Here is a 118,199-nt window from a genome sequence, read left to right as displayed (position 1 = left end):
TCATTTGTAATATTTTGTTTTTAAATGGACAAAATGCTATAGGAAAATGCATCTAACATTGAGTGAACTAGTATAGTCTGTTCCATCAAGAGCAGGAAAGGAGTTTAAGAAACCACTCATCGAGGGTCCAGCAGCATCAACTGCAGCCATTTCACAACACAAACTCATATTACATAAAAACATGTCTGGAAACTATTCTTTCTGTACTTTTTGTGAATTGTATAAATATTTAAGTAGTTGAAAGTTTTTTTTATTTTATATTATCCTTAATAACTCTTTGTGTTACTGCTCTTAAATACCTTCATACAATATGCTGTGTTTTTATTATTCACCATATTCAGTTACTACTGCTGTACATACATGATGTAACTTAGTGAAACTGTTTTGGAATATAATGCATTTACATCATAAAATGCCATGCCGCAAAATTGCCAAGAAATATACGTCAGTATGAAAAGTCTGATGCCTGATTATGTGTAAATTGTTTTTAATAAATGTTTTGACAATAACCAAACCGGTATGTTGTAATAAAACATTAAAATGTGCTTTGTGTCATACTGACATGTTAATTGTGATAATTATGACATACAGCTACAGATCAGTTTCATGGAATATAAGAATACAACATGAGACTAATGGCAAAAACGGATTTTTAAAACTGAAATGTTATGCTCGGTTTTTAGCAGTCATTGAGAGCCTCCACATAGAGGGTAGGGCTGTTTAAGATCATTGCTAAAATACCTGGGTGTTCAAAAGATGCTGTGTCTAAGCATTTAGTGGAAAGTTGAGTGGGAGAAAAAAACCGGATGGAAAAAGTTGCAAAAATAACAAAGGGATAATAAAAGACAGAGGATTGGGAAGCAAAGCTTATTCAAGAGATATTCAAGGAATAGGCTGGATTTAGTGCTGTAAGAGCCACCACACAGACAAATCCAGGACATGGGTGACATGGGGGAAAAGGGACTGTGTTGTTCAGTGGGTTAGTTTGATTATGGGATAAAAGTAAATTTGCATTTCATTTGGAAATGATGGTCCCATAGTCTGCAGGAAGAAAGGCGAAGCAAAGTATCCAAGCAGCTTTAGGTCCAGCGTGAACGTTCCACAGTTAGTGATGATTTGGGGAGCCATGTCATCTGCTGATGATGTCAAAAGGAAGATTAGACACCAAACCCAACAGGGCAGAAATGCTAAAAGCTGCAACTAAAACAATCTGGGCTTCCTTAACACCTCAGCAGGTCCATAGGCTAACTGCTTCCATGCCACCCCACACTGATGCAGCAATTCATGCAAAAGGTGCCCATACCAAGTATTGAGTACATATGCAGTTTTCAGTAGGCTGACATTTCTGTATTGAAACCCTTTTGTATTGCTTTTTTGTAATAATCTAATGCCTGAGAAACTATATTTTTGTTTTTTTATTAGCTATAAATCAAAAATGTACTGAAATAAACACAATGTAACACTATGTATAAAGGACCTAAATAGTACATGAGTTCCACTTTTTAAGATGAATTACTGAAATAAATTACTTTTAGTACTGTTAAAATAATAAAACTTGATGTTACTGAGATTCACCTGTAGGTTTTTTTGATTACTTTTCTTAAACACCACAAACACAAAAAGACATAAATAATGAGGTTTTTATTTTATTTTTACATCAACTGTCCTTACAACTTTTAAAGCTCAAATTTAATGAAGATACTCTGATGATGAACTCCCTGCAGATGAATCATTTGCTTGCATATGCCATGATCTGCTCCTGAAAAGTAAAAAAGGCAGAACATTAAAAACTACATGCATTAGAGAAGTGTGTTAAAAGAGACTGGCAGTGCCTAAACAAGACCTGTAAACTTGTGAACTTGCAGCATTTAATATGGAAAAATGTCACTTTTAACTTAGTGGCTCCATAGTGAAACGCCTTCCTGAGCAGTTACAGTTGTGTCGGTCTGAATCACTTAGTAGAAAATAAAGCCGTTTCACATGAGCGGTCAGTAATAAAAAGGAGTGTGAAAACGCAAGCCAACCCCACTGTCCGCTGCCCCGGGGCCAGCCGTGCACCCCACCCACACACTTTTGGTAACACTAAATTTGGGGCTAAACTTAGATGCCATAGTAGTAGGTTCAGAGCCCTTAAAATTATAGACACCGCTACAGTAAAGCTCCATGTAATCAGAAACGAGGGCGGAGGGTGGGGTCATGGTGTGGGCGGGGCTTTTGGCTTTACAGGTGGTTGATGTTCACAGAGCGAGGACCAAGTCCGCTCAGATGTGTGGACGCTTACTTTTAGAGTCGGCAGCATGTTGGTGGCCTGCAGACCGAAGGTGCGTAGGAGAACCACAGGAGCTGCGTTGGTGGAGTAAAGGCGCTTCATGAGGTCAATGGCAGTCATCATGGGCAAATTGTGTCGCTGACGCTCCGTCTCATATTCTAACAAGTACTGTATTGCTCCTGTGTGGAGAAAATTTTTAAGTTAAAGCACTTTGAAGAATAAAGCTAGTTATTTATTGGGATTTTCTAGTCTAACACGAGGTAATGCATAATTGCAAAGTGGAAAGAAAACCTGTACAGACTGATTCAATATTTTGTAGAACCACCTTTTGGTGCAATTTCAGTTGCAGGTCTTTTGAGGTAAGTCTCTATCAGCTTGGTACAAGGGACTGAACATTTTGCCAATTTCTCTTTGCAAAACAGCTCAAGATCAGTCAGTCTAGATGGAGAGCATCAGTGACCATTGTTTTGCCACAGAATGTTTTATTGGAGTGTGGACTTTGACTAGATCATTCTAAAACATGAATATGCTTTGATCTAAACCTTTCCATTGTAGTTCTGGCTCTGATTTGCAGAGTGAAACACTAATAGTTGTACTGTCAACAGATTCTCCCACCTGAGGTGTGAATCTTTGCAGTTCCTCCAGAGTTACCATGGGCCTACTTTATCCATATTTCATGATGATGGTATAAACAGAGGTTTATGAAATGTTCAAAGCTTAGGTTATCGTTCTGTAACCTAATCCTACTTTAAAATTATCTGTCACTTTATATTGAGATTAAATTACACACAGGTGGGCTGTATTTACCAGTCAGGTGACTTCTGAAGGTAATTCGATGCCCTGAAGTTTATTTAGGGGTATTGGAGTAAAGGAGGCTGATAAATGCATACCACACATTTCAGATCTTTATTTGCAATATAATTTTAGAACTGCATATCTTTTTCCTTCACAGGTATGCTCCACTTTGAGTTGGTCTATCTTGTAAATTCCCAATCCTATACACTAATGTTTGTGGACAAACTATAAAAAAGTTCAAGAGGTGTGAATACTTTCTCAAGGCACTGCCTTTGCAGTTTTCTAATGGTTTACTCTAAGAAAATGTATGTGATTACAGTAAATATTATCTAACCGACCCAAAACATTTTGAATAAAAAGTCAACTCAAATTCTCATTTTCATATTTGCATTAAAGTAACTGAGTAAAGTTCTTCTGCAAAAATCAATTGCCAGAAAACCTGCTGCTTTTTACAGATTAGAGCAACACAGTGTGTTTTTAGCTGCGGCCATAGAAACCTGCTCAGAGCAAACCACTTGTTGTGTCTTTAGAGATCTCACTGACCCAGGTCTTTCCCATTAAAAGCTGCCTGGCTCAGGAGCTGTGTGAGGCAAGCCACATCCCCGAAACCCAGGTTGGCTCCTTGACCTGCCAGTGGATGGACACGATGTGCTGCATCTCTTAAAACACAGACATACTGTCATGTACGTTATACTTTTCCATTGACAGTCAATATTTAATGCTTTCATGCAGGAAAGGAGCTAAAAACGGGAGCAAGCTTTAAAAAGCAAATATGAAATACAGATTGTTTTTTGCGGGTCTGAAGCTGTAATCTGCAGACTGTTCTCATCTTACCCGATAAGAGCCACTCTGTGCCTGATGTACTCTGATGCGTGACCTATTCCCAGCGGGAACATGACCCTGCTCTTTGGGCCGATTCCCGCCACGCTTGGTGGAAGCTGCCGCGGTGAACCAGCTGACGGCATGATGGCTGACAGCGCGCCCCGGAACAGAGCTCCGGCTGTCTCAATTAGGTCTGACTGATTCTCATTGCTCCACTGTCACAGACATGTTCACACAGAGACAGACAAGTTTGCAAGAGAGAGAAAACGCACATTATTTTCATGAGTGGACAGACAATCTAGCTGACACATGGAGTAAAGCAGAACTTCAGGCCAGTGAAAGTGCTCCCCACTCCCTCCTTCCTAACTAACTGGTTTGGCAGGGCCTCGGGAGCTGGGTTAATTAAAAGAATATGCTGGCCAGGCTATGCAGTTGAATTAGCTCTGTTTGAAAAACATTCCATGCAGTAATGGTCGACACTGGAAGACCACAGGTTTAATTAGCAAACCAGGCCTGAAACCAAACGTGACTCAACCGTGGTGACCCCATTCATCAGCAGGCCAAGTAAAAATAGCCAGCTTGGGAAAGCAGAGGTTCTCCAAACATAGAATAAAACAAACATAGGTATATCATTCCTGCAGGAAAATTATTATTTTATTTGGCCCAAACTCCAACCAAGATGTTTGTGTGAGTCAGTCAAAAACAGGTCAACATGCAGGTGTTTGGAGAATCCCTGCACACAAATACAGAGTTGTTGCTACATCTTACTGACAGACATGAAAACTGACTGTAAATAAAACCAAAGTCAGACTCACAAAGGCAGAGTTGACGGCATCGACAAAGCTCTCCTCATCCAGCTCCAGCAGCTCCTCTGCCAGGCGATGGCCAGTTGACCACACCAGTGAGCTCTCTGTGTCAGAAAGCTACAGAGGCACCCACAGAGGAAGGCATCATATGTAACACGTAGATACGTCACAAGAATTACTGCTACTGTAAAAATGAAAAAGATTACCGGTAACATCGCTATGGGTCCAGTTGGGAGAAACCTTTGCCATGCAACGTTGTTCTCTGTGGACTGCAACACATCAGCCAATGTATTCATTTTGCTGCAATGTATTTTAAAGTTACAATGCTTTGGAAAAATATTCATACCCCTTGAAGATTTACACATTTCAGGATGTTGCAACCACAAACAAAGTAGAAGGAAAATGAAACATTCTTAAAATTTGTTTTTGTGGCGTGCATTTCCTTTCAGCCCCCTGATGAAAATTAAAAAGAGAGATGATATTTCTCCTATTTTAGCTTCCCTTCATTGGCTCCCTGTAAAATCCAGAATAGAATTTAAAATTCTCCTCCTCACATATAAAGCCCTTAATGATCTAGCTCCATCATACATCAGAGATCTGATGGTTCCATACGTTCCTAACAGAGCACTTTGTTCTCAGACTGCAGATTTACTGGTGGTTCCAAGAGTCTCTAGAAGTAGAATGGGAGGCAGATCTTTTAGTTATCATGCTCTTCTCCTGTGGAACCAGCTCCCAGTTTTAGTCCATGAGGCAGACACCCTGTCTACTTTTAAGGCTAGGCTTACAACTTTCCTTTTTGATAAAGCTTATAGTTAGAGTGGCTTAGGTTATCCTGAACTATCTTCTTTATTTTTTACCTCTGTCGTCTTCCCTCCCTGTTGGTTGGAGTAAGGGGGGAGTCAGGTTTAGCCTAAACCGGCTCAGTTATGGTTGAGTTACAAACACACCCTCCATTTCTGCTACCTGTATGACCCCCTCTCTTTTCCAAAGGTTATAATCAGTCTGACAGAGAGAGGTATCCCAATCGTTGTGGTTTTTAGTATAACAATGACCATCAGTGGGCTCTAGATGGACAAACTGTCTACTTTTAAGGCTATGCTTAAAACTTTCCTTTTTGATAAAGCTTATAGTTAGAGTGGCTTAGGTTATCCTGAGCTATCTCTGTAGTTATGCTGCTATAGGCTTAGACTGCTGGAGAACATAATGACCACTTTCGCTCTTTCTGCTACATTCTCACACTACTCTCCAATTTTGTATTACTTGCTGTTATTTCAGCTTTTAACCTTGTTCTCTCTTTTCTCTTCCTAGAAGCTACACCTGGCCTGACTCTGTGTCTACCTGTGACACCTTTCTGGAGAGGGGAATCGTCCGAGTTTCTGCTGGCAACAACTTAATGCTCACCCTCTACCGATGATCCACATAGCCCTGTCTTTTAGAGTTTAACCCTTTGTCTCCCCTAGACATGGCGATTGACTGAGCTTAACTGTAACTAATTATGTGCTCTCTTTCACACTCTAACCTTGAAAATTGGCTCAGAGTTTATCTGTTCTTTCTTTCTAGGTGAAACAACTAAAGGAGCTACATCCATTAACATTTACTTTTCCTTCCCATAGAAAGTACTCCTGGATCACTACTTCTTTGTTCTCTTTGTGTCTCTGCTCTGTTCTTTCTCTCAAACCCCCAGTCGGTCGTGGCAGATGGCCGCTCACACTGAGCCTGATTCTGTTGGAGGTTTCTTCCTGTTAAAAGGGAGTTCTTTCTCTCCACTGTCGCTACATGCATGCTCAGTATGAGGGATTGCTGCAAAATCAACGCCAGTGACTGTCCACTGTCTCTACATGCTCATCCGGGAGGAGTGAATGCTGCAAGTCACTGACTGGATGCAATCTGCTGGGTTTCCTTAGATAGAAAAACCTTTTATCCAATTTGAATAAATAACTGAATCTGACTGCACTGTTCAATGGTTAGGATTAATTGGAATGTATGTACCTGATTTTTGTGAAATGCCTTGAGACAACATGTGTTGTGAGTTGGCGCTATATAAATAAACTGAATTGAATTGGACCCAATGCTTTGTAGAACCACCTTTTGCTGCTACTACAACTACCATCTTTGCACATCATTTTTAGCCTCTGCTGAAGAAAAGCATCCCCACACCATGATACTGCCACAACCATGTGTCACAGTGGGAATGGTGTGTTAAGTGTGGTGTGCAGTGTTGCCCACATGCAATAATTTAAACATAGGCCACAAAGTTACCTTTTTGTCTCATCCGACCAAAGGACCTTCTTCTAGCTGTGGAACAGTGCTCTGTGAGATGTTTATAGCTTAGGATATTGTGCTATAGCCTAACCCTGCATTAAATTCTTCACAGCTTCACCCCTGACCTGTCTGCTGTGCTCCTTGGTGTTATGTTGTGTTTTCACTAATGTTCTCTAACAAACCTTCACAAGGCTGCTGCAGAATGAACTGTCCACAGGTGGTTTTCATCTACTAATCAGATAGATAACCTCTGGATAGCACTGGATTTTATCTAGGAGTATTAGAATACAGGGGACTAAATGTATATGCACACCACAATTTTCAAACTTGTTTGGTTTTTTTTTGCTTTGGAAACCATGTATTATGCACAAGTGTATGTTGACCTATCACATAAAACCTTATTAAAATACACACGAAATACCTCTGATAGACGTAGCACTGCAACCAGAGCAGACTGGTCATAATTCCACTTGACTGTTGGTATTCCCAGTTTCTGCCTCACCATTGAGTTTGGCCCATCAGCACCGATCTGCAAAACACAAGAGGAGTAAAAAAACTAAACAGATAGGACAACAAGAAAAACAATTGTCTTTATGATTCTATTTAATTTACCAGCAGCTTTGTCTGAAGAGTTTCTCCATTAGCCAAAGTGACCTTCACCCACGGAACGGACTCCGCTGCGTGATGGGGCGTTGGCCATGTATACTTCACCACTTTAGACTTGTACTTCACTTGCACGTTTTCTGACAACAAGAACACAAAGCATGTGACTACTATAGATATATGTATAAATATAGATGCACGAGCACACACATACATAAGAAGCCAAAAGAAAACCGTTACTGAAAATAAAGCTACAAAATGTGTGAGTTTCTCACATCAAAAGCGGTAAAATTGGCTCTATGAAGGCATCATCTTACTAAATCACTAATTTGCTACTTTAAAAGAATGAAAGGAAAGGATGGCTAACTTGCAGCCAAAGTGGGGAAAGATCTATAAACTACCCCATAAAACACCACCGGTTTTCCTCGCTGGCACGTGTTGGCTGCCAAGCTTCGCATTTGACAATCTCCTTAATGGCCTTGGCCTGCCGCAATACACTGACTAATAGTGTTTATCTACAAGCACGTACCTCTGCACTTTGAAAATGCTGCCAGCTTCTTAGATTTTTACACTGAAGCTGCTGCTATTCCCAAAATATCAGCATCTGGACATCCCACACATCCGCAGAGCAGCTACTGGTTCCTGCCACACGTTTGTCAAATATGGGTTCTCTCTGATCAGAACGCAGGCTTACATTTTCCATGTAACTGCATCTTCAGCATAACATTGCGATGACTAAAATGAGAGTAGGGACACATGCGAGGCACATGAGGCGAAAAACGTGCCACGACCACATGCTGCTGTTTGGTGTGAAATGTTGAAAACTGTTTATAAATATGACATTTGAACTGTCAAGCACACAGCAGAGTACAGTTTTTATTTTCTCAGATGTCAACAGAACTACACACTGTCAGTGACTCTGTGTGCCGGGGGGGGGGCAGAGCTTCGAAGCACATGGCAACTTTAAATAGGTCACTGGACCAACGCACGTGTCCTCGGAGGGTGCCGAGATGCTGCACTTCCCAAAATGTGGGGTTTTCATTAAAGTTGCAGGAAAAACATGTATGGCTCCAGGAGTTTGGCTTTAAAAACATTCACAGGGAGAGAAGACAAATAAAACCTAACCTTAGGACAGAAGGGGATGCATGCCGTGCCAGAATCAACGCCCATTAGGCAAATTGGACAGAAAATCCTGCTTCAGTGTGGAACTTCATGTTTTATTCACATACAGCAAGGAAAATAAGTGCTAAACATGTTAATGTTTTTCTCAGTTAATATGTTTCTAGTTATTAAATACGTAGTAGGTAAACCTGGTAATGATACCTTCAAGGCATCTCCTACATGGAGAAACTGGCCCCATGCGTCACTCAGGTGGGATTTTAATGCATTCTTCTAAACAAAATGTCCTCAGAAATTGAACGTTCATAAGGAATCTTCTACAGTTCAGTTCTTCCAGTAGTTTTTTAACTGGGTTCAAATCCGGTCATTCTAGCAGATTTACTTTCTCTCTCTGAAACCAGTCAAGAGTCTCCTTGGATGTTGGTTTGGAGTCAGTGTCATGCTTCCACCTTTGTTTCATCTTCAGATTCTGATTAAAAATGTCTCCATTCATCTTTCCTCAAGTAAATGAAGTCTGTGAGTATCAATCTAAGAACACCATAATGTCCCCACCTCCAAGCCACTGGTGGTTGGTTTTTGTGGTGATGTACATTGTCGTTCCATCTCCAAACAATGTGTGCAGACTTCAGTTTTGATTCATGTGACCAGGTTAACCACCAAACACTGCACATCTCTTCTTTTTTATGTATATTTAATGTTGACCAGTCCTTGTCCGAATTTATCCTAGTAAAGTCTGTCAAAGGTTTTGACAAAGTTTTTTGTCCACAGGTCAGGTCCTCATTCAGCTGAAACAAAGCCATTGAAAGTCAACTTTATTTAGGCCATTGGATCAACTACAACCACCTTTCAACCTTATTTAGACATCAAAAGACATCTTTCTGTGGATGTCTTTTCCCAGTTACACATTGTAGACAGAAGGCATAGTAGTCTTTTCTTTGTGTATTGAACAAAAACGGATCAGGGGGTATATTCTACCAGTATTTCATCGGTTTGTCCAAATGTTCTGTAGCAAACTTTAATCGAGCTTCAACAGGGTTTTTCTTCAGCAGTGGAGTCTTGTGCTGCCATAATGGTTGAGTGCATTAGGGATTCTGTTCATGGAAAAACGTTTTCTGCCAATTCAATGTGTCCTTGAAGCTCTCTGTGAGTGACCCTTGGCTCCTTGGACAACTCTTCTGATTATCTTGAGAGGAGCACCCTGTCGTGGGTGGTTTAGAGTGAAATAGGGTTTTCAATTCTTGATTATGACCCAAATGGAGCTCACTGTATTAATATAGTTGTGAAGGTCATCATGACATGCCTCTTGTTATAACCCGGTATTGAAAAACCCATTTATAAGCCATCAGTTACATTTGAACCAGCCCTTATTAATTTGTACTGAGTTGGTATAGAATTGTTTTCTAAATACTGACAGCTTTCTTGAACTTTTTCCATCCTGTTTTCTTTATGTGTTCAATACTCATTCCCTGTGATATTCTACTTTTTCACACAGGACTTATTTTTTTATTTATTTGTGTTGTTTTCCTTTGCATGTATGGATTATGGGAATCGTTACAGACTTCTAATGTGAATGATAATGCTAATGTCAATATGCCAATTAGAAATATATCCACTGGAGAAAATGGTGATGTTTTCAATACATATTTTTTTTGCTGCTCCCTGTACTCACCAGGCAGTGCGTCCAGCTGTCTGGTGATTGCAGCCACAACAATGTCATTCTCCACAATGTATGCCATCTCGTCCAGCAGATCCTCCTTATCGAACGTGATCAAGGCATCAGAGCAGGCATCCCAAACCTAAATGAGAGACTCTTTACGCCTTCGGTATACAAGTCCATGTTTGAACACATCCCTTCTATTCTCTATTTATAGCTGGAGAGGGAGAAGTGGCGTTTCATTGAGCTAAACACATCAAAGCTGGAAGTCACAGTAAGTGGTTATCATAAAGATGGACAGCTGGCTTCACCTTAATGGAGCTCTGTGGGGCCAAGGACCGAAATTACATTTGTGATGTGGATATGTTTTTGTCAAACACTAACTGGGAAACACAAATAAAAAAATGACATGTTTGTTAACATTACAGAGTAAGTCAATATTTATTCACAACCCAAAAGTGGCATAATGAGATATAATTTTGAGCTAATGTCACTCCAACCCTGTTAGAGTCAAACACGAGGGCGTGAAAAGTGTTTGCACAAGGTTAATCCTCTCCTGGACGGTGACTATGGTGACAAAACCCATCATTCTGCAGTAATATGCTGCTGCGCTACTTTTTTCCCAACGTGCCATAAAGTAAGGGGATATACCCCACAGAAAAACCACTAATGGTTGTTGGTTTGCAACTTGTGATAAGTGGTTGGGAGGAAAGATTTACGGAGACCAGCCCAAAAATTGTTTTGCTTTTGTTAACTGCGGGTAAAATGATGCAGCTTTGGGGCTGAATAAGTTATTGCTTTTTGTGCAACATTTAGAGAATATTCTACCTTGGAACGTTATCGAACGAAATGTGGGAAAACTGCACTTGCATCCTGTACAAAGTTCTCAGAGCTTCATGGACATTTAAGGAAGACTTTAGTAGCTGGAAAAAGTACTATTTAAAGCTGACCTTCGGTGCATATTTTCCAGCTCTATGGTTGACATGTACATGACTGAAATTTGAGTGGCAAACAAGCCAAAATGGTGATAGAAGAGTGAAGGTATAATAGGAGAGGTACACTACCATAATCACTGTAAGGCACTGCATGATGACATCTAGGACCCAAAGAGAAACCCTGCGGTTAAATGTTTGGTACACAGCGACCACATCTGACAAGAGGCACCAAGGCTGTGCCCACAGCCGTAAAGTGGGTTAACTTTGCAGCAAACAACCACTCAGCTAATCTTTCATCTTCTCCCCGTTGTTCACATGAATCTTCATAATTAGAAGATGTGGAGAGGAGGTAGCAATTTGAAACATCAAAATGATTTACTCTTCATAGAAAACATGGGTTTAATAAATAAAACTTGCACACTCAGAAAGCCATCCAGCGCTTTGAATGTGCCCGATGATGGCCTTCTTTAAATATAACTCAGGTTGTTTGGGATTTAGGGTGCCACAGGCGCAGCAAAGCTCCTGAAAATGGGCATAAATTGCACAAGGGAATGAACGAAATGCATGCTCCACAAAACCACCTTTTGCTATTTTAATGCGAACAATTACATATCGTATGCATGATTATATGATGCAGCATTGTGTTGCCTGCTGATTAATCTGGATGAATGAGTACAAGCTGAATGTCATAGATTTTTCTCTCCACTAATTGTACGGTGCTACGTCTGATGGATGACAGAAGTACATATAGTATGCCAGTAAATCTGAAGGTCTGGAGAACACATTAGGAAAACTTTAAGCTGCGTAACAAGAGAATTTGTTGAGATATTTTGCATTACAGAGATATTTTTAACTGGAAAGGAACCTTTTCTAAATATCTGACTAAACAGCGGAATAATGTTATGTAAGTTGCCTTATAAATGTATTTATATCCAATATTTTGTAATGTTACAATCATAAACTTTTGGGGAATCTGGTGATAAACCAACCAAAGTAGTGTATAGTTGTGAAATGAAAGAAAAATGATACATGGTAGCTGTAAAGTTTTATAAACACCTACAATATAAAATATGCAACATGGGTATAGAACCATGATTTTATTTAGCTTTTTAAGTTTCAGAACAAAGCAAAATTTTTAACTTGTACAAAGAGATAATCAAGTTAACTTGATTAAAATATTCCATCTTTATCAGAAGAGATAATGGTCGTCCCCCTTCTCCTGACATTTCATGCAGATATTGAAAAGAATTCTTAGAAAATTGCTAAAATTACAATTTTTATTGCATTTAGATTTAAGAACATTGCTTAGTTCAATATCATTTTTGACCAAGGTAATTAAGAGCCACTCTCGAGGGCCTTAGAGCCACATGTGGCCTCTGAAAACCCTGGTCTATAGCAATGAAATACATTGAAGTATGTGGTTTTAATGTAATAAAAAGTGAAAACCTTCAAGGTAATAAGTACTTTCCAAGGCATTGTGCTTTAATATGATCTTGCATAAATAAAATCAACAACTGTTTGCCATAATTACGGTAGCATATCAATTTACCTGCATCCTTTTATAGGGTTTGTATCTCATCCTTGTGATGTGCTCCCATGCTCCAATACCTGCAAAATAATATCTTAACATTAAAAATATTCCTGGCAATAATCTGCAACTAAAAATATAAAATTTGTCAAAAAGAAATAAAACATGTAATGGAGGGTTCAATGGATAAAGCAAACTTTATAACAGTCATAAAGTTTTCTTTTGCCACACTATAAAGACATGGTGAAACAGAACATCTTAATTATCTTCAAACTGACTGTATGATGTTTGTTAGTAAGAAGCCAGAAGGATAGTGGCTCCATAAACAAGTTATTGGTGAAGCTTTTACATTTTGCGTAAATGCCAGTGGAGGGCATCGACGTCAGAGCTAAACACAGTTTTTCATACAGTGTTTCGCATTTATTCCTCCACATCCGGTGCTGTATTTATTTCAAATATTATAGTGACATCTCACAGTCCAAAGCAAATAAAATTTTATCCTAACCACCCTCGAAAGGATCTGTTTGAGAAAAAAAAAATCTTATGCTGCATTTGAACGTTTAACATAACAGAAAGACAAGCAGAGATTATTTAAGATTAGGCATTGGCTAGTATGAAATTCTTAAATTTTGGTAGAAATACCAACACAAACATTTATAACAAATGTATAACACAATCTAATAGTTTATATTTAAAACAGAAAAACCACAAGCATTCCTGCTGCTGCTAAAATATTCTATAATTTTACAATTATAACACAATGAGGTATTATTGTACCGATGGAAGGACACCCTAGGACACGCCAAAACGCAGTAGAGGAACTTTATATCCCGTTTTGCCTTGTATTGACTTGGGTTCCCCTAGAATGAGATAGAGAGTCTCACTGAGGAGAGAGATGTCTGGGTGTCCCTAATGCACCTGTGGCCCCCAGAACCCAATCTGGGATGAGCGGAAGACAATGGATGTATGGATGAATGGAAGGATAGATGGGCACCTACAACAGGGTTAACTATAACATCAAATTCTATTTATTTTGATGCTGATACATTTACTTCACCAAAAAATAGAGAGCAGCAAGCTGACATTAGCTGGTTAAGAGATATCAGCTTAGGTAGAGCCTGCAGTCAGCTGCTTAATAGACAAGTCGCTTGCCAAATTTAGGTTTAGTGATGAGTGGTGCCCATGCAGCTTCGATACCATGACTGTTCCTGTTATTGATGACTGGAAATTTTTCCACACAGTTGAATTTGCCTTTGTTGTAAGTGAGAGAAAAAGAAAGTAGCTTTCTCTCAGCCTGCTGACCAGCAGTGCACAGCAACAGGTTGAGTGGCAGCATTGTATTATTCTAAAGTCCATAAAGAAACTGAAAACACCAGTTTCACTGGTACATTCTCTGGCAGCTCATTAAAATTACTTTAACCTGTAGGAGAAGTACAATGGAAAAACATTTGCGGTTTTAAAACTTTAACTTTTTTAAGTAATGTTACAATGCTAACCAGCCTTTGGCTACTTAAGATAAATGCAACCTATGATGTGCACAGCAGTCCATTTAAAATATGCATGCATTTTTGAAATTTACGATAGTAAGTTTAAAAGACAATCAAGTCCTTTAAATCCTTCACTCTCACTTTCCCTGACTTTAACCTTTACAAATATCTTTAACAGTGTTCGGAAAAACCCCTTGGCTACTGGGACACCGATCCCTGCTTAGCCTGGGTAACTGAATGTCTGATACCTAACTTACCACGTGGGGCAATTTAAAGGTCACACACACACCAAAAACATAACCAATTTGGTAATTAAATAAGATCTAAAACATCATATCTTAAAACATGACTCCTTTGTTTCAAACTGTGGATCTTACCGCTGAGGAGAGCGGCCGATCCTGGACTGATGGAACTGACTCTGGTGCTGTAGGTACCAGGCACTCTATCCATTACTTTCTTGTGGCCTGCTTCAAGTAGCAGAATCTTCTTCCCTGCCAGGTTGGGATCCATGCCTATGAGAATTATAACATATAAATTATATATACTGCATCAAAATGACAGCCTGCACATATGCTTAAGCCTCAGTTACTGCAGCAGGATGTGCGATTCGAATGTGGTATAAACATAATTTCCAATGCTGCTTTATTCTTAGGGGGATGATCATCTTTAATGAGTCTTTATACGGCTTTCTTACAATATTTTTGAAAGCAAATTGCCCATATTAGTACAATAATAAGTCAGACTCACCCAGGGAGCAAGCCATTGCAGATCCAACCATCCCTCCCCCGGATATAACCACATCATATACCTCAGTTTTGGAGGAATCTCTCCCATTTTCTGAAAACACCAACCCTCTCCTGATGATATTTAAAGCATATAAGTGTTTCTCTGTTATAAAACATCGACCCAGTCCGTTTAGGGCCAGTGGCGCCTTTGTGAGCATTATTCTGTCTTCAGTCTGTTTTCACATAAACCTAAAAGCAATCAGTCCAGTTTGAAAGTCTGAACGCCGTCATATAGCAACGAGAGAGAAAGTCTCTCCTTGAATGTGTCCTAATAAAGGCAGCTGTGTCCTCTCTGTAATCCAGCCATGTTGTGTTGACAAGCAAGCGCTCCACAAGAAATACTTCCGGCTACCCGTCCAATCACAATCGACGTGACTTACGCTTCCAACGACTGACGTTTTAGCGTCTGTCCACAGGTAGTGCTAAAGCTGCCTAAACCCGCATTTGGTTCGCTTCAATCGCGTTAAAAATAACTTAATAATTTTTTGAGTTAAAAAATACATTTTTTACTCAACAGATAAGCCGTAGAATACCTACAGAAAGTTTGGATTACGCTTCGACACCGATAAACACTTCCTGGAAGTTGTCGGTTTCCAGGTTGGTAGCTCATATTTGTTTCTTGGTAAATGTTATCGACTCGTATTGCTTGTTACTTGCCTTTGAACGTTAAAACATATATAACAAGTGTGCATACTCGTATAAAAACAGAAACGTAGCTCTGCTTCCGTACATAGTGCCGAATCTATTTTCCAGTTCGCTGAGAGCGCTGCTGTGTTGTTGCCATGCGCTGTTGCCATGGTAGCACACGCAGAAATGGCGCCGCGCACTGGACTCTTCAGAGTTTTGACATGCCTTGTCACTCATTACCAGCGACTAATCAATTTGTTTTATGATTAAAAGTATTTAGACAGTTGTTAGTCATCAGTCTCCAACGAGAAGTCGTATTCCCTACATGGTTTGTGGCAAACAGAAAATGAAGCTTCTTATTGTTTTAATAATGGCTTTCTTCCTGCCACTCTTCCAAAACGGTAGGGAAAGAATATGCAGCTGTGCCACATTCTTTCCATTTTCAGGTTATGGATTAACCAGTACTCCCAAAAATATTTTTAATTTTATTGTATGTATAAACCTAACCCTTCTCTAAACATTTGCACAACTTTATTTCTGACCTGTGTGTTGTGTTCCTTGGTTTTTATGATGTTGTTTGTTTACTAATGTTGTTGAAGAGTAAATTATGCAAACATTTGTTCTATTTACTAATTTGTCCTCTTCTGAAGGCAGTTAGTTGCATGGATTTTATTAAAGAGTATCAGAGTGAAGGGGGTAAATATAAATAGGACTTAACTGAACACTCAAAGCATCTTTACACTAGAGCTGCATTTACAAACGCTCAGTAAAACACACTGAGGTTTCAATGTGACAAAAAGTGAAAATGTGTAAGGGTATGCATACTTTTATAAATTCCAACAAATCAATCTTCAAACATTTAACACAGACACGATTTGAAGATTGTCTTGACTAATGGTTAGGTGTGACACCTAAACCTATGAGCTAATTATTGCTGTGCTAATAGTTTTTTTTTTTAATCTCTGTTTATTGTCAGTCTTTTTGTTTGTCATTTCCATATTTTTTCCAGTAATGTCTGCATGTTGTCAGTAATTCAACTTTATTTTGGCTTTGTTTCACTATATTCTTTCTGTCTGTTTCTTTGTTTTTTGTTTGTTTTGTGAGACAGAAAAAGAAAAATGTCAAAATGTGACACTTTGCTGGAGGAAGGACTCCAAACAGAACTGATTTTCAAGGCTCACCTTAAGATTTTGAGAATGGCCCTTCAGCAGCAGCTGCAGGACACAAAGAGGAAACAGACAGAAGAGCTCGATAAAAGGATTAATCAGAACACTCTCTTTTCAACAGACACATCTCAAAAGTATGAAGAAGAAAGGTTAGTGTGTGTGAAGCCCACAATTTGCCCTTAGTTTTATGAAATTTATAGTTAATCTACTTAAAATGTGTTTACTGTTTTTCAGATTTGGAGCAAGGAGATCCACTCCTGCATCTTTTCTTATTTCAGACAAAAAGACCTCCCTCTGTTGTAAACAGAGGCCTAATCTGTTTTCTCTGTCACTGGTACCTTCAGCAAACTCAAAGCGCTGTTCTGTCAGCGCTCAGCAGTGTGAAAGGTGTGCTTCATCTAAAACAACACAGCAGATAAAAGAAGAGGAGGCTGAGGCTGAGTGCAAGAAAACGTTTAGCGCTGTCCCTGTCGCAGGCCATGTTATTCAGCCCATCTACCAGGAGATGATGGAGCTCAGAGAGAAGGAAAGGAAACAGGGCCATGAGCAGAGAAAAGAGTTCCTGCTCTCCATTCAGAAACCTTTTAGCTTTGAGCAGAGAAACAAGAACAAAAGGGAGAAGGAGACAGCAATAGTCTCAGAGGATCCAAAAAACAGTGTTCCTATTCGGAAAACGTCCCACAGAAACATGAAGGATTTAAGAGAAGATAAAGGTAGGTTTTCTTTTTCACTGGAATTATATTGTTTTCAGATACATACGGTTAATCAAATATTGCAAGTAGGTCAGATCAATTGAATGCATTGAACTAAATTGTATTCCATTCGATGAAGTTGAGTAACTAATAAAGATTTAGGAGGAAAACAGATTTAGATAAAGGGTGATAAATATCTAAAACTCTGGTTCTCCAAATTAAAATCCAATATTTTACACAGTTAAACCTGAGGAGCCAGGCAAAGGTGATCTCTGAAATATTCATAAGCTGCATCAAGGCTTCATGGGAGGCAAAAAGTATTCATCAAATTTGTAGTAGATCCATTTTGTGCTTTTTTTCTTAAATAGTTTATCTTCCTGAAAAAATGCCTGAAAAGTAAAGGTACACATTGATAAGAAACTTGTACCACAATAAATTTTTTAAACAAAACAAAACGAAAAAAAGCTTATATCTAATCTCTAACTAGTATTGAATGTTTTTCCCATTAGTAGGCCGGGACCACTTATCTTTATAGAAAGGTTTTAAAAAGTTTCTATTTAAAATCAGAAAATTTTCCATCATACTGATCCTACTGTTAAAGTTCCTTTTAATGAGAGGCAACAAAACGTGCCTGGCTGATTCAGGTTTTTTGGGCTGTATGGTGCATTCAGTTGCGCAACGGTACCCCTCCCCAACCTGCTGCTGTACACTGTCGGTCAAATGTTTAAACCATGACTCCTTCTCCGACTCTTACTATAAAAAGACAAATTTGGCTTTCAGAAAAATTTCCAGTCGCTAAAAACACAGAGTCATGGTGTGGAAACTGAATGAGCACGACTATTGCTGTTCAACATAATAATGATATACCATATAATTGGAAAATGTTGGCGGTGTGCTGCTGACTAAATGACTAAAACTCTTGCAATAAATGCACATTTTCCTGATTCAGGCCCCTGCCTCCAACACTCTCTGTGACTTTATGCATCTCTGAGACTGTCAGCTGTGTCCATCCTTCAGGCTTAATATCTTATAAGCATGCAATGAGTATTCATGACACTTCGAATGTAATAATGTCAAATGTTGTATTTACAGACAGCTCTTGACCATATTTTTACGATATATTGTGCAGCTCTAAAACCCACTATTACTCTTATTAAAGTGACGCTGTTTTAAAACAACTGTTGACAAGCTTCTAGCGGCACATCTGATTAGCAGCCAACTACAGGTTCTATTCTAGCATATATACTAATTCAGCAGCTAATAATAGTTTGTTTTGCCTCTGTTATTCTGAAAAGGGTACAAAACCAAAAAGGTATAATCTTCTTTGCAGGAAGCATGTTTTCCACTCAAGTTAATAACATAACTGTAATAATAAACGTGGTATATTATTTTGACTGTGACTATGTCTCAAAATAAAAGCAATTAAAAAATGTGTGCAGCACCTTTGATTGATGTTACACAGAGACATGGAGATGATGGTGCTCAAATCTCTGCGCAGGTCAGCAGGAAGTTTGCAGAAATATCCACACTCAAATTATTTTAAAACAACAGAATCTAGCTCAGGCTGGCTGCCAGAAACTTCGCAGCGCTGATCACACCAGGAGAAAAAAGCTGGGTTTCTTGGATCAGGAGCCAAGCTTCAAACCAAGAATCATCCCTCAGGTCCCAGATTTTAAAAAGCTGCACAAGGATTTGCAAACAGAAGCACTGGAGAAAAAGCAGAGTCAAGATGTGACAAAGTGTCAGCCCTTCTTCCTGAGGACATCTGCTCTACCAGAAAGGAAAAGTTTGAAGATCCCAGAAAGCTCACAGGTAAACCTCCTTTAAGAAGACGATGCATTTTCTGTAGTTTAAAATTAATGTTATAAATCAGAATCATTTTGTTTTCTTCACAGAAAACTATTTGGTGTGCGGTGCTTGCTGAAGGCATAAATATGCATTTTTAAAAAGATTATTTGAAATATGATATCAAATACAGTTTAAAGTAATTTATTCTAAAATAAATGTAAAAGATAAAGCTGGTCTTCTTGGGGTTTATGTTTAAAAAGAACTAGACAAGCAGAGGACATATAGACCTCCAACACACCAGATGGTTTCATGTTGTAGTTTTGCACCACATTTTTTAAGTCTCTCACACCTTCTCTGCTTGATGGATAGTTTGAAACATATCCACCCACTATGTTATCAAGCCTGCAACAGAAAGAGGGATGAAGAGAATACAAGATAACACCCTGCTTGCTTCTACACCTGCAGAAACGTTCATATTAACAGCTTTTTTACCGAAAAGTGCATGTTACTTATCAATGCAAGATGTATTTAGTGGTAAATGCGGCTCAATATTGAACATTTATGTATCTGTTAACACCTGAATCTAAACACCTGTGGGTCTGAGTATGAGCGCGCTTGTGTATACAAGTTTTCTCCATAAAAATGTGCAATAGTGAGTGTGAGGAGCCACAGACCTGCCCCCCTGGACCTTAGTCCTGGACAGATACGGAGGAGGTCCGAGCCAAAGACATCCAAAGGCCTCCCAGAGCACAGGAACCCCAGGAGAACCACGGCCGGGACTACCGTAACCCCCCCAGTGAAGAGCAGTTGAGAGTCCCAGAGGAACCACTCAGCAGCCACAGCGCAGAAGCCCCAGGGAGCTGCAGTGACGAGCCCACAGGCCCCGCCGGCAGCCGTCTATGTCCAAGCAGATCCAGCCATGGAACCAGAGACCCGAAACTCCAGGACATATCACACCCCAAGATGAGGCCTGACAGAGCCCAGTGGTCCAGGCCCCGGCAAGCAGCCACCGGGAGTGAGCCAGCACACACCAAAGCACCCAGCCCCGGATACCGAGAGCCACAAGTACAGGGGCGGGCAGTGACACCAACCAAGTGTGGCAAGGAGGGAATAGGCTGCACATTTGATGGGGGGCCTAAACTGATCCAGGATAGGGAGCAGCCCAAGACCCAACCAGACATAAAAAACAGGCACACACATTTACAATCACACATTCCCACCCTCATGCGTACACATAAAAACACTCACACCCACGCACCCATCATAAAGACAAACAACAATAGATGTCATACACTCAATCACACTCCACCTACATACTACAGGTCCTTCTCAAAATATTAGCATATTGTGATAAAGTTCATTATTTTCCATAATGTCATGATGAAAATTTAACATTCATATATATTAGATTCATTGCACACTAACTGAAATATTTCAGGTCTTTTATTGTCTTAATACGGATGATTGTGGCATACAGCTCATGAAAACCCAAAATTCCTATCTCACAAAATTAGCATATCATTAAAAGGGTCTCTAAACGAGTTATGAACCTAATCATCTGAATCAACGAGTTAACTCTAAACACCTGCAAAAGATTCCTGAGGCCTTTAAAACTCCCAGCCTGGTTCATCACTCAAAACCCCAATCATGGGTAAGACTGCCGACCTGACTGCTGTCCAGAAGGCCACTATTGACACCCTCAAGCAAGAGGGTAAGACACAGAAAGACATTTCTGAACGAATAGGCTGTTCCCAGAGTGCTGTATCAAGGCACCTCAGTGGAAAGTTTGTGGGCAGGAAAAAGTGTGGCAGAAAACGCTGCACAACGAGAAGAGGTGACCGGACCCTGAGGAAGATTGTGGAGAAGGGCCGATTCCAGACCTTGTGGGACCTGCGGAAGCAGTGGACTGAGTCTGGAGTAGAAACATCCAGAGCCACCGTGCACAGGCGTGTGCAGGAAATGGGCTACAGGTGCCGCATTCCCCAGTCCTGGGCTACAGAGAAGCAGCACTGGACTGTTGCTCAGTGGTCCAAAGTACTTTTTTCGGATGAAAGCAAATTCTGCATGTCATTTGGAAATCAAGGTGCCAGAGTCTGGAGGAAGACTGGGGAGAAGGAAATGCCAAAATGCCAGAAGTCCAGTGTCAAGTACCCACAGTCAGTGATGGTCTGGGGTGCCGTGTCAGCTGCTGGTGTTGGTCCACTGTGTTTTATCAAGGGCAGGGTCAATGCAGCTAGCTATCAGGAGATTTTGGAGCACTTCATGCTTCCATCTGCTGAAAAGCTTCATGGAGATGAAGATTTCATTTTTCAGCACGACCAGGCACCTGCTCACAGTGCCAAAACCACTGGTAAATGGTTTACTGACCATGGTATCACTGTGCTCAATTGGCCTGCCAACTCTCCTGACCTGAACCCCATAGAGAATCTGTGGGATATTGTGAAGAGAACGTTGAGAGACTCAAGACCCAACACTCTGGATGAGCTAAAGGCCGCTATCGAAGCATCCTGGGCCTCCATAAGACCTCAGCAGTGCCACAGGCTGATTGCCTCCATGCCACGCCGCATTGAAGCAGTCATTTCTGCCAAAGGATTCCCGACCAAGTATTGAGTGCATAACTGTACATGATTATTTGAAGGTTGACGTTTTTTGTATTAAAAACACTTTTCTTTTATTGGTCCGATGAAATATTCTAATTTTGTGAGATAGGAATTTTGGGTTTTCATGAGCTGTATGCCAAAATCATCCGTATTAAGACAATAAAAGACCTGAAATATTTCAGTTAGTGTGCAATGAATCTAAAATATATGAATGTTAAATTTTCATCATGACATTATGGAAAATAATGAACTTTATCACAATATGCTAATATTTTTAGAAGGACCTGTATATACTCCCAGGTCCAGGTGCTGATACCCCATAGGGACAACCAGCCCCCGGACCCAGGAGGTGGTCAAGGACTGGGCACCCCGTCAACCCCACACCCAAACCCCAGAGGTGCCCCAGGATGCCGGCTACTCGCCCTCCCGCACGGCACACCGAGCAGCCTGGCCAGCCCCTCCACCTAAGCGAAGCCACATCTCAATCGGCACTGCACACTGCCCAACCAAGACCCCCTCGTCGGAGCCCGGCGCCCCCCTCAGCCGACGGATTGGGCACCGAAGCCAGGGACCGAGATCCAAGGCAATCCAAACGATCCCGAGAGGATCGAAAAGCCAGCACCAGACAACCCCCAAGACCCGAACCCCGACCCCAGCCCAGATCCCATCCCTCTCCCGGCCTGCTCCCTCTCCCGGCCTCCGACCCCAGATGGCAAACAGCAAACGGGGGTGTGAAAAGACCCCAAGCCTACCTCCGCCCGCTCAGATGTGGTGTTGATGCGTGTTGTTCTAGTGTGCATTTAAAAAGAAAAACGGGTGGGGAAGAGGGTCTGCCACGGATTGTATTTTTAATTTCTGACCAGCTGATCACAGATCCTGGCTATTTCTAATTACCAGTAACATTTCTTTACTTCTGCAGGTTTCTAAAATTAATAATCCCAGAAACAGCAAGCCACTTGCAGCCCAAACACTGATATCTGCAGACACTCTTCCCACGTATATCACAGATGCTGTGAGGCAGCGCTGTGCAGCCATCAGGTTAGTTCGATTGTTAAGCATACACAGAGTTCCTAACGCTGTATTTATCCAACCTCAAATTTCTTGATTTTTTCTGGAGTTTTTATATTGGTAATTTAAGCACAAAAAAATGAGATTTTAAGTACTAGATTAGTAATAAGGTATTTTTTACTATATATCTTTTATCAATGTTGGAACCCCCGTTTATGACTAAAACAAATCAGCTTTATTTTAAAATGTGAGTCGTGGTCTTTTAAGGAAAATACTGGATTGACCTACATTAAATACAGGTTCTTTAAAGCACAGTTTTTGAAAATTAGTACCTGTATTTGTTTTTTTCATACTCCATGTTATAGTTGCCATATTTATCCAGAAACCAAATTTTAGGCTTCTCTGAACTTTTTAAGACTGTATGGGAAACCTGTATGCACAGTACATTTATTATCTGGTTGCCTAAACACAGAAAAACAAATTATATCCCATCTATTTATTGCTGTCTTTATAGAAAATCAATAGAGATGAGGGAAAATAAAAATCAAGAGAGTGCAGAGTGGTTAAAAAACTACCAGATGAGATCCCAAGCAATGAAGAAGACTGTAGTTCTTCATGCAAAGTTGCTGGACCCCCACAGTAGCCTGAAAGACGTGTGTAACGAAAATCGACTGCATCATCAGTGAGTTCTGCAACTTTCAACTTCTGCACCTTACATTGCAACAGCCACACATGCTGGGAACAGTAGTTAAAACTGTAATCTTTTCTAACTTAAAGGGAAGCTGATCTGCAAAGAACGAGAGATTACATGAAAGAATTACGAGACATGAAGGCCCGGGTTCGTGAGAGACCTTATTTGTTTGAACAGGTGAAACAGGTAAGTTACATAAAGCTGACATTTTACTACAAAATGCAACAGATATGCTTGTTCTGTAGTGTAACTTTGAGTTTTTCTGGCAGAAGAATGCAAAGGCCCATGCAGAGCAGACATACAGGAGAAAGCTGCAGAAAACTGGGATAAAAGAGCAGTTTGTTGAAGAAACTGGAGAATCATTCAGATTCGATTACGCTGCATCTTATACGAGTAGCCACGGCTCTGAAAAGAAAATTCAAAGCAGGTAAACTGAGTTTTGTGCAAGCTTTATTCCACTGCTGTGCAGTACAACTGCATCCTGTAACACACGAATAGCACTGGTGCCTGAGAGCCAAGGACTTCATGTGGTTTGGTCGTATTACATTACATAATTTTCTGAGCTCTGCCTGCAGTCGGCGGAGAACAAAAAAAAAAAACCAGAACCAAAAGTTCGATGTAATTACAATATAGGCATTTTCTAACCCAAAATGTCTGATTTAGGGAGGAAAATGTAGACGATGGGGAGAAAATTGAAGATGTGGAAGAGAAGAGCGTGAAGTCCAAAGGGGAAGAAATGCCATGATCAAAAAGGTTCAGGAAGTGCTGAGATTTTGTGGTCTCCACTAGAAAACAACACTGATTAAAAAAAATGATTCATGTCACAGCGAACACCAAGGACCTGATTGTTTTGGAAGTTCACCTATAAGTTATGAAAATACAAATCATGTGAAGTTTACACTTTAAAATGTTAAGAGCTAAATAAAAATAAAATGCTTTACAACTCTATATGTTCATGAGTAATTGATGTGTTACAAACCTGACTTTCTGAGATATTAACCATGCATTTATTGTTGTTTGGTTCTTTATTTGCTTTTTAGTTCTATCAATTAGGCTAAATTAATGGATTCACTGATCAGCCCCTGAAATACATCTAAACATTTCCATTCACACATAAAAACTGAGATGAACTTCACAAAAGATTTTTCTGGAAGATACTGCAGCCAGCAGATTTATGGGTGATACTTGAGGGTGTTAGGATTGGGTAGAAGAAGAGCATCTACCAAAGGCTCCGGGACAGATTTACTATCAGCAAAATTTAGTATCTGGTTGCAAATCGTAAATAGCGCCTGTGAGAGTGTCTATTCCAAAACTGAACAGATCTGCAAACAAAAACATCAACAGCCCAGTTCAGTAGTGATCAAAGCCATCTTAACAGCAGCTGTAAGAATTACCACAAAGCCACAGAAAAGCAGGCTTATTTATTATTAAGAAGCCACCATATACACCAAAAAAGCTAAAATCTTGTTTGAAAATAAAACTTAGTCATGTCACAATAAGGACTTACCTAACTGCGTCCTGTCCATCCCAGGATATCTGTAAACACCATCTGTGCCAGCGAGAAGTTTACATACGCTCACCATGTACACAGTCATATTAATCTGGGGCCTCTAATGATGCATTTGAACTCTTGTCAGGGTGGTGTGTTTACACAACATGCAACTTCAATGAGACAAATTGGGCTCAGTGCTGGTGGTGCAGGGGGTTAAGGGTGTGACCCTTGTACAGAGGCCTTAGTCCTTGAGTCAGGCTGTCGCAGGTTTGAATCCCAGCCAGTTGACGTGTATTGAAAAAAACATGTGAAAAATAAATGCCGCCAGTTTCTAAAAACAAGAAATGGGTGCACAGGTTTTTACTTCGAATGGATTTTGTCTAAACCACACAGGTTCACATGTATACATACAGGTTAAAATATTTACCTGCAAGTGTTCCCGAGCAAGCGGCAGAAAATATACGTGCTACTGTAGCCATCAACAAGGTTCTGGTGTAGTTCTGGCTGGATATTCGACCACTCTTTTTGTCAGAGCTAATTTAAATTTGTTGTTTTCCTGTTACAAACTCCACATTTAAGCATAGTTCATACATTGTCAATAGGCCTGTGGTCGGGACCACTCCCAAAGCTTAAATTCAGCTTTGTTATCTGTTCCAAAACTGTTAGAACACTCAGCTGTTGAACACCCATTACACCCACTTTTTGAAATGCACCCACTGGTAGCAAAACAGACCCCACAGCATGATGGTACGGCTACCATGCTTAACACTGGGGATGGTATTTCTCCTGCATTTTTCTTCCCACTGTGTGAATTGCTCTCAGTTTGTGTTAATATTAAACCTGCTTCACTGAAGACATAGAGACTGGTTCCACCATCTCCCAGTGGATGACAGGCAGGAGCATTGGTTGTTCAAACCAATTTCCAGTTTGAGTGGGATAGTTTGGGTCAGAAGGATTGAAGCTTGGACATTGATGAGTGTTCCACCAGGACCACCATAAGACAAATGCATCAAAAGTAGTTTTTCACTGGCCCTGACCTCAACCCTATTCAGAATTTGTGTACCACGCCTACAAAAGCGTGTGTTTTCTCTGCAATTTGCCATGGAACATTTATATGGATATTAGTGGAGCTGGGTTCATATATTTGAATCTATATGTTTAATTTTGAACCTGTGCGGAGTAGAGTCCATAATAAATTCAAACTTGTGCAACAAATTCTGGTTTTGAGAATTTATCAAAGGTGTTCATTACATTAACATCATCCCACACCAATAAAGGAATGGTTCAAATTAGTCCAAAATTAATATGAAATTCATGTTGATGATGAGTGCATGTGTAGGTGCATTATTTTGAGCAGAAATAAGGCAAAACCTCACTTTGTCCAGCTGATTCCAAGAGCTGCAAATGATCAGATGATTTTTTTGTTTTATCCGGGTGTCCCTGGTATCCCGCTTTTAATTCAAATGGAGGAAATGTTGTTTTTAGCATTATTGTACGTGGAAAAATCCACACCGCACACTGAACATGTGGAATGTAAATGGCTTTTGGTTTTTGAAAAGTTTGAAGCCTTTAATTTAGAGGATGATGGACATGATGGTACAAGAATAAATATTCAAAACAAAATGAGAATTTCATTTGTGTCCAAAATTAACAAGCTTCCAACAGCCAAGGAATTTACCTAACAGCATCCCGTGAGGCGATGTTTGGAATTAGTTTTTTATTGTTTAAGTGCCATAAAAACAACAACCGTCTGAAACTGATTGTTCTTCAATGGATGGTTTAAAATTCTCGGTTATTTCTAGAACCACACTGCCAGCTAAATAAACAGTCCTCGCAAAGACCAGTGGTGCTGTCTGCTCCAAGCCTGCAAATCCACATCAAATATTCTGGTGCGCTGGCCTCTGCTGTACTCTTGTGCTTTGACAGCTGGCTGCCAGAAATCTCAGAGATCATTTTACTTACAAACCACGCGGGGATGTCTGGATATGTTTGAAAACGCATGTAAAGGGTCGTCAGAGAGATCAGGACATGCCATAAACGATACTGATGTGGGTTAGTGTATAGTGCCTTTAAGCTGTTTAGGCTCTGATTTGATGCAATGCTAACAGACTAATCTCTGTAAAAATAGTGTAAAAAAGGACTGTGCATTGAAAGACTGCAGTGATCAGTTTAACATATCTAACAAGGACTAAAGGTATTTGCCTTATGTATTTATATAATATAAAGCAAAACACTTATTATAACAGATGTTTTACATATCAGAATGTTCAGCAAACTGTCAGCTTTTTCTTACCAGAGGTAAGTGTTTAGACTAGCCAAAGCGCTAAAAGATCATTTGGAGAGTATTCAGTTAAACCTAAAGGTGTTTTAATATAATTTGCACATTTCTTGTTTGAAACACCTTTACCAGAGGTGCCCCAAGAGTTTTGGTGCTTGAAACTGGGCTTAGCTTTATCTCAGCAAACGGGGTGGCAAATATAAAAAAATTAGCAAATTTAAAATAAAGGCCTAAAATGAACTTTAGTGACATATTTAGAAAAATTGTGACATACTGTTAAAATTGTAGGATTACATTTACACTGTGTGAAACTAAAGTCAGGCTTACCACAATGATTTCAATTTGCTACATAGAATAATGACAGAGAGAAAATGTTTAGAGCTTTTTTTTTTTTTTATTACTTTTGTCAAAGTCAAAAGTTTACAATAAGATTACCACGCCTTTAAATAAGTTGAGGAAAGGCCAGATGATGATCTTATGGGTTTTTAAATTTTTGACAGAATAAATAACAATGTTTGAGTTAAATGGAGGGGCTGCACGGTGGTGCAGTTGGTAGCACTGTTGCCTTGCAGCAAGAAGGTCCTGGCTTTGATTCCCGACCGGGGGTCTTTCTGCATGGAGTTTGCATGTTCTCCCTGTGCATGCGTGGGTTCTCATCGGGTACTCCGGCTTCCTCCCACAGTCCAAAGGCATAACTCTTAATTGGTCACTCTAAATTGCCCTTAGGTGTATGAATGAGTGTGTGCATGGTTGTTTGTGTGTTGCCCTGCGATAGACTGGCGACCTGTCCAGGGTGTACCCTGCCTCCTGCCCATAGACTGCTGGATATAGGCACCAGCTCCCTGGCGACCCACTAGGGAATAAGCGGTAGAAAATGACTGACTGACTGAGTTAAATGGAGGCACATCTATGGATGTATTTATAGCAACATCTCAGACACATACATTTCCTTGTATGAAATCATGGAGAATTCTCAATAATTCAGCCAAGAAATCCTTAGGTACAATTCCCAGATGCCTTAAGGAGCCACATTCATCTGTGCAAACAATTATATGCATGTAGGAACACCATGGGAATGTCCAACCACCATTCAAGAAAAGGTCTGTGTTCCAGAGATGACCGTGTCCTGGTGTGAAATGTGAACAAAAGCTAAATATTTTGTGACGATTCTCGCTGAAGCTGGTAAGAGTGTACTAAAATGGCACTCAGCGAGGAAGAAGCCATTATGCCAAAAGTAAAATAAAAAAGCCAGATTACAGTTTGCAAATGCACACCGGGACATAAATACATACATATATTTTGGAGACATGCCCTGTGGTCTGATGAAACTAAAACTGAATTCGGTCAGAATAATTTTGCTCAAGGAGCAAAGGTAGAGGTGTACCTCCAAAATATATGCCATGAAGATTAACGCCAGGCTAAAGAAACATTTTGAGGACATATTGAAGAAACATCTGAAGACATTAAAAAGGAAGTTAAAGCTTGGTTTTAAATTAGTTTTAAAATGGACAATGAACTAAAGCATAACACAAAATTAGCTACAAAGTGGCTTAAAGACAACAATACAGTGTTTTGGATTGATTGTCAAAAAACCCTGAGAAATGTGGGCAGAACTGAAAAGACGTGGGTGAGCAAAGTAGCCAACAAACCAGACTCAGTTACACCAGTTCTGTCAGGAGGAATGGGCCAAACCTGCAAAGAATTGTGAGAAGCTTATGGAAGGATATATTCCCAAGTCCCGAGTCACACTGTTTAACAAGGCAATTCTAGTAAATACTAAGGAAATCTATGTAAACACCTACATTTAAAAACAAAAAACCTATTTCTCCCTGTTTCAGTTTACCACTTCTATGCAGACTAAAATTGTTTACACAGACCAACATAAATTTCCATTTTCTATTCTGTATAAAAGCAGATTAGTTTTTACTGACGGCTCCATCAGAGTTAAAACGCACCAGAAAGAGGAACAACACAAAAATATCATCACATATAAATTAAATGTTGAAATAATCACAGCGTCCCTTCTTTGAAATCTCAAGTATCACATGATGAAGCTTCAAGGGCTCCATCCTGTCAGGTTGTCATGGGAACCCCGCATCCTTCCTCACTCTGCATTGTGGTCCCTCAGGGGATAGCTGTGCACCTCTAATTCCCTGATGCACAGCTAAAAAAAAGGCCTATTCCTCCCCAACCTGTTAGATAATACCTTACTAGGAATCTGCAACAGTCTAATATGTGCTGGAGTAGAGGGAGGGAAATTTATTTGAGCAAACTGTAGCCTTTAAACATGTGTATGGAGGCTGAGAGAGGAAACAAACACATCTCATTTAGATTAATGAGAGGCTGCACGCTTGGCCACTGACTGTTATGATCGTGCTGTTTGAGGAGTGGTTCTGTGTAGTAGATGAACAATATAATTTCACCAAGGTGGTGCGTTCAGGTCGTTTATTATTGTAGCCATTTAAATTCCCACACATTTCATTTTGTGAATGCATGGGTGGCAAATGTAGGCAGGCAGCTGAGAATACATCTCAGAATAGAAAATGAAGGCCTCAAATAGATTTCACCATCTCCAAACCAGCAATTGTCAAGTAAAAAAGGTCAACGCTGTGTTTTTCTGGTTATTTTGCTTTTCTTCATAATTTCTTGTTTAATGTATTCTCTTGATTACAATGTAAAAATCAAGTGGGAAAGTTCTTTTGCGTGTAGACTGTCTGTGTACTTTAGACCTCAGTTCACCTGCAGGAGGAGCTGTGGTTTGCTGCAGCCTCTCTGGAGCTGAAGAGAGAGATGCCTCTTTTTCTCCTTCAGTGGCATGAATAACATCCCCAGTGCTGGAGAGAAAGCATATCAGGAGGCAAACGACGAGGGGAGAGAGATAGCAGGCGGTGTGACAGATAAGAGTGTGGCAGAACTTGCCTTCTTGACTGCACCGTGGGCCGGGGAAAGAGAAAACAAGTGGACCTCAGTGTCAGACTGCAGCTTGCACCACAATCACTCACTCACAGTCACAGAAACAATCATTCCCCAAAGCCCGGCTGCACCAGAACTTCAGAGAGACGACTGACCTCAAAAAGGTACAGTATTGTCATTTCTCCTGCTGCAGGTTCCTTATGTCCAACAAGATCAGCAGGTTGCTGCTCGTGTTTCCAGGTGGGATAGCAGAAGTTTTTTTTTGTTGATTCTTCCTAAGATTAGGTCTTTTATTTATTAATTTTTTTGGAAGAGTTATATGTTTGCCCCCTCAGAAAAGATTGTATATTGTCTTTGCAGGGATGATGGGAGAGCTGTCAGTGAAAGACAAGGAGCTGATACGAGGCAGCTGGGAGAGCCTGGGGAAGAACAAAGTTCCTCATGGTGTCATCATGTTCTCCAGGTAATGTTCTGCAAAATCAGCATCTGAGCAGATTACAGTGATAACAGCTCAGAGGGAAAGTATCTGTGGTTGTTTTTGGAGAGATCCTTCTGGTACTGTGATGCAGGTTAATCCTTTAAATGTTGTTTCCTGATAGCTGTGCTACTAGAATATGTAATACAGGTATAGAGAAAGAGTGAGAGAAGATTTGCTGCTCTCTTTCCCATGCAGACTGGGACCAGAGGCTTGACTTGTTGCTTGGCGACAGACTGCAATAATCCACAGTTTACTTTGAGACAGCTGCAGCTAAATCAGACGCTAACTGGAGGAACTCATTTTCTGTCTGCATATATTTCTGAACTGATGCCATGTGACTGAGTGCACCTATAGAACAGTGTGGTATTTGTCTGTGGTAGACTGTTTGAGCTGGACCCGGCGCTGCTGGGTCTTTTCCGCTACAGCACAAACTGTGGATCCACACAAGACTGCCTCTCCAGCCCCGAGTTCCTGGATCATGTCACCAAGGTGAGCCCACCCCCACATGATCCACAAACGTGCAGACACATTTCCAACTACTGTGTGCAGTTTGGAAGGTAGCCTTGCATGCTTGTTTTCCCCAGGTGATGCTTGTGATTGATGCAGCAGTGAACCACCTGGATGATCTCCACTCCTTGGAGGACTTTTTGCTTAATCTTGGGAGGAAGCATCAGGCTGTGGGAGTCAGCACGCAGTCCTTTACCGTAAGACCAACATCTGCGCAGATCACAAAAAGCTGTAACCTGCTTGAACAAGATCCGTTTTCATAAGTTTGTTTTCTTCTCAGGAACTATTGATAAGAAAACTTCACAAAAACTCCAAATTACTGGTTACTGATTTGATTTTGGTTTAAAAATACAAATGATTTAATTGAAATACAAGCTGTAATTTAAAATTAGTTGAGTTCTTTTCCATGTTTTATATATAAATTGGCCACATTTCTCATATTTTGTCCTCCTTCACTCCTTAACCGCCGTTAGCAATGTACATGCCTCACCACATAATACACACAGATAAATAAATACATGGTAAATAAGTTTTTTTCCATGTCGAAATTACATGCAAAAAAAAGGTTCACATTTTGTTTTATGCTTGACCTTGTAGAAACTCATTAAAATTGTAGGTATGTTAATAGTGTTATTATTTGATACGTACTTGTTCATCTATATTTACTTTGTGGTGAAACTAATACTTGAGACAACACCTTTGAGTTTTCTGGAAGAAACAGCCCCTCCCACAGTCACAGTATATAGTCCAGTTTTTCACTTGTATTTTTTAAATTATTTTAAACTTGATAAGGAACCAAACCAACTTTAAGTTCCTCTCATCTGTTTTGACTTTAAAAGTGTAAAGCAGCTTGTGTTTGATTTACTAATAACCTTGTTGTTTATCCTGAAACTGAAAGAAAATCATATTTTGGTTTTAATTGTTGGTTTCTGATGAGTACATCAAATTACCCAAGATATCTACATTTTTTATTAATACCGACTACTTAAGTTTAATTTAATTTCCAAGATGTTGCTTTTTTTTTTTTGGCTTAATAAGCCCAATGTTGCAAACACTCCCCCCACTTTATTCAATTAGTACAAGTTGAGGTGTTGCGGTATCAGAATATTTGAAACTGGAGAATTTTTCATTTCTCTTTGCGATTATTTGAAATTCCTATTCATCGGTTTTTTACCTTGAAAATGAAAAACAGCATGTATTTCAGTTTGTTTTTTCGTTTTGAAAGCGAAAGACAAATAACAACTTGCTTTTTGTTTTTCATTTCTTGTTTCTGATGAGGGAAAAAAAATAACAGTGATGTGAAAAAGTATGTGCACCCCTCACCTATTTCTTTCATTAATGCTTTATTGTCACACTCTGAATTTATATACCAGACGAAGATAACCTGAGCAAATGCAAAATGCAGTTTTTGAATGAGAATTTAATTTATCAAGGGAAAACATCTATGTAAACTAACCTGGTAGTATGTAAAAAAAATGTACTTCTAGCAAAAGCTAATTACTGCTTGTGCCACCCTTGGCTGCAATGCAGTCTCCAGGTTTTGTGCATCACAGTGAAGAAATCTTGGCTTGCATCTCTTTCCGGGCTGATGGTTGCTTAAAAACTCTGCTTCTTTTCATCAGAGCATAATATGTTGTTTTTTGAGATCTTTTAGCTTACTTCATGTTGCCAGACAGGTTATATTTAAGTCATTTCTTAGTTTTACAGTTTTGACATTACTCAAGTCTGGGCTTTGCTAATGAAAGTGAATCCAAGAAAATATTTGATTAATCCCGGGTAATTTATTAGGTAACAAGGGGGAGAATTATAGTTTTACATATGGTTGATTTAGATAATCTTTTTCCCTTTATAAACAAAATCATAATTTTAAGACAGTGTTTTTTATTTACTCTGGGTATTTTGTTAATAAAAGATTGACATTTAAGTGTTTTTTTTCTACTTCTGCAGGCGGTCGGAGAGTCCCTTCTCTACATGCTGCAGTGCAGCCTGGGCCAGGCGTACACCGCCCCGCTGCGCCAAGCCTGGCTCAACATGTACAGCATCGTGGTAGGGGTAATGAGCCGGGGGTGGGCCAAGAACGGCGAGGACAAGGCCGACTGAGGCGCACAGCGGGAGCTGCTGAGCAGTTGCTGTCAAACCATCAACACAGTTGCCATGAAGCAAGGTTGTGTAACTGTGCAGCATCGTGTTTTTGGCTGCTGTACATGTGCTCTGTGAGCTGGTTTGTATATCATGGCGAATGTATGGTGTAGTTACACTTTAAAATTAGACCGACCGATTGCAGAGTTTATTTTCTTTGCTGTGGATGTTTAGCTTCCAGTCGATGCTGCTGTACAGCTGTGAGAGTCAGAGGGCGTGGGTCCTCTAAGTCTGGACCTGTAAGCTGAAAGCATTGGGGATCACTGTTAGGTCTCTTTGTATATAATGGCTTTGATATATTTACTAAATAACAGTGACTATAGTGGTCTTTATGTTGTATCTTGACAGAGTTGCACACTTGTGAAATATATATAAATATATCTAGGCATTGCACACTACTCAAACTGTGACTCTTACTGTGGCCAGCAAAGGCAGCTCTGTGTCCATCTGGAACACATTGATACTTAAAATGTGATTTAACAGAAGATCTAATCACTCTGTGTGTGTGTGTGTGTCAGCGTGTTTGTGAGGTTTTTTTTTATCATACGTGGCCATTTTGGTTTAGGATAGTTTTAGCAACTTAAGCGAATCAAGTTTACTAAACGTTTATCAGTGGCAACAAACGAGAACTGTTTACCTTACTCAAAGCTTTCTTCAGTAATCAATGACTGTTAGGGTGTCAGTGCACACCTTACTCAACGTACGTTGTGATGCTCTCCTCAGATGGAGGTTTTGAGTGTTTCAGTAGGCGTCGAATGACTGTTAAACTCTATATTATAGACTGTTATGTGACCTTTAGTGTTTAGCAGTAAAGGGAATATTTGAGCAATTGAAACATCTTTGTTTTCTTTGTGGTTTTTTGTCAAAGTAAGTGTTGCAGTTGCTTTTCTTACTAGTGCTTATTAATTGTGTTGTTGTGACAACAAATTAAGTATTACCATGTTATTCAAGTGTAACGTTTCTGTATGGAAGGGAAACCCAACTAAGCATGAGTCAGCATGAGATTTTCATTGTATGAAAACCTGTTAAAATTAAAAGAGCGCAGGTTTACATAATCACAAATATGTATTACGTGATCAAATTGTTTTTTTATTAAAACAGAAAAACAACAATGTATCCTCCTGCTGATAATATAGTCTAACATATTGATAATTACAGCTTAAACATTACTTTAGTGGTATTTTGAGAAATATAAATTCATCATCTGCTAAATTCTTAAAACAGCATTACCTTAATAGGAGCAATGGGTGGTGTCCCATTAGCTGCCACACCCATAAATGTAGGTATGCGCCGGTTTGATAAACCTAAGTGATAATAGCACAATTGCAACGTATCATGGTATTTACATAATATTTTAAAATAAAATCATATAACATGATCTAATTGTGTTTATTTAAGACTGAAAAAAAAAAAACAACCAAAAATTAACCCTAAATATAGTCTGATTTAGACTTAGTTTGTTTCTCATTGGAAAAGAGATGGGCATTTCCTATAAGATAATAAGACAGTATAAAAGTGGAATCATATCTGGAAAGAAAAAAATTATTTTAACGTACATTTAAATAAAAAAAAATAGCTTGTCAAATGTTTTTAGAGCCTTGTTTATAATAATCAAGAAGCCTTTATTGACATTACAGCAATCAAGTGCTTCTTTCAATTACTCCCTTCAGAGGTAGAAAAAACATGGTGGTAAAATTACTTTAAGTTTAAAAAGAATTTTGTAGAAGCCCTTTATTACCCTGCTGACCAGCAGTGTGCAGCAACAAGTTATGGGAGGGCGTTGCTGCATTACTCAATGCTCCATACAACCTAAGAAAACTGTGGCACTTCTCATGAAGGGACATTACACCACAGGACAGAATATATTAGCGGTTTTAAAGCAGTAACATTTTAAAATCTTGGTATAACTGCTAACCAGCCCATGCGTGGTCCTAACTAAATAGGATTTTCATGTTACGGTATTATCACAAAACACAATAACGCAGATAAACTGTGTACTCACAGTTATCCAACATATGTATATCACTGCATTTTCAGCTCTGACACTGTATGTATCATCCACAGCTGCTGTTTACCATTATGATGAGATTGCCAAGCAAGCTAACCAGTGAGCATAGTATTAAAAAATAATACCACCATTCAACTGTAAATCCAAGGTGCTGATATGTGGTTATTATTGCTTGAGTCTGACTTTATATTTAAAAAGTTTATTTTTATATTCTGAAATATAATGGTTGTGAAAGAGCATTATTTTTATTTTCCAGAATGTCATGCACTGTTTATTCTTTAGATATGTTATTCTTCTGTTTATAGTTAATGATCCCTACACTGAAAAAGAAAAATCTAATTGGTGGCAAATTCACAGTTTTGATGTGGTTTCTTTTAGTCAAAATAAGAAAAACAAAACAAAAATGTGCAATTATATTTGCAAACAGAAATGAGGGTTTCTAGTTGAACAGTCTAAACCATACATAATCTGTTCAGTTTATATTTCTCCTGCCCACAGTTGTAATGTTTATAAGCTGGCTGTGAAGGTGTTGTATTTATAGTAACTCTTTTCTTAGTAGGCTGTCCTTTTTTTTTACTTTAAGCATTTTTAGCTGACGTTGTGAGACATGTTACCTGTTTTGTTAACTTTCTAACATGTAGGTATGCGTATATATTGGGTGTGTCACTGTCTACCTCATCATAATCAGCTGCTATTGAACTGTGATGACTTCACCTAGTTATCCTTTGACCAAAAACACACATTGTTATTATTATCAGAGTTAAAAAAGGCACGCACTCTTTGTAAAGTGGATTCCATCCTGTAGCTTACAGGAGAACATGTTATGTGTTTACTTACACCTAAATAAAGTGATCTGTGGGTATTTCGCATCTTAATGTCAGTGTGTTTTTCTTCTTGATCTGAGCCCGAATCTTTAGCTTTTCATATCAGTCACACAGTGCTTAATTTCCTTCCCACCAACAGCCCATCTGATAGTTACATAAGATCCAAGCACCAATTGGTTCTTCACCCTTGACTGCAGAGATAAGGGCGACTTCGGCATATCAGCGGACTTACTCATGCAGCTGCACAATGACATGTCAAGAATATTTTCAGAATATCAGTTTATGTGTAAGTAAGTCATGCCATGGTAAAGCAGAGAAGGGATGGCAAGTTATCCTACTACACGGGATCATTTCTGTCTTGCGCGATTTGCTCGGACCTCTGTAAAACTCACATCCATGAGTTGGCTGTCCGTTCTGCTGTTGAAGGAGCATTTGACATGGCCTTAATCTGTCTCCTTGCAGTGAACACAACATCTCCCTGTCCCAGTGAGCCTCTGCTGGATTCCTCTTGCCTCAGTTCAAACCACGTAAGAAACACAGAGGTTGACTTTGTTTTGTGCTTGACACATATTTGATCCTTAGATTGCAAATTAAATAGGTTAACATCCGACATTTCTTTAGCCCTACCTTGTGTATCAAGGTCTGTCATCTGAAGAAGAGTGTGAGAGCCAACACAGATTATTTTTAGAAAGTCTCAAATGGGTTTTAGAATAAAGGGGCAATGGACGTTGTCATGGCAACTGTAAGTGTGATGGCTCTATATATGTGTTAGTGTGAGGAAGAAAGCAAATTAATACTCACTTAATCACTCAGACTAAATCATATCGGGATAAGGATGGTGACTTAGCATGCTGCTTTGAGTTGATGTGCCTTCTCTGATGCTTCCCTGAACTTTGGTAATGCAACACAAGCCTGCCAGGCAGGAGACACAACAGTTGGTTACTGGCTCTACGGCTCCTAAACAGCCACTTAAATCATGATGTACAACCCGTTTAACTAAGAAAGGTTTCTTTTGTAGGATGTGTGTGGTTCTTTGTCGTCAAAACTCTTTCTATGTACCTTATTTTACTCTTCATGCTGCTTAATATAATTATATAATATATTATTTGAATAATACAATACATGAAAACTGCTACAGAACAAGATGCAGTTTTATACTATATTTCTATCCTTTGAACTTTATTGACGCCTGCTGCTGCCATAGTTACGAAATACAAAAAACTAACCCATTAACTCATAATGAGAAACTACCTCATCTTTTTGACATAAACTTATCTGGTTATGATAGTCGATATGATAATCTTTAATTATGACTTATATTCAATATTATCACTTTTTTATGAGTTAACTTCCTATAATTATAACTTACTATTAATATATTTATGACCTAGCTGCCATATCTATTAAATTTTATTGTACTTTGTCATTAGATGAAGCAACTCAAATATATCTTCCAGAGGAATGTCATTATGCTGTTGGAGCACATGTGTGCAATCTTAAACATGCTTTCCCTTGTGTGTTTTCTGGTTCAAATGCAGAAGCTAACTCATATGGGCGTGAGAGTATGTTTGCAGCAGGAGGCAAAGACATTTTCTATTCTGAGCATCTGGACTGGGGAGAGGTGGGCAACAGGCCACACTCCCAGAGGAATTCACCTTTCACTGAGTGCTATGCTCTCAGCAGTTGCCACGGGTGACAGGGGAAATGTCAGGGACTTTTCTTCTTTCATAACCTAGTGCAGTGAATAAACCCTGTGTATAATGAGAGACATGCATATGGTGATATTTCCATATTCCTCCTCAAAACCCACTTTTTACTGCAGGGAGATTTCTCCACATCATTTAGTGTTCAGCATTTTGACAGAATAAACATCAATAGCAGTCCAGTGCAGTGCAGATACAAGCAGTGGCTGTTAGCTTTCCTGTCCAAACTCTGATGTGGTTTCAGGCTCCAGTGATTTGGCCTGTACAGAAGAATGTCCCAAGGGTAGTTTGTATGCAGACACACACCTTGCAGCAAACAAAAAGCTAACATGTGCCTGCATTCATTAGCGCTCCCTGTTATTACTTGCTGTGCCTGGTTATAACGGTAAATTTATCAAATTAGACAACCTGTTTTTCTCTATTATCTCTCACACTGTGGTAAAAGTCACACTTTTGGTACCCTGGCTGGGTTCACAGATATTTAGAAAACATGCTGGTATTAATTATTTACAAGATAACAAAGGCAATTAAGAAGAAAAGCACAGATGAGAACATTTCAAGAAGCACCAATAGGAACTGAAGTGGATGACAAATTAAGAACAAATATTTTTGGCCAGATCTCCATTTTAATCTGAAATCAGGACTTTATTCCAGGAATGGCATAGAACCAAACCTAAGTATGGTCCAGTTCCAGATTCAAAAACAAGTAGGATTCGCTAATTGATATTGTCAATGACCAGGCTAACTACTTCTAGCAAAGCAAACTAATGTTTCTCTGCATTTGCACTTTTAAACAGTAACATACTCACCAAATTAGATGGTAGTATTGTGATAGTATTTGTAGTTTTGTGAATGACAAAGATTTAGTTGTATGGAAATATATTCGGTATTTTCTACTGTTGCACTCATTAAGTTTTGAATGTAGGACAGTCATGTTGGATTTTGAAGTCAAGGCTGGTGAGAAACCTCTGATTTTCTCTCTCAGGGTTTTAACTCAGGGGACCACATACTTTAACAAATCAAGCAGTTCCATGGAATAAGAGAATTTTTTTTTTGTCTTCATGACATAAAAATTACCGCTGCAGCTCTGTCTAATAATGTACTCTTGATACATGTAACGCCAAAACAGAATAGAAATGTCTGGAACACTATTAAACCTTGAAGAGTTTAGCTCACATAAACTGCCATTTAAGAATTTAAAGAAGCTAGTTAAGCATGAAAATAGACAATCTCCTCATAGAGACTAAGAATATCCTGATGTATTTTACTTAGCTTTGCAAATAGAGAGGAGGTTTAATGATTGGTGAAACTGTGTTTTAAATGAAAACCCACAAGGCTTTGGAGCCAAAAATTTAAAGATGTGCTCTTTGATGTTGTCTCCAAACTGGCTTCATCATTCTTTGCTGATTTGACTGTCAGCTTTAATGTTCCCCTATGAAGCATTTGAGGAGCCATAAGAAGATTCCTCATAAACCAGAGTGGAATGGATTTTATTTTATGGTAATAATATATTATCATTTTACTACAGCTTTAACCTACATTATAAAGTTGCCGGGCAACTGAGCAGATGGCAAATGTATTTAAATCTACTCAGCCAAACTGATCAACAATAGTTCTGCCAAATATATCAAATATGTAGGAATATTCTGACAAAGCAGCCACTACATAAAAAATCTGCAAACAGGGGAACGCGACAGTCCTCGAAGTGGCTGTCCCGGGTTTGTGTCCCAGACCCGGCGACATTTACCGAATGTCTCCCCCCTCTCTCTACCCCCTTTCCTGTCTACCTACTGTCAAAAATAAAGGCCACTAGTGCCAAACAAATATCTTAAAAAAAAAAAAAAGCTGCAAACAGTGCCTCTCAAAAATAATCATGTTCTTAGAACTTTTTCACATTGTGCCACTTTACAATCACAACCTTTGACGAATGCTGGGATTTTATGTGATAGATCAGCAAAAAGTGGTGCATAATTGTGAAAAGGGCAACAATAATATATAATTTTCATATGTTTTTTTTACAAAAGAAAATCGAAAAATTGTGATGTGCATTTGTGTTCAGCTCTGTTTACCCGGATGCCTCTAAATACAATCAAGTTAAACCAATTGTCCTCAGCACTCATCTAATTAGCAAACAAAGTCCACCTGAGGGTAACTTAATCTCAGTATACATCTGGCTGTTCTGTGAAGGCCTTAGAGATTTGTTAGAGAACAATTGTGAACAAAGAGCATCATGAAGACCAAGGAACACAACAGACAGCAGTTAAAAGCTGGATTAGGACAAAAATTAAAAAAGGCCTACATGGAAAACACTTTTGCAGAAAACTAACCCCTAATGAAACTTAGCAGTGGCAAATTCATGCTGTAAAGATTATTTTCCTCAGCATAGACAGGAAAGCTGGTCAGGGTTGATCAGAAGATGGATGGAGCTAAAAACAGGGCAGTCAAGAAAGAAAAGATGTTAGAGACTGCAAAAGACTTGAGACTGTTTCACCTTTCACCTTGCAGCCGAATGACAACCTACAGCCAAAGTTACAATGGAATTGTTTACATCACAGCATATAGTTTTGTGTTGGTATGGCCTAGTCAAAGTTCAAACCTAAATCTTTAGCAAGACTTGCAAATTTTAAGTTAACACAGTCTCTCCATTTTCTCTCCAGCTATTTTGGGAAACAACTGTGGGCAAAATCTGTAGTCTCTAGATGTACAAAGCTGGTAGAGACATAAATCAAAATACTGGCAGCTGTAATTGCTTCAAAAAGTGGTTCTAGAAGTAATAGGCGCCGATTCAAATGTTCGCCAAAGTTTTCAGGTTTTCACTTGTATAAAAGTTTGAAAACCACTTCACAGTTATGCATCACTTTCTGTTGTTCTATCACATAAAATCTCACTAAAATATGTTCAAGTGTGTGGTTGTAACATGACAAAATAAGAAAAAGTTCAAGGGGTATAAATACACTTACAGTACTGCATCTGCAAAAGATGGACTTAAGGTGTTATGATCCCGATGATAAAAAATACATCAAGTTAGAACTAAAAAGATAAATCAAAAAGGCACCATAAGAACATTGAAAAAAGTGATCACTTCAGTGATTTAAAGAAACATTTAGCAGTCTCTGTTAACTTCAACCCAAGAGTTCAGGTTCACTCTAGACTTTTTGATAGATTTTGATCCTAATTTTGTAACACTGTATCAATTAGCAGGAGAGAAGAAAAGCTAAACATATTTTGGCCAATTACAACTGAGCAATTAATTTGGGGATAAGGACAATGTCATGTAAACTGGACCCAATAAAAATGTCTGTGTACTGAATCAAAGTTTTTGTGCTCCTAATTTTTGTTTTTTGTTTTTCAGTCCATTAAGCATTATCTAGGCCATGCTAGATCGTCACATACAGTAAAAATGGGAATTCCTTGAAGTCACAGCAGAAGAAGAGAACAGCCGACTGAAATCAGCTGACATCCAGTAAAACGCGCCAAAGAGAAACACAAAGCCTGGAAACGTTCACATATGTTTGAAGACATAAACACGTACAGCAATAAACAACAGAATGCAGATGTTTGACAGAAAATCAGTGCAAATGAAACCATACAACAGGATAGTTGATTGTAATTGTACTGTTTGTATTTGGAACATGTTACAAAGTAATTGTTGCAGAGGAGTATTGAAGAAACAGGATTATACAAACAAATTGATCTGAGATCTTCAGTGGTGATGAAATCTATTTCTTCTTAAAACCTTTGCAGATGGCATTTGTAAACATCATATGTCACACAAGGTAGGATTCAAACATTTCAGATGATAAAATTGTTCTGGAGTTTTGCAGTTTTTGCATGTGCTTATATGTTCTCTTTATTCATACAACTTAATGGAGTTGGTCAGCAGTTCATGAACAGCTGTCCTAAAATGCAGGAAAAACAGTTAAAGTGTCAGCTAAATCCTATACCCTCCACATTTACTGCCACCCCAGGTTAGGATGTGTAAAATTCCTTAAAAGGAAATAAATCACTGATTATAGAAACATGATCTCAAACATTCAGAAAATTCAACCGTTGAGTACCATTTTTCATTTAGAACAGTCGTTTTTTATGTCAATACTATGGCTCCCTGCCCAGGGCACCATGTCCTACAGGGCGCCGCCAGCCCTGTAGGACATAAATGTGCATGCTGACAGGTTTATGTTTGTGATGGTAGGACAGTTAAGGTTTTTTTTCTTGGCATGCCTCCCAAACAAGCTTTATAATTTATTTATATCTATTTTTTGTCATATGCCCCATTACTAAATACAAATGGTTAATTATACATTCACTGAAATAGTTTTAAAGTTTATTTTGAACAGAAAATGCTTCTGTTACATTTATTTACAGGGGGATTCCTAGGTTGATACGGATTTTATTAACAGAATAGCAAAAAAAGATTTTTTAATGTTGGAGTTTTTTCAGCACTGTATAGATGTGCTGAAATAAAGGTTAGTTAAAAAAACTTCTGTTTAAGATTACGCTGAAAGGAGGAAATAACTTTAAAGCTTTGTAAAGGTCTTTACCTGGGGTGCCAGTTAATACTATCTCAAATTTAGGAAATATTCCTGTTCTACACATTGGCTCTTTTGTGGATAAGTGCCGGTCTTTTTTTCTTGATTGTCTCTCTGTCTGACAAGGCCACATAAAATATACAGAGCCACGTTTCATGCCTCATGATGAATTAAAGCTATGTAAGGGAAAAAACAACAAGCAAAAAAGAAAAAAAAAAAAACATTTGGATTTATTTATTTGAAAATGTGAGCCAGAACATTTGACTTGATTGAACTAAAAGACAGGAGAGCTTTGACCAGATTGCGGGGGATAGAGTCCGAGTGGACCATGTTCTCCGCATCTATTGTCGATGCTGCTGCCTGTAGCTGCGGCCGCAAGGTCTGCGGTGCCTGTCGCGGCGGCAATCCCCGAACCTGGTGGCGGACACCGGCAGTAAGGGATGCTGTCAAGCTGAAGAAGGAGTCCTATTGGCTGTGGTTGGCTTGTGGGACTCCTGAGGCGGCTGACGGGTACCGTGAGGCCAAGCGTGCTGCGGCCCGGGATGTGGCAGAGGCAAAAACTCGGGCCTGGGAGGAGTTCGCTGAGGCCATGGAGAGGGACTACCGGTTGGCCTCAAAGCGATTCTGGCAAACCGTCCGGCGCCTCAAGAGGGGGAAGCAGTGCTTCACCAACACTGTTTATAGTGGGGGTGGGAGGCTGCTGACCTCGACTGAGGACATTATCGGCCAGCATTCCGTGGTGGAAACAGAGGCTGGGGACTCGGGGTTGGACTCTTTCATCGCCCAGGCTGAAGTCACCGAGGTGGTTAAAAAGCTCCGCGGTGGCAAGGCTTCGGGGGTGGATGAGATCCGCCCTGAGTACCTCAAATCTCTGGATGTTGTCGGGCTGTCATGGTTGACATGCCTCTTCAACATTGCGTGGCAGTCGGGGACAGTGCCTCTGTACTGGCAGACTGGGGTGGTGGTCCCCTTTCATAAGAAGGGTGACCGGAGGGTGTGTTCCAACTACAGGCAGATCACACTCCTCAGCCTCCCTGGTAAGGCCTACGCCAGGGTATTGGAGAGGAGAGTCCGGCCGATAGTCGAACCTCGGCTTCAGGAGGAGCAGTGTGGTTTTCGTCCCGGCCATGGAACACTGGACCACCTCTATACCCTCTACAGGGTGCTTGAGGGTTCATGGGAGTTTGCCCAACCGGTTCACATGTGTTTTGTGGACCTGGAGAAGGCATTCGACTGTGTCCCTCGTGATGTCCTGTGGGGGATGCTCCAGGAGTATGGAATCGGGGGCCCTTTATTAGGGGCCATCCGGTCCCTGTACGTGCGGAGCAGGAGTTTGGTCCGCATTGCCGGCACTAAGTCGGACCTGTTCCCGGTGCATGTTGGACTCCGGCAGGGCTGCCCTTTGTCACCGGTCCTGTTCATAACTTTTATGGACAGGATTTCTAGACGCAGCCAAGGGCCGGAGGGCGTCTGGTTTGGGGACCAGTGGATTTCGTCTCTTCTTTTTGCAGATGAAGTGGTCCTGCTGGTCCCCTCTAGTCAAGACCTAGAGCATGTGCTGGGGCGGTTCGCAGCCAAGTGTGAAGCGGCTGGGATGAAGATCAGCTCCTCCAAGTCCAAGGCCATGGTACTCGACCGGAAAAGGGTGGCTTGTCCTCTTCAGTTTGGAGGGGAGTTCCTCGCTCAAGTGGAGGAGTTCAAATATCTCGGGGTCTTGTTCACGAGTGGGGGAAAAATGGAGCGGGAAATCGACAGACGGATCGGTGCAGCTGCCGCAGTAATGGGGGCACTGTGCCGGTCCGTTGTGGTGAAGAGAGAGCTGAGCCGAAAAGCAAAGCTCTCAATTTACCGGTCGGTCTACATTCCTACCCTCACCTATGGCCATGAACTTTGGGTCATGACCGAAAGAACGAGATCCCGGATACAAGCGGCTGAATTGAGCTTCCTCCGTAGGGTGGCCGGGCACTCCCTTAGAGATAGGGTGAGGAGCTTAGCCATCCGGGAGGGGCTCGGAGTAGAGCCGCTGCTCCTCCACATCGAGAGGAGCCAGCTGAGGTTGCTCGGACATCTATACCGGATGCCTCCTGGACGCCTTCCTCGGGAGGTGTTCCAGGCACGTCCCACTGGGAGGAGGCACAGGGGACGGCCCAGGACACGCTGGAGGGACTATGTCTCCCGGCTGGCCTGGGAACGCCTTGGGCTCCACCCGGAGGAGCTGGAGGAGGTGTCTGGGGAGAGGGACGTCTGGGCGTCTCTGCTGAGTCTGCTGCCCCCGCGACCCGGTCCCGGATAAGCGGGAGACGACGAGTACGAGTACGAGTGAACTAAAAGAGCATCTTAGTAAATTAGAATACAATCGAAAGGTTAAGTTGTTTCAGTAATTTAATCCAAAAGGCAAAACTCATTAATTCTATAGATCCATTAAACACACATTTGTATTTCAAGCATTTATTTTCTTTGATTTTGATGATTATGGCTTACATAACCCAAAACTCAATTTCTCAAAATATGTAAATACTACATAAGACCAACCAAAAATATATTTTAATATAGAAATGTTACATCCATGTTTTGACCTACAGCCTTTCCAAGGAGGGTAAACCATATTAGTGGAAAGTTGGGTGGAAGGAAAAACTGTGGTACACAGAAAGATGCATAAGTAACATGGATAACTAGAGCTGCAGCTGGATTCAATACATCAAGAGCCACAACACAGAGATGTCTTACATAATATTAAAATTTTCTTAATCAAAATACACGCAAACACTGGAAATATGAGTTTTTGAATTGAATTACTGAAATAAATAAAATTTTCCATGGTTTTCTAATTTATTGGGAAGTCCTAATTTTATTCTGAAACTCTCTGCAAAAAAGTGAAACCATATTAAAACAACTAGATCAGGTACACAGTTTAAACAGAATCATTTTCTTTTTAAGAAGGGAAGGCTGAGTACCCTCCATCCTCCAATCTAAAGCTTTCACATGAACAACACCAATAATACAGTAGCAAAAATAGCAACCTTATATCGAGATAAATTACAATAAGCTTTAGGCTGTTTCTGCCTCTATGGCGAGACTGTACATATACTACAGTCCATCTGAGAGCTTCACTCTGCCCTCCGTCTGCCTGCGCTCTCACGGCAGATGGCTTCACAACTCGCTGCCCTCACCCTCGGCCTCACAGAGGAAGCACATATCACCCATGGCTGGTCTGGCTCCGTCAGTCTGCCGGGGCAAGCCTGCTCACACCACCCACTGTGATGGGAACTTTCAACTCCACTAATGTTCCAGTTGCACAGCATGGAGCGTGGATAACAGCTCCAAACCTGTTTCTCCCCTCGTTACTTTCAACCTTTTTAACTTGCAAATGAAGCTGTAGGAGATAGAATCTTTTTTAAATTATCTGTACAATAGCTTGATCTTCATGTGTGTATGAAGCAGGTTCAGGCAAGGTTTTGGCTAGCTGCTTTCTATTCGAATGCTCCTTTTTAAATAATTCTGCTTTTGCATCAGATTCTTCATGCCCTCACATAAGATCTGTCTCGCCTCAGTGTCTGATGCAGCCAAATTAGAGTCTGACTGGTAAAAATGCAGCATTGCAGCATTTAATAATCATTGTTCCACAACTAAAGGACACAAGGAAATTAGTTTAAGTGGGAGTTGCTGTCACTGGTAGCCCGTAGGGCTGTCCATGAGTGGGCTGGAACAGTAGGTCTCTGCAGGGTCTCTGAGCTCAGTCTCATGAGTTTTGGTGTTTTCCTCTTCAACCTCTGCTCCTGCCACTGGTCCATGACCTGAACTCTGAGAGCTGGCCATTGCGCCATAGCTGTGGTGAGCCGGGGAAGGCATTGGAGTTAAGGCCAGCTCTGGCTCCAGCAACACAGATGCAACAAACAGCTGAGGGAGAAAAAAAGGCACAAATATTATTAATGTGTGCAAATTCAAATAATACAAAAGAGATTTAAAAAATCAAAAGTTGGCTACCCATTTGCAGTGCCTCCATATTTTCTCACATTAAAACCACCAACTTCAATGCAATCTATTGAGATTTTAAGTAACAAATCATGAGGAGGAAGATGATAAATGGTTTTAAAAAAAAAAATAATAATTCTAACAGCCTTCAGAATTTGCCAAAATAAGTAAAAGAGTCCAACAGCGTGTCATTTAACCTCATGTAAATCCAGCTGCTCTGTGAATACCTCAAAGGTTTGTTAGGGACATTATTGAAGAAACAACATCATAAGGACCAAGGAACCATGGACTGCTTTGTGGCGTGGAAACAATCGTCTCATTTTGAACGTGACTAAAACAAAGGAGATGATTGTAGATTTTAAGAGAAACAGGAATAAGTCAAAAACTATTTCTATCATGGGAGAAGAAGTGGAGGTGGTGGAGGAGTATAAATACCTCGGTGTTCACCTGGACAACAGACTAGAGTGGAGATGCAACTGTGAAGCCATCTACAAGAAGGGACAGAGCAGACTGTACTTCTTGAGGAAGCTTAGGTCCTTCAGTGTTTGCAGCAAGATGCTGCATATCTTCTATAAGTCTGTTATGGAGAGTGTGATCTCTTCTGCCATCATCTGCTGGAGAAGCAGCATCAGAGCCAGGGACTTAAAAAAGCTCAACAAGCTGATAAAAAAGGCTGGCTCTGTTCTGGGGACTCCTCTGGAACCTCTGGAGATCATTGTGGAAAGACGGATTCTTCATAAAATGAAGAACATTATGGAGGACCCTGAGCATCCTCTTCATGAGACTGTCCTACAACAACAGAGTGTCTTCAGTCAGAGGCTTCTTCAGATCTGCTGTAAGACGGAGCGCTACAGGAGATCCTTCCTGCCCACAGCCATCAGCATCTACAACGGCTCTTTGAAGAAACCTTCATAATATGAGCTATAACAACATTTAATTTCCCTTTGGGATTAATAAAGTATTTTTGAATTGAATTTGAATTGAATTGAACACAGCAAACAGGTCAGGGAGTAGTTTGAAGCAGGTTAAGGTTTTAAGAATATACCAAACTTTGAACATCACACAGGACACCTGGAAAGGGAAAGAGGATGGCAGAACTGCAAATCAATTAACACATGGCCCTCCACCTAAACTCACAAGATGGGCAAGGAGAGCATCAATCAGAGAAGCAGCCCAGAGGCCCATGGTAACTCTGGAGGAGCTGCAAAGATCACCAGCTCAGATGGGACAATCTGCTGACATGACAGGTATTAGTCATACTCTCTACACACCTGACCTTTATAGAGGAGTGACAGAAAAAGTCACTGTTGAAAGAAAGTCATAGGATGTCATGTTTGCTGTTTGCCACAAGGCATGTAGGAGGGGACAGCAAACATGTGGAAGAAGGTGCTCTGGTCACATAACACCATAATTAAACCTTTAAGCCTACAAGCAAAATGCCATGTGTGGTGTAAAGTTAACCCTGCCAAAACCCACAAAGAAACAGCCAGAGCAACAATGGAATGGTTTAGATCATGCTTGAATATTCATACACATGAATATTCATGTGTATGACTGCACCAGTCAGAGACCAGACCTACATACAATTCAGAATCAAAGACTTGAAAATGTATGTTCACAGTAAAATGGCAAATTCAGTTGCAGTGAAAGGTGGTTCTACAAATGATTGAGTAAGAGAGGCTAAATGTGCGTGCATGCCACACAAAGCCAACTACACTCTATTAGTGTTACACAAAATCTCAATAATACACTGATGTTTGCTGTAACAAAATGTAAAACAACTTACAGATTATTTTAAGATCTGGGTTATGCAGAAACCTTGGATGATTAAAGCCAACATCTGTCACTTTAATAATTATTTTAAAAGATCACATGTTGTGTAACTGCTCATTAGGCCTGTCGCAGATGAGTAGAGAGAGTTTTAAAGCTTGAAACACAGGAAAACATTTTTTTAAACAAATTAAGTACTGTACATTGGAGGCAGTGGTTGATGTTACTGTGCTCCTGTCTGCATCAGGGAAAGATTCTCCAGCTGGCTGATCAGACATCTGAAATATAGATGATAAAGAGCTTAAAGAATAATTCTTACATTGAAATACATGGCAGTAGTTTTAAATATTCAGGGCAGACCTGGTAGCTTGTTGACTTGTCTGTTGTTTTCCGAAGCCATATGCGGAAAAAGGAGCAGGCAATACAGCAGATGAGAGACACTAACGTGAACAAGGTGATGGGATGCCTTGGACCTGTGACAGTTCAAAACAACACAGGCATAACATCAGTGTACCTTAACAATAATTTGTAGAGAAGGATAATCTTTGCATAAAAAAAAGAAGCACCTAATCTGAGCACGGAGAAGAAGAGCAGCCAGAACATGCCAAGGATTGGAGCCACGATAACCTGACTGGTGGCCGCTCTGTGGATTTTCTGGTTGAGTTTGGTGGGAACGTATGCGTAGTAAATGTTGTATCGATCAACCATGTGCTTCAAGATCATGTAGAGCAGACCTGGAGGGACAAGTAAAATGAAATGACACCGGGTTTCCAAAAACAAACAAAGTGGAAGTCATCCTTCCATTTTGACGCCATAAAGGAAAAAAAGCAGTGAACTAGAAAATGAATGACTAACAAAAAAAAAAAGTAGATATAACACTAGTTTATCCAGTGGGTTTAGGAGCCTTTCTATGTCTGAATGATTCAGATAATCTTGGAAAGAGATTAAGAAAGCCAAGAACAGTGTAAAGGTTGGCAAATAAAATTCTTTTTTGTGAATTGTGCATTTACAGTACTGCTAGTGTTTGTAAAAAACATCTTTGTGAGAACTGCATGTAGAGCTTATGTAAAAGCAAGGTTTAGTCTTTTAAAAAGTAGCTGCTCGGACTGCCGATCAGGCTGCAGAAGTAAATAGAGGTTTGGTGAGCTCTGGGCTGAAAGAGGAGTGGAGTGGGCGTCTGGCTTCCAGCTCACTCTGTCTGGGTGTCTGGGACTGCAGCAGCATATTCACACAGTCTGCATGAGAATAGCCTGCACATACACATTGACTAACAGGGAGCATGGGGAAACTAAAACTGCTGAGAAAAGAGGGTTAGATGATGATACAAGAGAGTAATTGCATGTCACTCACCAAAGGGCGTAATGATGGGACACGTGATGCTGTAGGTCATACTGACAGCAAAGATACACAAGGTCCAGGCATATTCCAGGCCAAACTGGAACTCATAAGCTTGACTCTGCACATATAAAAAGGTTATACTGAGTAGGCTTTTGATATTTTTACAGGCAAAAAACATAAGTTTAGAAATTCCGTGTACCCTTTTCACATGTATTCTCTCAGCCTGGGACTTGGCAAAGCAGAGCCGCAGCGCGTACACCGTCAGAGCCGGGATTCGAAGCAACTCCATAGATGTTCCGATAAGACTTGAGGTGATGACGTAGTTTACAAAGAATGCACCGTTGTCAGGAAGAAACACACACCTATGGAAAAAAAAAAACAATCAAAAAGATGACTTATTGTTGTAATGGCTTAGAGACGTATAGCCATCAAAATGTTTCCAGACTTTATCACGCTATATTTTTTTTAATTGGGATTGAATGTAAGAGGTTGTGCATTATGGTGAAATGAAAATAATTTTTTATTAACTTTTCTAAAATTTTCAAAACAAAAATTTTAAGTGTTTCCTTTCACTTCATACAAGTCGATTCTCCAAGATTACAGACTATGTGCATTCCCAGAGCTGGGATTATGGAGCCAAGTTTGCATACCCAACAACTCCTAGCATGTACCTCAGCAACATTTTATGATATGCCTGGGTTTTTTCCCCTATAACTGACTAAGCTTTGGGTCGCACTCCTCATCCATGCTGCCCAAATGCACTGAATATGTTTCATACCAGAAAACTTGTTATGCAAAATCCTCAACATGTCATTTTGTGTATAAGATTTTGCCGATCAACATATATTTCAATCTTACATCAGATGACTCAGGTCTGTGCACGCATACGTGTCTCGCTTGTAAAGCACTTTGGTTCAGCATTGTTGTTTACAATGTGCTATAAAGTATAAATAAAGTTTGACCTTGATCTTTGATATTTAAATAAAAAAACACCCCTTACTGGAATTTGATCTCTTTCTCATCCAGAAAGTTGATGTCAAACAGCCAAGTGAAGAAGAGGTCAAGACTGCAGGAAATGGATAGAAATTAGTACATCTAGCAGGCATCAAAAAGTGGGATAAAAATGGAAGATTGCATTAAAGGTAATAAAATAAATGTGTGCTTTGTTTGCGTTTTTGCAGAAATTTTACCTGGACAGACCAAGTGAGGGAAGGATGATCACCATGAAGACCAGCAGCAAAAAACACTTGTGCATCGTCACTTGGTTCTCAACTGATCTGAGATATCACACCAGTGTACATTGAGTCCAAAAAACATACATAATGCATTTAGAAACATACATTCAGTTGAAACTACATGTTTTGGTTCTGTTGGTTTCATTCTGCATTTTCCCCCTCCAGTAAATAGTTGATTTGCATTCACTCCTTCACATATCACGCCTTCACACAAGTGTTTGTGTGGGTGGTTATGTAAAGAAACTGTGCTCATAGGTGGTGCATGAAGGCTTTCTCCTGTCAACGTGCACAGTTAAAAAAAATAAAAATAAATGGCGCATGGCAACCACTGTGCATCTCATTATTCTCTCATGAAGATCTCTATGACAACCTGCCCAGAATAAGAGTGGGGAGACTGAGAGCAAGGAGGGAGAGAGGAAAAAAACTATGCGGGTAAAGGAAAATAAATAATAAGTAGAAAGGACAAGCGGATACAGATAAAGTGTCTGTTTGAAGAACACAAGTGCTAGAACTTCCAATTTAGAAGAGGAGAAAAAGAAAGTTGATGGTAGGGGAATACCTGGTCCAGTGGGACTCAAAGAAGGCAGAGTAATAGACGATGAATGGCAGGAGCACTGAGAACACCCAGAGCAGGAAGGTCGGAAAGAACTGGGTAATAATTGGGCTCTGTAGAGGAGAGAAACATGGTTACTCAACATGATAAAATGAGGTCAAAACAAATCTCTGGAATACTTTAAATATCTGACCCTCAAACTTTCCACAGGCCGCGTGACGTTGAATTTGTCCATGGTGTTCACAATGATGGTGGGAGTGGTGAAGAAGAAGAGCAGCAGGAAGAGGAGGATGTTGAGAAGGACACATCGCAGCCACCAGCGAGAGCCACAGACAGACAGGTTTTCCCTGGTGATATGGGAAGTAGGGGGGGTATGGAGGTTCAGTTTGGGAACATCCAGCAGAAAGAGAAGGGTTGGTAACTCTGTGCTGCTAACTAACCAGCTCATTTTAAGTGAAGATGTTTTCACTGCTGTATGTAGAAGAGCAGGTTAAAAGCAAGCACAGCTCTGTACTGATTCTGTGACATTCACAAACATTACATTTAACCACCTGTTTCGGTCATTTCCATAAAGTAACTATGCATCCAAAAGATAGTTTTCCATATACAAAGACTGGTAGCGGAGATGATTGCATTTTAGATGATTCATATTTCTTTCCCAGAGTCCCAAATATGCCAAAAATGTCAGGCCTGATTATGGGGTAATGTCTCCAAATTGCGTGAGAAACACTGAAAATTAGGTGTTAGACTTAAGAACTGTGTTGTTGTGAGTTTCCTTTGAGTACTCCAGTTTCTTCCAACAGTGACTAGTAGGTTAGATTATTACATCTGTTGTGAGTTTATGCCAAAAAGGATTTATGTGGTGCATGCTAGGACAGGTTAGTACATCATGGAGTTGAACCAGACAAAAGAGAACAGGTGAATGCAGAGAACAAGGCAAAGTGTGATCTGCAAACCTTTGTGACGTGGATTATGGGGATACTGGTGGCTGTGTTTAACTAGAAGCTGAAATTAAATCTAAAGTATTCATACCTCTCAAACATATTTTTTTCATTCTGTCTCCTCCAAAATCAATAATGCCAGTGTATTTTTACTGGTATTTTATGTCACAGACCAACACAAATATGTGCATAATGTGAATGAAATAATGATACATATGATACATATCACATTTCTTTTCAAATACAAATTCAAGTGTGGTGTGCATTTATATTTAGCTACAACCTCTGCTGCAATTACAGCTGCAAATCTTGTGGGGGAATGTATCGACTTTCTAGAAACTATATTTTTTTGCCCATTTGTTTTTGCAAAATACTGTAAATCATGCTGAGTCAGATTGAATTTGAAAGCAGGTGTATGTTTCAAGTTGTTTCGCTTGCAGCCTCTAACAGGTTTTCTTATAGGGTTGCTCTGCATTTATTTCCATCCATCTACCTGTTAATCCTGACTAGCATGCCTGTCCATGCTTTCCCACATCATAATGGTGCCACCAACATATTTTACCACAGGGATGCTGTGTTTGGGGTCAGGCCTAGACTTAACATGGCATTTTGCATGTAGGCTAAAAAGTTTAAATTTTGTCTAATCTGACCCGAGCACCTTCTTCCTCGTTTGCTATATCCAGTACATGACGTGATTTCTTAAAGCTTTCTTTCAACTCTGGCTTTCAAATCCGAAGTCAGATTTGTGGGCTGCAGCACAAATAGTTGTCTTGTCAGCAGATTCTCCCACCTGAGTTGTGGATCTCTGTAGCTCCTTTAGAGTTATCATAGGCATCTTGGCTGCTTCTGTGTTTAATGCTCAAGTTATCCATTTTAGGTGGATATCCAGGTCATAGTAGGTTTGCAATTTTCAGATAATGGGTTGAAAAGCGTTTTCTGAAAGATTTTCAGAGCTTTGAGTATAGTTTTGTTTTATTTTTTATTTTTTTCCTGTCTCAGAATTGCTGTCTGATTGCCAAGAAGCAGCCCAACAGATTTATGGAGCATTATGGCTAACGCTATAATGCGCTGCTTAGTATTTACAAAAGAAACTTTTTTAGAAACTGCTTTGGGATTATTTCAATTGCAATGGACATGGAGACATAAATGAAAAGAAAAAAGAAGAAGCAAGAAAGTGAGAGAAGCAGGGCAAAAAGGAAAATGGGAAAGAAGGAGAAAAGAATATAGGAGAGAAAGAAGGGTGAAGAGAATACAAGATAACACCCTAGAGGATTGCTTGTGCACCTGCAGAAACCTATATAACAACAGCATTGTTACTGAAAAGGACCCCTTGAACCCAAGACAGACATGGAGGAGATCTGGGCCACAGACAGAGCCGTCCCAGGATGAAACAGTCCCAACCCCCCAATGAAATAAGATCTCAAACCCATGAGTCCCTTACCCTCCATGAATCCCAACATGAATCTACCCACAGGGCCACCCCCAAACAGGACACAGATATCGAACACATGCCCCCAAACCCAAATGCCATGAATCCCCTCGCAACAGGGACACACCCCCACAGATGAGCTCCACCCCTGAAAAGCTGATGAAGACACATCCACACAGTGCCAGTTTCACACACAACACCACTCCAAGCACCCCCACCAAGGGCCTTGCGCAACGCCACCCCAGCATCCGCTCAAAAGCACAACAGAGGAAATACCACCGAGCACCGTGCTTACAACAGACCCCGACCCTACACCAAGACTGGACAAACTCAATCGGCAAGAGGTCCCTGGCCCGGATATAGTTTTTAACCTACTACTGCTTAAATCCTCTCCACAGCTTTCTCCCTGACCTGTCTGCTCTGTTCCTTGGACTTTAATATGTTGTTTGTTGACTAATGTCCTCTAATACACATCTGAGGCCTTCTCTGAAGAGCTGTATTTATGCTAAGATTGAATTTCACACAGGTGGAAACTATTTACTTATCAGGGGCCTTCTGGAGTTAAATCACTACACTGACTTTTATTTATGGGTATCAGAATACCCTACTCTTCAAAGATTAATTTACAAAAAAGTTTTAAAAACAATGTTTTCCTTCCATTTTACAACTATGCACTACTTTTTGTAAAGCTGTCACATAAAATTTGTCTAGAATACTAGAAGTCCTGTATTTCTGGTACTCACCAGATAATGTCACTTGGAGCAGGTGCGTAGCTGACGCCCCATCTATGCGACTGCACCACAGTAGTGATGCTGGACTGCTGGGGTCTGCTGTGACAGCGCACATGGCTGTAGTCCTTCACGATGCTGGAAAACGAAATAAGAGCTGCTGCAAGACTTGGTGCTTTAAAGTAACAGTAAGGAGAGCATGAATATACAGTCACTCCCAGCTGATGAGAGGACCTCTGGGTCATACTCCGGATTACTCACACAGCCGACATCCTCTCATCTCTAAGAGTCACAAAGGCGATGCCCAGCCTCTTCATGGTGATCCGCTGCTTCTCTGCATTGAACTCATCTGTGCGCTTTTCCTCTAATTCGCTGTAGTACTGTTCTGCATCTACCTGCGGAAAATAATACCGCAAACTTCAGAAACTGTATCTGTCATCACAAAGTTTTATTACATTTGCACTGCTGAGACACTCTTAATTTTGCATTGCAGTGCCCTCCAGTGGTAAAACTCTTCCTATGCAATGGCTATAGTACAATTAGTGCTCATTAAACCTACCTTTTCAAAGCCACATATGTCGCAACAGAAAATCTGAGCACACGGATGGCTCATGATAGTGACCTTCCTGTCCTTTAGGGACTTTGTAGCAAAATACAGCCTGCCTTTCATTGCCTTGCGCCTGCAAAATACACAAGCCGTGTTACTCCACTTACAAATGATGCCATCAAAGTTGATGAAAGTTCACAGTACCTTTCTAAGTCCAGCTTCATCAGTTTGTGAACATCGAAGCAGAAGCGGATGTCGGTGACGGTGCAACTGGGGTAGGCCTCGCTGGTGAAAGGTTAAATGTTTAAAAATGATTAATCCTTTTGGAGATTTTAAGGATAAACAAAATAAAGTATTTAACTTGAAGAAAAATGAGTACTGGAAGTGCTTGGTGATGAGTTCTGGGTCTGAGATCTCTCTGGGTATGGAGGTGATCATCAGTGTCCTTGAAGCCTGAAACGTGAAATACACACCCAGTTTAGCTGTTCTGGTGAGAATGTACCATTACTGGTATAAAATGATGTTTGTTACAAAGAAATTAAAATGTCCCACAGAAATTGTCTTTAGAGTTTAACTTTTCAGATTTGTACTGCCACAATGGCAGTGATGAAATTTGACACTCTCTAAAATGTCCAAACATTTTAGTGATCCATCAGTATTTACAACTGTACCTTATTAAAACATTTAGTTTATGATAACATATAGTCATGTGAAAAAATTAGGAGACCATTAAGTATTAATTAATTAAGTTCTTTCAAAAGATTGTTTGAGCTGTGAGATGTTTCAGGGATTTCCTGCAAATGCATCCTGTTTCAAATCATTCCACAGCACATCAGAGGAATTACGATCTGGTGCTTTGACTCTCCCATTCCATTTTTTCCCATTCCAAAGTCATGGTGGAGTCCTTGATGATACGCTGACTAGGTCCTGCTGCTGCAAAGGATCCAAAAACCATGAATCTTCCAGCTCCATGCTATGCAGCTGGTATGAGGTTATTTTCCTGAACTGCAGCATTTGGTTTAAATCAAACATGTACTCTGTTAAGGTATTCAAATATTTCTATTTTAGACTTATCTTTCCAGTGAAGTCATTGTCTTTTTCTATATTCTTTTTGGCAAATTTCAGCAATATGTTGCTTTGGAGTTAGTGTTTTAATTTTGTGTTTTTGTGTTTTTTTTTTCTAGTTGTTTGTCCTTTTCCATGTTTTTTTTCTGAATGTACATGTCTAAATACATTCATTATGTATGTTTTGTTCTTTTTTTGTTTTTTTTATCTTGATTAAAAACAAGACCATTTCTTGTTTTGTTTTTTTTCTAAATCGACCAGACAAAATATCTACAGACAGATGTCTGCCTCCAAAACCCACGCAAGCCCAGGGAGAACATGCAAACTCACAAAGAGGCACACTGTAAAGAGCGGCAACCTCCTTTCGGTGAATTTACGGCCATAACCACTGCATCAACTTGCTGACTACTCTACCAGCTGTTCTCGTGCTATAATTAACTAAAATGCAAGATGGACGAGCAATTACAGTGTACAACGGGGAAAGTATAAGAAAAGAAAATTTAGGGTAAACATTAAAAAATAGGGCTGCACGGTGGCGCAATTGGTAGCACTGTTGCCTTGCAGCAAGAAGGTCCTGGGTTCGATTCCCAGCCGAGGGTCTTTCTGCATGGAGTTTGCATGTTCTTCCCGTGCATGCGTGGGTTTTCACCGGGTACTCCGGCTTCCTCCCACAGTCCAAAGACATGCCAGTTAGGTTAATTGGTCACTCTAAATTGCCCTTAGGTGTATGAATGAATTTGTGTATGTGTGTTGCCCTGTGATGGACTGGCAACCTGTCCAGGGTGTACCCCGCCTCTCGCCCATAGACTGCTGGAGATAGGCACCAGCTTCCCCGCAACCCACTATGGAATAAGCGGTAGAAAATGACTGACTGACATTAAAAAATTTGATTTTTTAAGGAATCTCTCATCTAAGTGGATATTTTTGTGTCAATTCTAAATAAATCCTAACCCTGAGAAATACATAGTAACTATTTCAGACTTATTTGAAATATAAGACTAAATGTTTTTGAAGGTCACTGGTATCTGACATAGCCTTACATCTCCATAGAAGATTCAGATTACACTGAAACCAATCTAGAATTGTGTTTTCCATGTAGTTAGGTCTCAAATACAATGAAGGCAAAGAAAGAAAGTGTTTTTGGTGCTGCACTTGTACTTATAGAGAATAATGTGATGCTAACAGACCTTCTCATCCTCTCGGTGTTCCAGCCTTGCCGAGTGGTGAGCCATAGACAACAGAGTGATGATAAAGTAAACCAGAGCAAAGACGCTGTGCAGCCAAAGAAAGCTGTCCCTTTGAAGCACACAAACAACACATTTACAGCCACTTCTTTAATGGCTCTGGTTTGTTTCATGAGATTTGATGTCATCCCTGCTGTCTTTCGCTTACTTTGCGCTAACATTAGCCAGTGTTGTTCTTCCAAAGTCTTCGGGACTGTCTCCTGTAGAAATAATCACACGTCAGTTTGGTCATGAGTTCAAGGAAAATCCCACTACTCTTGTCTGCAGGGCAAGGCACAATTAAAGCAAAGTCATGTTCATCTACATAAATTTTACACAAAGCGTCAAAAGTCAGCCACGTCTGACTATTTTGGTTTAATTCGGGCCAGCCTTTGTTTGCCGTTGCTATGGCAGCCTGCACTGGTTTATTTAATTGAGGGTGACGCAACGGTCTGTTAGATGACAACCAGTAGTTTTTGAAAAGGTTTCCGCGAACAGCCCAGTTCCTCACAGAACCCATAAAAGATCCCTGCCGTCATCCTGTTGTGGAAAAGCTTTCTCAACGCTTCCTACAAAATACAAAACAGAGCTGCCAGAAAGGATTTCTGTTGCTATTTAGCAGCTGATATGCATCAACACTCTCCTAACACCTGCCTGTGTGCATTAGTAGGAAATGAAACAGTTTCTATTCTAACAGCCTGACGTGCCTTGACACTAGTATGTAAAAACCTCCCATTGTATAAAGTGCAGATCTTTATTTTAAGTTTTAATTATCCTTGTCCTTGTGTAAAACAGGCATTTTATATGATAGAGCAACACAAAGTTGTCCCTAATTGTGAAGAGGAAGGAAATTGATACACAATTTAAAAATGTTATAACTAATAATCTGAAAAGTGTGAGCCGTATTTGTATTCATCCACCTAAGTCAGCACTTTGTAGAAACACTTTTCATTGCAATTATACAGGGTATATTTAGAAACTGAATTTGTCACAAATTCCTCTTTACAATAAAGCTTAAATTCACCCAGATTGGATGGGGATAACCTATAAACTGTAATTTTAAAGTTTTGCCAAAGGATGTCAGTTGGGTTTGTGTCTTGACTTCTTAATACATAATACATTTATGTGTAGACTCATTTTCCTGTTGGAAACTAATCCCTCAACACCTAGAGGCTACAAAAATATTTGAGATTTTCTTCCAGGGTTGCCCTGCATTTAGCTTCATACACCCTCCCATCAACTTTGACCGGCTGTTGAAGAATCCCCACAGCATTCCCACAGCATAATGCTGCTACCACAATGTTTTATGGTGGTGATTGTGTGTTCAGGGTGATGTACAGCATTGGTGTCACTTACACGGCTTGTGTTAAATAAGGATTCATATGACTTTCTTATTGCTGCTCCATTAAGACCAGATTTGAGAGGTGTACAACTCATAGTTGTTCTGCAAAAAGATTCTCCCACCTGAGCTGTAGATCTCTGTAGCTCATCCAGAGCTATGATAGACGTCCTGGCTGCTTCCTTAGTAAATTGTGGATGGCCATATATTGGAAGCTTTGCAGTGTTACCATACTCTTTCTAATTTCAGATGATGAACTAAATCAGTGGTTCCCAACCCTGGTCTACAGGGCCCCCTGTCCTGCATGTTTTAAATGCGTCTCTGTTCCAGTACACCTGATTCAAATGATTGCATGACCTTCTTTGTATACCATCAAGTGCTGCTGCAGCCTGGTAATAACCCAGTTATTTAAGTCAGGTGTGTAGCAGCAAGGAGACACCTAAAACATGCAGGACCGTGGGCCTTGAGGAGCAGGGTTGGGAGCCACAGAACTAAACAGAACTCTGTGAGATGTTCAAAGCTTGGGGGATTGTTTAATAACCTAGCCTTGCTTTATACGTCTTTATATCTTTATTCTGCTATGTTCCTTGGTCTTCATGATGCTTTTTGTTCACTAATGTTCTCTAACAAAACTCTTAGGAATTCAAATAACAGCTTTATTTAACATTAGATAAACTAGACAAAGGTGGAGTCTATTGGGTGGGGGTTGAGAGCAATTGTTTGCACTGGATTTTAATTTAGGGGTACCAGAGTAAAAGGGACAGAATCCCAATGTATGCCACATTTTTAGCGGTACTTTGTTTGGATACTGTGTGTTGTAACATGACAAAATATGAAAAAGTTGAAGATGAATCCTTTTGCAGGACACTGTACAACTAAAAGCTTTGGTGTGTTAGTTAAACTAAGTGAGATTGGGTTTTTGTTTGTGATCCAGCCTCTTGTTCTCTCAGATTTTACTGTTTCCTGAGTCCATCATACCCTGGAGGTTCCCCGAGAAGTTGACCGGCAGGATTACAGCCAAAGACAGCAGGGAAACCACCGTCATGAGAAGCATAATGTGTCGCTGGAAGGACAGGTACGTGACTGCGTCGATGCCGCATTTGCTGCGGATCTCCTCATCCCTGCACACAAACAAAAAAATATAAATGAAAATGGGAAAACTCACTCCCAAAATACAAACTCTTCAAGACGAAGAGAGAGGTCTTCAACCTGCTTCTGCTTTAACAAAGATAAAGTTCGCCACATACAGATACACACACTCAAACGGTGTTTTAATGATGAAAATAATCTGTAATCAGCATACAGTCCAGGTTTGACCAGTACATACAGGTTGGCCCACATGAAAATAGTTCATTGAAAACCAATCAAGTCTTAATTCTGTGAGCAAAACCAAATATGCTGCTATTTTTTGAAAAAAAGAAGAAGAAAACAGAATAATTTCCCACATAAGCCCCCTTGCTGAGTCATCAAGCAGTGTGCCATCATAAGCAAGTTCAGCACAGGTAAAAAAAAAAAAACTCTGCTAATGCTTAACAAAATAATGTTTGGAGAGCTTGTGGTACGCTCTAAGGCTTAGAGTCTAAGCTATGCTACCCTTGGGCATGGAGCCATTTCACGCATATTAAATACTGCCAATGCAGATGCAATTAGTGATCCAAATCTAGCGCTTTGTAAGCAATTAACCTGGACAAATAAACCTATCTGCAGATTCAAAGTCAACAGGAGTAAAACACTGGCCCTAATACTTAGTTAAATGACAGCGGTTAGTTGGTAGAAGATTAGTTAATGTATTACGGGGCAGGAAACCCAGTGAGACATGAGGAAGAAAAGGTAAGCAGTGCATGCTGGTCTGAATGCAGCCCACACATTGCGAACTCTCAGGGTGGGTTTGTTCTTCCCTAGAGATCCCTGGCTGACATGGAAGCTAAAAACAGCAGCACCCAAATGCCACCACAATACTGTTGAAAACATGGATACCATGACAGTTTTACAGGCTAAAACAGCCAATTTGCAGTCAGACCTGAGCAGCAGAAATCCACATGAGCCCAGACTGGTTCACTTAGCTGCAAAAAGAGGCTTCAGCTGAGATCAGAGGGGGATAAAAATAATTTCAGAACGCATTTCTGCGTGTTAACTTACTTCATATGGTAAAGAGATGAAAGCCATGAGCAGAAGCCCTGGAATGAGAAGAGAATCATAAAACAGATGACAAACAACACGCTACATGAGCAACATGCGGGCGCTCTGCATGAGGTCTGCAGGGTGACACAGAAATGGAGATTTAATGGGTCTAGGCTGGCGCTGCAATCAGTTTACTGCCGCCTCGGATTTGTGTGGGCCCTCCTGTCTGACTCTTTGACTTGTGTTATAAACAAGCAGGGAGTGACCTCAGTCTGTCACACAGGTGTCACAGGGAGTCACAGACAGTTCGGCTGAGTCACGATCCAAACAGTTGGGGCCGCGCCATCTTGGGCAAACTGGTCCTCATTATGAAAAACTTAGCATGCAGCAGTCTTCAGGCATGAAAATAGATTCAGCAAATTAACTGTGACACATTGGTGTAATTACTGTAAATAAACCTGTGTGAGACTGCTCGTCTGTGCAGTATCTTTGGTATTGGTAATGATAGTACTTCTTAAAAATATTGTGCAGAGTGATGATGGCTGGAATCCACCAGTCACCCCCTCATTCAATCACATTTGTTTATTCCAATTATAGTTTTACTGACTCTAAGGTAGTGGTGCTGTAGGGAAGCAGGGCCACTTATTGCATGAATCAGTTTTACTCTTTTTTTTGAACATCAAGTTAGTGCTAAACTTTCACACTCCTGACGGTCTGATAGGGTTCAAGTAACACAAATTTGTCATTGGATGGTGTCCATGAGCTTCTGCAAACTGGGTTATGCACCATGACAGAAGTACATGGAAAAATGAGAAAGTACTTTTTTACTCTGCATTTGTTCAATTTATTTTATAACACTAAATAGATGATCAAATGTGCTGTGATTCAGAGGGAAATTGCCCGGATTTGGATTGTCACAATTCTGCTTACATGTTTTAAAGAAAGCAATTAAAAACTAATTAGATCAATTAAAACTCTGCATAACTTATATTTACTTGAAAAAGTACAAAGACAACATCTCAAGGCTGAAACAGAGACCTTAGTTTTTTTACTCAATCATTGGGTCAGTCTGAATTTAATTTAAGGAAACTATTATAAAAAAAAACAAATGCTAAGCAGCAAATAATAAAAAGAACACATGTTTTATGACAGTGCCTTGCTAAAGCATCATACCCATTGGACATCATATTTTGTGACATTACAAATATATATTTCAATGTATTTTTTTAGTATTTTGTCTGATGGACCAACATGCATCACGTAATTAGTAAATAGCGTCCATCTGTGTGTAATTTAATCTCAGTATAAATTCAGCTGTTCTTTAAAAGCCCCAGAAGTTTGTTAGAGGACATTAGTGAACAAAAAGCATCACATAGACCAAGAAACACAGTAGATATGTCAGGGATAAAGTTGTGCAGATGTTTAAAGCCAGTTTAGATTAAAAAGTTGTTATTCCATGATTTATACATCTCACAGACATACCACCTGGCACAAACTTTTAGAAGTAGCTGTTCTGGTCAGATGAGAGCAAATTTATACTGACCCACATGCAAAATGCTATATGTGAAAACTTAAATACTAATGCAAGCCACACTTTTCCGATTTTAATATGTAAAACATGTTTCATGCTTAGTGACATACTGTATGTCATGTTCCTACCACTTTAAACTATGCACTACTTTGTGTTAGTGTGTCAGATAAAACGTTGCAACTGTACCTTTAAAGAAATGAGAAAAATTGCAAGGGGTAGAAACACTTTGGAAAAGTACTCACAAACACAACCACATGCACACACACCCACACATACACACCCTTAAACTCGTTCTGTTGTGACAACAGGAAAAGCACACGTGAGGTAAATCTAGTTTTATATTGGTTTTATTTTTTTCTTGTTAGCAATAAAATCAAGAAACGTCTAAAATAGAAAAGAGATTACCTTCATTTAGCGACCCAGCAATAACTTCTTAGATGATAATTATGAGTTTGTTGTTCCTATGAAAGCTTTCTAATAATCTTTTAATAAATTAAATGTCTTCTTCAGTTATTTCTTTTGAGGCATCTCAAAGAGAAAACCAATCTATTGTACCGCAGGTTCTGTAGTAAAATGGGTATTTTGATTTTAGTTTCATCATGAATAATTTTTCTAAAACTCACCATGTCCTTTGTCTCAGAGTCTGAGGGGCTGGACTCTGAGGGAGACTTCTCTTTTTCACTCGGTTCTCCATAAAACAGGGATGTAAGACTGAGGGGGACAAGAAGGAACAAAATAACATTTTTAATCGTCACTTATGACCTTATCAGTGCACCAAAAAGCAAACACAGTGTACCAGAGGCTTAGGAATCAGTGGATATCAGTCTTCAGGCTTCACCGCTGAGTGTTCACCAGAATGTCAAATTAGGCAGCGTAATTCAATTACAATAAGTGAGGGCTGCTGCCTGCCCCCGAGGGCTGCGAAGCTGCCACCGGTCTGGCAGAACTAATCAAGCCCATGACGCAGGATTAGTTGAGGAAAACCTATAGGGCAGACTCATTTCACAACCTTAAATCATATTCAGATACTGACTGAACAGTGGACGTTTGTGTATATGTTGATCACACCTTTTTAGTAATAAGAATAATCCTTAATGTTTTTGGTTTTACTCAGTCTACACCAATTAAAAGAGAATAAATAAAATGTACTAATGCATTGAATCTCCAGTTATAGTGGAAACTCAAAAGATCAATATGCAGCTAAAAATAGCCCCAAACATTTCTTTGTTTTTGTAGACGACAAGCTTTATGATTTAAGGTACTTATAGTCAAGTCAAGTCAAGTTTATTTATATAGCACTTTTCAGCAACAAGGCATTCAACGTGCTGTACATAAGGAAAAACATTACAATGATACAGAAAATAAAACAACAGAGGTAATTAAAAAAAATAAGGAGAATAGAATGATGGATAAGAAAATGAAAGGAAAATTGGACTGAAAACGTAACTAATAATGTTTAAATAACGCATTCAAAGGCCACTCTAAACAAATAAGTTTTTAATCTTGATTTAAAGCAACTTAGGGTTTCGGCGCTTTTACAGTTTTCTGGCAGTTTATTCCAGATTAGTGGAGCATAAGAACTAAAAGCTGCTTCTCCATGTTTGGTTCTGGTTCTGGGTATGCAGAGTAGATTTGAGCCAGAAGACCTGAGAGGTCTGGGTGGTTGATACACTGACAACAAGTCTGTTATGTATTTTGGTGCTAAGCCATTCAGTGATTTATAGACTAACAGAAGTATTTTAAAGTCTATTCTCTGAGCTACAGGGAGCCAGTGTAGGGACTTTAGAACCGGGGTGATGTGCTCCACTTTCTTAGTTCTAGTGAGCAGCAGCGTTCTGGATCAACTGCAGCTGTCTGATCAACTTTTTAGGCAGACCTGTGAAGACACCGTTGCAGTAATCAATTCTACTAAAGATGAACACATGAATTAGTTTTTCAATGTCCTGCTGAGACATTAGTCCTTTAATCCTGGAGATGTTCTTTAGGTGATAGAAGGCCGACCTTGTTACTTACTTTATGTGCCTCTGAAGGTTCAGGTCTGAGTCCATCACTACACCCAGGTTTCGAGCCTGACTGGTGGTTTCTAGCTGTATTAACTGAAGCTGTGTGCTAACTTTTAAACGCTCTTCCTTTGGTCAAAAGATTATTACTTCAGTTTTGTTTTGATTCAGCTGAAGAAAATTTAAGCCCATCCATGCATTGATTTCTTCTAAGCATTTACCCAGTGCTTGAATGGGTTCATGATCACCTGGTGACATCGTATAGCTGTGTGTCGCCTGAATGGTTATGATAACTTACGTTGTTGTATATTAAAGTCTGAGTTAGGGGGAGCATGTAGATATTGAATAGGAGGAGCCCTAAGATGGACCCTTGGGGAACGCCACATGTGATTTTTTTGTGGTCTCTGGTGTAAAGTTACCTACTGACACAAAAAAGTCCCTGTCCTTCAAGTAGGATTTAAACCAGTTGAGTGCTGTACCAGAAAGGCCGACCCAGTTTTCCAGGCGCTCTAATAAAATGGAGTGATCAACAGTGCCAAATGCTGCACTAAGGTCCAATAATACCAGCACTGTGGTTCTTCCACAGTCTGCATTTATACGGATGTCATTGAACACCTTGACAAGAGCAGTCTCTGTACTGTGGTGAGTACAGAAGTCTGACTGGAAGACATCGAAGCGGTTGGTCGTTGTTAGGAAGTTGTTTAACTGCTGGAACGCAGCTTTTTCAATAATCTTACTGATGAAGGGGAGGTTTGATATAGGCCTGTAGTTCTGTAGTAGCAGCTTGTCCAAGTTGCTCTTTTTCAATAGAGGTTTGATAATTGCTGTTTTTAGGGCCTGGGGGAAAACAGCTGACAAAAGGGACGTGTTTATTATTTGTGTTAAATCAGATGTTATTACAGGCAAAGCTTTCTTAAGGAAAGCTGTGGGTAAAACATCGAGACAGCAGGAAGAAGAGCTTAGCTGGTGTACGATTTCTTCTAAATTTTTGTCATTTATTTGGTGAAATTGGGAAATTTTGTCAAAATCAGTTCTAGTTGGAGACAACATTGGTACTGGAGTTGATGTGGATGTGCTGACTGCCTCTCTGGTCTTTTGGGTTTTTTCAGTAAAGAATTTAGCAAATTCATTGCAGGCCCTGGTAGAGTGGAGTTCAGATGCTACAGTTACAGGAGGGTTTGTTAACCTGTCGACCGTGACAAATAATGCACGAGCATTGTTAATGTTTTTGCTGATGATCTCAGAAAAGAAAGATTCTCTTGCATTTTTCACTTGTACCTTATATCTGTATAGTTTCTCTTTATAGATAATATAGTGAACCTGGAGTCCAGTCTTTCTCCACCTGCGTTCAGCTTTTAGACACTCCTTTCTTTCACTTCTGACTGGTGGAGCACTTCTCCGCAGAGACATTTTCTTCCCAGAGACGACTTTCACTTTAATTGGAGCAATTGAATCAATGATGTCTGAGATTTTAGAATGAAAGTTATCTACCAGCTCATCTACAATGTTACAGGGCAAAGTGGAGGTAGAAGAGTAAATCTGGTTAAAGGTTTCAGCCGCACCGTCCTTAAAGATGCGTTTTCTTATCATATCTCTTAGGCAAACTGAGTCATAGCAGATGATGCTTTCAAAAATAACAGAAAAGTGGTCAGATAGGGCAACATCAGTTACAGACATCTTGGAAATGTTTAGACCCTTAGTGATGATCAAGTCCAAAATATGTCCCTGTTTATGCGTTTTCTGTTTAACATGTTGAGTCAAACCAAAATTTCTAAGAGTGTCACATAGATCTATTGCACTTCTGTCTTCAGGATTGTCCATGTGAATCTTGAAGTCTGCCATAATAATTAAACAGTCATAGTCAACACATATCACAGATAAAAGCTCTTTAAAATCACTGAAAAAGTTTGTATTGGACTTAGGAGGCCTGTGAATATTCAAGAACATGGTTCGGACCGGTCTCTTTACCTGGAGAGCCAAATATTCAAAAGAGTCAAATTTGCCCAGAAATACTTTTTTACGCTTTAGTAAATTTTTAAACAAAGTGGCCCTTTTCTTTGCTGTCTGCTCTCACAAAGATAATTGTAGTTCGGAGGCATCGACTCTATCAGAATGGGAGCTTCATTAAATTCATGTAACCATGTTTCTGTTAAAAACATAAAATCAAGATTGTGGTCATGAAGTCATTGAATAAAAATTATTTTCCTGACAGAGATTTAATGTTCAATAACCCCAGTTTATATGACATAGTTGCTGATATTAACTTTGTGTCTGGTTGAACCTGACAGTTTATGGCTTTTTTGATTGTTTATTACTGTCTCCTATTCTTTTGGCTTTATTCTTTCTGTCATGTATAAGCACAAAGATTTTACAACTATCTCCTATTAGGGCCCCAAGGTTTTCCTGGACATGCTCATTTCTGATAGAGTTACCACTGGGGCCCAAACTGTATCACAGAGAACAGATTTGAAGGTCCTGATTAGGAGGAGATAGATTAGGAGGTGGTGGGGCTCTGCGGCATTTGGAAGATGTTGGTTCAGTAGCAGGGCCTCAGCCACGGGGGGTGTTAAATGGAAAAGATGTCAAAGCCATTTGGGTCCCGATCTTAAGAGCTTCTTTCATGTTATCAGAATCCAGTAAAGCAAAAAGCAGGCTCAGTGGGGAAATGAGAGAGTTCTGTGCGGTCGGGGTCTGGGGTGAGGGGGGTTTACCGCAGGTGTCGGTCTGGGTCGCGGTCGGGTTGTATAACGGGGGGGTCCACTTCTCCTGTGGATTTTGACAGGGAGACCTTTTGTGATGACCTCTCTTTCTCAGCCAACTGGCTGATTGTTTCTGCTGGAGCTGTTGGAGGCAGCGTTATCATTGTTGTTGATACTCCATGTTCTCAGCTGAAGGTCGAAGCTGTTGGCGGATTATTTACTGAATAGAAGAGATTAGATGTGAGATGTCTGGCTCCTGGCTTGTTCAAACAGAAACCATCTTGCTTGAAGAGTTGTCTTTTTTCCCAAAACATATTAAAGTTGTCGATGAAGTTCACAGATGTAGTAGCACATGTTTTTTTCAACCACTTATTAATCATCAGAAGTCTCGAAAAAATCTCATCTCCACAGCAAATCGGTGCAAAGGGTCCGCTGAGAAATACCTTGATATTGAGACCTCCAACAATATTCAGAAGATGAGCGAAATCCTCCTTCAGTCTTTCTGATTTTTTCTTAGCCACGTCATCCATGGCTCCACAGTGTATAATACGGTTTTCTAGAGACGGGCGGTTTTCTGTGATTACAAGAATATTCTCTGAGATATTGGACACCACGTTACTGGTACCAATCATAACTTCTGTGTTTTTCTTGTTGCAGAAGTTTTTAATCCGATCTACAGCTGTGTTGCCCACTATTAGGGTTCTTGGTCCGGTGGGGCGCTTTTTCTCTGGCAGCGTAGGAGAAGACTGTTTAGAGTGAAGGTTATTCTCAAACCTTTTATTGTTCTCAGAAGATGGATCATTTTCCTGGTTTTCATTCTGTAGTGGAGCAAATCTGTTTTGAAGGGGAACTCCATTATTTCCAGCTGTCTCACTCCTATCAGTTTTTGTGACAGCAGCTCACTGTCGAAGTCTTTCTCTGTAATTCTGGCCATTCTAATTTATTTAATTGCTGAGAGTTTCCAGTGAGTCGTCCACCTTAAGTTTTTTGGGCATGCGCCTTAAACATGTCAGGGGGGTCTGCTGGTAGGTTTATTCTCAGGGTTCTGTTATGTTTTATATGTGCATAGCGCTCTGCAAGACAATTCATATTCTTCAACCTTTTCACACTTTGTTACAGAACCACAAAAAACTATTTATGTGACAGACCAGAAAAGAGTACTATATTATTGTTAAGGAAAAGGAAAAATATACATGTTTAAAGGATACAAATAAAAATGTGAATAAAGTTTGGCAAGTTTGCACGTTATATTCAGCAGCCATGAGTAAATACTTTGTAGAACCATCTTTTACTGCAATTATAGCTGCAGCCCTCTGTGGTTTCTACTAGTTTTACACATCAAAAGACACACTTTTTTTTGCAAAATAGCTCAAGCTCGGTCAGATTGGATGGAGAGCATCTCTGTCTATCACTCTTGCCGCAGTTTCTCAATCTGATTTAGGTCTGTATTTTGACTAAAGCATTTTACTATATGGATATGTTTTGATCTAAGCCATTCCATTGTAGCTCTGGCAATATATCTAGGATCATTGTGTACCTCGGTCTCAGGCTCAAGTCTTTTGCTGCCTTTACCAGGTTTTCTTCCAGAATTGCCCTGAGCTCTTCTCCATTTATATTCACACCAACTTTGAGCAGCTTCTCTGTCCCTAGTGCTGGCAAAATGAGGCTGGATTTAATTCAGGGTTAGCACAGTACTACAGGGCTAAAAACATATGCACATCCCACTTTTCAGACATGTTTGTAAAAGATTTTGAAAACCTTGGATTGTTTTCCTTCAACTACAAAGTTTGTTTTTGTAATGGGACAACATGTAAAAAAGTATGAATGTGTTTGTAAGCACTTCATTCAAAACTAAATACTTCTTAATCTTAGGTTTTTAAATTTTGAAAATGTTTATGTTTCTTCCATTTCTGCTATTGTTAAAACGTGTAGAAACATTTTTTGATACGCAACAGAAGTCTGCTAAAAAAAAAAGTAAAATCCGTTTAAACCCTGAAAATAAATGCAAAGTATATACAAAATAAGTTAATCCACCACTGTGTACAAACACATGCTTATCTTAATTATACCCATGCAGAAACATTACTTCCGTATTTGGAAACTCCAAAACGCCTTATTCTAAATATGTGGTGATGAGGGATTGCATGTGATGTCTTTCTCCACCAGCAGAGGGAGCGGTTGCATCAGAGGAGCCACTCCACTGAGCATTATTTCTACCATCTTGAACATTAAGACGTACCTCACAGGCTGCAGAGTATATGAGATTTTTCTGATTAGGACGGCGAGGGATTTACCTGTCATTCTCCATAAGCAGAGCCAGACGGCCATAGTCCCACGCAGCCTTCCTCAGACAAGAAAAGATGAGTAATAACAACTACAAAACAAAAAAACAAAAAAAATGATTTCAGAGCTCCTAGAAAATCAGATTTCCACAGTCAAACATTTTATCCACTCCGACTCAAATGTCTACATGATATTTGATCCTGATGCTGCTTCTAAATCCTTACACAGAAAAAAATCAAACATTTTGTTGGAGCAACAATGAGCCATCCTCGTTTCTCCAGTACTACTTATGTGTGGTTGTCTTGGAAACTATCAGAAACGGGTCAGCGTGAACGTATGAACACATGCTGTGCAGTAATGTCAAATCAGAGTGGTCAGCTGCAAAAAATAAAACTGGATATTTTCAAATGGAGGCCAAGCTGTTTGTTTCAACGAGGTCCAGTAAACATAGAGCCTCCCAAACAGCTACAGTCGAAAATTGGGGTCAAGTGGTAATTATAGACATAACTGAAAGGTCATGACTGAACGATTAAAAGTGCTAATGAGCTTTTGATTTTTATGGCAGCATTAAATCATTTCCTCATCTGAACCGGTTCTGATAGCTGTGCTAATGGAGGAAAGCACCCATAAATGTTGAATGATTCAATCTTTAAGCAATGAAAACATGACCGAGACCCCTGGATGAGTAATGGCCGAGCGTTTTCAAACGCTTTTCTGTTTTGAAGCGTGGCTCTCCTCTGTAATTCCTGCACATATTTTATTCAGTGTGTATGGGGGAATTAATGCGGAGGCGTGCTCCCGTCACCTGGAGGGAAACACGCTTTGACTCATGCCCGTCATTAAGAGACACCGCTCGAAACCCTCTGTGTTGGCTTGACAACCCAGCAGTCCTAAAATGAACCAATTAAAAGATGGAGGCTGCTGATCGAGAGCGGAGATCAAGACTGACGAGGCCTGACAGTGGAAGTGAGCTGGCTGACAGCTTGAAGTGGAAGCCTATTATTATCTGGAAGACTCCAACAGAAACAGCACACCAGTGTTTGTAAATAATGCACACACCGGATTCTCAAAAGTATATTTAACTTGACATGTGCGACAAGAATGTGAAGTGTTTGCATTTCTGTTTATGGACATAATTATGGGAACCAAAATCCCAGATCAGAGGGAGGCAAACTCCCCATTGAGTTTTTCTTCAGAACATCTGGAGTCACATGATATTTCTTCATTGTATGTCATCAGTCAAAAAATTATGATTGCTGATGGGTTAACATTAGAAACTCTTTTGTTATAAACCTACAGTGGCTGGGAATTCACACCCCTTTAACTTTCTCAAATTCTGTCACGTTGCAATGTGTTTTGGGAGGATTTTATGTGAAAGACCAACACAAAGTAGTTCAAAATTGTAAGGTGGAAGCAAAATGGCACATGGTTATCAAGATTGTTTACTAATAAAAATATGAAGAGTGTGGCGTGCATTTATATTCAGCCCCTCTGAGTCAATACTTTGTAGAACCAGCTTTTCCAGAATTACAGCTGCAAATTCTACCAGCTTTGAACATCTAGAGACAGATATAAAAATAAGACCCATTCTTCTTTGCAAAGAAGCTCAGGTTGGATAGAGGCTCTTAACATCCATATTAGTTTTGCCACAAACCTCAACTGTACTCTCAACCGGACTTTGACTGGGTCATTCTAATACATGAACACACTTGAAATCACTCAAATGTAGATCTGGCTGCATATTTAGTGTTGTCCTGCTGGAAGCTGAACTTCTGCCACCCTCTTTTGCAGCCTGTAAAAGGTTTTCTTCCTGGATTATCCTGTATTTAGCTCCATCCATCTTCCCATTAACTTTGACTAGCTTCACAGTCCCTTTTGAAGAAGAGTTCCCCACAGCATGATGCTGCAACCAACATGTTTCACCATGGGTAAGTCATGTTCAGGATGATATATTTGAAGCTTAATTCTGGTCTCATCTGACCACAGAAACTTTTCATGTGCTTGAGTTGTCTTCTTCATGTCTTCTTGCAAACCGTGAGATCTTTTAAAGCTTTTATCTACAGGGGCTTTCTTCTTGTTGTTCTTTCAATATGGTAAGATTTGTGGAGTGCACAGCTGTCAACAGATTCTTCCACATGAACTGTGAATCTCGGCTGCTCCTCCAGAGTTACCATAGAGCTCTAACCTTCTTCTCTGGTCATTCTCTCCCTGCCAGCCCTGTTAATTTAGGTGGACAGCCATGTCTTGGTATGTTTGCAGCTGTCTTTAATTTAGGATGATGGACTGAACAAAGCTCCACCCCACTTTTCAACAATTGTGTTGTGATAGAGCTACTTTGTTGCTCAATGACATAAAATCCCACATTTACAGTAGTAACATGACCAAATGTTCAAGTTCCAGGGCTATGAGTACTTTTTCTAGGCACTGTCAATCTTTGCATTGACATAAATCTTGTTTTTATACTTGAGACTGGGGATGTAAAATATCTTTAAAATATGCACAAAATAATACTGCAAGGTACAGTTAGGAAATATAATATTTGTTTTCTAAATTGATGTTTTGCATGCTATTAACATATCCAGCCTGTTGGATGGAGCCTCACAGCAGTCGATGCCCACAGTATTTTGCCTAAGACACTAAAGGTCAGAGAGTGGTGGAAGCATCGTGATGACAGAAGAGAAGAGGAGAAGTGAGGAAACAAGGATTTATGGCAACACTGAAGCATCTGTTCCTCTCAGAGGAATGATGCATGGTGCCTATTAGAAAGCCTAAATCATTTTCACAAAAATAAAACACTGCTCACCTATCACACTTTTATTGTCTGCTTGCATCGATCTGTTGGTGATGTCTAAACACGATGATGGCAGTTTCAGATATATTTAGAAACATTGCTGCCAATCAAAGTCGCCTGAGCTGCAGTGGTGCACACAGGGGTCATTTTAGGAACATGAAGTTCAGAATTTTAAAGAGATGAATCCTACTTCTAATATGCTTTTTCAATCAAATCATGTTAGTTTTTAGAAATCTTGATTTCATTTTTAGCTCTTACATAAAGGCCAGTAGCTTAAATCTGTTTCCTATTACTCTGTCAGCAGGCTGATCTGGTTGCTGCTGTGGTGGCACCATGATGTTGTTCAACTCCATCATAAGCAGCTGCAGCTGTGGTAGCTTCGGATCTCTAAAAGATCTGCTAGGAGTTTAGGTGCCTCCAAGATCAGAACCTGGCAGTAGTTGGTAATAGCCTGTTTTTTTACTCACTAGGACAAATATTTCAACATTATAAAGTAAAGTAAGTTAATTTTATTTATCTTTTACAGAGAGAAAGTCTAAAGGGCTCCATATAAAGCAGCTTCAGATCATAACAGTGGAGAATGACCTGAAGAATAAGGTTTTATCTGGGTTTTACGACACTACAGTGCCAGTCAGGGGTTTACATAAACTAATAACAGGCCTGTGATTGTGCATTTGATGAGTTCTTTTTCCAGGGTGGACTGATAAGACAAGATACTATTTCTATGATTTTTTAGAAACAAGAACTGGGTGATTAAGTTTGAGTTTTAATGTAGATGTTTTCTGATTGACAGAGCTTCACAATTATACATACACCCACACCAGTCGTTGGATGAAGGGTCTTCAGCAAGTCACAAAGAGGCAACATACTATTTGTAGCATCAATAAGCTTCTGGCATAATTCTGGCTGGATATTTGACCACTCTTCATATCTGAATTGGTTCATTTGAATTGGTTGGTTTCCTGACACAGTCGGTGTTTTAGGCACCATACATTTTCAGTAGAGTGGAAGTTGTGGCCATTCAGGAAGCATAATGGTAGCCTGTTTTAACCACTGCAAAAACAGTTTTGATGTGAGTTTAATATCATTGTGCAGTCCCAACCAAACAGTCTTTTTGCAATGTTTTATGATCAGAATACATGAAGAGCTGTTTGGTCACACTGACATAAAGAAACATTATTTATGGGGTCAAGATGAGGCTCTCACACCTAAGAACAATGTATCAACATGTATTAAGTATGGTAGTGGCAGTATTATAGTGACAACTGATTTCACTCTCTGTGTTAATGGTGCATTGCACTGAGAGGGCAGTATAATTCGGACCGAGAATTACCTGCAAATTCATCAAGTTCCCCACAAAACATCAGCTAGACATTTAGAACGTGGACACTTCTGAAATTGCCTAAACATCAGCTCCATTTAAAATGTATGGATTATGCTTAAAAGCTGGATCCATGCCAGGAAAACATCCAATTAAAAAAAGTTCTACTGTTTCTGTTAATACCAGTGGTCAAATACTCAACCAGATTTATGCTAGGAGCTTGTTATGTCTTCAAAAAGTATTTGACTTCTCTGCAACCTGCTAAGTATCAGTTACCAAAATAATAGTAGTATGCATATGCACTCACTGGGCACTTTATTAGGTACACCTGTCCAACTGCTTGTTAATGCAAATTTCTAATCAGCCAATCACATGGCAGCAACTCAATGCATTTAGGCATGTCGACATGGTTAAGATGATCTGCTGCAGTTCAAACCGAGCATCAAAATGGGGAAGAAAGGTGATTTAAATGACTTTGAACGTGGCATGGTTGTTGGTGCCAGACTGGCTGGTCTGAGTATTTCAGAAACTACTGATCTACTGGGATTTTCACGCACTACCATCTCTAGGGTTTACAGAGAATGGTCCGAAAAAGAGAAAATATCCAGTGAGCGACAGTTCTGTGGGCACAAATGCCTTGTTGATGCCAGAGGTCAGAGGAGAATGGCCAGACTGGTTTGAGTTGAGAGAAAGGCAACGGTAACTCAAATAACCACTCGTTACAACCAAGGCATACAGAAGAGCATCTCTGAACGTAACTTGAGGCGGATGGGCTACAGCAGTAGAATACAACACTGGGTGCCACTCCTGTCAGCTAAGAACAGGAAACTGAGGCTACAATTCGCACAGGCTCACCAAACTTGGACAATAGAAGATTGGAAAAACGTTGCCTGGTCTGATGAGTCTTGATTTCTGCTGCAACATTCAGATGGTAGGGTCAGAAATTGGCGTCAACAACATCAAAGCATGGATCCATCCTGCCTTGTTTCAATGGTTCAGGCTGCTGGAGGTGGTGTAATGGTGTGGGGGATATTTTCTTGGCACACTTTGGGCCCCTTAGTACCAATTTAGTATCGTGTCAACGCCACAGCCTACCTGAGTATTGTTGCTGATCATGTCCATCCCTTTATGACCACAGTGTACCCATCTTCTGATGGTTACTTCCAGCAGGATAACTCGCCATGTCATAAAGCAAGAATCATCTCAGACTGGTTTCTTGAAAATGACAATGAGTTCACTGGACTCAAATGGCCTCCACAGTCACCAGATCTCAATCCAATAGAGCACCTTTGGGATGTGGTGGAACGGGAGATTCGCATCATGGATGTGCAGCCGACAAATCTGCAGCATCTGTGTGGTGCTTTCATGTCAATATGGACCAAACTCTCTGAGGAATGTTTCAGTACCTTGTAGAATCTATGCCAGGAAGGATTAAGGCAGTTCTGAAGGCAAAAGGGGGTCCAACCCGGTACTAGCAAGGTGTACCTAATGAAGTGGCTGGTGAGTGTATGTCTCCCTACATGTATCACTTAGACTGGAGAATATCCCTGATACATTCAAACGAAAGGAGGCACCAAATCCTTTGTCTTTAAATACATTGTAGTTTGTTGTATTATCGGTCCACCTTTTCTGACCAGCACTGTACATTAAATATGAAGAATTTCATTTGTGTATTCTACTCATTATAGTAAATAAAGCACAAGTTTAAAAAAAAACAGGAAATACTGTAGTTAGACATGAGTAAACAGACATCTTTGTGAGTGTGTGAGAGTCTGTACCATCCAAAGCACCACATTTATGAAGAGGACTGTGGGCACCCCACCAAATGGAAGGCCCTGGAGGACGCTGTTGCGAGAGTGAGAGCGGAAGCATTGCTCTGCCGTGCTGTTTTCCTCTCCCGACTGTTGCATGAACCTTAAGAAATCCAGATTGACGTGCCACAGCGCCACAGGGGGCGCACTGGTCTCAGAAAGGTCTGACGGCTCCATCAGCAGTGGACCATATCTGACACAGAAGACAGACAAAAGACAGACAGGTAGACATAATACAAGTAAGAATATGAGTATATTCTTTTTGTCTTTACAGTTAAAAACATAGGTGATGAAGTGGCACTATAAGAAGTGTATGTATGCACATTTATATTGCAGGGGAATCTTTAGCAACAATCTCAGAGTAGTGAGGGTCAGTAACGTCTACAGATTACAAAAATAAAGCATAGCTTATTTACCTACAAACATGTTAATGGCTGTATTTCTGTCAATCATTCACACAAAATATAACCACAAAACTGCATAACAGACATTTTTATGCAATAGAATAGACAGTGAAAGAGCATGTTTGCTAATAAGTGGTGAAAGTGTGAATTATCTTGTTGATCTTTTTAATTATCAAGTGCCACTTTGTCTAAGTGCAGTTAGTACCAGAGCAATAGGCATAATGGTCTGTTAGCTTCTACTGAACTGTGTTGTTCATAGTGTTGTTCATAAGTTCATAGTGCTTCTCCATCCTATCACAATGAGCTTATACTATTAAACTACTTTACAAATACGAATTGACAAATATATTTGTGAAAAGATGGTAGAGACATATGCCAATAAATGTCCAGGTGTAATTTCAGTGAATACAAATGTACTTCACATTTTTTGGTTTTCCATTTGCAAACCACCTGTTTCCTCCCACTTTACAAGTATGTGTTAGCCTGTGCTGGTCTATCACATGAATCCCAATAAAAGTTCTTAATTTAACATCAGTGATTCCTTAAAAGTAAATCAACTATTGTGACAAATAGAGATTTCCCCTCAAGGCTCTCCTGAGATATAACATTCAACAAACAGCATAATCTAGAAACCATACCATGCCATACCAGTCTCTGTTACAGCTTGAAAACATACTCAATGTTTAAACAGATTGGTAAAGACTGTGCATTTGTCAGAGTCTGCAGAGCATGCGTAGGTCTCTGCTGTGACCACAGAAGTGAGGTCTGAACCATCTGTCCTCCAGCAGCGCATGCTAATCTCACTTTCAGTCATTACAGCACCGACTCACAGCTGCCTGGCTTGTGTACCTTCCTTAGTGAATAAACAGAGGAAATGGAGCAGCAACACAATGCAGACAAAGCTCTGCATCAATACAGCAAATTTACATGACATCTGTTAGATCGGATCAGATTTCAGGATGAAAATATAGGTTGCTCTTTCTAGTAAATGCTAAAACTATCTCAGTCCTCACAGGCCAGTTGTCAGAAGAGCTGCAATTTAACAGTTTGTGGCTGAAGATCTTCAAGCTGGCCCACATTACTGAACCAACTCACGGTGTGATTTATCACTGAACCAATGACGTCACTTCCTAAGAGCCTTCGCTATAGTTTTATGAAGCAATTACGACTAGGCATCTGTTGTGCAACTGACAACCCAGCAGCAACGTTAATGTAGGAGGAGGGTTCATCAGAAGCAGAGAACAGAAATACAACACAGCAAAGAGTAAGCAGCTTCTTCTGCACCACTGTCAGCTACTTCACAGTTGCTACTGAGAAATGTGATAGCTTACAGTCGATATTCAGATACTAATCCTCCTGGTGGAGATGACAGGAAAGAGATTCCCAGTGGGTGGATTTGAAGGCAAATCTAAAACATATAAACACAGTCTGGTAGGCTGTGCAGTCTTTACACATAAACATTCTGCACAATGGTAAATCTCCACCTTTTATACATATATAATGGGGTTAGGATCGGAATGCATTTGGGGGTTGGGACTGCTTTATTCTGCGGTGGCTCTGGTTGGCGGGCTAGTTTGGACCATGTAGAACCCTCTTTTGTACATGGCCCCCTCTCCAGATGAGGATGGGAGTTGTTTGGGACTGGGGTCGGGGCAGGGGGTTGGGGTCCGGGCCGGGGTCGCTCAGGTTCAGGCACCAGCCCAGCCTAGCCCCGCCCAGGTTCAGGAGCTGGGGCGGTCTGCCTGGACCCTCCTCCCCCACGGACCCACCTCCTGGGTTCCTGGTTGCCCCTATGGGCTATCGGCACCTGGACCTGGGAGTGTAAAGTATGTATGGGGAATGTGAGTGCGTGTACGACGTCCGTTGTTTTTTGTCTTTACTTTGGGTGTGTGGGTCTGAGTGTTTTTATGTGTACGCATGAGGGGGAGAATGTGTGATTGTGACTGTGTGCGCCTGTTTTTTGTGTCAGGTGGAATCTTGGACTGCTCCCTCTCCTGACCCCTCCCCCCCCGGACCCCTGGGCTCTGTCGTGATATGTCCTGCGGTCTTGGGTCTCTGGTTCCATGGCTGGATCTGCTCTGGCATAGATGGCTGCCAGTGGGGCGTGTGCTCGTCGCTGCAGCTCCCTGGGGCTACTGCACTGTGGCTGCTGGGTGGTTCCCCCGGGACTCTCCCCTGCTCTTCTCTGGGGGAGTTGCAGTAGCCGGCGATGGTTCCCCTGGGGTTCCTGTGCCATGGGGGGCCTTTGGATTTCTAAGGCTCGGATCTCCTCCGTATCCGTCCCAGGTCCAGGGGGGCAGGTCTGTGGCTCCTCACACTCACTATTGCATATTTTTATGGAGAAACCTTGTATACACAAGTGCGCTCACATTCAGACCCACAGGTGTTTAGATTCAGGTGTTAACAGATACACAAATGTTCTATATTGAGCCGCATTTACCACTAAAAACATCTTGCATTCATAAGTACCGTGCACTTTTTGGTAAAAAGGCTGTTAATATGAATGTTTCTGCAGGTGTAGAAGCAAGCAGGGTGTTATCTTATATTCTCTTCATCGTTCTTTCTTTCCTTCATTCTATTCTCCTTCTCTCCCCTTTTCCTTTTTGCCCCACCTCTCTGTCTTTCGTGCTTCTTATTTTTTTCCTTTTCGTTTCTGTCTCCGTATCCGTAACAATTGAAATAATCCCAAAGCAGTTTCTAATAAAGTTTCTTTCATATATGTCAAGCAGAGCATTAAAGCGTTAGCTGTAAAGCTCCACTTGTGAAAGTAAATCTGTTGGGCTCAGACAACGATTCTGAGCGCTACTCTGCTGGATAGGACATGGTTAAAAAATGTAGAAATCCTACAAGATAAACAAAAATTTCTCCTGGATGTATGCGGTAGACCAAACAGGAAGTTTGATCGCCCTGTGTTAATGTACCACGTGTTTGTTCGCCAAATACAGGGTACATTAAGAAGGTTAATTTAAATACAGATAGCAACTGAGGCTGTAATTTTGGAAAGTATAGAACAAGTTTTGTATTGACACCGTATTAAACCCGTTTTCATAGCTTTTATTTGAGCCTTATCTTTATAAACATCAGCTTCAGAGTTATCAAGAATTATTCTCATATTCAAATGTTCCTGATGAACAGAAGGAAGCAAACACAAGAGAGAAGCTGTGTGAACAGTGACATGAAGTGACAGCAGCTAAATCAAACAGAAATCATGACTCGCTGAGGAGGATAAACATAACTGCGTAGCTGTAAACTGGAAACACACTTAGACTTAAAAGAGTCATCCATCTTAAGACTGAGCAGTTCCTCTGCCCCTGCTGATACTTACTTTGTTCTCTGCTGTCTGTGATGTAAACTGACGACTCCTTTATTCCCCACCTTAAGGGACAGACAGGATGATGAGGGATACAGGCCAATGCAACATCTGGGCAAATGCTACGGCATGACTCAGCAGTTCCATGCTGAGATACTATTCCCATCTCATCCCCTCATGTATGAACACTCCAGCAAGCTCATGCTGATCCCAAGGTATCAGTTTCTCCCCCAGCTTTTCCAACTCTGCAAATGTGGTGTCTTTCTAATCCTTTCCCTCTGCTAGTCTCCCTCCTCCTTCGTATCGGGCTTCCAAAGCTAGCGCAGTAGATTGACAAACTGATGTTCAGCTGGTGAAGCAGCATTGTGGCCAGCTCTTTTAGGAGGAGTGAAATCCCTCATCAGTGCTCAGTTCAGACAATGATCACAGATGTTGAGGTGAGTGTGGGAGCTGACAGCTGGTGAAGAAATACAACTAAGTGACTTAGAAAAACAGAAAAGAGGCGAACTGGAAGAAAAGCCAACTCAGGTCAGCTAATCTGTTTACTCCAGCAGAAGAAAACAGCTGAGGTTTCCCTATGTGTACAAATGTGTGTAGGTCGGCACTACTCACATTGTGAAATCTAAATCTCCTTATTGAGTCACTGAATGGGGACCTGTCCTCTTCATTTAGTCTCTATTAAATGAAGGATGAGAATTTATGTAGAAATCATGCTTTTGTCTTTGAGTTAGAGAGACGATATCATGCCAGAGGGGGATTCAGACAAAATAAATAGAATGTCAGCCAGAGGATCAATAACTTGCAATAAACTCTAATTGAAACCAGATATCCATCAGTTTCCCCAACAACAGTTTAATGACATTTATCATTGGTTGTTTTAAAGAAACATAATAAGTTATTTCACCAGCTAAACATTTAACTCTAGAAAAAGAATTATTAGCAAGAAACACAACAAAAGCAAATGTTAATTTTAGCAATGAAGCTAGCTCTCAATGACAAAGCAAACAGTCATTTAGCTGTATGTCTGCAGCATTAGCAGCTACAGGGCCTAGCCTGACAATTCATACCTCCTTGAACTTGTTCAGGGTTTTTTTTGTAATAGACTAGCACAAAGTAGTGCACAGTAGCTACATCTGAAAAACGGGGCATGTATTTACATTCGAATCAAGCCACGTCAGATTAGATAGAGCAGGGATGTCAAACTCCAGTCCTTGGGGGCCGGAGTCCAGCAACTTTTAGATGTGTCTCTGCTTCAACACATGAATAAAATACTTCGGTCAGGTGTGCCTAAGTCCAGTCCTCAAGAGCTAATATCTTGCAACTTTTACAGTTTTGCAATAAAGAAATAAAGACTTAAAACAATAACTAGGTACTTGAAACTGCCCGTCTAAAATAAAATAGCTGTTTTCACTATGATGTAATTGATGTAATTAAAACTCTCATTGGTTATCTAATTTTAGATTTAGTGTTTAAAAATGGTTTGAATTGAAGTTCCCAACTCGATGACAGTCTGATGACTATCATAAAGCATTTGGTTGACAGCGCCTGTAAAGCTTTCATTCCTTTGTCAAATTTTCAATTGGATAAAGAAGCATTGCCTGTCTGAGGGGAATGGGGGAGCGATGGCTCCACGGTCTCAGAGGAACGAGCCATAAATAAAACGTTTGCCTCTGTTCTATGAACCTCTGCAACTAATCAACTTCTCATCTCTGTGAGAAAAAAAGGCCAACCTCAAGTATGCTTCACCGCCATGGTAAAAAATTTGAATCATGGTTTCAAGGATGCGCCGACTACAGCCTTGTTAAACAGGCTGCTTTCTCTTAAAACCCTTTTTGTTATTGGAAGTCGAAAACTGTTTGCTCAGCATGATTCTGCAAAACCAGCACAGGAACTGGTTAACGTTTCACTTGATATTTGCATTAATTCCTGCAAAATGTGTTTAATTTTTGCCAAAAAGTGCTCTGCCTATAAATTACTGTCATTTTTTTAATGAGCCCTACATGAAATATGTTAAGACAGTGCACCTTTTAACCCCACATGTGCAGCATGTTAGGACATACAGTAGAAATGTGCCACTATTTTATACAATAACCTTGTAAATGTTATGATAAAGGTAAATGCCATTTTAAATTGCTCCTTGTATGAATACTTAAAGACAACATTTCATGCCCCTTTTTTACATTCCAGGTTCAGTAAGAAGTTGAGTTTTGGGTCTGCAATCATACATTAAATAAATATTTTTCTGAAATGGAATAATTAAGCACAAGCCTTGAGTGCACAAGTTTGAAGTTTTTCTAGTCTTTCATTAATCCAAACAAGGTCAAAATCATGCAAACAGGCTCAAATATATTCATACACCCCACTAATATTTGATTAGATGTCACGTAGCAAGTTGAAGAGAAAACAAACGTTTTTTGTAGGCCTTAAACAAGATCTTAACTCTCGCTGGAAAATTGACCACTCTCCTTATCAGAAATTCTAGGGTTAATTTAAATTGGTTGGTTTTCTGACATAGAGCTGCCTTTTATCATACTATTCTTCATGCTTCATCGTTTCATCCACATTGTGCAAAGCATCGCTACCACTGGGAGTGAAATAGAGCCTCATCATAATTATGCCATCACCATGCTGGGCAGCTGTTACACTATTTCTGGGTTTTAAGGCTTCACCTTGACTCCTCCAAACATTCTTCTTTTCACTGTGATCAAACAGCTCAGTTTTCATATGTCTGGCTATAAAATGTTTCACCAAAAAGCCTTTGGCTTGTCAGTGTTTAGCTGCGAATTTTGTGTCGACTTTGAAAGTGATTATTTTGTTACAGGGACTTCTCTCCTGGTCAGCCGCCTCTAAATCCACGTTCATGTTAACCTTACTTTACTGTAGACAGTGACACTGGTTCTAAAGCAGCATCCAGTTTATCAAAAGCTTCATCCCTGATGGTTTCTGGGTTGTTCTTTGGACATTCTGACCCACTAGGTAACAGTTTGGGTCACATGATTGAAACTTGGACACAGTTGGATTTTCCAACAGAACAATCATCTCAAACTCACAAAATGCTTACATTGAGCTTCTGGAATGGTCCTGACCTCAACCCTATTGTATTTTATGGACAATGCTTAAAGTTAAGTCTGTGCCAAAAAAACAACTAGAGCCGAACTGATTCATTGAATAATTCGAGTAAGTCAATGACTAAAATTCCTCGAGTGTGTGTACTGCAAAACTGAATTAGCATTCCGTAATAGCAAGTCCTCAATGCTGCAACACCTGAACAAGAAACATCCGCTGCAGCAGTGGACCCACCTTCCCTTTCTTCAGGTCGACCCCCCAATGCGTCAATTCGCAAATGAAGTTTCACGTTTATTATCAACTTATGTTTCGAAAGCACACCAGAAAGATGTTGTTTACTGACGGTACATTTCATGCATGGGGAGACTGAAAGTGAGGTTTGGTGTATAAATGGAGTGTTTATTATGCTTGAATTTAAATATGCTGTTTACCTTTTTGAAAGGGAATGTGTACATTTTTTTTTCCATCTCTGTTTTTGCACTGAAAAAATAAAGAGTTAAACTTGGTACTTCAGTACAATGCAAGGGTTTTATTTTATTTGGATGGCATTATGCTTTTTGTTGTAAAAAATCTCTTTAAAAATCCAGAATGCACTATGCAAGTGACACTTAATGCACTTGTTTGTTTGTGACCATTTTAACTACAGAGGTGGCTAGCACTAACTGTATTGATAAGTCAACCAGAAAGACCTGAGCTTCTGATATGGTACCCTAACCCTAGCTACTGGTAAGGTATAGGGTTGTTTAAATAAGGTTGGAATTTTCACTGCTTAAGACATTTATTCTGTATCAAAGAGATCTGAAAAATAATCAGAGGGAGAGAAAAAGAAAAAAGTTTATGGAATAACCATGTCAGAGATTAAATTTGGAACATTTGAGAAGGGAGCATGAAAATCACTTTAAAGTAACACCAAATTAACCTTGAGGATGCATACACTTTTTTTTTTATAAAGTATGATCTTTCCAAACAATACTTTAACTAAGAAAATGTTCATTATTATTTGTGTTTCCCCATCATTCTGAAGCCCCTGGTGTGTAAATGTGTGAAAAAAGACTTGGAACTGTGGTATAAAAAATATCTAACCCTCTTATAGGTGATTCATCTTCAATAACAGCACTTGTATTCATGACAGAAAAGAGGTGAATTCTTATTCAGTTTTATTTCTTTATTTCAGAACTTGTTTTTTTCTGCCAACACACTAAAGAGCTGCACCATTCAATTCTGTTTTTCTGCCCTAATGTGGTTGAACAGAAGACTTAATTTGATCATAGTAATTTCAAATAATAAAAAAGTGTGATGAAAATATCACAAACAACTGTTGCTTGATTTCTAGTTTTAACATAAAAACAGGTCAAGCTAAGGGGCCTGCTAATATCAAATGCTAAAAATTAATTCTGCTAAGCATTTATGTTGGAATAAACAAAGGTTGAATAAAAAGACCAAGTCTTTGCAGGGTTTATAAAACAGATGTTTTCCTCTGGCGTTTGCACTAAAAATTAAAGTACATCCCTTGTGACCCCTTGTAAAGATGTGTATAAATCAGCCTTCATCTCTTATTTCAGCAGTATATTCTCACATGGAAGTTTTTAGTAAAACCCAGCCTTTAATTTAGGACCAGAAGAAGTGGGGGATGGAATTATATACCTGCTGGAATAGGCTGTACAGGGCCTATTCCTCACTGGACAGACCTGATACTATGGTCTGCATCCTTTTCTTTGACTTTTAATCTGCCTTCAATACCATCCAACCTGTTAAGGGACAAACTGAAAAAAATGGATGTGGATGCGTCACCCATAACCTGGATCACTAATTATCTGACAGGAAGACCACAGTAAAGTGGCAGAGCTGTGTGTCAGATTGCCTGATATGCAGTGTTGGGGCAACCAAGGGAACAGTGCCGTCTCCTTTCTTGTTCTCCAACAACACTGCAGACTTTAAGTATTGGTCCAGGTTATGTCATCTGCAAAGGTACTCAGATGATACAGCTTTAGTGGGATGCGTAGAGAGGGGACGGGAGGACGAGTATAGGAAACTGGTGGACAACTTTGTGAGGTGGTGTAGGGAGAACCAATTACAGCTAAATGTAGATAAGACCAAGGAAATAGTGGTCAGTTTTAGCCACACCAAGACATTGCTGCTGGCAATCTCCATCGCATGGGTGGATGTGGAGCAAGCCACATCATACAAGTATCTCAGTGTTACCCTTGACTTTAAGCTGCAGTGGACCACGAACACTCAGGTACTGTACAAAAAGGGCATGAGTAGACTATTCTCTCGGCAAGCTCAGATCCTCCAATATCTGTAATAGGATTCTCCAGATGTTTTATCAATCCTTTGTGGCTAGTGCAGTCTTCTCACTGTGGTGTGTTGGGGTGCTGAAATAAAGGTGAAGGACTCAAAAAGAATAACTAAACTAATATAAAAGCCTGAGTCTGTTGTTGGGACCAGGCTGGCTCAATTGGAGGAGGTGGTGATAGACAGATTATTGGGGAAGATCAGAGCCATTATGAACAATGTCTCTCACCCCTTTTACAGCACAGTAGACAGCCTAAAAAGTATACACAGCCAAAGATTACTGCAGCCTCAATGTGGTAAGGAGCGCTACAAAACATCTTTCCTGCCTGAGGCTGTCAGTCTTTTTGACCTCCGTGTGCCTCCAGAACTGTCATTCTAGATAACTGCAATTGTATATATTTAATTGAATGATGTGTGTGTTTGTGTGTGTGCGTGTGTGTGTGTGTGTGTGTCTCCTAGACTTTTATTGATGTATATTTGTTTTATTGTCGTTTTACGTTGGGACAAATGAATTTCCCCTTTGGGGATTAATAAAGTTTCAGTCCAATCAATCAATCGTGTGGGGGAAAAAATCCAAACTTAAGAATTTTTTTTAACAACAGAACCAGTGGTGCCACAATTATTGGTAACCCTGCTGTTAATGCTTTTCATGGCCATCTTTTGCTAGTGAGACAATACTTAATCTTGTCCTTGAATTTTTTTGTTAGAGGATACAGAGAGAAGGGTCTTTGACAATTCCTCTTTGCACAATCCTTTGGTCATTCAGAACCCTGGGTCCTCTCTCCTGGGTCCTCTTCTCCAAAGGCTTTGGATGTCCATGAAAGATGGTTGATTTTGTGCTGTTGACCCTGTTCTGTTTAATTTTGGCTCTAGGTTTCAGATTATTATCCTGCTAAAAGATCCGATGTAGATGCATTTTAAATAAATTATAGAGGCCACTAGATTTATTTCAAATCTACTCCTACTTTAAAGATTTTCTGATGCCATGAAGTCCAGCAAGGCTTCCAGGGTCTTTAAAAGAGAAACAGGCTCACATAATTACAGATCCTTCACCAGGCTTTACTGTGAGAATAAGGAGCTTTTCCACATACTGATCCTTTGTTACACAACAAAGAAACTAATGTGTTGCCAAAAAACTCAGTCTGTAGACTCATCTGACGAAAGCAAGCAGATACATTAATTTAAATCGAATGTTAGGGGTAGCAATACCTGTGCCGCCAGGGATTTTGTTAAAACAATTAATTCTTAACATAGGATTTATTTTTCCACTACTAGGTAAATGTACTCAAATGAAAGACTGTATATTTCAATATTTCTATTGTAAGATTATGCCAATGCAATGGAAGATGAATCTACAGTATGTTCAGGCTTTTCACACAATTTTATAAGGGATGCTAATGTGTCCAGCACTGTAAATCTAGAATAATGGTATTTGGTCTGATGATTAGTATAATAATTGGGACTGATTGCCTGCAAAAAAACATCATTAAAATTCATATGTTTCACTGTAAATTTCAATCAGAAAAATAAATCCTTCCTAATATTGAGGATCTGATGAGTGTTGGGTTTATATTGTTAATGGGATGTAAGAATCTCTTTCTGGACTTCACAGAAGCTGCTCCCCTGTGTTGTGATAATTTTACGTTGGAGCTGGAGGTGTTGGATGTGTGGATAGGCAAGCCTCATCAGGTTCCGCCTGAAGGGGGGGAAATGGGCGGAGGCTTTAACACAATATGCTCACCACCTGCTCAGCAGAGGAAAAGGGAGGGGGCTTTGCCTGTTTTATGGATCACTCTTCATCCCAGCTTACAAACACAGACCACTGAGGTGTGTCTGTTTCACAACTCTGTCTGACATACCCTTCATGCAAGATCTCTCTGAGAGCTGAATGAACCATATCATGGCTGGAACAAGAGCCGTATCCATCCAACTTAACACCTGCTTTCTGTCTGGATTCACATGCTCTTTGAGCTCTCAGAGGGGGCTTACATGTGTGTCTGTCCGGTTGCTGCTACATAGACTGGACCACTCCTCATTAGGACCCATCTGGTCTTTTTGGAGCTACATGCATGCATAATGAATGTGAAAATGACCAGTTCAATAACCACATTCTGCATTTCAAGATATTCCACTAATATTTCCTCAATATGGAAAGCCTAAAAAATTTACCCACACAGCACTTGAAATGGAAAATAAATAAAAAAGCATTTATTTAGTAAAACAAATGCTCTTGGTATGCATCTAACTATCCCAGTTGGCGTCTTTCAAAAGTATTTAGATTTGAGCATTTTGTCAGATCACAACAAGACTTTAAACATATTTTACTGGGTTTGTATGTAATAGACCAACAGAAAGTGCAAAACTTTGAGGTGGATAGAAAAAGTTAAATGGTTTAAAGGAACTTTTTACAGATAAGAATCTGAAGTGTGTAGTGCAAAAGGAATCAGATCCCTTAAATATGACATCCCTAAATTCAAATCCTGTGCAACCAAATGCTTCCTGAAGTCACCTAATTAGTACATAGAAATGGTGAATAGATATGCAAGCCACACTTTTCAGATTTTAACTTGTGAAAACAACTGCAAACCATCTATCATTTGCCATCAACAATGTGTTGGTTTACCACACAAATCCCCCTGAAAACCTTTTTTTGTGGTTGAAACGTGACAAAATGTGGGGAATAGATAATTTTGCAAGCTGAAAATATGGCTTGTATAAAATGTACCTCATCGCGTCTTACAGCTCAGCTGTGCCTGGTCTTCCTGAGTTCAAGAATGAATTTAACTCAAAGCCCTGTATATATAGTGTTCCCTCCTTTCTTTAAAATAGTCCTCAAAAGTCTATAACGGCATGAGTATTTGATGCCATGTATTTATGATTACTGAGAGCTCTCTGTTAGTCTGTATACATCAGTGACGGTGCTGCATGCATCTGACACACCCCTGTGGAACAGGAAAACTCACAGCTTGAATCCTAAATAGCAGGGAGCCCACTCTGCCACAAGACGTAAAAAGAACAAAGCGGAGCCTGAAGAGCTGAGCGGCTGTGCTTAAATGACAGATGGAATACAAATGGAGGTTTCACAGCTAACTGTGGCATCATCAAGCCTCTGTTTGTGTTAAATTTTCTGTCAAAAAGGGGCTTTACCAATGTGCTGACAGTTTAATTTATACCTAGCAGCCTGAGACATGCGGCTGGGGATACGAGTCATGTATACAACTCGCATTTGATCCAATCGTCCTGGCACAGTCACATTAATTATCTAGGGGACAAATTATCTTTATATTCACACTGAGAGGAACTGAATACATGCAGCATTAAACATCTCACTCCCAATAATAGCAAGTACTGTAATCATCACCTCCAGAGGAAACGTGGGGAAAGTCTATAGGAAGATGTGTGGTGTACCTGAAAGGAGTCTCTCTCAAGTCTGAATCCCTTTTTCAGTCCTGCATAGTCATCATTTGCTGCATTTTTTATTATGCTTCCCCTTAAATATGTTTAACCATTGCCCATAATTTTGAAACAAACCCTGATTTCCTTAATCCTCTCTTACCACAGTAGTTCATGTGAATTTGCATGGCATGCTTTGGACTTATCAAAAATGATAAATCATAAAAACTACAAAGGGACCTTTCTGCATCAGCTCCACTATTTTTAAGGTTTGATCATTTTGCCGGACCCATCTTCCGGTTCAACGTACGGCGACAAGCAAAAAGAATTAAGCACAAATACAGAGAAAAGTATTCTTAGAAACAGAGGCTTAACGTTAAATTATAGATATACAGTATGTTAGAGATAGAAAACCTTAAAATCTTGAAAGTATGAAACCTAAATCACAAATGCTTTTTCAAAAAGAGACATTGTTTCATCTGGACCAGTAAAATAGGAAGATACGACCATATTTGAATGATGACATTGCGTTTCCAATGGCATAGTCTTGAGGTCTGTCTCTATTGGTTTTTAACAGAAATATGTTCAATAGATGTGTAGCCGGTTATCGGGAATGCAGAAAAAAGATGGAGTAAGCAGGTCTGCTACAAAGATAATCTACAGTGGGAACATGAGAAGCAACGTGGAAGTAAACCCAGATAGGGAGGATGGGTTCCTTCTCACCCACTAAAAACTGGATAAATCCCACTATACATTTTCACTTCATGAACTCAAAGTCGAGCTGCAGACTTTGCAGTCACTTATTTTGTCTTGAGTGGACATTGTGTTATGATATTATTAAACTTCAACTTTCGGCTTGTGGTTGCCTTTTTTTCTTTCATGGCTTTCTACATATCTCTCAATTTGGATCATGGAAATGTATTAAACCACCACAAGCTACAACCTGAACGTCAATCAGTATGCTTTAAATTTAACCCACTATATCTTTAAAATGACTCAGCAGCCAGTGTGTCTTTCTGTGTATGCGAGCTCCTTTTATCAATCTCAGTTAAAACCTCCTGAAATATTAATCCCTGTGTAATAGTTGAAGATGACCGGCATTCATTTTTTTCCGTTTCCTTAGGCGTCTCAAAGTCCACTTTTTCCCAGTGTTCGATCAAATTTTAATAGCAATAGTACTGTACAAAATTATCACATTATTAAAAACTCAGAGGAAAAAGGAATACAAGCATATGCATAGGAAGATATTTACACACACTGAACTTTGATCACATTTGGTATCATTACAACCACAAACTTGGATTTGTTTTTTTGGGACTTCATTAAGATTGTTTGTGATTGATACCCTCAAAGTAGTTTATAATTTTAAAGTAGTAATAAATGGATTTGTATCAAATAAAAACTATAAATGTAATTATCCCATTTTTACTCCGATACACTCAGTAAAATCTAGTTCAACCAATCGCTTTCAGAAATCACCTGTAATTGTATCTCTGTATTTAAACAGCTGTTTTGTAAAGATCCCAAACTTTAATGACTTGTTCTTTCACTACAGAATAATGCATCACTTTGTTAGACCACCACATAACAGTAATAGTAATAAACAATAGTTTTACGTTTTTTAAATGGAAAGAAAAGAAAAAGTTGAAGGATGTGAATTCTTTTTTAAGGCCCTGTACCTCTTCCAACTTAGTGCATCAAGACCCTACAAACAGTTCAGAGGAAGCTTTCACCCTGGTGATCCTGAATTATTGGCTTTTCAGAGGCAGCATGTTTTGTCAAGCTTCAAGGAAACAGGCTATTTTTGCTCATTTAAATTTCTGAATAACATGAGGAAATATTTCTATTTCAGGATGATGCACAAATGGGCGCCTGGAAACAGGATCCACTTCCTCTCCTTTAATGAACAACAATAATTACCATCATCACAGTCATTTACTCGATGTTATCAGATGTGCTAAGCTTTCTAACACACATCTGCCAACATAACCAGATTGGTTTTCTAAGCTCCCATTATGGTGTGATATATTTTTCTGACCTGTTAAAATGTGAAAAGTGAATATAAATCTGGCATTTTATAAGGTCATCTGACTCATCGCCCTTCTCCACGGTTGGGTGCAAATGGCATCAGTATATATTTCTTTTAGAACATAACAGATAGTTGGCAATGTGTTTCACTGGAAATTTATGAGATAGACCAACACAAGCTTGGGCATCAGTGTATTGAAAGGAAAAATGAGGCATGTATTTGTATTCAGCACCTTTGCTTTGATAAATATGAATCAAATTCGGTGCCTAATTCCCACAACATGGCGTCCATTTAAACTGACAGGGTTGGGATAGAGAGCATGAATCAGAGAAAAAGTCAAGAGGTGCATTGTAACTCTGAAGGAGCTGCAAAGAGTTCCACAGCTCAGGTGGGAGAATATGCTGACAAGATTATGATATTACTACTATGCGTGCACTTCACAAATGGGGACTTTGTAGAGTTGCATAAAGAAAGACATTGTTGAAGTCAAATGTCCCAGTTGCAGTTTGACACAAGTAATGTAGGGGACAGAGTAAACATCTGAAAGAAGGTGCTCTGTTCAGATGAGACAATATGCTCAAATGAGGCTTGCTGGAGTTGATGGGGATTTGGGTGGACCAAAATACAAGGCGATCTGAGGAGAAAAACCTATTTAAGGATGCAAAGATTTAAGATTTGCATAGTTTTAAGATAAAATCCTAATCATTGACACAAATAAGAATCTGCAACAAGACTTAAGAAGTTGATGTTTACGGATGATATCCATCCAATCTGACAACTACAAAGCTGGTAGAGACATAAGCCAAATGACCTGCAGCTGTAATTGCAGTGGAAGGTGGTACAATGAGTTTTCAACCAGGGAGGCTGAATTCAAATGCCAACCACACTTCATTTCAATTTGTAAATAGTTGTAAACCTAATGCATAATTTGCCTTCCGCTTCCCAATTAGGCTCTTGTGTTGGTGTGCCACATAAAATCTCCCAAAATACAATGAAGTTTGTAGTTGAAGGGGTATAAATACTTTTGCAAAAGCACTGCACATGCAGCTAAGTGAAATAAATCAACAGGTCAATATGCTTGCTCAGCTGACCAAGAAAGGCTTTGTGTCTGTGATTCCAGCAGAGTCCAGACTATAAAGCAGCAGGAACAGCAGCAGAAGAAATGTTGCCTGATTGCAGCATGAATGAAAGATTCACAGATTTCCTTCTTTCCTGAAATCAGAAACGCAAACAACTGTTAATGCTGGGTTTACCACCCAGCTGACTCTACAGGAGGAACAATAGGTGTTAGAGTGGGAAGAAGAAACGATGCACCTGCTTTGGGTGTAACACTATCTGACACGTTGCCAAGAACACCATCATCATCCTCATCAGCAACAACAACATCCACCCGCACAATTAACTTTTTATCGTTCACCTTTTTGTCACGCCTTCTTCACATTTAGGAAACAATCTGATTTTCTCCGCCAATCAAACATTTCTTGGCGACTCAATGTTCCCTTGGTTGCTGCGGCACACAAATCTACCAGCGCACCCACCTCTTTCTGCGAGTTAATAAAGACGATTGCGCAACAAACCGCATATAAATCCCGTTAGTGCGCATTTAGATCGCTGAAGGGATAGTTTAAATTTCACATTGCTCACCTCTCGGAGCTTCCCGATCGCTGGCGTCTAAATGCTGGTTATGAGGATGCTGCTGTTTTTTTCTCCAAGAAACAACAGAAACTCCCACCCACTCAGGGACCGTCTGACAATTACTCCTACCGTCAAAGGCTGCTAAGGCAGCATCTGCAAGTTACTTTCCCTTTGATTCTGATTTCCCATGACTCAAACCTAATACATATGAATCTCAATGAGACATATATATTTATTATTTGAATGTATATTTTAATTACAAACTGAATCAGAGAGTAAGCGAAGGACAACTCCACCCAAACGCTCAGAAATATACAACACTGACGTACATAAGAAACCCAATGCTGTGCTGAGTAGTGGCTGATTTAATGGCATCATGGAATGCATTAGTTATTGCAATTTACGCCTCTCCACTTCTCACTGCATGCAAATGTAACAATAAAATACTGTAATACAAAAAGGGAAAAATGTATCTAATTATTTTTTTAATGAAAACCAATTGGTTGTCATAATGATTAACTGTACCAAAAATCAATATAAGGTGTAAAAACTTCTTGGTTTGATTTTGGTCAAAGTTGGAATACTTCCTAATACTATCTGACAAATACAATAATTGTCGGCGATTACAGACATGGGCATACAGTACATTTAAACTGACTGCCTGAGTAGAAGAGTGTTAATCGGGGGACCAGCCAAGAAGCCCAATGGTAACTCTGGAGGAGCTACAGAGATCCACAGCTCAGGTGGGCCGAATTAGTTTTGCACTCCTTTATGGAAGAATGGCAAGAAGAAAAAAGCCATTGTTAAAAGGAAATCATAAGAAGTCCCTTTTAAACCTTTCCACAAGCCATGTAGGGGACACAGCAAACATGTGGAACAAGGTGCTCTGGTCAGATGAAACCAAGCATGAGCTTTTTGTCCTACATGCAGAAGGCTATATGTAGCAGAAATATCAGCACTGGACTTAACCCTGAAAACACTGTCCCACCATGAAACATGGTGGTGAAAGCATCATGCTGGGAGGACAATTTTCTCCAGCAGAGAGGAATGCTTGTCAAATTCAATTCAAATTCAATTTAAAAAACTTTATTAATCCCAAAGGGAAATTGAATTGATGAGGAGATGGATGAAGAGTCCAGGAAGAAAACCTGTTAGATCCTTAAACTATGACAAAGGTTCACCTTCAAACAGAACTACGACCCTAAACATCCAACCAGAACTACAAAAGAATGGTTTATATCAAAGCATATGCATGTATTAGAATGGTCCGGTCAAAGCCTAGACATACAGGGGTTGGACAATGAAACTGAAACACCTGGTTTTAGACCACAATAATTTATTAGTAAGTTGTAGGGCCTCCTATTGTGGCCAATACAGCGTCAATTCGTCTTGGGAATGACATATACAAGTCCTGCACAGTGGTCAGAGGGATTTTAAGCCATTCTTCTTGCAGGATAGTGGCCAGGTCACTACGTGATACTGGTGGAGGAAAACGTTTCCTGACTCGCTCCTCCAAAACGCCCCAAAGTGGCTCAATAATATTTAGATCTGGTGACTGTGCAGGCCATGGGAGATGTTCAACTTCACTTTCATGTTCATCAAACCAATCTTTCACCAGTCTTGCTGTGTGTATTGGTGCATTGTCATCCTGATACATGGCACCGCCTTCAGGAAACAATGTTTGAACCATTGGATGCACATGGTCCTCAAGAATGATTCGGTAGTCCTTGGCAGTGACGCGCCCATCTAGCACAAGTATTGGGCCACGGGAATGCCATGATATGGCAGCCCAAACCATCACTGATCCACCCCCATGCTTCACTCTGGGCATGAAACAGTCTGGGTGGTACGCTTCTTTGGGGCTTCTCCACACCGTAACTCTCCTGGATGTGGGGAAAACAGTAAAGGTGGACTCATCAGAGAACAATACATGTTTCACATTGTCCACAACCCAAGATTTGCGCTCCTTGCACCATTGAAACTGACGTTTGGCATTGGCATGAGTGACCAAAGGTTTGGCTATAGCAGCCCGGCCGTGTATATTGACCCTGTGGAGCTCCTGACGGACAGTTCTGGTGGAAACAGGAGAGTTGAGGTGCACATTTAATTCTGCCGTGATTTGGGCAGCCGTGGTTTTATGTTTATTGGATACAATCCGGGTTAGCACCCGAACATCCCTTTCAGACAGCTTCCTCTTGCATCCACAGTTAATCCTGTTGGATGTGGTTCGTCCTTCTTGGTGGTATGCTGACATTACCCTGGATACCGTGGCTCTTGATATATCACAAAGACTTGCTGTCTTGGTCACAGATGCACCAGCAAGACGTGCACCAACAATTTGTCCTCTTTTGAACTCTGGTATGTCACCCATAATGTTGTGTGCATTTCAATATTTTGAGCAAAACTGTGCTCTTACCCTGCTAATTGAACCTTCACACTCTGCTCTTACTGGTGCAATGTGCAATCAGTGAAGACTGGCTACCAGGCTGGTCCAATTTAGCCATGAAACCTCCCACACTAAAATGACAGGTGTTTCAGTTTCATTGTCCAACCCCTGTATATCTAACAGAGAAGGTCTGCTAAAACTTAAAAACTGCTGTTCCCAAACAACTCTCTGTCCAAACTGACTAGGGCTTGAGCTCATTTGCAAAGTAGAAAGGGCAGAAATCTCAATCCCTGGGTGTGCACAGTTGGTAGAAACATACCTGATGCCAATCTGTGGCTCTGTCCAAGACTCCCAGGCTTTATCCCAATGAAATACATCTTAATTTGTTTTTGTAAAATGACAAATTTTGAAATAATATGAACACTTTGCAAGGCACCATAACGTTTACAAGTCTATAGTGCAGTCTATAAACACTCATTAGTCTGGTTAGTGTAATTATATCGTTCTGTGAGCATTATACCTTCCACTCAGCCAGTAAACTGAGAACTGTGAATCAATGTATTGTCGATCCAAGAGATCTTAATCCTGTGATTAAACATTTTTTATGTTGATTCATCCCATCAGAGCAGAAATGGGTGAGATCTCAGTGCAGATGAACATGACAAGGAGATTCTGTATCATGTAAAGCAACTTTCTTAACCACTACAGTCAAATCCACATGTGGGAATATATCTTCTGGAACAAAAGGTCTTATCTGTTATTTGTATTTGTTCCTACTTCGCAGATGCTGTCGTACAGGATGGAGATCATCTGCAAAGGAGCTGACTCATCGACAAACAACAAGACAAAGGCAGTGATTCAAGATGACGAGCGAGGTAAACAGTTGAGGTTCAGGATTCATATCTTCAACTGGTTTAAACAATTTAGACTGGGTTGTTTATATTTTTGCTGTAACTTGATATTATGCATCTCATACTAAAAAAAAAAGGTAGCATTCATGTGCAGGTGTGAATGGTAAGCCTTTTTAAATGTCTCAACATTTGTTTTCCAACAGTTTTGCTTCATTTCACCAGGCTGGATTTGAACTTAAGTAAAGACTTAATGTGTTCCTACTTATTTGTCTGTGAAATGTCTGCAGATGTTTGTGGGTAAAGGTTTTCAACCATTCAATCACCTATATGTTGACAGACTACCTGGGAATATGAAATATGATAAATGCATTGAACATTTTGAATGGTTGCTTCCCAAAATGACTTTGATACACAAACAAATTTTGGTGCAGAATTAGTGTTGACATTTTATAAGGTCTCAAATCACACTTGTCACCATTTCTGCAGTGAATCCTTTCTATGTGCAGAGGATGGTGGAGTGATATGGTCATGTAGATGTAAACTGAATGCACAGTTGGACATCACTGGTGAAGCATGGCAGGTTGGATGGGGCAGAGATGTTGGCACAGAACACTGAGGTTTAGAAAGACTGTCATACACTGTAAAGGTATTATGATAAATTGATTGAACAACAAATTAAGCCACGTTATATAGGCATATAATAAATGACACAATAATCAGTGTTTCTTCTCTAATATTTAAAGATTGCTCATTTATTAGATCACTTTTGCTGATTGGTGATTAATGTATCACAAAATATGAGTGTATTCAAATAACATTTAATTTACTTTGAATATGGTCTGCAAACAGCAAGAAGTAGAAGAGTTCTGTGTCCTGATCAGTTATTTATGAAGCACCACTGTGGGTTGTTGAAACACCTATACAAGCTCACAGCCAGTTGGTGTATGAACATTTTTTTTGGTGAGTAAGAGAAGAAAGAAGTCTTGCATTCAAGGTGATATCATTCTTGTTTTGATGGTGATGCTATATTTGCAGGGCCTCTAACCTGACAGCTTTCATGAAGAGGCTACATTACTGAGGCTGGACTGCCACCCACTGGAGTGTTTTTGTATCCATGTTTTTCAGATGTAATCCACACATCCTTGTAACAATGTTATCACTGTATTGGTTGATTCAGTGTTTACTTACATACGGTCCTTTGCAAATTTACTCATGACCCTCATACATCTCCACATTGTCACATTACAACCACAAATATTGAGGTGTTTTATTTAGATTTTGTGTGACAGACAAACATACAGTAGTGCAAAATTGTGAAATGGAAAGAAAACGATACATGGTTTTCAAAACCTTTTACAAACAAAAATCTGCAAAGTGTGGTGTGCATTTATATTTAGCCCCACTCTAATACTCAAATGCCTCTAAATAAAATAGTAAATGGCCTGAATTTTTCTTTTCAAACTAACCACTCAAAGCACTTCACATTAGAGGCAAACTCACCTAGTTGTAAATGCACACACATTAATGCACAGCAACATGTGACAGGGGGAAGCTGGAATAAAGACAACATTTTTCAGATTGCAAGACAACTATAATCCACAGTCGCCTCCAAAGTCAAAGCCAGAGATGTCACCTCATTATATATATATATATATATATATATATATATATATATATATATATATATATATATATATATATATAAGATATATAAGAGTTGGACAAAGGGCAGTTAAATGTGGACCAAACACAATGACAAGGTAATTTGTTATTATTACTTGAGCTTACTATTACTTTCTTCGAAAAATGTTTAATTATTATTTTAATTAAGTGATAAAAATAGCATAAATGTTGTTCAAGTTTTTTGTATTGTAACTGAGCCATTGTTTAATAGACTTGTAAGCTATATTGGTGTACTTCAGGCAGTGACAGCTGATAAAAAAAACGCGAGCCAAGTTCATACAAATAAATATTTGGAGGGAAGACATACCCAGACCAGCAGGGGGCGGTGGACAAACGAGCGAACACCCCAGTGATGTCAGTCCTTAACGTGGCTGAATAAAGACATCTTCTTGTCTGCGTTTGAGAGAGGCAGCAGGGCACCGAGCCGAGGCTCCGTGGTGCTGAAAGGACAGCTCCTCCGCTCTCTGACAGCTGCAGGTAGGCTCATCTGTCGCCATGGAGATAAATTAGAGCAAATAAAGTGATTGTCGGCATCACCGGCAACAATACCAATCATGCTTTGGGGAATTAGAAAACAGAAATGATGCGTAAATGTTGTCTGATAGACACGGCATCCCATCAATGTTTGCGTAAAGATAGATTGAGATTTAAAGTTTTAATTTTAGTCTGGAGCTTTTCATATCCAGAGTTTGTACCTGCTGTAGGTCAGTAGACCTCTGAAACAAGGATGAGATATTCTTAGTATTCTCAGTGGCACCTGAGAGTCCCAAGACTCTAATTTGCTCAAAAATGAGTTCCTCTCGTCCGCAGAGTTGTATTTTCTTCACTCATATATTTTGCGAAAACCAAGCTGTGTTATTTAAACATAGATTTTGTTTATAATTTGGACATTCCGATAGTTTTCTAATCTAAATTACCTCAATAAAATATGTCTTTTAACTTAAATAAAAATATTTTCTGAAAAAAATAAAGTTAATGATTTCGAAGAACAGTTTCATTGGTTATTATACTAAAAATGTCTCGATACAATCTCAAAAGGTGTGCTGTGCCATTATTTTCAGCCCCTTGAGTGAATAACCTATAGTACCATTGCTGGTTCACTTACAGCTGCAAGTCTTTTTGGGGTTGTCTCTACTTGTGCACAGCTACAGACTGAAATATTCTTCTGAAATATTATACATTGTTTTCATTTTTAAAATAGCTCAGTGAGACCGGATGGATAGCGTCTGTGAATAGCAATTGTCACATCTTGTTACAGATTATTGTTTGGATGGAGGTCTGGACTTTTTTTTTTGCCATTTTCCATACCAGTCTTCAGTTCTTTGCAGCCACTAACAGGTTTCCTTCCAGAATTGCCCTGTTTTTAGCTCCATCAGTCTACCATGTTTCATGGTAGGGGCTGTGTTTTCAAGGCGATGTGCACTGTTAGTTTTCCTCCACATGCAGCATTTTTGCGGATTTATATATTTTGGTCCAGAGAACCTTCTTCAACGTGTTTTCTGTGTCCCTTACATTGCTTATGGCAAACTTTTTATGTATTTCCTCCTGACATTGCTGCATGAAGTACATGACTAAAAGATGTCCTATCAACATATTCTCCTACCTGAGATTTTGATCTTTGCTGCTCCTCTATTTATCTTTTTCCTCTTGGCTGCTTCTCTAATTAACACTTTCCCTGCTTGGCCTGCACTTCAGGTGGGCAGCCATAAATTGGTAAATTTTCTGTCATCTCATACCCTTTCATTTTCCTTTCCTTGTATCATACAGTGTTTTGTGAGATGATCATACCTTGGGATATTGTTTGATAAACTAACCCTCCTTTAAACTTCCCAACAACTTAATCCCTGACCTGTCTGGCAATTGGCAGCACTGGATATTATTTGGGGTTATTAATAAAAATGCATATCACACTTTTCAGAATGTTTTGAATGGGTTATCCTTTTTCTTCCAGTTCACAATTACTTGCTTTGTTTTGTACTTTACTAGATATAGCCTGTTGCTTCTAATTTCTTTTGTTTATTGTCTGCTTTGCTCCCACACAGATATGTTCACTAGAATGTTAAAGCTGAGACTGCTTAATGTCGTAGCACCTGCATACTTCTCTGTGGCCACAGCAGTCACGTTTATTTTGCACTTCTGCCTCTTCATCCCAACAATCTTCCCCAATCCGGACACATCGCTGAGGAGCTCCACAACCCTTCACATAGCTGCTTTCCTTTTCCTGATGTTTAACGCATTAGGGAATTACATAATGACTATTAAATATCCGGCTGAAAGTGCCAACGAGACAGCGATTCCGGTGTGTTCACCACACTGCTCTGACAAAGTGGATGCTCACTACCTCCTTAATGGCCGTCACTTCTGCAAACTTTGCAGGAAGGTTATTTTCAGGAGGGATCACCACTGTTTTTTTACTGGAAACTGCATTGGCAACAAGAATATGCGCTACTTCATCATGTTCTGCATCTACACATCATGCACATGCATGTACTCTTTGGTTCTTGGCGTGGCCTTCCTGACAGTCGAATACTCCATCTCCTTTGAGAACCCACTGACCTTCCTGACCCTCCTCCCTTTCTCCACTGGTTACTTCTTCATGGGTGAGTTTGACATGTAAATCCAATGAGTAACCACTTTTGCTGGTTTTTGCTTCTGAATTAATGTCATCCTCCCTCTAACAGGCACAATCTCTGGCCTGCAGCTGTTCTTGGTGCTGATGCTTTATGTGTGGCTGGGCATCGGCTTGGTGTGTGCAGGTTTCTGTTGCCAGCAGGTGCTGCTGGTGGCCCGGGGGCAGACCTGGTGTCAGATGCAGAGGGGGGAACTGGTGGAGAATCGCAGCCCCTGGAGAGCAAACCTCAAGGATGTTTTTGGCGCCCGCTGGATCCTTGGCCTTATTTTGCCTGTGCAAACTGTGGAGACCAACTCTGAAGACACAGATGCACTTAAGCAAGACTAACAGATAACTATTTGTCACAATAAGAGCCTCCCTTAGGCCAAATAAGCAGCTCTCCTTATAGAAAATTATTGTTCGGCATCTGCTGTAGGCGGAAATTAATTTTTAATCTGTATGTTTTATATTTACAATGTAGTAAGATAGATGGTAGCCTAATCCTCTTCAAGACAGGAGCCATACAAGCAATGTGAAATGAGTGCTTAGTATGCATGTTTATTCTTAAAGAAGCATTTCTAAAGGCAATACTAGAAAAAAATAAGTTATCCTATACCTTCCTTTCTAGTCAGGAAAACCAATCATCATCCAATCATTAATTTTACTATACAGCAACCTCCACACATATCTATAACCCTGGTAACGATGTGTAAATAAAGCCTTAAAATAAATTCAGCTTTTATTGCAACAACATAGTCTCATACTGAAGAATTAAGAAAAATGCATCATCTCCTGAGAACCATTCCTCTTTGAACAGCATTTCCATCAACCATTTCCTTATAGCCACTTCCTGACTGATGAATATCAAACCACCTCTGCCTTACTTAAATGGCATATTTTCTTGTAGGTAAGAGAAATGATATTTTCACCCCACAGAAACAGGAAGTGATAATTACTAAATATTCCTGACATTGAAAAACTTTTAAAAGCAAAACATTCATTTAAATTAAAACTAGACTTCTGTTGCATTTATTTAATGGAATTTTTAATGGAATAATGTGAGAAAAAGTGTGACATCTGTGATTTTGCTAATTATATACACACAGCTCATAATGGGATTTTATTTTCCAGCTACATACATGATCTCCCTTTAGTTGTATTTTGTAACATTTTTAATTTACTGCAATAAAATATTAACTTCTTTTAAGGCCTCATTTTTACATACCTCTTGCAATAAACGAGGTGGGTCCTGTGTTTTAGACCAAGTGGTTTCAAAGCATTTTTATACATTCGCATTGGGACATCCAGGTGGCTTTGCAGGCCTTAGCTTTGCGCTACATGTCAGCCTGTGCCATGCAGTGTTCAGAGAATGTGCTTCGAAATACATCGGTTCTCAGTTCCTTATTTGATTCTACAGTGTGACATTCAGGAACCCTCGGACGGTTTTCACTGTTAAAATAAGGGCTATAAGATGAAGAAAGAGTTAATTGGCAGCCAAACTCCACAACCTGGTGATACTTTCTACACAAACTAATGCAACTCTAATGAGATTGCAGGAAAGTATTTCTTAATGAAAAATGTTGGGGGGGGGGATGGGAGTTATAATATCCAGGGTATTATTCACAATGTGCCATGCTTATAGGTAAAACTCATATATTCTTCCTCTGCTAATGACAGGGCAGACATCATTATCAGTTTTTTTATTTTCTACAGACATTTAGTCAAAAGTTGGAAGGTGCTTTGGCATTTCAAGCATACTTTTTGGAAACAATGTTGCCTATTTGTGTACTGCAATAAAGGTTTAACTGATTTTAAACCACAAGTAGTTCCCTTTTTCCATCTTTATTAATGACACATTCTTACCTAGAAAAGTAACAAGAGGAAATGGTCGTAAACAGTTGAAGCTTTGATAAAGATACAGAATGCACGTCACAAAACCAGGCAAAAAAACAGAAAGAAAAAATAGAAAATCCCACCCTCTTACTCTCTTTTAAACTTAATTAACTCCTTGCCAAAAACTAATGACTCAATTAAATGGTCAAACAGAATTACAACTAATGTTTTTAAAGATTGTAATTGGCAAATATGAAGGAAGTAATATGTCAAAAGATCATCCAAAAAATAAAACAAAATAAATCTTTGGAGTCCTTTGACTGGATCAACTTCCCTCCACATGATAAAGAAATGTACACATCTAAACTGATTATGCAAAAATATAAAGCACAAACATTAGCAAACATAAAAGGCACAGGCATTAAGACAAACATTTATATTCCCACTATTTCTTCGTTACACAATGCTCATTTTGCTGGTCAGGTCAATAAATCTGGGATCAAAGTGCAAGTCTATAAGAGCTACAACTGTCATCTTTTTGCCAAAAAACCTTTGAAACCGACACGTATAAAACATGAAGTTACAGAAAGAAAGATGGCAACAACAGACCTAGAAGCTTAACATTCATATGGCCATAGCACTTTCATTGCTACATTTCTGTTCAGTTTCAATTGTTATAAACAAAACCAAGACGACTGAGGAGTAAATTTCACCATTAAACTGGCAAGCTTCTCCAGGCCACTTCTGAGGATTATTCACACCTTTTTACTCAATTCTTGGTCACAATCATAGAACAAATACTGACTCTAAATAATACATTTAGAACTTGAGAAAAATACATTTCCAAGGTGAAACAATAGATTTTTTTTTCTAAACATATGACTAAACCATAACAGGAAACGAACTGAGATAGTGACAAGAATCATCAGATGACTAATGCTTAATAAAGAGAAAATGTCCGATGAACCATCTCAGCATCTGCAAATTTAATGCTTTGATTGGATAGAAATTTAATATCAGAGAGACTTGTTTTTTGTAACAAAAGGTGAGTGGGTTCAGCATTTTCAAATTGACAAAGATTTGAAGAAATAATTAAACTTGAACGTTGAACTCTGCGTTGTTTTGGGGAAATCTCTACGTTCTTCAAAGTCTCAGGTAGAACCCGATCTGAAAGTCAAGGATGTCAACATATGATCCCAAATACCGATGATCGGTATCCGAGTCCCAGACTAAACTCAGCTCCTGAGGCTTGCTGTTGGCGTACCGTGTTTAAGTTCCAATTCCAGTTTTCAATGTCAGAAACTTTTCATGGGAATTGGCAGGAGTTTATGGCAATAAACGGGTAGAAACCTGAAATTAAAAATATTGAAAGTTGGCCATGGACATGGATTTTAGATAAGCTTTCTAAATATTTACAACGTTCTTGGCAAAAACATATATAGAAAAAAGGTTTCATAAAAGTACATTTGTGCATATCAATTCTATTCCAGAATCACATACGCATAGCACACTGCTTATTGCAGTGATATTAAGGCAACATCAACTACCGGTACATGCACAGAGAACCCTGGACTATTGGGGCTGCATTTCCCTAAGATGATTCTGATGAGGTCCAGGAAGAGGACAGTGCCTAAAAGAGTTTAACTAAAATGTAGAAAGTAAGCCTGAAAAGTCTGAAATAAGGTGCTTTTTGCTTTCAATTATTATTATTATTGGATCATTTCATTATTTTTGTAAAGGATGGGGTAGGGGATAAGCATTATTCCACTCAAAATTCATATTCTTTGTAGTTCAGAGAAATGATTGATTGTAAATCTTTGTATAATTTGGCATGGATATCTATTAATGATAAAAACAAGTGTTTAAACTAATGATTGGGTTCATCCATCTTAAATTACCATAATTTCCAAAACATTTCCCCAAATTCTCATGCAAAGTTTGTAATGTGGAATATTACTAAAATTCCCCTGGTTTCTGGAAGTTTTCCACCTCAGTATAACACTAATTGTGCGAATTTATGTCAGCCCAACCCGTAGTCAGCCAAGCACACACAATCTGTGTGCTTGGTTTTTTGAAATCACAGTCTCTTTTTTGTGTGTGAAAAACGGAATAATATGCCGTGCAGATTTTAGTCCATGCATTATTGACTGGAGTCACACTGAACCTCAGCTGACGGCTCAGAATGAAAACGTGCTCAGCAGGAGCAGCACTTGAGCTAAATGAACACTGTAGCTGTGTGTCGAGTCGGTTTCATTTCAAGAAACATGAGGCTGTCCTGTAAAAACTCTTTTTTTTTTTTGGACGTGTCTGTTGTCAAAAAGAACCAGATACTGCTGCGTACCTTAAGTCATGTCTGAGCAAGTTCAGCGGGACACAATCGCAATAATAATGACGCACATTTAACCCTGAATAAATGTAACACGTTACATTTATTCAGGATAAAAAAAGCTATTGAGTTTTCCAGCAGTTACAAGTCATTTTAAGGAATTACCAGCCTGGGCTGTGCCTACTCTTAAACGACTTGGAGTATTATGAGGAACAAAAAGAAAACAATTCAGATCATCGCTAAAATCATTGCATGTACCCAGGCACACATCCTGAAAACCAGCATCAGTGACTTCTGTTGGTTACTGCATCCATCAATTAAATATAGTACTCTACACAGAACCGTTTCAGACAAGATGAAGAGGTAAAAAACTGTAATCTGATGTTGATAAACCAGGATCTTGGTTTGCCTGTCCCGTTTCAAAGCATGTTGCTGATAACACTTAAAAATACAAAACAAAACACATACATTTGTCAAAATCTAATCATGTTTAGCTGGTTTCAGCCCAGTTCTTTAATCCCAGCGTAATTCAACCGCTGCTTGAGAACATAAATTATAACTATTCACACTTAAGGCATCTGCTCATGCAGTTACCAGAAATTCAAAGAATATAGTGAAAACAGAAAACACGTTGACCGGTTTGTTAGAGATGTCCGACAGACAATAGACATCCACCTGGCTTGTCATCTACTGTAAGGCATGCGTTATTTAAACGTTACACACTGAGGAGTCAGCTCTGCTGCAACATCTGAGGCAGATATCTTGTTATAGGCAAGGGTTTGAAATGTAAGCGTGCTTCCAAACTCCCATTCATTACAGAGGCTGTGCTTCAGATTCATGTAAACCAGCAGTGCTAAACAATTTCCTGATCTCTACATTTCAAATTATTTACAGTGCTTTGAATAAGTATTTGTTTCCCCTGAACATTCACATTTGATATAACAAACTTCACAGAACGTAGGGAATAATTGTGGAGTCCAACCAAAAATGATACAAGGTTTTATGGTTTCTTTTACAAATGGCATTCTCAGATGTCTGGTGTACATATGAATTCAAGCCTTTTAGTCTTACATTGCTAGATAAAACCCAGTGGCGATTTAGGAAAAAAGTTCTGAAAATGTTTAAAGCAGCGTTATAAAAAGGTACCACGCCCCAAACACCTCATGGAGCACTATTCAATCTATCAGGAGAAAATGAGAGCGTGTGGCACAACCACTGACCTGTTAAGACATGGCCCTTCACCTAAAGAGAGATGTAGAGGACACAGCAAGCACGTGGAAAATACTTAACCTTTTGACCTTTGTGCAAAACAACACAACGCGTGACCATTCCAATGATGAAACACGGTGGTAGCAACATCATGCTGTGGTGATGTTTAGCCCTAAATGTAAGATCTGAAAACTGATGCTCTCCTTACATTCTAACTGAACCGGAGTTATTATGACAACACTTCAGGCTCTAGATGCACGAAGCTGGTGGAAACATACTCCAAACAACTTGCAGCTGTAACTGCAGCAGAAGATGGTTCTACAAAGTACTTATTTAAAGGGGCTGAATACATATTCACACCACACTTTTCAGGTATTTTTAAAAACCATAAATGTCCTTTTACTGGACTATTTTTGTGTTACTTTCAGTGAGTCTATCACATCTATTTACAATATAAATGAAAATTAAAGTTTGTAGTTGTTATGTGACAAATGTAAAAAGGTTTCATGGGGTATGTGAACTTTTGCAAGGCACTGTACACCAACAACCAGCTGATAAAATGGTGAAAGCTTAGCTGTGTTTGTCATAACGATGTGAAACATTCAGCATCTGATGACCTCCTTATTAATCCTCCTGAAACCAGATTCAGAACTGCTGGTTATGTCCACAAACATGTTACGCTAGGACACTCTGAGCTTTAACCTTGAACTGCTCCTTTTCCGTTTCCTGCAAAGAGACCTGGAGTTTAGTCCAGAGCTGTGGATCCCCACTACTCAGAGCTTCAAGCAGCAAAGCTGTTTGCTCTTGAAGCAGGTGCAGCTGGCCCTGGGTGCGCTTGTTTTCTTTGATCAGTTGCTTTGTGCGCAGCGTAATCCCTAGCAGGCCAGACTTGTTGAGAATGTTGTAGGTATTGCTGAAACGCTTCAGTTTGTTACTGTGCATGGAGATGAGATCTTGATATTCCTCTGCAGGCATGCTGCTGTTGTCAGGTACAGTCCTCAGTTCCTCGTACGTGTAGGTCGCCAACAAGTTGCTCTCCGCTGGTGCGGTCAGAGATTTGTCAAAGTCTTGCTCCTGACTTTCAGCAACCTGAACTTTGTTGGTTGCGGCTTCAAAGTTGGAGACAGCTTGAGCTTGCGTCTGGAGAGGTGACAGTGGGCTGGAGGTGATGTCAAGCCTCTGGCGGTTCTGGTGTCTCCTCTGTTGTTGGTCATATCCCATTGCTCCACTCACTCTTGTTCCCACCCTCTTAGAGGGTGTATTCACTGGGTAGGGGGCAATTCTGGGGTATGACTTGAGGATAGGTGTGTAGCATTTTGACTGGTGCATGTTGCCAGAACCAGCTTTCGGAGAGCAGCTAGTGCCATTTGATAACACTGGCTGAAGAAGGACCACTTGGGATTGGGGCATCACTTCCATTGATGAAGGAAGGCCCCACTGTTTTTCTGGTGGAGCCATGGAGGATGGCTAGAGAAAAAAAAAATCCTTGAATTTACTTTACAACAGTAGTTTAGTAGGTAATCAACATCCAAACTGTGCTTTTTAACCAATAACACTCAGGAATGAGAAACAAACAATAAAAAAAACAATTCCTTCGTTGTCATAATAACATACATACATTGCATTTTTCACTGAGAAAACAGCAGAAATCGATTTCAGTCAAGTTCTACAGGATAAACCTTCAGGAAAATGGAGATGGGCTATAAACTCTTCTCGGTGAATCTCCAATTATGTCCAAATTGTTTTGGTTTTTACAAAAAACAACAAATGTTGGGAAATCTGAAAGCTGTGGAACTAAAATTATGAGCATAGACGACATTCAATATTCAGATAAACCTTCATAGAGATAACTAGTTTATGTATAAGATTTATTTATAAGCTGTAAGCCTTAAATGAATTAAACTGTCACTCTAAACCACTATAAAACTATAGGAGTTATAAACAGTGCATAGCAGAGTCAGAGACGGGGTGTATTGTCCGATTTTACCTGCTTCAGGACAAAGTTGTTCATGATAATCATTGGGGACAGTCCAGGGTGTGATGCTCCCACCACAGCCACCTGCTGACCAGCTGGTTCCTGCCCGATTTTTGACCCATTACTCCCTGTATCTTCCGAGTCTGTGACCTCCACTGCACTGAGATAATCTGAGCTGGCATCTGACAATGAGAAGGCTAGAATATGGGTCTGATCATGTTTTAAAGAAAACAGGTTTGTGCTTTGTGTTGTGTACAGAAAGGCAGAACATTAGAACTGTAAACGACGGCAGATGTAGATACGAATCTCTTAACCCTGCAGAGGAGAATGGCATCAACCTAATAAAAGGGGTTGAATCAAATTCAGGTCAGCCATGATCATATAAATAAAAGGTCATCCCCTGTAGAGCTTAGTCCACAAAGATAGTGTGACCTAGATCTCCAAATTTGATTTGGGTTGACTACTTTTGTCAAGAACAAAAGCTATTTCTAATAATGGGATTGCTAATTTGAACAAGCAGGTCAAGAAAATGCAATACTGGCATTAGTAATATGAGAAGATATTCCCCTGTGATGCTCAGAAGTTCAATAACTTGAGTATCTAATCACATAACACCATTTTTTCTACATTTTACAAGAGGATGTTTGCTTTTGTGCCAAATAAAAAAACAACTGTTTCAATATAGGTGAAAACTGTAACTGAAGTTTTTATTACAAATCCTTGAAAACCCTTTGTTTTGTTTTTCTAAGGCCTAGTCCACGAACATGGTCTTGTGTCAAAAACGATTGAGAAAAAATGTTCCCCCACACAAGTGCAGGCAGCCCCACCGAAAACAGGCCCTCTGGTGGCGCTGTGACACTGCCACAAAAACACACCAAAAACATGCGAGGTAAACACAGCAACATGGCAGCAAAGAGGCCCATGCGGGTTGGAGCTACGACATCATCGTTTCAGAAGACATGCATTTGACATGTACACACGGAAACGTGGAACAGGCGTTTTGAAATATTTCCACTCTGGGACCTGGTTTCAAAAATGATTCTTTTTGGTCTCACAGAAAACAGAATCTGTGTGGAAGCAATGCCTAAATGCCAAAATACCTTTGCAGATAGACCTAAACTCATTTCTGTGTGGCTAAGAGATTTTGTGGCAATATTTGGTGCCAAAGTTTATCATCTTAGCACAGAGGACACCAATTTGTACAAACCATAAGAATAAATGATCAAATCGACAATGAAAACTCGAGACTAAGTTATTTAATAACATTAAAGCATGTCACATTAAAGTAATCTGTGTGAAAACATAAAAAAATAAATAAACTGCAAATAAAAATATTATAATAAAAACAAACTAAATGAAATACAAATAATGTTTGTATTACTGTATATGCAAGAATGTCTTATTTATGCTTTTTTCATGTTTAAAATTACTCACTGGGATAATTATCTGGACCACAGCCCAGCCAGAACTTAAAAAGTAAGGCTCACGGGTTCTGATGCGAGGTGGGTGTGGCAGAAAACGCAGAGAGGAGAGACACTGCTGTCTGGACTGGTAAAACTCCAAAGTTTGCCTTAAGGAGTTAAAATTTTGGGTTTTATGAAGAGGTTTTTGTCTTAGCCATGGCAATAACGAGGACAAGGACTTTTGAGTGCAAAACTGCGAACGTTTGACCGCTGTGAATTAGTTGTAGGTTGGATATTCGTGCTCAGCTGGTGTTATGTGTGATCAGTTGATTTAGGATGTTATTAGCAGTTATCAAACCGCTATTGAAAAAGAGCAACTTGCACAAGCTGCTATTGCAAAACTACAGGCCTATATCAAACCTCCCCTTCATCAATAAGATTATTTAAAAAACTGTTTCAACAGTTAAACAACTTCCTAACAACAACCAACCGCTTCGATGTCTTCCAGTCAGGCTTCCTGCTCACCACAGTACAGAGACTGCTCTTGTCAAGGTGTTCAATGACATCCGTATAAATGCAGACTGTGGAAGAACCACAGTGCTGGTATTATTGGACCTTAGTGCAGCATTCGACACTGTTGATCACTCCATTTTATTAGAGCGCCTGGAAAACTGGGTCGGCCTTTTTGGAACAGCATTTGATTGGTTTAGATCCTACATGAAGGACAGAGACTTTTTTTTTTTTTACCCAGAACCAAACATGGAGAAACAGCTTTTAGTTCTTATGCTCCACTAATCTGGAATAAACTCCCAGAAAATTGTACACGTGCTGAAACCCTAAATTTCTATAAATCAAGATTAAAAACGTATTTGTTTAGAGTGGCCTTTGACTGTGCCATCTTTATTAGTTAAGTTTTCAGTCCAACTTCCCTTAATTTTCTTACTGATCATTTCATCAATAATGTTTTATTGTATTATAAATTTTTATTATCATCTTGTTAATAATTCATTTTTATTCTCTTTAATTATTTAATTACCTTTATGCCAGTGCAATGTACTTTTGCGATTTTGTTTCTTTTTTTCCATGTACATCACTTTGAATTGCCTTGCTACTGAAACGTGCTATATAAATAAACGGGCCTTGCCTTGCCTATAAAATACACCGCACCCTGCCTTCGTGTAATTCAGAAAGCTGATATGTGCTTTTTCTTTTCTTTCAGCATTCAGGCATGGTTTATGATTAGTAAATTATACAATTACATTTCAATTTAACCTGCTCTGGCCATTGTGGGCCTTAATATTATTGTAGTCGCTCTTGAGTTTTATTAACTTTTCCCTGCACTACCTCTTTGTGAACCTTCTCATTTCTTCTGGTCCCATGGCCAATCAGTGCACAGCAGTCTGTTCACGTCACATGTAGTCCCTACCTGCTCCTGAGCAGGTACAAAAAAAGGTAGGTAGCGGAACGAAAGAAACAGTAATGAAAAAGCTTGCAAAGCAGCTGAGTAGAGTGAAGCTAGCCTAAATAGAAAAAAGGGCAAAAGTAGCAAACTAAGTGAATTACTACGAGGTAATGCACCATTGAATCATTTAAAATCCAATGATATGCAGACCAAGATAATGTAATGTATACTTAACAAACCTGAGAAACCTGAATCCCTCTCCAGGTCTTGTTTGGACATTCTCAACAGCGGTGTCCTTGTAAATGGTGGCACTCTTTGTGTGCCTGGTGTACTAAAACTGCTCATTCTGGTATCTGCTGGGAAAAACACACACACAAGAGTAAGTCAAATGATATGAACAGTTTATTTTTTTTGGTTGCTCAGAAAGAGGAATGCTGTTGAGAGTTATCTCTTGAACTCAGGGTTTGCAAGGCCAAAGATAAATTTGGAGGGCATTCACTTGACTCAAGTAAGATAAGGAAAGTGAAGAAATGTATTCTGTTTGAGCAGGTAGAGTGTAAATACCGGCTGAACTCAAATTAGAAATTCAGTCCATAAATTCAGTTGAAGAAAAGTTAGCAGTTTAATCTTAACCTACTCCCAAGTAGTGTCATAAGCTAGATAATGTATGCCTTAAATATGGTTATATGGGAGTAGGACAAAGAGTGCAAAAACTCTTAAGAGAAAATTATAGAGAACATAAAGTGCCACAATCACATATATTTTTTCCTACTAAATTATTCATACATGTTATTTTTAAGAAAAGGGGAAGTTAATGAATAAATTAAAATCACAATTAAATATTTAAAGTGAGAAATTCTGTAATTCATTAATGAAATTAATGAATTAATGGGCACGGAAGACCATTTGAGTATTTAATTTATTATTTAACTGCTCCGATGTGGCAGTGCACTCTGACATAATTTAATGGACACTGTGGCTTATCAAATGGACATTAAAATCTGACTGGGTAACATCAACAGAAGGTCCTCTTCCAATTAATTATCTTGAATCAATTGGCCACCGACGTGCTCAAGGCAGACGGATATAATAAAGACACGATTTGCTTAAAAATGCATTCTTAAAATAATTAAATACAGAGTGGAATAGATATAAATGACACTTGGAAGGCAAATATGATATTAAAACCACATTTATTTGAATATATAGTTAATATATTTTAAACTGTTAAACACAACCCATTTAAGCAATTATTAAATTGTGTGTTTTTATATAATACTGGCACTTCAAACAAAGAATAGTGGCATCCACAATGGGAAACAAAATTGATTTAACCTGCAATGAAATCCATACTACCTGAAAATATGCTCTGTAAACTTTGATTATTAATTAATTCTAATTTGATGCACTCAATGTTCAAGGTTCCTTTATTTGAACCCGTAGGTAGGTTTGTTTTGCAGTATTTAAAATACACTTACATACTAACTGAAGAAAAACTCTTTACAGCTTATTTCAGTCATGCAAAACCTTTCCAGAATTGAGTCACTACTGTCTTCTCCCAAGTACATATTCAGTGGATCAGGTCAATAAGTCAGGTTTAATTTTGAGATGAGTTTACTTACACATAAGCCAATATAATGACCGCAGAGGAAATGCCTCTTTCTCATGATTTAGATTTGTTTCTTATTTGATAATTATTATTTTTTTTTTTCCCATAGCTGGTCTCTCTGGACCTGTTTTTCATTTAACTGACAATCTAAATTACGTTATTTTTCTATTTATCTGTACATCTTTAGTTGTACACAAATCACACGTTACAATAAAACAATTTCAAACTATTATTTATACGATAATAAATGCAACTTATCTACTTTTTACATTATTTTATGCAATGATTCGACATACTAGTGTGCTCTGAACATGTTATTTTCCAGGTAAACCACCTTAACTTTGTAACCGTAGCTTGGGTGTAGCATTACATTTTGTCGGTACAATGACCTGCCATCCTCCCACAGCCTGTTTTTAAAGTAATATTTATTAGCATGGGGTAGTGTTACACTGCTTCAGTGAAGCATGAGGCAAATTAAATAATATATTCAACAGTTTGAAAAAAAAAACCTAGTGTAACCAGCACTGTTGCCCAGAGTAGCAAAAATTGTTATTTGCCAGCTCCTACTCGCTTTACAATGGTTATGTTTAGCTTAAAAACGCAACCAGGCTTCAACAGAAGGAAAATAAAACATTAGCTGCTGTTTGTATCGACCAAACACGGACTGCACGTCTCGCTTTTAACTGTCTGCTTACCTTAGTTGTTAACACAAATAGCTAGGAAATGCTAACGGCTGTGAATTTAAGCTAACATACAACGTAGTTAAGAAAGAACAGCTAGCTGTGTGGTTAATAGCATTTTAAGAAAAACTTACCAACAATTCGTTTTCTTTAAAAGTAATATCCGATGACAGTGACATCCAAGTCGGTTCTTCAGTCACTGCTCTCGACACTGCCGAAGCTAACATTCGTTACGCCTTGTTAACCGTCTGAATCCCACTATTACTGCGTCTTACAGGCAAACACATTCAAACGTTTCCTTTGACATCGATATATTGTTTTAATGATTTAGGTGGTTAAACGTCTCATCGTCAAGAGAGAACGTATAAAATGTAAGCGTTAGTACAACCAAAGTGGGTTTAAGTAAGGAACGTACGACGGATTGCACCTGTAAGACACTATGGAGGGTTCCAAAGGCCCGTGAAAAGCTGACAGATTTCTGGGGTTGCCAGGGTAACAACTCTTCTTCTTCTTCTTCTTCTTCTTGTGTTTAATGGTTGTTGGCAAGAATCTGTAGGTGTGCATTACCGCCACCACTGGTATGGAGTGTGGTTCATCATGGATTAATATCTTTCTTATTTAATCAAATTCTATTAAACAATTTTGTTCTTTTTAGGAATCTTAAAATAATGTGTATATGTTTGCTCCCTATGTTCTTTTGTAATGAATCTATTATGCTAAACTTTTCTTTAATCCTTTCAAATTCTCTCTTCATAACTCTCCTTTCTAGCTCATATTTCTGTCACTATAAAAATATGTTCAATTGTTTCATCAATCCCACAGTGGTCAAATTTTCCTGTATTATGTTTATGTATTTTAAAAAGTGTTTAATTATATCATGTATGTCCTAATCTTAGTCTTGTTGTTACCCTGTCCTCCTTTCTGCTCCTTCTTCTAGATCTTTTTTCACCAACTGCCTTATTGATCCTATAAAACCATCTTCCTTTTCTTTCTCCATCCCACCTTTTCTGCCATTCTTCCTTCAATTTTTGTTTGATGATGCTCTTTGCTTCTGATTTACTTAAATGTACTGTAAAATTGATATGATTTTGTGTTGCCTTCTTAGCCATCTTATCTGCCATCTCATTTCCTTTAACCCCAATATGTGCTGGAACCCATAAAAATACTATTGATAAACCAGTCATTTGTAGTCTGAATAAAGTATGCTGTATTTCTAGTAGAATGTCTGGCCTGCTGTCTGAATGGTTATGTTTTAAACTCAATAATACTGAGCTTGAATCTGAACAAATTATTGTTTTTAAAGGTTTTATGTCTTCCACCCACTGTACTGCTAAAAGTATTGCTAATATTTCTCCTGTGTATACTGATAAACCATTTGTGATTCGTTTTCCTATTTTTATTTGAAATTCCGGTACTATGAATGTTATTCCTATTTTATCATTTGTTTTTGATGCATCTGTACAAATCTGAAGGTATTGGTAATAATTGTTCACATATTCCTGTACTGTATTTAAATCTAATATACATGTTCTTTTTTTTTTTTCCATTATTGACATATTTAAATTTTTCCTCCTTTTCCATATGGCTCCATCATCAGCAAAAAGTGAACATCCTATTTCTTTTCCAATTTCTGCAAATACGTCGTTTATCATTATGGTAAACAATAATGGACTTATAATACTACCTTGAGGTGTTCCACTGTCTACGACATATTTTGTTGACATTTCTTGATCTATTCTAACTTGAAGAGTTCTATTTGCTAAAAGTTTTGAATCCAGTTAAACATTTTCCCAGTAATTTTCATTTAATTTAATTTAATCTAATCAGTAATCCTTCAACCCACATCATGTCATAAGCTTTCTCTATGTCAAAAAATATAGCAACTATACTTTCTTTATTAACTTGTGCTCCTCTGATTTCATGTTCTACACGTAACTTTGGGTCATTAATATTTCTCCCTTTTCTAAAACCACTTTGCACTTTAGTAATGTACCCATTGCTATTAAAATAATATGTTAATTTATTATTAATCAGTCAGTCAGTCATTTTCTACCGCTTATTCCATAGTGGGTCGCGGGGGAGCTGGTGCCTATCTCCAGCAGTCTATGGGCGAGAGGCGGGGTACACCCTGGACAGGTTGCCAGTCCATCACAGGGCAACACACAAACAACCACACACACACTCATTCATACACCTAAGGGCAATTTATAGTGACCAATTAACCTAACAGGCATGTTATTGGACTGTGGGAGGAAGCCAGAGTACCCAGTGAGAACCCACACACAGGGAGAACATGCAAACTCCATGCAGAAAGACCCCTGGTTGGGAATTGAACCCAGGAACTTCTTGCTGCAAGGCAACAGTGCTACCAACTGCGCCACCATGCAGCCCTATTATTAATCATTTGTTCCATTATTTTGCATAAATTTGATGTTAAAGCAATGGGTTTATAATTTTCTGGTTTTGTGTTATCTTTTCCTGGTTTAGCTATTGGTACGAGGATTGACTCCTTCCAGCTCTGAGGCAGCTCCCCATCCTCCCAGACTTTATTCTAAAGCTTTAATACGACGTCTTTGGATGTTTCACTGAGATGTTGTATCATTGTGTAACAAATCTGATCTTTACCATGTGCTGTATTTTTTATTTTTCTGAGTACAGAGTTCAGTTCTGCTTTTGTAAATGGTTCATTCATTAAGTTATTTGTTCCTTCAGTGTTTTGTAGTAAATATTTGTATTTCAGTTTTGTGGCTTCCCTCCCTTTCCATCCCTCATCACTAATGTTACTTGAACTATGAATTTTATCAAATGTTTTAGCTAGTATTTCAGCTTTTTCTTCATCTTTTATTATAGTTGTGTGTTTTACTTTTAATATTGATATCCATAGTCTTTCTTAATACCATTCATTATTTTAATTGTTTGCCATATTTTATAAATTTTTGTTTCTCTCCCTCCCGTACTACAAAATTTCCTCCAATATTCTCTTTTTGCATTCCTAATAATTTTCCTCACCATTGCTTGTTTTCTTTTATATTCAATGAGGTTCTGAAACCCTGGATTTCTTTTAAGTGGTTTAAATGCTTTATTTCTTAACTTTATTACTTCTCTACATTCACTTGTCCACCATGGTACCATTTCTTATCACACTGTCTTCCTCCTTTCTTTATTGAATTTTCTGTAGCTTCTACAATTGTTTTACAAACACATTCATTTATATTATTTACATCCATTTTCATATCTATTTCTCCTAGATTCTTTTCACTCAAATATTGAAATTTAATCCAGTCTGCCTTATTAAAATTCCATTTATTTATTTTGACATTCTTAATGTTTAATGTTAATCCTGTTCCGATCTTAATGGGATAATGGTCACTACCTATAGTTGTATTTTTATCAATATCCCACTCACATACACCAGCTAATGAATTTGATACCAAGGTTAAATCAATTGTTGACTCTTCTCCTGTTCTTACATTAATTCTTGTACCCCTTCCATCATTAAGACATACTAAATTTTTTGTTTCTATCACTTCTTCTATAACTTGTCCATTTTTATCATTACACTTTTGTCACGATGTGGTTTTGGATTTTACAAGGTCAAAAACGTAACAAAATCACTGCAGGTTTTCCAAGGCAAGAAGTGGCAAAAAACAAAGCATAATCATGGACGAGAACCAGGTGTGACAAACACAAGGAACCAGCACTGAACAAAGACACAAAACCAACTTATATACTGTGAGATAACAAAGGCAGATAATCAACGGAACAGGGAACAGGTGTGACAAGGAGGCAGGGAAGCAGAAGGAACAGGTGAAACAAATACAAAGACTGAGGATGGGCAAAGTAACTAATAAACAATAAACAGAAACACAGACCAAGCAAACCTATACACAAAGATAAATAATCAAATGGGGAATAAGAAAACTAGAATAATCATGACTAAAGTAAACAGAGAAACTAGAGGGAACATAGGCACAACAATAACAACCTAAGAACAAACAAAAAAACATAAAGAAAACCTGAATACAAAAGTAAACAAACCTAACCACACTGACTGAAATTACTGGAAAGGAAACAGAAAATAAACTAGTAAACAAGAAGAGTGCAAAGGAACAAATAAAACACAATTAACCACAAAGATACTAAAGAGAAATAAAACTAGAGAATCCAGGGAAGACCAAGAACTATAATAATTACAATAATAATAATAACCATACAAAGTAATAAGAAAACAACCATTAAAGAACTTAAGTCGTAAACACTAGGAGGCGGAAGAGGGAGAAAAGAAAAACATGATACAAAAACCAAAATAGAAAAATCTAAGCAAAAGGTAAACAAACACAAAGCCACAAACAGAGCCCAAAAATGTCACTCCGTGACAACTTTCCCCATATTGTGCTACTAGCATTAAAGTCCCCGCACCATATTACTTTCTCCTCCAGATATTCCAACATCTCTTCCATCAATTCCATTGTTAATGTTTTACATGGGTTATAAAAATCAATTATCTTACATTTTCCTCCTTTTTCAACAAATTTCAACAACTATATACTCCAAATCTTTACCTTTTCCTAATATTTGATATTGAACTCCTTTCTTTATAAATATTGCACCCTCCTCCATTTCCTTCTGGTCGATCTCTTATACTATCATACCCTTTAATAACAAAATGTAATGTTGGTTTTAACCATGTCTCCTGTACACAAATCACCTCTGGTTTCTCTTCAAGTCCATCAATATACCCTTTCAGTTCCTGTTTGTTAGCTATCAGACTTCTAGCATTCCACTGTAGTATTCTCATAGATTATCAGCTGAGGTTCCTGGTCTCCCCTCTGTTTCCAACCTCTTATTGATGTTCTCCCAAGAACCCTCTTTGAAACGCAGAAATTTTTCTGCTCCTCTCACAATTATTTTAATTTTTTAAATTTTATGTTTGGCCTGGTCAGTGCAATTGGTGACATAAGCGATGAATAGTATTAGCTTTTCTACCGATAATGTGATATTCTCCTCTGTTGGCAGTTTTTGTTGAGGAATTTGTCTCCGTTTTTGTTCCGCCTCTCTTATCTTTTGTCCTTTCACACGTTTGACTGCTTCTGCATAACTTGTGTTTTTGCTCATCTTAACATGTTGGATTTCCTTTGCTGTTTTTCTCCCCTCACATCCTCCATATGTTACTCTATGATTACCTCCACAGTTACATTTTTCTTGCACTTCTTTACAGTCTTCTATCTTGTGGTCTTCTCCACACTTTGCACACCTCTGATTTCCTTTGCATACTGCTGCTATGTGTCCATATCTCTGGCATTTGTAACATCTAAGTGGTGGTTACTTGGAAGTTCAAGAATCCTACTTTTATGTTTTCTGGCAAGAGTTACTGCAAATTCAATCAGAGCTAACAGACTTCCTACTCTTTCTCCGTTGACAGTTTTTGATAATCTCTTCAGCGAGTTCACATTTGCACCAGTAATGCTTCTTTTTATTTTGTCTAAATCTTTGTCCAGTGGGATACCAAAAATCACCTCCCAGATTGATTTATTTTCTCCTAAGATCTTTCTCTCTATAATCATTTTTTTGCTAATGCTCTCTACATATAAAGCCTTCATTTTTTTAGCCTTCATTTTTTGTTCTTTATTTTTACGTCACTAACAAGTTTCCGTCTCTTAATACTTTCACCATTTCTGCATCTCCTATTTTCTTTTTTGTTTCTCTAGAAATCACTATCGGGCTTAGGTTATTGTGTTCTTCCTCATTCCTTAATTTTAATATTATTTTAAATTCCTCCTTCAGTATTTTCTTTCTAACTATTCTCACGGAAGCTGGATGGTTCAATAACCCGGGTGCAACCACTTCGGCTCTCTAGCGCTCCCAATCGACTTCAACCGAGGTTCGACTTCGTTCCAAATAGGGGTCTCTGCAGACGAAGTGGGCGTTTCCTAATCAGGGCGTTTCTCAACCACCAATTCTGATTGGACGAACGAAATTAAGCGCAAATCAAGCGCAGCACATGATTTGACGAGCACATTACTATGGGCGTAACTCAACTGCAACAGGAAGTGATTTTTTTTAATTGACGTTTGCCACTGGAGTTTATTTTCTGCTTATAATCTTCGATAACCCCCCCTTTTTTTTTTTTTTTTACATCGAATCTGTTTCAATAAAATAAAGTAAGAAAATAAACAAAAAGGTCTCTCTACGGATTTGTTCTATTTTTTCCTAATTTCAGTAGTTTATTCTCTGGCATCGGACTTTTATTTATTTGTTTATTTTCATAAAGTTGATCTTTTAATAATCAACGGTATTGATTTTTCAGAGATTTTGTGAGGGCTAAGAGTACATATTGGGACAAAATGATTGATACCCCGCTATTATTTTCTAAAAGAATATCCGTTTTGGGTGTGAAAATAATGTTATAATCATAATGAAGACATAAAAATATATCATTTCAAAAATAATAATTGTGTTGAAAGTAGCATGGAGACAAAGGATGATACCCATGCCATCATATTTTCTTGTTCAACCTTTTGAAGCAGTCACCTCTGACAAGTGATTACTGTAATTTTCAATTCAATTCAATAATACGTTATTAATCTCAAAGGGTAATTAAATGTTGTTGTAGCTCATATGATGCATATGATCCAGGAAGCAAGAGCTTGATGAAGCTCTTGTGGACTTCATAATGAAAGACTCCCAGCCTTTCTCTGTTTCCAAACCTAAACCACCCAGCCAAACAGTTAGTCACACCAGCCTCCTTTGTTCCCTCTGAAAGAGTATTTTCCAAAGCTGGAGAAATTGTCTTTAAAAAAAAAAAGAAACCTTTTGAGCCCTTCTACTGTGCAGAAATGACTTTTGTTAAATAAAAACACCTGAAGTAACACAAGCACCCTCTTTCTAACACCA

General features: G+C 39.3%; 6 protein-coding genes across 16 annotated transcripts; 3 read left to right on the top strand and 3 right to left on the bottom strand.

The window, feature by feature from the left end:
* Positions 1-1,626: 1,626 nt before the first annotated feature.
* On the bottom strand, positions 1,627-15,868 carry coq6 (coenzyme Q6 monooxygenase). 5 transcript variants are annotated; one of them, XM_047345326.1, is made up of 12 exons: positions 15,796-15,868; positions 14,658-14,792; positions 12,815-12,873; positions 10,346-10,472; positions 7,567-7,697; positions 7,376-7,483; positions 4,899-4,961; positions 4,702-4,809; positions 3,899-4,101; positions 3,608-3,723; positions 2,282-2,448; positions 1,627-1,759 (listed from the first exon to the last, which is right to left on the bottom strand). In XM_047345326.1, exons 1-12 carry the CDS (start codon positions 15,860-15,862, stop codon positions 1,730-1,732), a joined length of 1,314 nt encoding a protein of 437 aa, XP_047201282.1. In that variant the 5' UTR covers positions 15,863-15,868; the 3' UTR covers positions 1,627-1,729. The 5 variants fall into 5 exon arrangements, with proteins under 5 accessions (XP_047201282.1, XP_047201283.1, XP_047201284.1 ...); XM_047345327.1 differs by having other exon boundaries at positions 15,723-15,839; XM_047345328.1 differs by lacking the exon at positions 15,796-15,868 and adding an exon at positions 15,760-15,784.
* On the top strand, positions 15,437-24,585 carry fam161b (FAM161 centrosomal protein B). 3 transcript variants are annotated; one of them, XM_047345320.1, is made up of 10 exons: positions 15,437-15,481; positions 15,583-15,662; positions 16,801-17,007; positions 17,093-17,571; positions 19,049-19,362; positions 22,858-22,976; positions 23,461-23,628; positions 23,724-23,823; positions 23,907-24,064; positions 24,301-24,585. In XM_047345320.1, the coding sequence occupies exons 3-10, from the start codon at positions 16,811-16,813 to the stop codon at positions 24,380-24,382; spliced, it is 1,617 nt and encodes a 538-aa protein (XP_047201276.1). In that variant the 5' UTR covers positions 15,437-15,481; positions 15,583-15,662; positions 16,801-16,810; the 3' UTR covers positions 24,383-24,585. The 3 variants fall into 3 exon arrangements, with proteins under 3 accessions (XP_047201276.1, XP_047201278.1, XP_047201277.1); XM_047345322.1 differs by lacking the exon at positions 15,437-15,481 and having other exon boundaries at positions 15,528-15,662; positions 23,910-24,064; XM_047345321.1 differs by lacking the exon at positions 15,437-15,481 and having other exon boundaries at positions 15,531-15,662; positions 16,797-17,007.
* A 5,612-nt stretch (positions 24,586-30,197) lies between these two features.
* Positions 30,198-36,327, top strand: ngb (neuroglobin). Of its 2 annotated transcripts, none has more exons than XM_047345329.1 (5): positions 30,198-30,560; positions 30,681-30,783; positions 31,179-31,287; positions 31,383-31,502; positions 33,253-36,327. In XM_047345329.1, the coding sequence occupies exons 1-5, from the start codon at positions 30,521-30,523 to the stop codon at positions 33,403-33,405; spliced, it is 525 nt and encodes a 174-aa protein (XP_047201285.1). In that variant the 5' UTR covers positions 30,198-30,520; the 3' UTR covers positions 33,406-36,327. The 2 variants fall into 2 exon arrangements, with proteins under 2 accessions (XP_047201285.1, XP_047201286.1); XM_047345330.1 differs by having other exon boundaries at positions 30,208-30,484.
* An 8,613-nt stretch (positions 36,328-44,940) lies between these two features.
* tmem63c (transmembrane protein 63C) lies at positions 44,941-91,484 on the bottom strand. Of its 2 annotated transcripts, none has more exons than XM_047346083.1 (23): positions 91,347-91,484; positions 75,173-75,398; positions 69,294-69,373; positions 62,924-63,011; positions 60,788-60,825; positions 59,627-59,769; positions 57,479-57,530; positions 57,274-57,382; positions 55,401-55,474; positions 55,226-55,306; positions 55,034-55,154; positions 54,736-54,869; positions 54,490-54,612; positions 51,570-51,723; positions 51,383-51,489; positions 50,779-50,865; positions 50,589-50,654; positions 49,788-49,950; positions 49,601-49,706; positions 48,817-48,984; positions 48,611-48,723; positions 48,454-48,528; positions 44,941-46,405 (listed from the first exon to the last, which is right to left on the bottom strand). In XM_047346083.1, exons 2-23 carry the CDS (start codon positions 75,380-75,382, stop codon positions 46,175-46,177), a joined length of 2,523 nt encoding a protein of 840 aa, XP_047202039.1. In that variant the 5' UTR covers positions 75,383-75,398; positions 91,347-91,484; the 3' UTR covers positions 44,941-46,174. The 2 variants fall into 2 exon arrangements, with proteins under 2 accessions (XP_047202039.1, XP_047202038.1); XM_047346082.1 differs by lacking the exon at positions 91,347-91,484 and adding an exon at positions 78,935-79,073.
* A 5,100-nt stretch (positions 91,485-96,584) lies between these two features.
* Positions 96,585-100,070, top strand: zdhhc22 (zinc finger DHHC-type palmitoyltransferase 22). 2 transcript variants are annotated; one of them, XM_047345392.1, is made up of 3 exons: positions 96,585-96,734; positions 98,300-98,857; positions 99,014-100,070. In XM_047345392.1, the coding sequence occupies exons 2-3, from the start codon at positions 98,302-98,304 to the stop codon at positions 99,214-99,216; spliced, it is 759 nt and encodes a 252-aa protein (XP_047201348.1). In that variant the 5' UTR covers positions 96,585-96,734; positions 98,300-98,301; the 3' UTR covers positions 99,217-100,070. The 2 variants fall into 2 exon arrangements, with proteins under 2 accessions (XP_047201348.1, XP_047201347.1); XM_047345391.1 differs by having other exon boundaries at positions 98,939-100,070.
* A 624-nt stretch (positions 100,071-100,694) lies between these two features.
* Positions 100,695-111,814, bottom strand: cipca (CLOCK-interacting pacemaker a). Of its 2 annotated transcripts, none has more exons than XM_047345390.1 (4): positions 111,440-111,814; positions 109,256-109,369; positions 106,224-106,393; positions 100,695-105,703 (listed from the first exon to the last, which is right to left on the bottom strand). In XM_047345390.1, exons 2-4 carry the CDS (start codon positions 109,359-109,361, stop codon positions 104,912-104,914), a joined length of 1,068 nt encoding a protein of 355 aa, XP_047201346.1. In that variant the 5' UTR covers positions 109,362-109,369; positions 111,440-111,814; the 3' UTR covers positions 100,695-104,911. The 2 variants fall into 2 exon arrangements, with proteins under 2 accessions (XP_047201346.1, XP_047201345.1); XM_047345389.1 differs by having other exon boundaries at positions 109,256-109,372; positions 111,440-111,813.
* Between the last annotated feature and the right edge of the window lie 6,385 nt (positions 111,815-118,199).

The sequence above is a fragment of the Girardinichthys multiradiatus genome, chromosome 19 (genome assembly GCF_021462225.1).
Source record: "Girardinichthys multiradiatus isolate DD_20200921_A chromosome 19, DD_fGirMul_XY1, whole genome shotgun sequence".
NCBI lineage: Eukaryota > Metazoa > Chordata > Actinopteri > Cyprinodontiformes > Goodeidae > Girardinichthys > Girardinichthys multiradiatus.
Note: the sequence above shows the minus strand (reverse complement) of the source record. Positions and strands in the feature narration are given on the sequence as shown.

Excerpts from the sequence above, each read along its gene's own strand:
- coq6 (XM_047345323.1), bottom strand. The coding sequence starts at position 15,223 with ATGCTCACAAAGGCGCCACTGGCCCTAAACGGACTGGGTCGATGTTTT. Across the intron at positions 10,473-12,814 it reads AACCCTATAAAAGGATGCAG|GTTTGGGATGCCTGCTCTGA; the intron begins GTAAATTGATAT and ends TCTCTCATTTAG. Across the intron at positions 7,484-7,566 it reads CTCTTCAGACAAAGCTGCTG|ATCGGTGCTGATGGGCCAAA; the intron begins GTAAATTAAATA and ends TGTGTTTTGCAG.
- fam161b (XM_047345320.1), top strand. The coding sequence starts at position 16,811 with ATGTCAAAATGTGACACTTTGCTGGAGGAAGGACTCCAAACAGAACTG. Across the intron at positions 17,008-17,092 it reads CAAAAGTATGAAGAAGAAAG|ATTTGGAGCAAGGAGATCCA; the intron begins GTTAGTGTGTGT and ends ACTGTTTTTCAG. Across the intron at positions 23,629-23,723 it reads GAAAATCGACTGCATCATCA|GGAAGCTGATCTGCAAAGAA; the intron begins GTGAGTTCTGCA and ends TCTAACTTAAAG.
- ngb (XM_047345329.1), top strand. The coding sequence starts at position 30,521 with ATGTCCAACAAGATCAGCAGGTTGCTGCTCGTGTTTCCAG. Across the intron at positions 30,561-30,680 it reads GTTGCTGCTCGTGTTTCCAG|GGATGATGGGAGAGCTGTCA; the intron begins GTGGGATAGCAG and ends TTGTCTTTGCAG. Across the intron at positions 31,288-31,382 it reads TCCTGGATCATGTCACCAAG|GTGATGCTTGTGATTGATGC; the intron begins GTGAGCCCACCC and ends TGTTTTCCCCAG.
- tmem63c (XM_047346083.1), bottom strand. The coding sequence starts at position 75,382 with ATGGAGCCGTCAGACCTTTCTGAGACCAGTGCGCCCCCTGTGGCGCTG. Across the intron at positions 50,866-51,382 it reads TTTGAGTCCCACTGGACCAG|ATCAGTTGAGAACCAAGTGA; the intron begins GTATTCCCCTAC and ends GTGATATCTCAG. Across the intron at positions 48,529-48,610 it reads ACAAGTCAACAAGCTACCAG|ATGTCTGATCAGCCAGCTGG; the intron begins GTCTGCCCTGAA and ends TCTATATTTCAG.
- zdhhc22 (XM_047345391.1), top strand. The coding sequence starts at position 98,302 with ATGTTCACTAGAATGTTAAAGCTGAGACTGCTTAATGTCGTAGCACCT. Across the intron at positions 98,858-98,938 it reads CACTGGTTACTTCTTCATGG|GCACAATCTCTGGCCTGCAG; the intron begins GTGAGTTTGACA and ends TCCCTCTAACAG.
- cipca (XM_047345390.1), bottom strand. The coding sequence starts at position 109,361 with ATGAGCAGTTTTAGTACACCAGGCACACAAAGAGTGCCACCATTTACA. Across the intron at positions 106,394-109,255 it reads GAGGGATTCAGGTTTCTCAG|ATGCCAGCTCAGATTATCTC; the intron begins GTTTGTTAAGTA and ends TCTCATTGTCAG. Across the intron at positions 105,704-106,223 it reads ACAACTTTGTCCTGAAGCAG|CCATCCTCCATGGCTCCACC; the intron begins GTAAAATCGGAC and ends TTTTTTCTCTAG.